Raw genomic sequence first — 144179 nt, forward strand, 5'->3', positions numbered from 1 at the left:
CCTGAAGTTTGCTGATGACAACACCCTCATTGGACTTATATATGATGGGGAATGCGTGCACCTACAGGGGGAGACTGACCATCTTGTGACCTGGTGCAGCCAGAACAATCTGGAGCTCAACCCTCTCAAGACAATGGAGATGGCTATGGACTTCAGAAAGAATGCAGCCCCACACGGCCTCCTTCACCCACCGTGGCACCCACCTGCCAAAGACAATGATGGTGCACTTCTACATTGCCATCATTGAGTCCATCCTCTGCTCCTCCATCACCGTCTGGTACGCCGCAGCCACTGCCAAGTACAGGGCAAGGCTGCAGCGCATCATTCGCTCTACTGAGAGGGTGATCGGCTTTAAGGACCCTGAAGCAAGCAAGGTAGATTACAGCTGACTCCTCTCACCCTGGACACAAACTATTCGAGTCCCTCCCCTCTGGCAGGCGGCTGAGGTCCGTCAGGATCTCAAGACGCCACACCACACCAACAGCTTCTTCCCGTCAGCAGTGAGGCTCATGAACAGAGCCCAGGTCCCCCACTGACTGACTGTCATCCCCAGGACATTTCATTTCGGTCACTCCCCTGCACATCACTTAACCTGCCTGCAATTTATCTAATACTTATATTAATATTTTTAATTATCGGATTGTATTTATTGTTTATTGATGATTGTTGTGAATGTCATTGTCTAATGTTGCACTACCCGCCATGACACATTCCTTGTATATGTAAATATACATTAATTTCATTAATTGAAGAACACTGCACACTGCTGGGAATCCTAATGAGTCACCTGACCAACGCCTCACCTTAGTAAACTGTGTTAGACTTAGCAAGTGAGTATCATGCTAATACCAGTGACAACCACTCTAATAAGCCAACAGAGCAGTTCAGAACCAAAGTACCTATTACTTTGGTTCTGAACTGCTCTGTTGGCTTATTAGAGTGGTTGTCACTGGTATTAGCATGATACTCACTTGCTAAGTCTAACACAGTTTACTAAGGTGAGGCGTTGGTCAGGTGACTCATTATCAATTTCAGGGAGAGTAAAATTCCTTTTTTTAAATGTTTGCTATAGGTTACTGCTTTGCTCTGGTAATTTTTTTTGGTGGAATAGAAATTAAAGTGGAATATTCTCTCTGCTGCCATCAGGGGCGTACTGGCCATAGGGGATACCGGGGAAATCTCCGATAGGACAATGGGGTTGGGCCGGCCCGCCTCTATCACCAACCGGCCGTCTGTCTGACATCGCCGGCCCTGACTACATTCGATGCTTCACAGAACACGTTAAATTTAGTCTAAAACATAAAATGGATATTCAAACTGGAGAAAAAGAAGAGATGTCTGGAGGAAAATGCATCAGATGGATGACCCAGCTTGCAACCCTACTGATACCACTGATGGTCACACCCCATCTTATGTTCTGTTCTACAATATAGTTCACACTAATTATATCCTCTGATTCCAGTTTCTTTATGTTGTGGTCTTTCTCTGCTGACATTAATTCCTCAAGGCTCTGTAGTTATACGTATTATCTGATACTGGCCCAGAGTTAAGTATATTCATCTCGCAAACTATACATGCCTTGGAGTGTTACAATAGCAGTATCATTTTATTTCGTGTGTCCATTCAGGCAAATTAGTACAGCCAAATGTTATTAAAAAAACAACAAACATGATGTGATTTCTAATCGTCCAAAAAAATGTTAAGTGTATGGGTATGTTTCTAAGTATGCCACTGACTGGTCGATATGTGGGATGCATTGAGTGGGCAGCGCGCCGTGTATCGAGTGGGCCGGTCTGACTGTAACTCCCGGGCCACTTTTTTGCCCCAGTCCACGCTTGGCTGCCACAGTTGGTAAACAGTATGCTCCTTGTGCATCCCAGGAGCTTGTGTTTGCATTTCTTATCATTTACAGTATATTGACCGGTACTGTGTTGATGTTTCAATTATACCATTAGTCAGTGGTGTATAGTAACGAAGTAGAAGTACTTCGTTACTTTACTCAAGTCGTTTTTTTGGGTATCTGTACTTTATTTTACTACTTATATTTCTGTTTACTTTTACTTTTACTTCACTACATTTTGCAATAAAAACTTGTACTTTTACTCCGATACATTTCCCCTGAAACAGTATCGTTACTCGTTACTACGGAAAAAAATAATCATGAGAAACATCGGGGACTGCGGGGGAACACACCGCAGCGCACCTGAACTCAGCACGAACACCAGGTTGGGCATCAGTGGTCCTTGCCGAAGTTGCCGCGTGTTTTCTCTTCCCAGTGATGCCCAGGATGCGAGCGAGCGAGCGGCTACAGATACGACTCGTTTCATGTGGAGCAGCAATGGAAGCTACTCGAACAACCATGGTGACCAAGATCAACGTCCGTGGCCATATTTGGGCGAACTCTTTACTTTTGTCGGAGTGAAAGTTCCTTCCTACCGGATGAAGTGCCTCTTATGCCGACCGAAAGCTACGGAGATATGGCCTTCAACAACTCACCAACCTCAGGAAACACATTGAGGTAAATTAAGATTAATCCCATGAGCCGCAACGTTAATGTTTAGTCATCATAAACCTGTTAAGATATCTAGCAGTGTTGCCCTCAGGATTGGAGTAAGTTATATCTTTGGCAGGAGAGGGGGAGTCAGGTGTCTGATTGTCCTACGCATGTTGTATGTTCGGCTAACGTTCGCTAGCTATTGTTAATATTAATCTGATTTATTGAAGGGACCGTAATGTCTAGGTTCCGGCAAAGCATCAGAAGAGACGGCACTTTGCCTGTGAGGAGACAGAGATATTGTGTCTGCAGCTCAAGGGCAGCTCCACGCCTGACAGTATTCAACATTCACACTTGTTATCAATATTTACACATACCAAGAGGGGCACACGGCCAACAGACAGCCCCACCGGGGTACGAGGGATGGGATATGCACCTGTGACGAGATCTGGGTATAAAAGATGGAATCTTGATGTGCTAAGGGAGGTGTGGTTTTCGGGCTTCAACTTGCATGTTGAGGAGAGCTCCCCGTGGTTTGTACTTTGCTTTTGATCAGTGAATAAACGTCTCCCTAAAGGAGAGAACTATAGCAGACTCGTATTATTGTATAAGCTCTTCCAGGCTGTCAATTCTGAATTACGTTACAATTTGGTGACCCCGAACGTTGGTTGGCTGACCTGGACGGTAACAGAGAGCTTTTGACCAGAGCGGTGACGTCCGTTTCCCGGACTCCCGACCAAGGGTCGGCGGCTGTTCGGCGGTTGACAACCAGAGGATCCTCATAAATAACAGGTAAAGACAACCTTTTTAATAAAATGTCTGTATTGAGTACACTAAATTAGGTTATCAACGGCGGATAAGCCTCTACCCATAAATTAAAAATATAGACAGTTAGAAATGGTAACTGATCACATGTAAAGTATAAACACATAAATACACTGTTAGGGATATAGGGAGTGTCCATTGCAAGGGTATAGTTAGGGAATCTAGAGCTGTAGTTGTGTTAACAGTAGGGAATTTGAAGACTAGGGCCTTTAGGTAAATGAATAGAGTTTCGGAAGACTAAGGAACACTCTTCGGAGATACTAAGGTCGGCTCTTAGTCGGTAGAAATCCATGTTCCATATTTTAAGTGTGAGGGTCCACTAAAATAAAGAGAACCGCTGGTCCTGACTGCTGGGTGAGTCAGTGTAGCTGAGAAATCCATGTTCCATATTTTAAGTGTGAGGGTCGACTAAAATAAAGAGAACCGCTGGTCCTGACTGCTGGGTGGGTCAGTGTAGATTAGAAATCCATGTTCCATATTTTAAGTGTGAGGGTCCACTAAAATAAAGAGAACCGCTGGTCCTGACTGCTGGGTGAGTCAGTGTAGCTGAGAAATCCATGTTCCATATTTTAAGTGTGAGGGTCGACTAAAATAAAGAGAACCGCTGGTCCTGACTGCTGGGTGAGTCAGTGTAGATTAGAAATCCATGTTCCATATTTTAAGTGTGAGGGTCCACTAAAATAAAGAGAACGCTGGTCCTGACTGCTGGGTGAGTCAGTGTAGCTAAGAAATCCATGTTCTATATTTTAAGTGTGAGGGTCCACTAAAATAAACTGAACCGCTGGTCCTGTCGTCTGTGTTAAAAGAGGCAGTGTGGTGATGAATTAGGGTGAGTCCGTGTTAAAACAGGGTAATTCCGTTTAATGCGTATGCCGCTGGATGTAGTCACCTAGTGATAGGGGAAATTAGAGAATACAGTTTATCTAGTGTGTATTCTGCGAGATGCGATGGACACAGGGAGAGATTTTTTGTTTTCAATAAACTGTGTGGGGGGTTTGCTGTAGCTCGTGGCGATTTTAACGAGACCTGAACACCGAGTGTATCAGAACACGTAAGTGCCCTGAGAATTCCTCGGAAGAAGGTTCTCGGCCAGACTACGTCTCTGTGGGGCATTGAAGAGGGGTAAAACGGGAAATTCATTGACGAGGGTACTATGAAGTGAAGGAGAAATAAAACAATATTTGTGAACTGGTGTTATCAAATCCTAGCGGACGAGCGCTGTATCCTTATGATACAGTAGAAACTTCTCGCCCGAGTTCATACTATTGGTTATTGCAACTTTTCTCCTGGCTTCAAAGGATACGTGTAAAAATCACATTTCTGCTTGTTTTGAAAGCTACTGCAGAGCGAATCATTCTGTGTATGTGTGTGTGTGACTTGCTGTGACCTTGGGGTGCTCAGACTCCTTCTCTCGGGAAAAAGGGAAAAACGATGTTTTAATAAACAACATATTGATACATATATGACGGTAAAACCAACATAATTGATAAAGTATATAGAGTTTAAAATCTTGAGCTCAAGTAGTAGGTACATAAAAAGATATTCTGCAATATAAGTAACGCATGATAAAGATTAGAGAGTGTGTGAGAAAAGCTCCTGTTATGTTGAAGCGGTGGAACGTGTGTTTTTCTTTAAATCCCAGCTGTGCTTGATGAACTGCGTGCTTATTGAAATGAAGTTGTCGTGAGTTATGGCCATTAACTCACGTTCACCCTGACCTGTGTATGTTGCTTTAACGTGTTATAGCTTGATAGATAAATAACTGAATATATGACTTTAGGGGACCCCGAACTCAGATTAGTGACCTGGTTTAAGATAAAGAGTAAAGACGTTTCACAGACCCCTGACGAGGGTCTGCGGTGATTTGGCGGTTGACAACAAGAGGCCTCATAAACAACAGGTGTGCAGACGACCTTTTGTCTTAAGACTGTCTGTGATTGGAGAAACTAAATGTTGTTGTCAACAGTTAAATAAGCCTCTACCCATAGTTTAGAAATAGCTTATAAAAAACGGGGACCGATTGACTAGAATTGTATCATATAAAAGACAAAACTGTGTCACAAACTGCAGACAGGAACCTTGGGGAAGCCAAGTGAGTGTGTATGACAGTGTGTGTGTGTGTGAGTGAGTGTGTGTGAGTGCGTCCGAGCGCGCTCTTGGAGCGTGTGTCATTTGTTGTGAACTCGGGTGTGTTGCTTTAACTATTTCGAGAAAAAGGGAAAGCGTGGATTAACAAGGGGGAGATTGATAAAACTGGGAACGCTACCTATATTATTAATACATTAAAACAATGTGATTCTGAAGCTGGAGAGATGGAATTAAAAGGAATAAAAGTTCCGCTGGGGAACAATTAAATATCATTATATATAAACCAATGAGCATTTTGTGAATGTTCTGTTGATGCGCTATACGATAAATATAATACGCACTTCTTAGCTGATAAGACAGGAGCGAAGGGACAGATAGCATTGAGGCACGAGGGCTAGCCTTCAGCTAACCACGTGGAAGGACGAGGCAGGACATAGGGAAAAATCAGACAAGAGTGCCTCAAGGTACAGGATAGAAGGGAGACGCAGTGGTCAGGGGTGGTACTGCACCCACAATACGAGATAGGGCCTCTAGAGGTAGGGAGACTCATACCCCAGTGGGCAGATAGGCTACTGCAGGGAATTAACCCATGGACACCATCGTGTTGCCAAAGTTATGTATATAAAATAAAGATTAAGGTACACACACATACTTCATTAACCAACCAAGGCCATAAAATGGAAGAGAGTAGGTGAGAAAGCATTAGACAAAATAAATAGAGCAGCTACGTGCAGGAAAAGCTAGGAAAATTTAAAATAATGAAGATGCATGCTCCAACTAAAAACTGAAAAGTGCTCAGCTGCACTCTGCTGCGCGCCCCCACAAAAGCGCTGCCTTCACAGGACGGAGAGCGGCCCCTCCCCTACCCACTTCGCTGCGCGCGCCGCACTCACAAGTCAGAGAGCAGCCCCGCCTCCACCCAAACTTGAGCTCTCCGCCGTGCGCGCTGTCGCTGTGCACACCACCGTGACAGGGCAGGAGAGCCAGAACAGTGACTGAAGACATCAGTTGACGATAATTATTAATTGGGAGAGTGCACGGCCATATGTTTATTTTTTTAGAACATTTTTTTAGGGATATGAATTGTTAGTTAAAAGATATATTTTTATTATCATTTTTTCCTTACCCTCTTAATGATTTGACCCTTTTCAATCATAACTGCAGTTTTTGTTCAGCCACAAGGCACCTCCCTAAGCAGTTAAGATATGGAGACAACTAAGATAATGGTTAATGTTTCTAAGCTAATGACGATGCCACCACTGGACGGTGAGGGAGGAGCAGCCTATTTAGGTAGAATCAGAGAGTTGTGGAACAACAAACTGGGGGAAGATTTTCTTGAGGATAGCTTGACTGAACAGTTATTCAGGATGTCAATAGAATCATCTGTGACTGTGACCATAAAGACTGAGCTGAAAGGGACAGGAGGACTAATAGACATGAACTTCTATGACTGGGAAGCTCAGGTCAGACGCCAGATAGATAAAAATAAACAGAGTAGGGAAAAGATGAACCTGTCCAAAGCAGAAGCAAAGCAAATGTCACAAACCTCGGTGCAGCAGACAGCAGCACAGTCACCTGGACCTTACGTCCCATATAATCCATATCCAGCCCCTCCGCCAGATCCATATGCACTGGTCTATCAACAGCCACAGCAAACCGCGTTAGCACCACCTCAAGCCCAGTTCCCGCAACCCTATTATCCGCAACAGGCGGGTCAACAACCCATAAATGGGGCCTCACATCGTTGGGAGAACAGCAATAAAAGAAAAGGAATGAGGACTAAGAGGGGTAACAACTGGGGCCACAGAGGTGGTAGATATAATAACTGTTTCAACTGCGGTCAGCCAGGACATTGGGTAGGTGCGTGTAGTTTACCACCACAGGGTCAGCAATCTCAGTTAGAACCACAACAGTACCCCTATAATGTCTATCCCCCGCCCCCACAAGCACCCAACACATAGCCACAGCCACAAGGCAACAGTGATCCACGGCACCAGGCCCGGACCAGAGACATAACATTAGGCGTGCCCAGATCCAACAGCTGACAGCGAACTGTATCCACTGAACAGAAAATGTGCCACGCCCACTTGTCACCCAATGATTCAACTGGAGACTAAAGAGACACTGAGAAGGAAGCAAAGGGTCCGGTGGGACAGAGTAGATGATGATGACATCACACCTCTGCATGACACCAGCCAGCAGTGGAGACTTTGGTTCAGAGTCCTGCATCCCTACTCGCCACCAGGGGACCAAAGACATTGTGCCCTTAACTGCACCTTGATACAAGATGAGATCTGAGATCCTGAGGGACTGCCTGCAACACGAGAGGTTCGTGAAAACCCAACTGTGGAGGCTGGGAGATCTATGCAGAGAACCAAGGAGGAGCAGCGGCTGGTGAATGAACACCAGAGTTGCAGATTGTATGCAGTCGTTGACACCACAGCTCCACATCACAGTGTTGGTCCAGAGTGGAGGCACAGAGAAGAACAATGGTGGAAGCAGAGGTTGAGGCTACGGACTGGGTGCACACACAAAATAAACACTTGCATTACTCCACATTTGAGAACATGTACAGAACTGCACACACATCGGAGGTCCAGTTAGCATTAGAGACACATGCTTAGACACATGCTTAGCCACACATAGTAGAGAGAACACTGATCATGGGGACACTGACAACATGCTTAACATATTTCCAGACACTTTTAAGACTGAAGGGTGAACTGATGTGTGACTGATTCCGATAGCTCCCGTAGAGATAGAGTTAAAACCGCGTACGATTCCAATTTAATCGTCACCAGCATCCCTTCAGGATGGAACAGACTGTAGATATATATTTTTTTAAACCATAGAATGGCTGTTATAGGCAAGTGTACTGGAGAGGACGAGGGCTCCCTGGAATACATTAATTAATTAATTTCCTAAACCTTGAAAATGGGCCTTGATTTGGGGCCAATAAATAAATTTGCAACCCGTTCTTTACTAATTATACCGACTTATTATGACATTCCTAACCCAAGCACAATGATGACGCTGTGAGTTCAGACAAGACATGGTTCTCCTGCATTGATTTGACAGACGCATGCATTTTTATTTATTTTTTATTTTCTCTGTTTTCTTCTTGATTTTGACTGCTTATTAGTATTATTATTATTGAAAAGGATGGATTTAGGAATTCCATCCTATTTCATAAGGGGGAAGGGAGCGACTTAACATGTGTTTTAGACAGTGAGAGAGAGAGAGGAAGATAAAAGGACAGAAAGAAAAGGTTGTTTTTGACCTAGAAGCTGGCTCGACAATCTATGTTGATGCCAGAGTACGCAGAGGAGGGCCAGACGAGTACAGACCAATAGATCAGATCGCAGTAGGTTTAGAATCAGAATGTGGACCGTCTCAACTATGTGCATTTCAACAACTTGACATGACCGACAGGAATGCAAGGACAGCTAATGACTTATTAGAACAAGATGGCACTCGATATGTTGTTAGCAAAAGATGGAGGCGTGGCTACATTTAAAGATTGATCTCATCAGGGCACCTGCCTTGACGAACCCTTAGGGGGGAGGTGGTGAAGGCTTTGCAGGCTCCCTGGTGGTCTCGATGCGGGTTACCCACAGTCAACAATCCTGTGCGATCAGGCGTAAGTTGCAGCGCGACATGAGAAAGTCGCACATCGCTCCGATAGGCCATATTCCAGCTCCAAGACAGCCATAGTGTTATTTGATTTCATTGATATAATCAGACCGGTAAGCAAAACAATATGTGTTGGTGGTGATTGACAGATTCAGCAGAGGGGGGGAGCCGCCCAGCAGCCAAAGCTGAGGCTATAACTGGAGCCAGGGAAGTAAGTCCAATAATCAGTTCTGATAAGGGGACCCAGTTTTTACATTTCAAGTCATTTAGCTGATGCGGTTCTCTAAGGCGACTTACAATAAGTGCATTCAACCATGAGTACAAACTCAGAACTACAAGAATCAAGTGGGTAACATTTCTTTAAGAAAGTAATACCATAAGTAAATGCCACTGAAGTGCTAATCTGTTTTTATCCAAGGTATTGTTGGAAAAGTGTGTCTTTTAGGTTCCAGCGGAGGATATAGAGACTTCCTGCGTTCCTGATGTCAGTGAGGAGCTCAGGCCACCACTGAGAAGCCGGAACAGCAAACAGTCTTGATTTTGTCAGGTGAGTAATTTGTTGTGTCTTTTGACAACACGATAATGAATAAATATGTCTGTCATTGAGGGTCAAACAGAGGTTAGGTTGGGGGTATCATGCCCAGTCCCAGGGACTGGTAGAGAGAGAGCTAGTGGTACACTGAAAGCAAAGCTATCCAGAATCTGCAGGGAGACTAGAATGGACTGGCTGACGGCTCTGCCGTTGGCATTAATGAGCATGAGAATACAAACTAACCGTAGTACACAGTTAACTCCCCATGAGAGGCTGACCGGACGGCCTCGGTCCGTACCGTACCAGGGAGACCTGATAAAGGTCCCCCGTTGAGTAGGTTAGCCCAAGAAAAACGAAGCTATGTCCAGGGAGCGGCAGGTAGGCAGGAAGCACTGTTTCCACAGGTGGAAGGAGCCACGGAGGAGAAGCACGTCAGCCCAGACCCACAGGAGGAGGAGGTCCATCCAAGGAAGGATGACGAGCCACGTCAGACTGGACCCCACCTGATGGGACTGACCACACCCACCGAAGGGGAGAGAAACCACACTGGAACCACATCACACACTGCACCAAGGCAGAAGCACCTGAAGGAAGGCCAGAGGAGAGGAGACCATCACGGCAAAGCCCTGCCGGCCACAGAGGAGAGGAGAAGCAAGGCGTGGCCAATCCACACCAGAACACCAGCAGACGGCTGAGGGAGCTGGAGAGGGGGATGACCTTCACACTCACAGAAAGGAGGAAAACAATATGGAGAGCCCAGCTGAAAGAACAATGCCTGTCTCATGGAACCCCAAGAAGAAGACGTGGTCCCTAGCAATAGGAGGTAACAGCCATTATCGGACTAAAGGTCAGATTGACCTGCGATGATGTCGGTTCATCAGGGTGTCTCTAGAGAACCCTGCGATTCTGATAAATGTGTTTTATAACCTAATATTGTTGTGGCTTGCATTTCTTATCAGGTCTAACCACCTGAGAAAAACAGCATATTCTGCCATTGACTAGTCGAGTTGCCTTAAGTGACATTAGTAGAGTAACCCTTATAAAAGGGCATTTCTGTTTTCTTATGTGTTGTGATAATAATCGATAACAAGATATAAGCAATAACACCCCAAAGGACCCGACCCCAAAGAAGACCTGCAGCAGCTCATGCATTCATCCACCAGGTGCTAGTAACCTGATGCATGAGCGGTTCCTGCTGTACGCAAAGTACATGAACCAGAAGAGTCACAGGAGCAACAACATGTTCTGTCTGGTGAGAGACCTCTGTCTCCCAAGGGGGGAATGTGCTGGTTAAAATGGTTCAAATTGTGTGCTTCCACAACAATAGGGTGTATTAAATTTTTACATTGTGTTATATTAGGCTTAAATTACATCTAAAAGATGATTCAGAGGGCACACACAGCTCTCTCCCTCAGACAAGGGTCAGCAACCACAGACATAGATAGACCCAGCGGCCTTGTGCTGCTCCAGTCTTAACCGGTAGAGAGGAGACTGAGAGGACCAGGAGGCTCACACACAATAACGATAAGAGAAGTAACGAGTTGGGGGACGTCAGCAAGAAACCTCACATTCCTTAAAGTAACCGGCGTGGACTGGGACAGGGGTCACACTGAGGTCACACTGAGGTCACACTGAGTGACGAGAACTAAGGGAGAGGATGGGGACGATGGTGAGCAGATAAGTATCAACGGCGACGGATCCAAGGAAGAAACCGAATTGGACGCTCCCTTCCTGTACATATAACTTGCGAAGGTTTGATCATATCCCATATAGTGCACACAAGCACACACTTAAAGAGGCGGGAGACTGTCCTGATAGGGAGTTTTTTTCATACTGTTTTTGTAGTAGCATACTATGTGCTCAGAGGAATATCCAGTAGAAAGGAGAGGGTTACAAATACCTGGAGACAACGGTTCTCTAGTACGAGGAATATAAAGATCCTGGATATAAGAGGGTTCAGCTTAGCTTCTTATGACATCTTTCAAGTTTTTGGATATCACACAACACTTATTTCTACTTATAATGTTCAGATCTCCACCCTGTCACTGATCGAGCCAGTTCTTCTACACTGTAAAAAAAGATCCTAATTTTACGGAAAATAACTCTAAATATTTACAGTATTTTTCTTTTTTTTTGAATTACATGCAAAACTCTGTGAAATTACAGACATTATCTTTAAATTAACAACCCAACTGTTAATTTAAGTTTTATGCTCATAATACAAAATAACATGTTTTTCCCATTTTTGTAAAGAAAAATGACTGTATTATTAATACAGTCTTTTTACCGTTTTCTTAAATGACATACAAATTCATGTAAAACAACAATTATTACCTGTAATTAAATGTGGAGCTCCTTATATGAAGGTTTATGTCCATACTAACAATTTAACGATTTTCTTTGTAATTTTAAGGTAGATCATATTATATTTATATTAATGTGTACTTTTACATTCAAACTCTGTAAATCTGAATCTAAATGTAGCTAACTTTTGTCATTACATTAAACATATTGCATTTTTTAAAAGAGTACAAAGTAGAAGAAATAATAGGTTTTGATACTTGTTCTTTATAGGAGCATTATAGGGCCGTGAGTATTTGTCCAGTGTCGGTGTCCCGGAGCGAGACATCTAACTTCTAACTGTAAGTCGCTTTTGGATAAAAGCGCCAGCTAAATGCATGTAACATGCTTGAAAGTTTCAACCTCAAGAGAGCAGCAGCAGAAACCATATAGGATTATTTAGTGTTGAAATGAAATAAGACCGTCACAATGGCAATGACCACCACGAGCGGAGTGCGCATCCCAGATAGCAGTTGGTCCTATCCGCCTCCTGTCACACTCGGTTTGGTCATGCCACGGATCCGCGCACCATCAGACAGCGTTGTAACTGCGGTGGATGCTCCAAGTTGTTGCCCTTCGACTTTGCAAACTGGCCTTTTCAAACCTGCAGCTCTTTGCACCAGAAGTACTAGTTAGGTGTTGAATTGTGTTGCTACTGTCGAATTATGGCTTTTCTTAAGAGTTCCCTCTTCTTTTGGCTGCCGCTAACATTCCTTTGTAAAGTTTGAGGTAATGTTAGACTTCAACGTAAATAAGTTATTACCGTAACATCCCGGTTTTAAAAGAAAAAATCGTATTTAATCACACACAGTTGGTGATGGTGTATAAGCTGATGTTGCTACTGCACGTGTCCCCTCTGCCAGGGCTGGTCCAGCTAACTACCAGGTGTGGTTCTCATGGAGCTATCTTCTGCAGCTAGCTGAATTGTCAGTGGTGGTTACTTAAGCTCCAACCCAAGGGTGCGCGATGGAAGCTGAGCGAGCTAACCGCTAGCCCGCGAGCTAATAGCGAGCGCCAGCACAGACCTGTTTTAATTTAATTCTGCATGTATTGAGTTCTCAACACGTAACTTAGAATTTGCAATGTCATCCTCACAGTTGTACAGAAGTGACAACACTGTTGATCGCCATCTCTACAATTCAGGTAAGCACACATTCTTTGGAAGGAAATGTTTTCACAGCAACAAGACACATTTGAGAGGGAACCGTATAACCTGTTTAACTTTATAATGACCAGATTTGTATTAATTCATTAAAATACTATCTTAATAGCGTAGTGTTTGTTAGGATCTGTGTGTTTCCTGTTTTATGTTGAAGTCCCTGTCTCGTTTCCTGTTTCCCTGCTCTTCCCTCCCTGTGCTTGTCTGTTTCTTTCCTGATTGTTTCCAGACACGCCCTGATTGTTTCCACCTGTGTCTCGTTCCCCTGTGTATTTAATCTGTGTCCTTCTGTTTGTCTGGTGTCAGATCGTCTTTTTTCGTTCCCGTGTGGTGTTGTCCGTGTTCCTGTCCTGAGAATAAACTCAGTTTTTCGTGAAACTCCTGCTGCGTTTGGGTCCTCCACACCACCTCAAGTTTCAAGTTTCAAGTTTCAAGTTTTTATTGTCACATCCCCTTTTATACAAGTATATATAATGTTAAATTCTTATGTGCAAAAAAACACAGCACAGGCAGCAGCTAAAAAAAAAAAAAATGAGAAATAATATAATCACACACACACACAAAAAAAAGAGTATTGTCACATCCCTTTTATAAGTATAAATCGGTTCGTGTGATTCTTATGTGCAAAACCCGACAGCAGCAGCAGCAGAAAAAAAAGAATAAGAAATGAGAATAAACTATAACACATCCACACACAAAAAGAAAAAAATATATATAAAACAATGTAACAGAATATACATCATGGCAATATATATATATAAAACAATGTAATAAAATACACTTTTTTTGAGACTATATATATATATATATGTATATACATACAATATATATATACAATATATATATATATAAACAATGTAATAAAATATACACCATAGCCATAGATATTCACAGAATATGTTCTGGTGTGTAGTGTTAATGAGGGTCTCAGTCCTTGTTCAGCAGCCTGATGGCCTGACTGAAGAAGCTGTCCCTCAGTCTGTTTGTGCACTTGATACTGCGGTATCGCCTGCCTGACGGTAGAAGGGTGAACAGTTTGTGGCCGGGTGGTTATTGTCTTTCATCATCCGTTTGGCCCTGGCCACGCACCGCTGGTGTATATGTCCAGGATGGAGGAAGCTCACCTCCACGATGTACTGGGCCACCGCACCACCTCTGTAGTGCCCTACGCTCCAGGGCGGTGCAGTTCCGTACCAGACGGTGATGCAACCTGTCAGAACACTCGATGGTACTGGTGTAGAATGTTCTGAGGATGCGGGGGGCCATGTTGAATTTCCTCAGTCGCCTAAGGAAATACAGGCGTTGTTGGGCCCTTTTCACCACGTGAGTGGTGTGCGTGGTCCATGTGAGGTCCTCGGAGATGTGCACGCCGAGGAACTTGAAGCTGCTGACCCTCTCTACTGCAACTCCGTCTATGGAGATGGGGGTGTGCTCTCCTCTCCGCATCCGTAACAGTGTTTTTATAAAAATGACTTGACATGCTATATAAGCACTACAAATTAATACAATTGAGAACAAATAGATATTGTATATTTCCTGAAAGAAAAGATGCATTTCAAACATTGTTTGTATTTTGGTTTGTTTTAGATAAAATGAACAGAAAGAATGGGCCTGTCTCCAGCTCCACCATTAGACGGAGGGTCCGTCAAGATGTTTTGACTACATCACTGTGATTGATGGGAAACTGAATACAACTTTGACTGTTAAGTAAAGTTTCTTCTCTTCAATGTGTATAACACGCCTATTATTGCCGTTTAATCTCTTTTTACGGTATACCTCGTGTTTTCAAACACAAATTTTCATACTCCTGGTTATAAAGAACTTTAATAGTTGCAAAATATTATTTTTTTCAATGTTCTTGGAACAGAAGGTTATATTTCTGTGACAAGTGACACTGTTTGTTTCTTTCCTCTGTAATTCAGGATGTTCCACTTCATAGAATTCTTGACTAACAAAGTAGTGCCAAAGCTATACCAGCTTTGTGGCACTACTGCTACCGCTTTGTATCCGAGGGACGAAAGGGTGGACAAGGCTGTCAGAAGCGCCAACAACCTGGACCAGACTGGCAGACACGTGACGTCAGAGTAATTGGATCATGCGGTATTATATTAATATTGTATTAATTGGCGTTTTAAGCGGATATAAAAATCACTTTTATATATGTTGGAAACAACATTTTATGCACATTGTTCTGTTTATAATTCTGTACTTTTCATTGTGTTTATGTGACTTAATTTTTAGATAATTACTTGGTGGAAATATATGTCTTGCACTTACATCAGATCTCCAGTCAGAAGAGGAGGCAATTCCTAAAAAGAGGAAGCCAATGCCGGTGTGAGTAAATGTGTATACATTTTATTCTTTAGAACACTTTTACCTTAATAAAATAAAGCGTCTGTCATTCATTTTTATAGTATGACCAATTAGTTTTTTTCTATCTCTTTCTAGCCATTTCTATGGAGACTCGGATGGAGACAATGAAAATGAAAATTCCCCCCACAAAACAGGGGTCCAACCACGAGCGGGACAGTTGTCCCTCCAATCATTGCCTCCTCCTAACTATTCCATGTACTCCATCACCAGCAGGACAGCGAACACGCCAGGGGGACACGCCCACCTGGCGAGTGGCGAGGTGGTTCAGACACCATTGCCTGCTGTGGTGAGCAACACCTCAAACGGCTATGGGATTCAAATTGAACCTTTTAATCATTTAATTTTTTTAAATGTTAACAATTGTTAATTGGATACAAGACATGCAATACACACTGTCACATTGAATCCAAGTGAATATGATTATTATGATTGCATTAATGAAATTGTATAAAACTTGATATTTCCATATTTTATGTAAAATCTCTTAATCGTTACATTTTTTAACTGTTTTTCTAATGGTTTTTTATATAGCTGTTCCAGTTCAAATCCTAGGCATGCTGGAGACAATTACAGAGGTGAGAGACCCGGTTCCGTTTCCGTGTACCACAATGGAGGAAGTGGAACTTTTTGAGCAACGGCTCAAAGATCCCGTCAACATTCTAATGAGTGGTGAGTTTTTTTGTTTTAAGAATCTCACGCAAAGCTGATTAAAATCTATTGTATGTAATTTACACTAGACAATACCATGTTTGATGGAAATGTTTTTTCAAACATTCTGTAAAGTATCAAATATTAATCGTACTTTTTCGATCCATTTTCGATTTCCTCCCTGGCAACGATCGGACGACATGATGCCAAACGTGGAACATCCTCGAATGAATGGAAAAAAATTATTCAGTCAAATAACATCTAAGACTTTGCTCCTGCGTAAGTAACTAATATTTAATGAAAACAATTTGGATTCACCCAGAGGTCTTGATTAGTGTTCAAACTTACGAATAACCATCTTTCCCAGATCTTTTTTTAACAGTGCTAAATAAAATGTTTGAATTGCAACTTTATTCTCTACTTGGGTAAATGTTACTCGACTATATCTTTACATAATAGTTATATGATATATTGGCTCTAAATATAGCATAGCACACCTTAAGTGCCAGACAGCTACTAGATTTTAGGCTGCATTTCTGCTCTATGTTGCACTGAGGATTCATGAGATTTTGTATCTGCTTGTGTGATTACAGATGCCGTCAGAAAGAATCATGCCACACATGCATCCACTGATGAACAGATTCTAAAGCATGCCATTAGGTGTTCAACCTGGCAGCAAACCGGGGTAGCTCCAGGAGGCGTGCTACTGTCGACATCCCCCACACTGAACAGAATTAAAAATATATATTTATATTTTTATATATAATATATATTTATATATATATTAGGGCTGTCAATCGATTAAAAAAAATTAACTAATTAATCGCACATTGTGAAATTGCGATTAATTACAAACTTTTAATCGCAATTGAAAGTGTTGACAGATAAACGGATTGACCAATCACGTTGAAGGTTTCATGTGACGAGTTCTTTCCGCGCCGCGTCACCCGACACGTCGCCCTCCGTTCCTCTGTGTATCAGAGGGGGAGACGGGAGGAAGGAGGAGCAGGAGGAAACCCGACTGATTCATCCACGAGTTAAACTGATTTCTGCTCCTTATTTTTGCGGAGAAATAATGGTTTAAAAAACGGAAACAGTGTCAAACCGTACTGCCGTGGTTTGACATTCAGAGGAGTGTAACAACTTCAACGAACACCGGAAGCAAGTCGAAGTGTCCTTGAGCAAGGCACTGAACCCCCAGTTGCTTCCCGGGCGCATCACTGCAGCCCACTGCTCCTTAATAACTAAGGATGGGTTAAATGCAGAGAACTAATTTCCCCTTGTGGATTAATAAAGTATATTCAACACAAAAAAAATGCGCTAATTGCGTTAAAATATTTTAGTGCGTTAAGGCGGCCAAATTAATCGCATAGATTAACGCGTTAACGCTGACAGCCCTAATATATATATATACACACACACCAGTTCTCAGTTGGAAGTTCCACCATTCACTTGAGGCCACTGCGACCTATTCTCTGGGAGAATTGTGGTATTTGGGTTAGGTGGTCGGTATTTATGGTTGTATTAGTTGTAGCTCTTGTGTTCTAATGTGAGCTATAGTTTTTACTCTATATGTATGTGTGTATATATTGTCTCGAACTAATTATCAATAAATATGATTCATACATGTACAAGAAATAATTTGATGTCCTTTTAATAAACTGTTTTTGATATTATTTCCGATTGCATTTCTTTTTTCCCCATTGATGCATATTAAATATATGTCGGTATGTAAAGTAATTGATCCGGGCCAAATGAGCTGCTTTATGGAAGGATCCAAATTGAATGAATATGGGTGCATACGGCTGTACATCTAGCCACTGATCCGGAGCCTATGACGCATCCGGGAGGGAGTCAGTCTGCTATCTGTGATATTAATTGTGTTACATTGAACTGGAATAGGCCTTTACTGTTCAAAATATTGAAAATGACAATGCTATTAAAAACATTTGATTTCCACATTCCAAGTTGTGCAAGTAAAAAATAGAGGGTGAGTTTGGCCTGTATTATAGAGATTTATGCCCACATGGACACTTCCAGGCCGGTTAAATTAACTGGGTTTGCCCTAACGACGGAGGCCCGATTCTGCCATAGTTGCTTGCTACTTTGGGCGTCCTTTAGCCGGCAAAAGACAGTAACCTTTGCCCATGTGATTGAGGCCCAGTGCTGCTATAGTGCATGCAGTCTTGGGCATCCACACAACGGTGAAAGAGGGGGAGTTTAGCCCTAAGAAAGTAGGCCTTGTGCTGCTGCAGTGCATGCTGTCTTGGGCATGCGTAATTCAGCCAAAGACTGTGCATTTAGCCGGGGGAATTGAGGACAGCAGTTTCTTTATCCGAGAAACAGCGTTGTTGGCTGCCTTTAATTCAACCTTTTCAGCCTGGACGCAGAGCTCAAGTAGTCTTGAATGTGCCTCCAAAAATGTATGGTATTTGCGGGGTTAAATCAGCCTTTTCATCGTTTTGACACAAATTGGCAGAGATCCCGAAGTTATACTCAGCCAATTTAGCCTGGAGATGATGCTGTAGTGCATTATCAAACTGCACAATTACTGTTGAATCTACCTTGCTTCCATAGACAACTAAAATACTTTAAAGACATTCACTGTTTACAGTGAGCAGTTGAACAATTAAAATGTACATTGTCCCATATAAAGGATGGCTAATGGCCTAACTACTTTGGCCAACACCTTGGATCTGCTGGATTTGAGCTATGCAGAAGAATAAAGACAAGAAGAGGGGGAAATGGCTTCACAATGGATTGACTTGCTACATGCGGTTAAAAGTTTGAAAACATGTTGCAACTTGTATGGGATAATGGCCATGTTGGCAAATGAGTGTTGCTGTGGGCAAAGGCTGAACTCTAAACCAACCTGCCGCATAACACTGCAACACAGTTAGGGGGAAATGACATTGTCATGTTTGCACAGTTGGCATTTTGGTGGTTCTAAAGGAAAGGTCAGGGATTTGTTAAAATGCAAGAGGGTCATACTATGGGCCATCTGAATGTAAATAGAATGTCACCATGATATCAATCCAGCGATAAGCAATATATGCAGTGATTATTGTTGATTGTTCCATCTCAATTGCCGTCATCAGTCCTCATTTGGGTTATTGTGCACTAAAACTATTGGCACTAAAACTTTTTTTAAATATTTGGGTGCTTCATTTTCTTTAATTAAAGAACCACTAAACACTGGGCCTCTACTTGTGTGTTCTTGTGTTGAGGCTAACCGGGGAAATAATAGTAATAATACAAATAATAATCTACCACTTCTGAGTAGACTCAATGTAGAGGAAACGCTTCATATGGATCAATGTGTTGGAGTTCTGTTGACTGTAGAATAGTAAGTATACTACAAAGGAATTGAATGACCAACCGTCGCCCCTCTCAGCCGGCCTTAAAAACATACTAAGTGTGGAAATATATATAGCCTACCATGTGTCTATGTGTGTTTGTGTTAACCTATAGGTATTATTACAACTTTACCATATAGTATTTCATTTGTATTCATACACTGCAATGGAAAGAGTTAATTGAATATACCAGCCTATAAATACAACTAAATACAGACATTTCTTTAGTTTCTTTCAAAACAAGTCATCTTTTTCTATATTAGTTATGTTACCACGCTAAAACCATTGCTATTGGCTGTCTCCCCACGTTGCTTTGAACATGATTGGATAATCTGCCTGTCACTCAGAGAACTGGCCAATGAGAAATGTCCGCGCCGCGGATTTGAAATTACGTCTGTTTGAGCGGGAAGCCGCAGCGGGGCAGGCGCTACTCGGCAGGTCTGCTAGTGTCTGCTGTTGACCTACCTGCATTATTACCTGAAGTATTTTACATATGCCTGCGATTTTAACTTGTGGGATGTCAACGGAGAAAGAAAGACTGGGACACAGAGGAAGGATCATACGGGATGTGGTGACCAGCAAAGTTCGTGAATTGATATCCTGCAAAATTATTGAAGATATCAGGTAAGAAAACATTTTCACTGTTACTTTCTGAAACAACCTAATGTAATTTTCTGTTTAGCATAGTTTAAACATATTTCATTTAGACATATGGAAACAAATTAATCATTTTACATGTTTAAAAGTAATGTTATTACATTAAAATCAGTTAATTAGTGTGTTCAATACAGTTCATAATGGATTAAATAATGCTATAGGTGGATAAACGGACTGTTACAAAGAGTTTGGTTAGCTAGTTAAGTAAACTAGCTTCAGGTAACGTTAGCTTGTTGGCATGATTCTGTCTCACAACCAGAAAACATACTTGAATGTGGTTTAGGTGGGTGACATGGATATAATTGACAGTATTCTTCACTTTTTCGAACCGTACTGCACACAGCACTGGACCCTGAGCAGTGCATGGCCTGCAAGATCATGAGAAGGCTGAAGAACCAGGAGTGACAAGATACCACTGGATGGTGGGGCACATAATTCCACTCAGGGACAGGTAAGCAAACATGCAAGACAGAGAGATAGGATTTGTTCTTACAAAAACAATATAAAACAGCAAACATGTGCATTTAAACAGAAACAATACACACATACATACTGTAAAATGTGTTGTGTTCATTTAAGAACCTGCTCAAAACAAATGCATGCATGAGTTACTCTAAGTCAGACTGGGAAATAAAGCCTCTAATTTTGTAAATGTTTCTGAGTTGGAAAAAGGCACCTTGGTGATGCTGGTGATATGATTCTTAAAACTGAGTTCACCTTCCATGGTCACTTATAGGTTTGTGATTTGTTTTTAGTGATCTGAAAATGTCTGTTTACCAACGGTCCCCATCCAACCTGACAGGCGTGTGAGGATCTGCAGAAAAGAATGGCAGAACATCCCCAAATCCAGGTGTGTAAAGCTTGTCGCGTTTTATCGAAGAGACGAGGCTTTAACCGTGCCAAAGGTGCATTAACTAAGTACCAAGTAAAGGGTCTGAATACGTATGTCAATGTGATAATTCAGTTTTCTTTTTATTACAGGGTATTGAGTGTAGATTGATGAGGTAAAATTAATTCAAATGATTCTATCATAAGGTTGCAACATAACAAAATGGGCAAAAAGTGAAAAAGTCTGAATACTTTCTGCATGCATGAAATATGTGGTGGCAGTTTTTTCCTGATTCATTTTCACATTACCCTTTTCAACACTGATAATAGCTAATTACACGAAACTTTCTTATATTTTTCAGCTCAATAAGGATTGGAACAACATTGACGGGGGGAAACACCCAAAGTCCATCACTCGTAAGTATCCACTGCAGCATATATAAAAGATATTAGTCCATTTGAACCACTATTGCAAAACCTTACATTGTGATTAATATTAGATATGATTTCTCAAGTACTTTAATGATCTTAGCAAAGCACTTTTTTAAGACAGTTCTTCCACTGGCCATAAAAAAAACTGAGGAGCTTTTCCTTCAGCCTTCCTTTGAGTTGTACGGTGGCCCTGAGAGGTCAGGGCACTGCAACTTAATAAAACATGCTAATAGACAAAACACAAGCAAATTAAGAAAACAACTTCATCAAATTGACAGCACATGTGCAGCATTTAAGGCGCTGCAAATTCAGACGACACAACACGGTACAGAAAAGCGCTGCAAATTAAGAAAAAGTGTTTCAAGAGGACACTAAATCGTGATGAACACAGCTTGGACAGGCTTGCTGTTGCTATGGTTTGTGACTCATGAAGTTATTGAAATCGGGTATTGTATCATCTGTTTACGTTGTGGACCTACAATATGCTACTGCTCTACTCACGGAAAGTGAGCTGCATGCACCTCGCAGGACCTTGCAGAGCGGAAAAGCTGAATTATATCAGTCATTCTAATTATTTCTGAGGAGATTTGACAGATTTTAAACTGTACTATCCGGTTTAACAGTGTGGACAGACAGCCTGTAGCCTGCATCATATTCATGTAGGCATTATTAGACAAAAAAAATATACAGACGTATAGTCTACAGTAAGCCAAGCATTCCCATGAGACTTCTTTCCTTGAAAATCCCCAAACAGACCACTATTACCTTACCTGAAATGAACATACCTCGTACTACTATCACCACCATAAAGTTATTGCTTATATGGTTATTATGCAAGCTACAGTTAACGTAACTTTTTCAATTTTGAAGATGAGGTCATATGAGATTGAATTCTGCTTTTCGCTCTGCAAAGTCCTATGAGTTGCGTGCAGCGGTCACTTTACGTGCAGAGTAAAGCAGCAGCAAAAGTCAGTTCCCAACATAAACAGATGGTATACGGAGCCGACGTCACTTCAATAACTTCACGAGTCTCAAACTAGCAGCAACAAACATGTTCAAACCGTGCTCAGCACCATTGTCCTTTGGAAACACTTCTGTTTTCTGTATTTGCGGCATGTTTTCTAAATACTGGACATGTGTTGTCAAATTGCTAAAGTTTAATCTTAACTTGCCTGTGTTTTGTCTTTTGCATGTGTTTTCTTAAGTGGCAGTGTGTTGATCTCTCAGGGCCACCGTAGAGTTAGCATACTTTTCAAAGACATGTCGTCATCATTATCATCATCTACCCTTTTTTATTTCTAAAGGGCATTGAGGAAAAGACCCTCAGACATGTCACAATATAATTATCGGTGGTTGGTTTGATCTAGATGTATCAATTAGCTTCTTTTTTTTGTTTAGCTACAAGTGTGTTTACCTTGCTATGATACATCTGTGAAACGTGCCCATTGTTGTGAATCCACATCTTTCTTCTTTTCGTGATTCACATGTTTCTGATGGAAGTGCTAAGACATGCACTGCGTGCAGCTTTAAATACGTAATCATTTAATTACTATCATTCTCAAAGCTGACTGTTCAGATTGACAGAATGTCAATTGGTACAGACAATTTCAAAATAGTTAGTTTAAGTTTGTTTAAAGGAATGGTAAGAAATGAAAGCCAACTTTCTCAGGACTTTCCAGTGAATTTGTTTGTCCTTCTTCCCTTTTTTCCCCCAGATGCACCGAGGATCTGGCTGATTACTGGAAATTTGGAAGATTGTTCTTTATCTGCACTGTCACTTCTGGTAAATATTTATGAAGAAGAAATATACTTTATTAATCCCCAAGGGCAAATTAGTTCTCTGCATTTAACCCATCCTTAGTTATTAAGGAGCAGTGGGCTGCAGTGATGTGCCCAGGAAGCAACTGGGGGTTCAGTGCCTTGCTCAAGGACACTTCGACTTGCAACTAATGGGGAGAGCGGGATCGAACCGACAACCTTGGGGTTGCAGGACGGCCCTCTTACCCCACTGAGCTACAGCCGCCCACAATTATGGACCTTTTGCGGTATGTTTTGCTTTCACTTATCAACTGATAGTGAATAATTGGTTGATTTTGAAAATGTACATTAAATAAAATGTTTTTAAATCAATATTGGTGTGTACTTTATATGTAATTCAGTTTCTAACCCCTACTTTAATTGAAACATTGAATGTTTTGTAGATGTTTCAATGTATTTAGATTTTTCACAGTAATCTCAAAAGCTTATATTTCATAATAATTGAACACTTGTAATAGTACAGGAGAAATCTGGAAAATCACAGTATTTCACTGCAAAACCTTTATAAATATCATTTTATTGAAGGTGTTTGATTGTAATAATATAGGAAAAATCTGTAACATCACAGTATTTCACTGCAGAACCTTTAGAAATATCACTTTATTGAAGGTGTTTGATTGTAATAATATAGGAAAAATCTGTAACATCACAGTATTTCACTGCAGAACCTTTAGAAATATCACTTTATTGAAGGTGTTTGATTGTAATAATACATACAAAATCTGTAAAATTACAGTATTTCACTGCAGAACCTTTAGAAATATCACTTTATTGAAGGTGTTTGATTGTAATAATATACAAAATCTGTAAAATTACAGTATTTCACTGCAGAACCTTTAGAGATATCACTTTATTGAAGGCGTTTGACTGTAATAATATAGGAAAAATCTGTAGAATTACAGTATTTCACTGCAGAACCTTTAGAAATATCACTTTATTGAAGGTGTTTGATTGTAATAATACATACAAAATCTGTAAAATTACAGTATTTCACTGCAGAAGCTTTAGAAATATGACTTTATTGAAGGTATTTGACTGTAATAATATAGGCAAAATCTGTAAAATTACAGTATTTCACTGCAGAAGCTTTAGAAATATCACTTTATTGAAGGTATTTGACTGTAATAATAAAGGAAAAATCTGTAAAATAACAGTATTTCACTGCAGAACCTATAGAAATATCACTTTAATAAAGGTGTTTGATTGTAATATTACAGGAAAAATCTGTAAAAAAACAGTATTTCACTGCAAAATCTTTAATGAAAATTACTGTAAATTTATGGTTTTCGTCCTTTATTTGAAGTAAGGTATTTTACCTGAAATTTACGGTTTTTGTTTGGCAGCCGTAGCTGCCACTCATTTGACCTTCTTTTTACGGGTTTTTTTCTTACAGTGTAGATTTATATTAAATTGAGTTACATAATGAATTATGTAAAAATGGGGATTGTTAATATTAATCTGATTTATTGAAGGGACCGTAATGTCTAGGTTCCGGCAAAGCATCAGAAGAGACGGCACTTTGCCTGTGAGGAGACAGAGATATTGTGTCTGCAGCTCAAGGGCAGCTCCACGCCTGACAGTATTCAACATTCACACTTGTTATCAATATTTACACATACCAAGAGGGGCACACGGCCAACAGACAGCCCCCACCCGGGGGTACGAGGGATGGGATATGCACCTGTGACGAGATCTGGGTATAAAAGATGGAATCTTGATGTGCTAAGGGAGGTGTGGTTTTCGGGCTTCAACTTGCATGTTGAGGAGAGCTCCCCGTGGTTTGTACTTTGCTTTTGATCAGTGAATAAACGTCTCCCTAAAGGAGAGAACTATAGCAGACTCGTATTATTGTATAAGCTCTTCCAGGCTGTCAATTCTGAATTACGTTACACTATCGTCAATTATATGAGACAATTAGCGTGAGTGGAGTAGACGGATCTCTAGCGAGTTAATGAGCTGAAGAAGTGTTGACAGTTGTGAGAATTTGTTGATTTGAGTCGTCTTAGCTATAATATAATGCTAATCATTACAGCATTATTATTATTATTTGTATTAATATTATAAGAGTGATGGTCCAGTAATGGCGACGATATTGATTTGGGACTGTTGTGTTTAACTACAGAGATACAAGTACATATTCACAAATCAACTCTGGATGCATGGACAGTGCATGAAACTAAATGTATAAACCTCAAATTAAAACAAACTATTTTGTACAAAACTGTTGGTTGGGGTCATGACATGTTAGGAAGTGTTATTAATTCTATCATGTCTATAATACTCTCACTTTATTTCAGGAATGGACTACATCAAGCAGCACATGGAAGAACCCTCCCTGCAGCTAGGTGATGCCACCAGGTCCAGTTCATCTGATGAAGAGGACTTCTTCTTCGTCATCTCAAGCCGTGACAGCAGCAAACAGCTGGATGGAGACATGGATCACGTTGACTTGCTGAAATGCTTCCCAACTGTGTGCAGGCTGTCTGTGAAGCTAGACACACTCTACCTGCATCAGGGCCTGTGAAGCTAGACACACTCTACCTGCACCAGGGCCTGTGAACGGCTCTTCAGCATCGCAGGACTCGTCTTCAGCCCCAGAAGAGCGACACTGAAATCTGTCCATTTTGAAAATCAACTTCTTTTGAAGATGAACAAGACATTTTTCACTTTAAAGTGCTGATTCTGGTTATTACTTTTGGTTCTGTTTTTTTCTGTGTTAATCGTGTTTTTATATTTTCGTAATTTCATAGTCTTCATATATTGCTAAGTTCATCCTAGCTCATACTCCTTGTTCATGGCGGCCACAGCACCCAAACAAATAAACTTCATAATTCTCAAAATTCTGACCCTTTGTTTTTTTTATTAACAGCATTTACTTTTACTTTCAATACTTAAGTACATTTAATATCAGAAAATTACTTTTGATACTTAAGTACAAAAAAAATCAGATACTTTAATACTTTTACTCAAGTAGTATTCTCATAGGTGACTTTTACTTTTACTTGAGTAATTTTCCAGTCAAGTATCTTTACTTTTACTCAAGTATGACTTTTTGGTACTTTATACACCACTGCCATTAGTACGTTATTACTCTTTAACAAGTACACTTATATTAAACACGTAACATTGACTTTTGGCATTACAAAATGGAAATATACATTTTGGTTTTCTTGATCTGGCCCGAGGGAAGAATACACATTTTCTGCATGTATGAAAACAAGGACAGACTTGAGTTTTTACATGAACAGTAAACTGTAATTTCTGTCTCTGTCCTATTTATCTCTTTCTCGTGTGTCACTGTTATTGCGAAAGGTCATTCTTAAACTTAGACCATCAGTTCCCCCTTGAGATTAATTGTCTCTGGTAGAGTAACAAGTTGAGCACTAATCAATGTTCACACATACATATTCAGCCTGTAATTGCACTATACATTCACGTATACGTCGCGTGTGTGGACTTAAAATAAAGGCGAGCAATCCTAGTGTGTCCTTTATAAATGTCTGGCATAATGTGTGTTGTCATGGCAACATTCATCCAAAAACTAAATATAACACTTTCCAGGTTTAGCTTTACAATTACTACAATACATCACGACTGTCAGCCTAGGCTACACTTTCTGACTTGTGCTGAAAATACAACATGCATTTACCACAAATGTGTGTGAATGAATCATGTTTGTGTCATTTTCTGGGGGTGATTGTAATCTATAGTGAAGCTAGTTATGAATGCTTCAGTCCCCTTGTTTCTATAGTGGTGCTGTGACCAAAAGGGGAAGAAAAAAAAGAAATAAATGGAGGCAAACCCAAAACAGAGAGATTTCACCCCACTCTCGTCACACAGCAGGGACTATGCATTTGTTTATTGGTCTTTTCTCTTGTCCCTGTTTTATGAGTTGACAGCTACAGGGAGCAGCAGTCACATGTTTTCTCGTATATTAAGATGAGGCAAGGTCACACACAATATTTGTATTTAGGAGTTAAGGGCAGTAAGTTTGACCCTTCGTATAGTTTATATGTAATGAAGCTGGTGTTTTGGAAGTCAAAACACTAAAGGGAAGAATGCGTTTAATATAACTGCATTTACCCTCGACGAAAATATTGAGTTAGCTTGATTTTAATCTTCCGTTTGAAATTAGACGTGCTATCTGCAGTATTGAATTGCTTCGCCACCAGAGGCATTTAAGTAGCTCTGCTGAACCGGAAGTGATGCAATCACACTGGCCCCATTTCCAGTGATATTTAAATCCTTTTCTGCGTGGATGGTCTGGCAAATTGGCAAATTGATCCATGTGTGCCCTGTTTTTTGGTGAAGATGTGTGCAAGTGGCCATCTTTTGGTGCTTAATCCCCAATCTGTCATCTGCCAGAAAGAAAAAAAAATTCTCACCTCACTGCTTTATTCAGAAGAAATATATATATATACAGTGCATCCGGAAAGTATTCACAGCGCTTCACTTTTTCCACATTTTGTTATGTTACAGCCTTATTCCAAAATGGATTAAATTAATTATTTTCCTCAACATTCTACACACAACAACCCATAATGACAAAGTGAAAACTGTTTTTTGCAAATTGTTGCACATTTATTAAAAATAAAGAACGAAAACATAACATGTACATAAGTATTCACAGCCTTTGCCATGACACTCAAAATTTAGCTCGGGTGCATCCTGTTTCCACTGATCATCCTTGAGATGTTTGATTGGAGTCCACCTGTGCTAAATTCAGTTGATTGGACATGATTGAGAAAGGCACACATCTGTCGATATAAGGTATCACAGTTGACAGAGCATAAACCAAGCCATGAAGTTCAAGGAATTATCTATAGACCTCAGAGACAGAATTGTATCGAGGCACAGATCTGGCGAAGGGTACAGAAAGATTTCTTCAGCATTGAAAGTCCCAATGAGCACAGTAGCCTCCATCATCCGGAAATGGAAGAAGTTTGGAACCAACAGGACTCTTCCTAGAGTTGGCCGCCCAGCCAGACTGAGCGATCGGGGGAGAAGCGCCTTAGTCAGTGAGGTGACCAGGAACCCGATGGTCACTCTGACAGAGCTCCAGCGTTGTTCTATGAAGAGAGGAGAACCTTCCAGAAGGACAACCATCTCTGCAGCACTCCACAAATCAGGCCTGTTTGGTAGAGTGGCCAGACGGAAGCCACTCCTCAGTAAAAAGCACATGACAGCCCGCCTAGAGTTTGCAAAAAAGCACCTGAAGGACTCTCAGACCATGAGAAACAAAATTCTCTGGTCTGATGAAATAAAGATTGAACTCTTTGGCCTGAATGCCAAGTGTCATGTCTGGAGGAAACCAGGCACTGCTCATCACCTGGCCAATACCATCCCTACAGTGAAGCATGGTGGTGGCAGCATCATGCTGTGGGGATGTTTTTCAGCGGGAGGAACAGGGAGACTAGTCAGGATTGAGGGAAAGATGAATGCATCAATGTACAGAGACATCCTCGATGAAAACATGCTCCAAAGCGCTCTGGACCTCAGACTGGGGCAACGGTTCATCTTCCAACAGGACAACGACCCGAAGCACACAGCCAAGATAACAAAGGAGTGGCTTCGGGACAACTCTGTGAATGTCCTTGAGTGGCCCAGCCAGAGCCCTGACTTGAACCCGATTGAACATCTCTGGAGAGATCTGAAAATGGCTGTGCACCGACGCTCCCCATCCAACCTGATGGAACTTGAGAGGTTCTGCAAAGAAGAATGGGAGAAACTGCCCAGAAATAGGTGTGCCATGCTTGTGGAATCATACCCAAGAAGACTTGAGGCTGTAATTGCTGCCAAAGGTGCTTCAACAAAGTATTGAGCAAAGGCTGTGAATACTTATGTACATGTTATGTTTTCGTTCATTATTTTTAATAAATGTGCAAACATTTGCAAAAAACAGTTTTCACTTTGTCATTATGGGTTTTTGTGTGTAGAATGTTGAGGAAAATAATTAATTTAATCCATTTTGGAATAAGGCTGTAACATAACAAAATGTGGAAAGAATTAAGCGCTGTGAATACTTTCCGGATGCACTGTATATATATATATATATATATCATTGCTTTCTTTCTCAATTTTCAGACTCAGAAATAACCTTAAAGTTTCACCCTCTTTTTCCACAAGGCAAACAGAATTTGATATTTAATTTTGTTTATTTGACACCTAAAGCGTATTGTCAGCTTTTTGTCTAATTGGTTTGCAAGTAATTTGAAAGAAATTGACCCACCAGTCAGTTCCAGCCATAAATACTAACGTTCAGCAAGTCAGTGTATTTTGTAGACAACACAACTTATCCATTTAACCCCAGTGCTTATCAAAAATGTTTCAACTTTATTCAAGAAATGTTCTCTTACCTTTGCTTTATCCATGTGAGTGAAGTCACAGTTCTATTCTTGACTGTGGCGTTTTAAGAATGATGACAGTGATGATCATGATTATGATGACGGTGATTGTGGCAATTATGATTCCCATACCACCTGAAGGGGTAGCGCTAGTGTCGACAGATGTGTTTTAATGTCATTTATTAATTGTAGTTATTCACCAAAAAGTCTGGTGCTCTCTCTAGATTTATCTTTGTTTATTTTGCCCCTGCGTTTGCTTATGTGAATTAAACTTGTCAAACATTTGTACCCGCTTTTTTTCTGAAAAGTTCTCCTTTAAATGTTCACTGTCATGTTTTTAAATCACTACGTCTGATGCACAATTCTCTTTGCATTGCTGCTCTCAGTATATCCAGTCAATCATAATATCAGTGTGTGTTGGGTTGTTACTGTAATGTCAATAATATGTATGACACTATCCCAATCCTATAGCAGCCTGCCCATGTGAAATATCATTAATCTCAATGTGCTTCAACTATAGTGTCAAAGCAAGCAGTGGAAATGAGGAAACAAAAACAGACACAGTAGTTGTCATCAACATAACATTTCTATATTCACCTAGAATATTTCAACAAAAGATAAAACAGGCATTTCTCAAGAAAGAGACAACAAACAAACATCTTATTTACTTCATGGACATGCTGACAAACAAAGGAAGGAATGGGATGACAATGTTAAGGAATGTCAGACATGAATCAGTAAATTGGGGGGAAATTGCAAAATAAGTTAAAACATTTTTTAAAGATTTCTTTGAAATGGTATTTCTTTCTTTTTCACCTTTGTCACCTTTCCAGCACAAGCTGTCGAGGGAGGGAGAATTTCTCTTTGAATTGCCTCTCCTGAGGTTTCTTCTTATTTCTGATTTATTTATCATTTTAGGAAGATTTCATTTCATTCTTAGTCAGGAACCACCTTTAATGCAGTGCAGCATCATTAGCATAGAAGGTTCCCAGTAGGTGTTTGACTTTTGACTGTGCATGAGCGGCAGATTAATGAAGGTGAAAGGAAAACTGCATAGCTGAGGCATGATGTCAACAGACATGCAATAGCTCATGGGGCCATGTTTAGCCTGTGTGTTGAGTGTGAGTGAGAGTGTGGGAGTGTGTCAACTGGTGAAAATGACTGTGATGTGTGGTCAGGTATGCTGCGACTGGGTTGTTGGCACAGTTGCTATGCTCACAAAAATGACAGGGTGACAGAAAACGATGGGTGAGAAGTATGTAATAGTGCAAAGGAATGGACAAGTGAGATTATATTCATATATTCTGTAATTCCTTGATTTATTTCAGACCTGTAGGTATTGTGTTTCAGGGAAGGGAGCAATTAGGAATTCAGGAGAGAAGAGACTGTATCATTTTGATTAGTTTTCACACTCTAAAGACTTGTTTTCGAAATATGAACGAAATCTAATTATTGTCGGTGGTAGCTTACGCACATATAATAATAATAAGAATAATGCATTACATTTCTATCGCGCTTTTCAGAATACTCAAAGACGCTTTACAACACATAGTTAAAATATCATAAAAGCTATGCAATAAAAGTAACTAAAATTACAATGAAAACAAACGATAAAAGCAAAGAACAAAGAGAGCACACATATATTACACTAGCCTGTAACCCGATGCACAGAAACACAACCACCCAATGCGTAATCATCTATAACTTAATATTTGGAACAGCATAAAGGCTTAAGGCTCTTGACATTTCAAGTAAAATACAGAAAGACACCAAATAATTCATACACATATATGTGTACAAGCATATATAAGTATATTATTATAACATTTAATGATGTATGTGAAATGTCTTCCTTACACTGATATTTCCTCTTGTTTCTTTTATATAAAAAAAAATTATATATATATGTATGCAATTCTTTTTTTATCCATTGTTAACTTGTTATTACCGAACTGCACTTTGGCATGACCTTTTCCTATTGGACACTCTATACATTATGGTAGGAGGACAGACAATAGAAATCAGCCTTGTGGCTGTAATTGGGTGCATTAACATCTTAACTTAAAGTGTTCATCAATGTACATTGTCGCTCTCGAAAAAATAAAACTTGAAACTTGAAACACATGAACAAATGTCAACACAATCTCTCTCTCTCTCACACACTCGCTCTCTCACAAACACACACACACACACACACAAACGTCACATCTGACAGTCTTTGAAGTTGTCAGTGATTTCCTACTTTTTTGCATGTTGTTTTATTCTTTTGTTTCCCCCTTCATCTGTGACAGACTTGTATCTGTCAGTCACCCCGGTAACAAAGACACATTGTTAGTGCAGCTCATTTAAAAGCATGTCAGCTGGTAAGACGTCCTCTTTTCGAAAGTCAGTGAAAAGCACATTGATCTGTGGACAATGAAATTTAAAAGAGACGCTCTGTGAGAATCGTTTTGGAAGAAGGGATCATTCTTTGAAATGATTTAATGCCATGATTACTGTCTGTAAATGCTGTACATGTAAACATAGCATAGCATATGCATCAGAGGTATATGTATATTCCCTGGGTTTTTCTAGATACCGTATACCAATTATATAACTGATGCGGGTACATTTTGTGATACTCTACAGACGACACATTACAGCCAAAACACCTCCAAGCACAAATAGATGTGAACTCCTGTTAATGTCTAAGAAGTAAGCCAGATTAGATTCCCTCTTGGTGTGTGTAGTCTTTCAAGGTGGTTTGTTTTTGGTAGGAAATAAAAGAGAAATCTAATTTTACATGATATAAAAAGTTTCTTTCTCAAGCAAAATCGGAGATATTATTTGTTTAGTTTTGTTATCTAGTTTAGTTGTTTTTATAACAACTGATAACACCAGTAACCACGAGTGTATGAATGTGAGTGGACAAATAAAAAGATTGTTTCAGAGTTTTCTTTCCCCTCTCTGTTATGACTTTGTCTGAATACAGGAAGAAAAACTAAACAGATCACCAGCTCAATTAGCCCCGCTGGCACTCGTGGGTGGCTTGCTTTGTTTTCCAATCGTAATACAACAAACTTTTTTTTTCGAAGTCCAATTATACTTGAAGACAAGGACTGGAAAAAATCGTCAACAAGAATCACAGAAACACGCAGAGACACGCAGTGACACGCTTACACCCACAACCACCATTTAGCAGTGAACCCCTTTATACGTTCTTACCCTACCAGTGGCGATTAAAGTGGAAATCAATTTCTGGTGCCCATGGTTAAATTGATATCATTATGTTTAATGCTGGCTGAATAATGGATGACTTTATCATTGTATGGGGAAGTAATGGGACGAGGCAAAGCACAGGTAGACAGCTCGCCGCAGGTGAGAGCTGTAATTAGTGTCTCGTTCCTGGCACACCCAGACATGTACTGATACATTCATAAGTGCAACTATGGGATCACGCAGGTGCCCATGCATACTAAAATGTGGCAATTCAAGCTGCATATAATAATTCTACGTCAGTCATTGTCACTCTGTTGTTGACTGGATTGCTGGAGAGAATCAAACTTAGCAGCGTGCATCTCTTGAATCGAAGCATTTCCAATTAGGCCAATCTAAAGCACACTTGTTGATATGTTGCATTGGTTTCCTCCCACAGGTCATTAACTCTGGCTGTCTTTCATTTCATTATAAACACCTGTTCACTCATTTTGCACAGCAGTCGGTTGCTCACTGATGTTTCTGTGTAATAAAATAAGGGCAATAAGGAAATAACACAATTTCATGAAATGACTCACTCTGCACGTGCTGTGGACACAAATCAGGTTAACGTGTCTTTCCTGCTCTATTAAATTATTAATGTGACAATAACTGAAATTAGATAATATTTCCCTGTGTCCGATCATAAAAAAAAACTGAATTTAGTCAAATAGAATGAGCACAAAAAGATTAAGTGCCACATGCAGGTTGTAATTTAAGCGTTTTAGTTGATGAAGAATATTTCCTGAGTCTAAAAGAACATTGAAGGTTTATAATCCTATTTAGGTTTAACTAGCTTCCAAGTGGCTTTCCTGCTTGGCACATTAAATCACAGTAGATCACCGGATTACTATGAAACCATTGAATCACCAATGTGAACGTCCTCATGCTGAGCTCCAAAGCTCTACTAGAGGTCAAATATTCTATGAGGAACCTTTTATGTCATTTGTAAAAATAATAATCAAGATTTATTTTGACATTACACTTTCACTTTTATAATTCAGGATTTTATTTTGAGGATAATGAGATACAAGGATTTGGGATTATTTCTGTAAGTATTTAATGTTTTAATGTTACAGTAATGTACAAAAAAGGATCATCCATGAGAGTACATTTAGGTGATTTCATGTTAAAAACAAACTTTATTTACTCATCAAAATTTATGACAATGGACTAGGTATATTTATTATCGAGTAAAACACAAACTGTACTCTGTTGATTAGACGCTGATTTTCCATGTGATGGTAAATCTCCGATCCACACCAACATTCATCCGAGAGGCATCTATTATCACCTCCTATAGACACAAAGAAAAGAGGTTAAAATAGTTTACTTAATAGTATATGTTGTTGTTGTTAGACCAGACATTGCCAATATTTCCTCAAATATCATATTGCCCAGATATAGAAGAACATTCATTACACAAATGCTATCATTTGAAAAAAGAACAAAGAAATGACTCGATATCTTAATTTATTCTTGGTATAATATCTTCTCTTCTTTCTTTAATATATGTATGTTTTACTTTTACAGTATATTATGATTGTTGTCAGCTGATTGTTTGTATTTGATGTCTGTAATTATGAACTTGTGAACTGGGATCGACTCAAGCCCCTCACGACCCTGTAAAGAACAAGCGCTTTCCAAATATAGGATGGATGTTATGTATTAATGAATGTAGTTTTTTCCAGCCAAACACTCATTTCTTTTTTCTTTTGTTTCCCTCCGGATGAGCAGAAGTGACCCTCAATCATTAGTGAACCATAACAGTGCTCGGGCATTCTGCAGTCTAGGTTTAAACTAGGATTTGTCAGTCCATCGTATATACAGCCGATATTCTGTGTTAGCTGATTACCTGCTGTTGTAAAGGCTTTGTATAAGTAATGTATGTAACAAAAAAATGCATTTGCAAGAGACATCCTGACATGAAAGTGAATAATCGACTGTCGACACATTTTACACGTTAGACTTGTGGCTTTTACAGGTCGTCGTCTGCCTCCTGCCCAATGCATTCTGCATTAACTAAGCTCCCTTCAACTCCCTTTCAGAAGCAAGTACAGATATGGATAATGGAACTTGCCCTTAAAAAGTTAGGCTGCTAAATGTGACACGTGTGAAAATGGACACTAAATTCCTCATGTCCCGCACCTTTTATCTGATTCAAAAGGAAAACAATCCCATTTCGTTCATGTCATTTAAAAAAAACATGGGTCCTCTATGAAGGTAAACATGCCTGCATTTGTACATGTGATCTTGTAAATGACAGTATAAATAGGCCTAAAATGGTTCATAATAAAATGTCCTGCACCAGACCGAAATAGGTTTCCTACCTCACTGTATTTAAATGACAGCGCCAGCTGCTTACTATTTCTTTCAAGTTGTTAACCGATCAGACAATACTTAAGGAGACGAATGGATTGTCTTGCACTGAAAAACCACTCATTACCATACGCACACTATGTCATCCTCATTCTCTCTATGTCCTTCCTCCTTCCCTGCGCCCATCTTTCATTCTTCTTGTTTATCTCTTTCACCTTTCCGTTCCTCTCTCCATCTGTTTTTTGTGATGCATTCTCTCTCTCTCTTTTCAGCACTGTTTGTCCTTCCTTCCCTCTCTCCATTTTAAAGACGGAATGACTATTCATTATTCTCTACCCATCCTTGCATCCCTCTCACACACACACACACACACACACATGCACACGCACGAAATCCCTCTGTCATTCTGACTTTCTTCATCTGCAATCCATGCCGCCTCGCTCCTTGCTGTCCGTCTTCTCCAGGAACAGTATAACAACTGCCACAAACACATCGGCACTAACAACATACGACCGCAGCACACTTTTGGACATAAACTTTTGCGCAAAACAGGGGTTTTTGTCCACTTTTTCCATCGATCCAGCGTGGCCGGCGGAGATTGTACGAGCGAACCGCAACAACAACAGTGGAGCCGCTACTACGGGGAGACGACGAAAACATCGAGGGAAACGGAGCGGAATTCGGAACAGACTGAGAGTTCAAGCCCACCGTCCACCTTTGCCCAGCATCCTTCTTGCTAACGTCCAGTCTCTGGAAAATAAGATGGATGATTTTAGGCAAGGATCAGATTTCAACGGGACATGCGGGATTGTAACATCTTTTGTCTGACGGAAACTTGGCTGACCCCGCTGGTGCCGGATCGAGTCATATGTCCAACCGAGTCCTTCTCTGTTTTCCGTGCAGACAGAACGGAAGAGTCTGGTAAATCTAAGGGTGGAGGGGTCTGCTTCATGACAAACAACATGTGGTGCGACCCCAAGAACATTAAGACTCTTTCTCGTTCCTGCTCGCCGAACCTGGAACATCTGACGATCTCATGCCGTCCATTCTACCTTCCCCGGGAGTTCAGCTCGGTCATCACCACAGCCGTCTACATTCCACCACAAGCGGACACCGACGTAGCACTATCGGACCTACATGATGTGTTATGTCGGCATCAGAACAAGTATCCCGACGCGGCTGTGGTGGTGGCTGGGGACTTTAACAAGGCAAACCTAAAAAAAGTCATGCCGAACTTTCACCAGCACATTACGTGTGCTACCAGAGGGGAAAGAACGTTGGACCACTGCTATACGCCATTCAAGAGAGGCTACAAGGCTGTCTCTCTCCCTCCGTTAGGCAAATCAGACCATGCCGCCATTTTTCTGCTTCCGGAGTATAAACAAAGGATCGCGCGGGAAGCGGTAGTGACGAGGAACGTAATGCGGTGGTCTGACCAATCAGAGGCTGAGCTACAGGACGCTCTGAGTATCGTTGACTGGGACATGATCCAATCCAGTTCCAGTGACGTCAGCGAGTGTGGGGAAGTAGCAATGAGCCCCATAGCAACGCTAACGGACACCATCGTCCCCACGGTAAAAGTTAGGGTCTTTCCTAATCAAAAGCCGTGGGTTGATAGATCCATCCGTGAAGCTGTGAACGCCCGTACTGCTGCCTATAACTCCGGTCTTGTATCCGGCAACATGGACGAGTACAAGGCAGCGGTCTATGGACTGAGGAGGGCGGTGAAGGAGGCCAAGAGGATGTACCGAGACAGAGTGGAATCACAGATGGAGCAGCGCGACACCAGGCGCCTATGGCAGGGGCTACGGACTATCACAAACTACCAGAGCAGACCCGCGCAATGGTGAGTGCCGACGCATCCCTAGCGGACGACCTGAACTCATTTTATGCACGGTTTGAGGCTAGCAACAACAGCGCTAGCTCGCCGGCTAACAACAACACCGTTAGCGTAGCCGAGGTGAGTTCTACCGCTGGGGATGAACACACACTCTCTGTGACCGAGCACAGTGTGAGGAGGGCTCTGTTGAGGGTGAACACCAGGAAAGCTGCAGGTCCAGATGGCATATCTGGGCGAGTACTGAAGACCTGTGCTAACCAGCTAGCTCCAGTGTTCACCACAATATTCAACCTCTCCCTGGCTGAGTCCGAGGTCCCCGCCTGCTTCAAGAGATCCACTATTGTCCCTGTGCCCAAGAATGCTTCTCCAGCATGTATGAATGACTACCGACCGGTGGCCCTCACCTCGGTGGTCATGAAATGCTTTGAGAGGCTGATAAAGGACTACATCTGCGCCTTCCTCCCTTCCTCCATGGACCCGCTGCAGTTTGCTTATCGCCCAAACAGATCCACGGATGATGCTGTCTCCCAGGTACTGCACACCACACTCTCTCATCTGGACAGCCAGAGGGGGGGCTATGTGAGACTGCTGTTCATTGATTATAGTTCAGCTTTCAACACCATAGTCCCCTCCAGACTGGCCGGCAAGCTGATTGAGCTGGGACTGAACACCCCCCTGTGTGCTTGGATCCTGGACTTCCTGACCGCCAGGCCACAGGTGGTCAGGGTGGGCAGACACACCTCCAAATCCCTCACCCTGAACACAGGATCCCCCCAGGGTTGCGTCCTCAGCCCCCTACTGTACTCCCTGTACACACATGACTGTGTGGCCAGGTTCAACTCCAATACCATCATCAAGTTTGCGGATGACACAGTGGTGGTGGGCCTGATCTCCGACAACGACGAGAAGGCCTACCTGGAGGAAGTTGCTGATCTGTCACTCTGGTGCCAGGACAACAGCCTCATCATGAATGTCACCAAAACTAAGGAGCTGATTGTGGACTTTAGGAAGGTACAACAACAGAGGACGTACTCACCACTGGGGATTAACGGGACTACTGTGGAGAGGGTGAGCGGTATAAATACCTGGGAGTCCACATCACCGAGGATCTGACATGGTCAACAAACACAGACACTCTGGTGAGAAAGGCAAGGCAGCGCCTACCACCTCAGGCAGCTGAGGAAATTTAAAGTTTCCCAGAGGATCCTTCATTCCTTCTACTCTGGAGCTGTAGAGAGCGTCCTGACAGGAAGCATCACAGCCTGGTTTGGCAACTGCTCCGCTCAGGACAGGAAGGCTCTGCAGAGAGTAGTGCGTTCGGCTGAGCGCACTATTGGAACTACACTCACCACCCTGCAGGACTTGTACACCAGGAGGTGCAGAACCAGAGCCGGCAGGATCATGAAGGATCCTCACCACCCCAACAACAGACTGTTTCAGCTGCTGCGGTCAGGCAGGCGCCTCCGTAGTCACGCTGCAAGAACAGAGAGACTGAGACGGAGTTTCTTTCCTCAGGCCATCAGGATTGTGAACTCCGACCTCACCAGGACCCCCACATAGACCCACACAACTGCCCCTCTTAGGCACACACACACACACACACACACACTTACTGTAAATATTGTGTTGTTTTTTATTTGTAAATAGTGTGTACTTGTTGCCCTTGCACATTCCTGCTGAGCATTGCCACTTTCATTTCACTGCACACCCTGTGTGTGTATGTGACAAATAAAACATCTTGAATCTTGAATCTTGAATCTTGAAATCAAAGGCTTGCAGGCTTTTTTAACCTACGATTATTTATGGAGCTGCTGTAGCTATCATTTCCATGCGTCCAATAAGTGCACTGACTACAGTACACAACCTCGACAGGAATATATTATCACAGGCCAAATGAGGAGAAGAAACGCATGCTATCTTCTCAAACGTGGCCTTGGTTTCCATGTTCTGCTTGTTCCCACTCTTGTAGCAGTACATGTCTGTCACCCATCCTCTGCCTCAAGTCACACTGCAATGTAGCCTTATACTCTCCCTCCCCTCCTTTTCAGTTTATCCTTGAAAGATCTTATCTCTTCTGGCAATAAAAAAAAAAGTGTCCTTTAGTTGAATAACCTCGGTTAACAATGACACCTTCTAGCGCCAGCTGAATGTTGTAATCGACCTTCACCCTCTGATCTCTATTGAGGAGTACACACAAGGAGGTTTACACACAAAACACTGCAGGAATTGTTCTTTGATGTAAAAAAAAGTGTTCTCACAGTGTCCACTACAAATGTGACTCTGGACAAATTAATCACATTGTGGTAAGTAGGCTACTTCGACCAGCCCAATGGCTTGGCTCCTCCTGATTCTCTATCACAGTTCTTTCCGCTCAACCATTGGAGCAGATGATGGAGCGGTCGAGAGAAAATGACAACCATTTTACATGAGCGGCCTTAAAATCCCTGTCATGAGTCAAATCTTCAGCTCTGTATTCATTACAAAACAACCATGTCAGAGTTTATTATAGCTATCAGGTGGCATAGTGCTGCACAGCAGGGGGTTGTGAACCTGACAGGTTGTTTTTTTGGATGTAGTGACAGCTTTTGACTGGCAGGGAAATGCTCAATCAACTTGAAGGCTTCTGCACGTAATGTTGAAGGAGGCTCAGTGAGCTCAGTGCATTAATGCTCAAAGTGAACTATTAAATGCAATGACAGTGATTGTTGGCATGTTGGACAGTGATTAATATGTTTATTTTGGGGTTTAATAGAGCATGAGTTATGGTGAACGCATTCGTGGGATGCAACGGAATATGTGTGCTTGCATACACATCCGTTAATAATGCTCCATCTACAACACAGTTTCCAATTCCAGCTCAGGGGCTGTCAGTGAATAAGACTTTGTAATTGTTTTTACAAAAAACAGTTGATGTCAAGCAAAAACTGTGAGGCGTTTACGGTCAATTGGAAACTGGAAAATGTTTTCCGTTTTCTTAAATGGTTTTCCTGCGACTTTGAAGCTGCAGTATAATGTGTTTCCATTAAATGAAATACTTCAACAAAACAAAAAAAAGGAAACACCATTACATTTCTGTCTGCAACTATGCATTTACAGGTCACAGCGATGTTGATGAGCTTTCTGCAAAGTTGTGATTATCATGATGAAGCCATTTTTTAAAGTCGGGCATAAGTAAGGCACTATGTGTAATAACTGATACAAATTGCACTATACCAAAGAACATTATCATATTTAGATAGATATTTCATAAATTGTACGATGACTACATTTACTGACCAGAGTGTCTGGGTTGATCTTCGGGATGAGTGTGTGTGACTTTCCATCCGCATCTGTCAGGGTTACGTTTGTCATCGTCACATTGCCTGCTCCCCAAACCCTCACCTCACCCAGGGTCAAGAGGTCACCAGGGAGCAGAGAGCTGTGGATGACCTGACTCGACAAGTTGTTCTGGAAGGGAAAGTGTCGTAGAAGGAAGAAACAAAGACACATGGGTTATTACAAATAGATTAAAAAAAGAAAATCATCTACTTGATTTATATTAGGTGAAATAAATTCTCCTCTATGCTTAATCTCTTCACCGAGACTGATTTAACATTTGAGTATCTTTTTCCATGTCATTGGTTTTATATCCACTATTATAATTTGTACTCTCTGCTTTGCTTTGAGTAGATAATCTTCTACTGGGAGAGTTTGATTGTTTTGCATGTGTGCCATTATTATGCTCACACTGTGAGAAACACACACATTTGGGCACACATACAAGAGTTGGATGTCTTGGATTTAACCCCTTGTTGACGATTGTCGCGACAAACTGCTTCTGGTCTTAATGCAGCCGAGGTGGCATACGTATCCCACTAATACCTGTTGATGCATAGTTTACCCATGCACCTTAACATTTAAGCTGTGATTGTACAGAAATATGTTGTTATTAAAAAACTAATAATTTATTAAACTTAAAGTACAGAACCCCCCCCCCCCCCACACACACACACACACAATGGCATACAATTTGCTAATCTGTCAGGCAGCACTGGCATCATTGCTTAATTTATCCTCATCTTCTCACATCTGCCTGTTTACACCCCCCCCCCCCCCCCCCACACACACGCACACACCACACACACACTCCCTCTCTCTCCTCTTTGTCAGACAGTGTGGCGGTTTTATCACAGTATGACATTGCTTTGGAATGAGCCTGATGGTAGGCAGAGGACAGCCACAGATGTTTGGCCATGGTAGCTCCATGTGTATGTGTATACTATAGATGTGTGTGTATATGTATATGTGTGCGTTTGTGATTAGGCGTGTGCTCGTAAATGTGTGTCTTTGTGTGATTGTGTGGCTGGCTAGGAAGCGGGCTGGGTTAGTCACAGTGATTGGGGGGTTTCAGTCATGTCTGACTCTAAATGTGGTCAAACTGTGGCCTGGTAAACACTCTTCTATTCAGGCATGTGCACAGATAAACCCCTAGTGGTGCTCAAGCCCTGAATGAGTAAAGTGCCGTTTTTGCTGGAGACACATTTTTCATTCATCAGTATTTTAGAATAAAAGTTACTCTCTCTGTCATCAAGTCCCCCCAAATGTGTTTTAATATCCGACGGGGCATTTATTTGAGTTCTTGTGAGAATTTCGCCCCGACATGCTCCGCGACGCTTACGAGCCCCTCACGAGAGAAAAGAGAGAGAGAGGTAGAGAGAGAAGAGAGAAAAGAGAGAGAAGAGAGATGAGAGAGAGAGAGAGAGAGAATTCTTATTCCGTTCTGTTTAACAGGCTAGTCTAGGATTTGTGTGGCCAGACCAGAGGGCCGGGCCAAATGTGGAGGCCTTAGTTTGAGGACCACTGCTCTTGGCTGTTGATGTATATTGCTCATTTTGAAAATGACGTAAGAGGGCAATACGGATCCGTATCAGACCAGCGAGGAGGGCAATACGTGGCTGGCATGACGCCCATTAGCCAGAACACTTGTACTGTTGTTACTATATAATAATTCATCTTTATTCATAAAGAAAATGTAAGATAGCGGTCTGATGCTGCCCAGAGGAAATGCAGGTCGAGGACAGCATCATCAGTGTATTGCTGCTTATGCTTCAACTCTGTCAGAATTTTTTTTTGCCATTGGGTGCCCTTTATTTTGGTTTGAGCACCTGCCCCCCAAAATGTCTGTGCACGTGCCTGCTCCTATTGCATAAATGTGCCTTGACTTGTGCACATATTTAGTGTATTTTTTTTCTTACTTTGAAATCAGTGTTCTTGCCTTAGACAACGGAACCCACACAATTACTCTTCGTGTTTGTGATAAGAGGTCGCCTCTGCAGGCAGATATGTAAGTGCAATTTCATGCCAAAACATATGCCCTGTGATCTGCATGAACACAGCCACAGCTGCTCCACTCCATCCACCTCTCTGCAAACAAAGATCGTTTTTTTGGAAAAATCCAGGTGTGCGCATTACAAAAGCCTTTCATGTGATGTGAAGATGACATTGTGACTTCATTAGGACTGTCCGCTTGGTGATACTAATGCTTTAGAGTTTAGACTCTTACTATTACATTTGACACGTCAAATTTCAATATAAATTTCTGCAAAATCAACTCTGCTAAATCAATTTTACCGTATCTACTTTCTTATTCCACCGTCTTAAAATTGTTAGGGTTGTAAATAATTCCAATTCCAGCCTGGCATGCACAAGATTGCTAAATTGTACATCAAAAGCAACGAGGAGAAATAGACAATACAATGATAGTAATTATCTCCCCTACCTCACCATTTCAGTTGTATTAAAGATTGTAGAATTGTCTTTGTTAACATTTGTATGTATTGTATTGTAATAAAATGTTAATGAAAATGAATCTACTCAGATGATTATATACTATTATGAAGTGATTTATTGATTAAAGTGTATGTCAGTATTTTGTTTGATATGTGTCAAAAGAAGTTTTTGGACGATAAGAACTTTTTCTCCTTCAAAAGGGATAAGGGCTACATTTCCACATTTGAGTTAGACATGAATTCTGCCTTAATGGTTTCCAACAGTTAACCTTTGACATTCACCTTCCAATGCCCTGTGGCATGGTAGAGCATGGGCTCATTGTCCAGTCTCACAGCATAACTAGCAATACTGATGAAGACAAAAAGAGACGCGACATGCAGTTGACCCTTGAACTCACCGATTCTGCTGTGAAGGAGGTCAGCAGATATCTTTCTTCCTTAACTGTGTCTGAAGAGAGAGAATAAGAGTAGATTACGAACTGAACCAAATGGATGCGATGGAGTGACAGAGAAAATAGATGTGTGACTGACTACCTGAATGAATGATAGGACAGAGAGATGGAAAAGAGAGGATTCATATCGACCACAAGACTGAGCTTGTATTCATCTGATTGACTGGATGGACAAATAATACATATAATTACCTTTAATGAGTGAGTCATGTACTGAAGGGTTGCATTAATGAATGAATGAAACACTCAGCAGCACCATAAATGGATCAAAAAGAGAAGAAAAAAATAACAACCGGCCATGTGACTGGATGCATGAGTTAACAAAGATAACTTACACATTACTAGACTCATCACAAAGCATTACTGGTTGATTAAATGAGCAAATAAAAATAATTAGGGTGGAGAAATGTATGATTAACTTGCTATGCTGCTTAGCTGTATGAGAGGCTGAATAATGAATTGGTTGCATGAATAAGTAAACGTAGGACTGTTTGGATGAAACTGGTTCTGTATCTCATGCAGACGAGTCAGCCTCAGTTGACAGCGGAGTGAAGAGCTCATCCCTCAGAAGTGAAACACGAACATGCAGGATTCAAGAGAAGCAGAGATAACACAGGTAAGCAGGCGAGAAGCAGCACAAACTAGAAAGACACCGGCTGGCTACGCTGGAGAGACAGGCGGGGAGACGCAGAAGAGAGGAGCGAGGGAGCAGATACACGAGGAATGATGGAGAGCATATCTCCAGGCGGCGACACGGTGAATTATTGTAATAGTATATGTCAGTGCTCTTCTATGTCATCCCTCGTTCTCTCTTTATCTCCCCCTCTTTTCTTTGTCCCAACACAAACTCAGAGGAGTGAACTTCTCACAGAGAGACACTGTGTGTTGTAGTTGTTTGTGCGTATTCACGTTCAGTAAAAAAAGAACTCCATGTGCTTTCGCAAAACTGTGTATGAGTTTTACAAAAAATAAATGCAAATCCCAACTTAAAAATGGAAACATTAACTGTTTTTTATTGGTGCTATTGCGTTTGCTGCAGGTGACCTTGAGAGGATGGTTCCAGGCAATTTAAGACAGAATTCAGCCTCCTCATCTATGGTTGACTCTCCGCTCTGCTGCTGCAGCTTTGCTTCTCTCCCATATTGTTTGGTTATTTTGTTTTTGTTTCTTGCTTCACTTTTATGTTTATTTTCAACCGTCATATCTTACACTCAAATTAGCTGAAGCTACACTCTGGTAGAATGCATCTGGAACCTGTTTAATCGTCACCTTTTTTTGTAACATCTGGAAATCACAAAAGAAATGCATACTACCTAATGTTTAGTCCTTTTTGTTTGTACGTTAAATGTCTTAATTAAAATGTTCGAAAGGGGGAAAGTATTATTATTATTTTTTTACTTTTACAAGGTTTGTGTTTTTGCTCTGTGTTTGTGTGTGTGTGTGTGTGGGGGGGGGGTCAAGGTCAACTTAATCATGGTACTTACTCAACTCTTTCCTTCAAAAGGCATTCAGCAATTTCAGTAATTAAATCTAGCACAATAGGCTTTTGAAAACATGACATTTATATTTTATGTAAACTGGAATCAGCTTCTAAAATGTGACCATCCATTATTATTTGATTACTCAAAAGGTGCCAGGCCCCACTTAATCTACAAACGTTATTCAAAGAGACACGTATTAACAAAAAAGAGACTAAAAATGTCCACGAACACACAAAAAACAACAACATAGAGATACAAAACGTATCCAAAAAAACTGATCAACGGCTCTGAAAAGGGGCTAAAAACAAAGAGCAAAGCTAATTAAAGTTACAGAAAAGACACAAAATGGCAACAAAAAGACGCATAAAAGACAGATAAAACAGAGTCACTATCACAAATAATCAGTCCATGAAGACATATCTATAAACATAAAATGACTTGCTATTTGCTCTCTCTCTCTGTATTGGTGTTTGAGAGTGACCTTTCACTTACTTATCCCTTCTCCATCATCCCAGAAGAACGATCCTTCAGCGGTTCCACTGTCGCTCAGGGCAACGATCAGTCCTAAAGGATTCTTCCGACTGACACAAAATGGGCGCAGAGGGTAAGAGCAGATTGCTACAGGATGGCGTCTATTTATACTTGCTGCTGAGGACAATTAACATTTACAGTCCACCTGATCTCACCTCTGCTGGAGCGTTCATCACCCACTAACTTTCATTCACTCTCATTCTCACCTCTTTCCCGATGCACAGGCAATGACAAACAAACAGATAGAAACACACGCACACACAGACACACACACACTTCACACTAGCCATGATGTGTGCACACTTACCTGTAATGTGTAGTGTTCTCTGGTTTCTGCCAGGGTACGATATATCCACCTCGGATATGGAGGTTAATATGGTCCAATGGTGTGGGCATGTTAAGCATTTTGCCGCGCACTTCAACTTCTTTGGCCTGATGACAGCAGCAATCATTCCATTCCATTAAAATACTACAAAATATAATTAGTAATTAAACTATGATTAATTATATTCAATAGTTCATTTGTTTGAAATTGGCATTCCTGCGCTGGTAAATCAGAAAGCACGCAGTAAAATATTTGACATCTATAAAGGCTACATCTGAAACATATAAGTAATTTATTACGTGCCAAAATAATTCTCTGCAAACTTCTTTCATCCGGTATTTTCCTGTTTGTCCCTGGTCTCTTCTCTTACTCTGTTTAATTTGCCTAATGGAGGTAACCACTCCTCTCCACCATCCCATGCCCCAGTTTAGTGGGGCTTTATGATGCCGTCTACCAGATGGGGAGTCCCCTTGCTAAGTGATTGGATGTTTGTTTTTGTCATCAAGGCACCTTCTGCCGTTGTTGAGCTGCTAGTCTGTAATAGTTTTGTCAAAGATGTCATTTTGGTTTTTGTTGACGTCCTGCTGCCTCTCCCTTATTTGGCTGTAATTACTGTTTTGTGTTATGCTGTACTGTTGCACCAGGGGTGTACCAGGAGTGCTTCATTTCAATCTACAGGATTGGTGTAATGCATTAGACAATATACTTTGTTTTCTGGCTGCTATAGCCTTGCACTCACCGTGTGGAAGTCATACCAGCGTGCATTGGGAACATAGCCATTCACACTCCTGGCTCCCTGTCAATCACAAAGTTAGTCTATCAAAAGAGCGAATCCAACCAAAATCAGAGAGAAACACAGGCAAAGGAAATAGACTGATGATATCCCTGAAATTATTGGAAAGTGGCATGTGTGATGTATTTACTAATGCAAAGTGATATAATCAAAAGAGAAGGGAAAAGAAGCTGTGTGTGTATGTGTGTGTACCTGTTCAAGAGCAGGGGTAATAAGTAGTGCAGGTCCCCAGAGGAATTGCTTGTAGATGTCCCATGTAGTTTTATCATTCACAAACCTGTGACACAACAGCATAGATGCCAATAAGCTTCACAAGAACAAAATATTACCAGCACTTTCTCTTGTGTCTTCAGCCCAGACGACTGCTCAAGTACTCATTCAAATTTCAATGGTTTGGAGATGCAAGCCAAATACCCCTGCCAGACTCACCCTGCCAGCTCCTTAAATACCATCTGTGACTTTGAGAGTCTCTTAAAATGAATAAATATGTTTTTTTGTCATACATTCACACACAGGAGCTGCAAAGTATAGCCACAGTCTATGGTTAACTGTTCACTGGAATTGAAATAGAAAGTGCCTTGCTCAAGGGCCATTCAATGGCAGCTTATGAGGCAGGAAAGATACTTCTATTTTAAAAAAACCTTTCAAGACATTCAAATGAGGAATAAATCACAAACCAGCTTGTTTAACCTCCCTGCAATGGGTAAAGATATGAAAATATTGAGTTGTTTTTCCTCCACCCATTTAACTTCATATTTGTAACTAATCAGCAAGGTGTTTATGTTAACATCCAAAAGCTAGTTGAAAATGAATTGGTAAATAAAATAATTCTCCTGAAAACGTGTTGGCGCTCATCTTTTTTCTTTCGTTCATGATTTGGTTAAACGATTACATGTCATGCTTGAGCCCCGATGTAAGAAGAAAAGATAAGACCCGTGTGTGTCATGAGTCCTTGCTTACTCATGCAAGAGCGGTCTGACTACTGTGTTTCCTTGGGCATGAGCCTCATACATCAGTGTGTACAGATAAGGCAGGAGGCTGTAACGGATATTCAAGACGTCCCGGGACGCCTCTGAGAATGTGGAATTCCAAGCAACAGGATCTTGTCTCTGAGAGAAAAAGGAATGTAAATGTTGATTTAGGACAGTTTAACCAAAATGAATGGTAACAGAAACATTATCTCTGGTTACATGAGCTGGACTTTCTAGCCACCAAACCCCAAATCCAATAAAGTGACATTCCTTGAAAAATGTACTTTATCAGGGATGCCCTAATTCAGTGGCTCTTAACCCTTGTGTTGCCTTAGGGTCATTTTGACCCGAATCAATATTACACCCTCCCCCCGCCTTTGGGTCATTTTGACCCGATTCAATGTTTCACCCTCCTGTTACCTTTATATTTACTAACATATTTTACCCTTTGGGTTCAATTTGACGCCAGCAATTAAAACCTCCAGAAAATTATTAGAATTAATATTGTTTTCCAAGTTTAAGTGTGAGGCACTTTATGTTTGTTTGTTGACTACCGAAAGAACACCGACATTAAACATTGAATGGGGTCAAATTAATCCTAAAGCGGGGGGAGGGTGTAATATTGATTCGGGTCAAAATGACCCTAAGGCAACACAAGGGTTAAACTTGTTTTCGACAATGTAAACACTTTGAAATATTTTTTTCATCCCAGTATACCGTGCACAACATTTATTTGGATAGGAATAAGATCCTATATACGTAAAGAGATCACAGAAACACAGCGCTGCACCATCATTGTCTGATTTACCAAGCAACAACCATGTAACTAAAACGCTGCGTTTCATATGTTTACAATCCTTCACAAAATTCATGGCAAACCCATTCTATATCATTCAATACGAATAAGACCACATTGTATTCTTGAAAAAGTTGTCCCTTGTTTTTCCCGTTTTTTCTGATGTATTGATGTTACATTTCAAACTCAAATTATTTATATGTGTACAAGAAAAGCGCTCTAGAAGTCTAAATTAGTATTATTATTATTATATTTATTCAATATCTGTGATTCAATATCCAAATGGTCTTCCTGGTCACACTAAACAAATGTTATCTTCAAAGTTATTGTATTTCTTAAAGATAACATGTGATTTATGGAACGTTCATGTACATATTGATTGAGTTTATTAAGGTAGCCTACATTTATGTAATTCATTATGTGTAATATATATTTTAAATAAAATCAAGAACATCTGAAGTATCCCCTGCAGTACCCCATACTTTCCCATGGGGTTCAAGTACCTCCATTTGAGAAACAATGCCCTCATTTAGACAATCTGTTTTATGGTTTTCCAAATGTAAAATTTCAAAACATGTGTACAACATCTGCTAACTGAGTTTGTTTACTTGCAACAAGTGAAAAGTGCTCCGTGTTTGAGGAAACGGATTCACTGCTTTCATAGATGTACATTTCAAAAGCTGACCATGTTTCATTCCTATTAGGTACAAACACAGATACCTGAAAAGTCTAGAGTATAAACATATTACTTTGACATGTGTGCATGTAATAAATGTACATTGCACACAGCTGCATCTTTCTTATCTTGCCACTGTGTTTCAAGCGCTGACTTTTTCCTGTTTGGATGTCACATGCTAAAAATGATACAAGGTGAAGAGAGACTGACAGGAACACTAGATAGTTTGTATCATGCCAGAAATACTCCAATGGCATTTATACTGATGCATGATGCCCAGACTATTCTGCCCCACACTCTTCTGGCATTTACCTCATTTTTAATTGCCAACAAGTGCAACGTCCCCTTAAGAGACAAGAAGAGGAAATAGAGGACATGGTGTGCTGTCATTTTATAGATATGGGCCAATCTAAATGTATTGGCTCTTTTTCTGGAGTTGTTGTGAGGGCGATCATCAATCTGGTCAAGTACTCACTCACACACAGAAACAAACACACACCACACACACACACACCTACACACATACAGTATCATGGGGAGAAGCATATGCTGATGACACGCTTTAGCTTCCTCCACAGTGTTTGTGTGTGTGTGTGTGTGTGTCTTGGCATCTACTTTATATGCATATCAATGTGTGTGTATGTGTGTGTGTGTGTGTTTGTGGGGCTTCTCGCAACGTTTTATGCAGTTAAATGTGAATCTGCATACTCCTGTCTTTTAATGGACAAACAAATAATCTGAATATATTATTAGAAAAAGAAACATTGCAGAGAGCAATAAAAGTGAGAGGCATTTTTCTCCCAGCTGCAATTTTACTGGGTCAGATTTAATAATAGTTATTAACTGTCGCCCAGCGGTTGCTCAGTATAGGTCTAGCAAGACACGATTAATTATGGACCATTTCTATTATTTTAGGATCTAAGGTGTTTACCAGATTATGGATTATTTTTCTGAGAAAATGTACAAGATTGGACAGGAGTTATTCTACATGTCTCACCTTTCACCAACCCTCTTTTGCGCCCCCATGTCTAAAAATAAAATGAGTGAGTAAGAGCTTATTTTGGTTTCACAATTAGAGAGAGGACATATACACTTTAGCCTACCCACCGTATAGTTTAATGAGTCCAAACAAAGTACCAGGGCCGCCTTCGGGACGGCTTTTCTGTGAAAAGCTTCAGGCTCAAATCAGGTTGGATTATTTTCAAGTGTAATTCATTAAGACATTCCTCTCTTTTTTTTCTCTAATTTCAACTCCAATCATCATCTAAATTTTGCCCAAGTGTATCATGTGTTAAGTAAATGTGCAATGCCCGGTGGGAAGTAGGAAGAGAGGCTGGCGGTAGCATTTAATTAGCCTGGAAAGCTAATCAGTACTGGAAGAAAGAAATCTTAAAAACAGCAAATCATTCCGTGCATTATGGATTATCTAACCTTGTTGTGAGGACTGATAAATATGCCACTGGCTATATGCAGTGTAGTATATACACAGGAAATGTACGCAAGGGGCTGGTGTAGGACGGGGAGAAGTGCCGTCTTGAGAGGTAACGCCTAATAGAGATTTGGGCTATTGGTTAAAAAGGGGGAGCCCCAAAGACAACCTGCAGTTTTTTTTGTTCATTCTGAAAGCTAGAATAAAAATGAGTGGCCAGTACACTCCTCTCCTACTGTATATGCCCATCATGTGCCCTGTACTCTAGTTATGCCCTCCTTCTTGATATCATCAGATCATTAAGATAGATATCTGACATTTTTTTGGTTTAATGAAATGTTGGGATCCGAGAAAATGAAAGGCATTTAAACCAACCGAATAATAAAATCATCTCCAAATACTAAATGCTTAAGCAATATGGATATGTTATTGTTGTTATGCATACAGAAATAGACATATGGTGTTCTTGCTTAAAAATGTATTGTTAATGTTAGTCCAGCATGCATAGCTAAAGGACTTTGGTGTAGATGCTGTCGTCTTGTAAGAAGTACTTTGACACTTTTTTAACAATCAATCGCACAAATCTTACATGACTTGGCAGTTATACCACTGTCTCTTGGGCCCTCAAGGTAGACTTTTCATTAGCGGAAAACCAGAGAAGGGATTGATGAAAAGATGAATGTGGGGAGTCCCGAGGAGTGAGAAGCAGAGAGAGAATCCATCTGATGAATTCACCTAATTTATGATCACAGTAATAGTGGGAAAAGGCCCTGTGACGCACACTGATTGGAGACAGATATGCATATCTGTGTGTGGGTGTGTGTGTGTGTTTCAAGTTTCAAGTTTCAAGTTTTTATTGTCACATCCCCTTTTATACAAGTATAATCGGTTTGTGAAATTCTTATGTGCAAAACACCCGACAGCAGTAGCAGACTAAAAAAAAGAATAAGAATGAAAATAAACTATACAATATCCACACAAAAAAAAGAAGAAAGTATTAACAATATACAGGACTGTCTCAGAAAATTAGAATATTGTGATAAAGTTCTTTATTTTCTGTAATGCAATTAAAAAAACAAAAATGTCATGCATTCTGGATTCATTACAAATCAACTGAAATATTGCAAGCCTTTTATTCTTTTAATATTGCTGATTATGGCTTACAGCTTAAGAAAACTCTAAAATCCTATCTCATAAAATTTTAATATTTCCTCAGACCAAGTAAAAAAAAAGATTTATAACAGCTGAGTGTTTGTCAAGGCTCAGGAAACCCTTGCAGGTGTTTCGAGTTAATTAGACAATTCAAGTGATTTGTTTAATACCCTACTAGTATACTTTTTCATGATATTCTAATATTTAGAGATAGGATATTTGAGTTTTCTTAAGCTGTAAGCCATAATCAGCAATAAATCAGAATAAAAGGCTTGCAATATTTCAGTTGATTTGTAATGAATCCAGAATGCATGACATTTTTGTTTTTTTAATTGCATTACAGAAAATAAAGAACTTCATCACAATATTCTAATTTTCTGAGACAGTCCTGTATATATAAAACAATGTAATAGAATATACATCATGACAATATATATATATAAAACTATGTAATAAAATATACACTTTTTTGAGACAATATATATATATATATGTATATACATACAATATATATATACCATATATATATATAAAACAATGTAATAAAATATACACCATGGCCATAGATATTCACAGAATATGTTCTGGTGTATAGTGTTAATGAGGGTCTCAGTCCTTGTTCAGCAGCCTGATGGCCTGACTGAAGAAGCTGTCCCTCAGTCTGTTTGTGCGGCACTTGATACTGCGGTATCGCCTGCCTGACGGTAGAAGGGTGAACAGTTTGTGGCCAGGGTGGTTATTGTCTTTCATCATCCGTTTGGCCCTGGCCACGCACCGCTTGGTGTATATGTCCAGGATGGAGGGAAGCTCACCTCCAACGATGTACTGTGCCGACCGCACCACCGTCTGTAGTGCCCTACGCTCCAGGGCGGTGCAGTTCCCGTACCAGACGGTGATGCAACCTGTCAGAACACTCTCGATGGTACTGGTGTAGAATGTTCTGAGGATGCGGGGCGCCATGTTGAATTTCCTCAGTCGCCTAAGGAAATACAGGCGTTGTTGGGCCCTTTTCACCACGTGAGTGGTGTGCGTGGTCCATGTGAGGTCCTCGGAGATGTGCACGCCGAGGAACTTGAAGCTGCTGACCTCTCTACTGCAACTCCGTCTATGGAGATGGGGTGTGCTCTCCTCTCCGCTTCCTGTAGTCCACGATCAGCTCCTTGGTCTTCTTGACGTTGAGGACGAGGCTGTTCTCCTGGCACCACTGTACCAGTGATCCAACCTCCTCCCTGTAGGCTGTCTCGTCGTCGACGGTGATCAGCCCCAACACTGTTGTGTCGTCAGCAAACTTGATGATGACGTTGGAGCTGTGCATGGCCGTGCAGTCGTGGGTGTACAGGGAGTAGAGAGGGCTCAACACGCATCCCTGAGGGGCTCCCGTGTTGAGGGTCAGCGGCTCTGAGGTGGTACCGCCCATCCTCACCACCTGGCGGCGGCCCGACAGGAAGTCCAGTATCCAGCTGCACATGGTAGAGTGCAGGCCTAGACCTCTGAGCTTGGTGTCGAGCTTGGCGGGAACAATAGTGTTGAACGCTGAGCTGTAGTCCACAACCAGCATTCGCACACAACAGTTCCTCCTCCAGGTGGGAAAGGGCGGTGTGAAGTGCCATGGCAATTGCGTCGTCGGTGGATCTGTTTTGACGATATGCAAATTGCCATGGGTCCAGCGTGGCAGGCAACATGGAACAAATGAAGTCCTTGACCAACCTCTCAAGCATTTACTGACAATCGAGGTGAGGGCTACGGGTCTCCAGTCATTCAGGCAGGTTACCTTGGGGTGTTTGGGGACAGGCACAATGGTGGACATCTTGAAGCTCTCAGGAACAACAGCCTGGGACAGGGAGAGGTTGAAGATGTCTGCGAAGACTCCTGCCAACTGGTCTGCACATGCTCTGAGGGCGCCCGGGATGTGGTCGGGACCTGCCGCCTTCCGGATGTCCACCCGCTTGAAGGCTCTGCGCACGTCAGCCTCTGAGATGATCAGCAGGCTGGTCTCCTCGGGCAGCGCTGCCTTCGGCGGGCTGCCGTTCACGTCGAACCGAGCAAAGAATGTATTTAGCTCGCCTGGGAGGGAGGTAGAGGAGTTCTCTTCACCGCTGGTTCTCGCTCTGAAGTCCGTGATTGTCTGTAGCCCCTTCCACACACCTCTCACGTCATGGCTCTTGAGCTTTTCCTCCACCTTGTTCCTGAACTCCCGCTTGGCAGAGCCGATGGTCTTCGGAGGTCGTGGCGGGCTCTTTGTATTCCGCCATATTCCCGAGTCAAAGGCGGTGTTACGCGCGGAGTGCAGCGAACATCGCCATTTATCCACGGTTTCTGGTTGGGATAAATCCGAACCGACTTGGTAGGAACAACGTCATCTATGCATTTCTTGATGAACCCGGTGACTGAGGACGCGTACTCACTGACGTTGTTGTCCGACGCGACCCTGAACACATCCCAGTCAGCACGTTCAAAACAGTCCTGTAGCATAGACTCCGATTGGTCCGACCAGCGTTGCACTTCCTTCACAGCGATTGGTTGCTGCTTTAGCCTCTGCCTGTAGGCGGGGAGTAGTTGGATGGAGCGGTGGTCCGATTTGCGAACGGTGGGCGGAGGAGGGCTTTGTATCCATCCCGGAAGGGAGTGTAGCAGTGGTCGAGAATCCGCTCCCCCGCGTGTTGCTTGTTATGTGTTGGTAGAACTTCGGGAGAACTTTCTTCAGGTTCGCTTTGTTGAAGTCCCCCGCCACAATGAAAGCAGCCTCGGGGTGTGCCGACTCCTGCTCGCTGATCGCCCCGTAGAGTTCCTTCAGCGCTATGTCCGTGTTAGCTTGAGGCGGAATGTACACAGCAGTTACGGTGACTGCTGTAAACTCCGCGTAGCCAGAATGGTCGACACATGAGCATTAGGTACTCCAGGTCCGGGGAACAGAACGACTTGAGAGTATGTACATGACTTTGGTTGCACCAAGATCTGTTTATCATGAGACATACCCCTCCACGATCTTTACCAGAGAGACTTTGTTCTGTCCGCGGTGGACGGAAAATCCTGCCGCTCGATGGCTGAGTCGGTAACCTCCTCCGACATCCATGTCTCCGTAAGGCAGATGATGCAGTTGTCCTTAGTTTCCCGGTGGAATTGAATACGAGCCTGTAGCTCGCATAGCTTATTGTCCAAAGACTGTACATTTGCCAGTAAAATGTTGGGTAGTGGGGGTCGATTGGCTCGACGTCTCAGCCTGACCAGCACGCCAGCTCGCTTCCCCCTCCGTCGGCGACGTTTGCGTGAGATCGCGCCTAAAATGGACAGAGATAGTTCCGCTACTGTTCCTGGCGGGACGTCCGAGTAAGAGTTGAAAAACTCTGGTAGGCGGCGAGCAACTGCCGATCCAATCTCCGGAAGTGTGCATCTGTCGTACGTTAACTGGCTGCTAACGTTTTGTGCAAAAATAGTCGCAATAAGAAGAATAAATAACAAAAAACTACTACAAAATCCGGGAGCTCGCAACACAGCAGCCATCACGTACGGCGCCATATCTAGTGTAGACATATTTGCACGCACGGCAGGAAAAATGAGGTTATCTGGTCGTGTCTCATCTTTTCTCCTCTGCATGGTCTTTCTCTTTATTTATCTGTCTAGATTCTAGTCCCTCACCCCACCTCATAAACCTTGTGAGTTTCTGTTTTGCATTGCAGAGCACACACCTTAAAAAGAAAATATTCAGACAAACACGAATATGTCCCTTTGGGGGAAAAACAAAGCGACAGCTCAAATATGACTACGCTGCTGAACTATTGTCTGAGAATATATATCTTGTTTAATTAATCTTGCATTGTTTCGATGAGCTGTGGACACTGCAGCATATTGCTGGTGCAGTGCAATTATCTCAAGGTCAACATTGAAAGTTGTCTGAGGGCAAAGAGACACTAGGCGTGACAAAGCTCTGGGTATGACACTGCTAAAAATATCCTGCCTCTTTCTCTCCAGCATCTCTGACCTAGTGTGCCCTCCGGTCTGGTTCGTGGTGGGAATACTTTGTTGTCAAATGCCTTGTTAAGCAGACGCGGAGGGTTACAGTCACTAACTGTCAGATGATTGGGGATTTTATGTGGCTGAGCCGAAAAAGAATACCGTTTTTACAGTAGACTCCACAAATACTTGACCTTGATTCCATTGTCTCCCATCTCACAGTCCTGGTTTGTGAATGTGTTGTTCTCCTATTGCCAAGCACCCTCCTTTCACACAATCCAGGTGTTTCAAAATCATCAATTTGTTTATTCCCAGATTTCATTTCCTTGTCACTACCCTTTGTCACCACCGTTTAACTTGCTAAATTGCCATCTTGTTTCACTCTCCGCCAATTTTACCTCTTCATCATTTTTTTCTTTCTCTGTCTCACAGCCTCTGAACTTTTCAAGCACACCCTAATCCTTTATCTGTATTTGCTTGACACTATTTCACCTCTTGATCCTAGTTTTATTGTATATATACCTACACTCTTCTATCTGTGTTACTCTCTTTAAATTGTCATGTAGAGCCCTGGGCTGCCGTGTGTGTGTGTGTATGTGTGTGTGTGTGTGTGTGTGTGTGTGTGTGTGTGTGTGTGTGTGTGTGTGTGTTTGTGTGTATGTATCTGTGTGCTTTTTCCTATACATTTTCTCCATGTTTAAACACCTATTTGCAATCCATTATTAAATGATTGGAATCACAGAGTGTATGTCTTGTGTATGGTGTGAAGGTTAGTTGATATGTAATGGTGCCCAGATCACCTTGAGAATTCAATTATATCCCCAACTCATGCTGTTAAAAAGCACATGCACTCACTCACACACACACACACACACATGCATGCACCCACACACACACACACACACAAGTGTGTCCTGTACGGTATTGCAGACTCCGGTGCAGAGAAAGTTCGCCTGGTGGGATCGATCTCCGGACGGGCGTTATTGGATTTTTCAGATGTGTTCCAACGCTAAAGGTTACCGCTAGAATGAATGCCACCGACACTAAACCACCAAACAGGTCTATCTTTTTGTGTGTTTGGGTATGTCCGACGCAGATTAAGAGAGAGTTGGGTGGAGAAAGACACCTATTTTCTGCTTCTTTTTTACAGACAATAAGGCTGATGATGAAAGTGTTTTTTTGTATGGTACATTCATATAGCGTGAGCCTCTATTTTCAGAGCACAAGAACATGCTACCTCGAGCAAAGTTAAGTTCAACTCTATCATTCAATGCAAGATTATTGTCAGCAGAATAATTTGACTTAAAAGTGCTCTATCTTTGAGTTAGAGAAAACACAATGGCGATCATATAGTGACATCATCCTATCCTCGGTTTTCATTGTTCTCTGTGAAATGGCAGAAACACATCTGGGACATGCAACCATTGTGGTGTATTGTTCTATAGTTAGAGGACCCCGGCATTTTCAAGATACCAATTGCCAGTATTATATACTGTATAGCAAACCCTAGAAAACATTTCTAGTAAAAAAAATAAGGCAAATTAGCTTGAATGCACCTGAGCAACAATGTTTAAGATATGGCTCCATGCCATCAGCATGAAACAAGCAACCACAAATAAGTATTTTAAGTATTTTTGGGGGTATCTTAATTTAAGTAGGTTAAGTGGCCAGATGGATCGTGGAGGTCTCAATCGTGGAATACGCCGACTACGAACTATTCATACACTCTGTCATATTCATTGAATGTATTTTAACTCTAAATCTGTCCTTCTGTACACATTACATATATTGCACCTGTCCATCCTGGAGAGGGATCCTCCTCTGTTGCTCTCCTGAAGGTTTCTTCCCTTTTTTCTCCCTGAAGGGTTATTTGGGAGTTTTTCCTGTTCCAATGTGAGGTTTTGGGACAGGGATGTCTATGTGTACAGATTGTAAAGCACTCCGAGACATATTTCTAATTTGTGAAATTGGGCTATACAAATAAACTGAATTGAATTGAATTGAATAAAGTCCTGTACATCTAAATTGTGAGTGTTTTTCTTCTTTAGCTTTTCCCACCTTGTTACCCTTGCCATTGTGGTTGCGTGAGAATGGATAAAAGGCACCCAGCTGCATCCAGCGAAGACACATCTCATACTCAGCGGCATTGAAGAACCCGCATATGTCTGCACCAGTCTGAAAAAGAGGGACAGACAAAAACGTGTTGTTATGTACTGTATGTGTGTGAGGAGAGACAGATGGACAGAAAGATGGTCTTCAGGGTGCAGGCGTGACTTTAAATAGTATTGAATTGATAATTAACTTCGCATTGAAAATGCGGAAGGTTATGTTTTGATCGCCATGTATTTATTTATTTATTTATTTGTATGCGTGTTACTCGCATAACAAAAAAAGTTTTTAACCGAATCGCATGAAATTTGGTGGGATGATTGGTTATTATCGGGGGACCATTTGATTATATTTTGGGATAGATCGGGTCAAAGGTCAAGGTCAAGGTCATGAAAAGGTCAACATATTCTTGAATCGCATGAAATTTGGTGGGATGATTGGTTATTATCCGGGAACCATTTGATTAGATTTTGGGATCAATCGGGTCAAAGGTCATGGTCAAGGTCATGGATAGGTCAAAATCATTTTTTTACCATAGCACGGCCAATTTCTATCCAATTGGCATGCAACTAATGCCAACATGTTCATAATTCAATGCCCAATCTTGTGATATGCGAAGGTATGCGCTCTACCGAGTGCCCGTTCTAGTTAACTTAGAGTTGATGAAGAATAAGCGTATCACTATGTTCTAGATTGCTACCCCCCCCCTCCACACACACACACACACACACACAAAAGAGCATATCAGGCCATTAACACTTGTACACAGGCTATTTTCGAGGGCCTGTTCAATTTTACAGTGCCGCCACCCCACGGGCCCCAGTGCAACAGCACATCCTGCACTCTCTATATGTATGCCCCTGGTCACTCTACTTTGGTTGCAAGCATCAAATTTCTTATGTGTCCTTGAGTCCGACGTCGCAAGAGTGAGCGATGTTGTGTATCTGACCCTCTGGCTGACTGGGGCATGCAAATGATTTACCATATTGGGATCGATGAGGTGTCAGATTAAGATTATTATTAGATGCACTGGAGAGGTGAGAGACAATCGAAGGACATCATTTGATGGAGAGAGAGAGAGCGAGAGAGACAAAAGACAGCGAGGCAAACAAGAAAAGTCAGCACAGGACAAGACTGTAAGGATGTTCTAAAGTTATATTTAAGTTTGTATCGGTCATGACGGACTAGGGTTAGGCTTCTTGTTTGAGATGGGGCTTGTAATGGCATGCTTCACATTTTATCTCAAGATATCCTTTGATGTAAGGGTCTGGCAAACAAAATAACATCACTCAGGCTGCTTTAATCTATTTAGAGACGACAAGGTCACATCAATAACAATATGGCTTGTCAAAACCAAGATCAAACGATGATACTTACGTAAGGGATGCCAAACAGACTGAACTCCATCATGCCTGTAGAACAGGAGCAAATGGGGAGTTATATCAAATTAAATTCCCTTCTCAAAGTTGCATAGTTTGCCACCAGTGGGATCGATCACATCTGCCTCTTCTCATAAGTGTGCAACAGCCTAATTAGATTACATTACTGAGGTTTTTATCCAAAAAGGTATTGACAGTATATGTCTTTACGTACCTATGATAGATTTGGATAGCTGGTCCCAGCTCGCAAAGTTATCTCCCAGCCAATGTCCTGCCCATTTTCCACTGGAGGGGTAAGTCGACCTGGTCACCACAATGCCTCGTTTCTTCGTCACTTCTTGCAGGGCTCTGCACAGAGAAGACAGGCTCAGGGATTTGTTTTACACATAGAAAGCCCACACAAACTTACATAACTAAGCAACAAATATATTGTACAAGTTTCCTTCCCTTAAGTAAATCAATCGGGTCAAAGGTCAAGGTCAAGGTCATGGAAAGGTCAACATCTTTTTTTTACCATAGCACGATACATTGTTGTCCAATTGGCATGCAACTAATGCCAAAATGTTCATAATTCAATGCCCAATCTTGTGATATGCGAAGGTATGCGCTCTACCGAGTGCCCATTCTAGTTACCTTCGCATTGAAAATGCGGAAGGTTATGTTTTGATCGCCGTGTATTTATTTATTTATTTATTTAATTATGTGTATGCGTGTTATTCGCAAAACTCAAAAAGTATTGAACCAAATCGCATGAAATTTGGTGAGATGATTGGTTATTATCCGGGGACCATTTGATTAGATTTTGGGCTCAATCAGGTCAAAGGTCAAGGTCAAGGTCATGGAAAGGTCAACATCTTTTTTTTACCATAGCAAGATACATTTTTGTCCAATTGGCATGCAACTAATGCCAAAATGTTCATAATTCAATGCCCAATCTTGTGATATGGGAAGGTATGCGCTCTACCGAGTGCCCATTCTAGTTACCTTCGCATTGAAAATGCGGAAGGTTATGTTTTGATCGCCGTGTATTTATTTATTTAATTATTTGTATGCGTGTTATTCGCAAAACTCAAAAAGTATTGAACCAAATCGCATGAAATTTGATGAGATGATTGGTTATTATCCGGGGACCATTTGATTCGATTTTGGGCTCAATCAGGTCAAAGGTCAAGGTCATGGAAAGGTCAACATCTTTTTTTTACCAAAGCAAGATACATTTTTGTCCAATTGGCATGCAACTAATGCCAAAATGTTCATAATTCAATGCCCAATCTTGTGATATGCGAAGGTATGCGCTCTACCGAGTGCCCATTCTAGTTGTTAAATGTATCAATGAAGTTTCACATTGGTGATTATTATGATGAGCATTTGATTAAACTGTATTTATGTCGATAGCTGGAAGATATACAGTTATTCATCTCCTGTTGCTGCATTTTTTTCTGAAAAATGTTTGCAATTTTAGTTTCTGACCTTCCTGTCCTCTTTTCTCTTCACTTACATCTGAATTAACTATGTTCAGAATATGCAACATTAGTTAAGTTAATTAGTATATTCAAAATATAGTTTTGGTTGATAATCCATAACATTTTAGGAATCATGCGCAATTCCCAGATAATCTGTCCTATTTACGGTGTTTACAATTTATGTTATCTATCATCTGTGTTTCAGGTTTCAGGTGATACACATACTTGCAAAGTGCAAATAAATACCAATTTATGTATCGAGAATTTGGCCCGAGAAAAAAATAAAAAAATACATAAATACACTTACTTATAGGTGGGCTCTGTCTGGGACCAGCCATAGAGGTTGTGGACGTCATAGTGGCTGACCTTTTTTCCATTACTAAGTATCTGCTCACTGTTCATGCAGATGGTCTTGTGGTTCAAGCCTAGCCTTTTAGATTCCAGTGCTTTTGGAGAGAAAAAAAACAAAAATAAACACAAAGAATGTTGACTTTAAAGTTTAATAATCTAATTACAGGGATAAAAACAATAACATAGAATCATGTGTGGCTTACGGGGCATATATGGAGGGTTCTCTAGAAGTGGATTACCGAGACAATTCCCATCAACTGTGCCGTGGACAAAACTGGCGGGCTCATTCATGTCCTGCAGATGAAGACAGTGTGCAGGAAGTGAAGGTGAGAAAATCCGGTTTAATAAGGGGATAAAGTCATTTTATTAAAGCGTCTTCTTTCGTGTCACTCACAATCCAGAGGCCATCAAACTTCATTTTATTATAGAAATCCTGTATTTCTCGTTGCCACCATGCTGCTGTTTCAGTGCGAAAGAAGTCGGGGAATGCGGTGAATGCCCTATATATCTGATAATGGGACAGGAAATGAAATGCTGGAAAGTTAACAAACCCCAAACAAATCTCAATATCTCATGCAAATTTAACATGTTGCAAGCTTGAAGTGGTATATTTCAGAGTGATGAATACAAAACATAGTTTACCTTTACTTGGGTATCCCAGTCCAGAGATTCATTTACCGTGACATTGGGGTAATCTGGCCATACCTTTTAAAAACATGAACATGTCTGTTGGTTTCAAACTCTCTTTAATAATACATGCTTGTGTGATTTCCCACTTGTTTGTTTGGCCTTTCGCTCTCGCTTACCTTCCCCCACACAATTTCATCACTGATGTTTTTGGGCCATTTAATGAAAACATCTGCTTCTTGACCTCTCTTAAAAGCAGGGTAATCCGTCTCATTTCCAGAGATCGCAGGATCCTGGATTTAAATACACACCATTATTGTGTACTTAGCAGAACAGAGGCTATAGTGATTCAGAAATATAACATGGATATAACATGTACTCATGCCTCGTGGATTACTGATCCGTCCGGGGCCCAAATGTGTACATTATCAATACTTTATGGTGAAATGGCATTACCAGAATGAAGATGAACCTCATGCCCTCTCCCCTCATTTCGTCAACCAGGGCAGGTAGTCCTTCAAACTCTGGGTCCAGAACAAAGTTCAGCTGACGGTCCATGTAGTCAATGTCTGCATACTGCACATCCTGCAACAGAGGAAAATTTGAACATTCAGAGCATATTTTTTGTCCCCGCAGAAATCTCAACATGGTAACGGCTCAGTGTTAATTCATTAGCCATGTGCATGAGCGCAGTACAGTAGGGCACGCTCACATGCACAAGTATGCACTAAAAGGCACATGTCCCAGCTGGCTGGTAATTTTAAAAAAGCATTAAGAAATTTGGATTACAACACACACAAAATGAGGATGCCTTATTCTCTGCTCAGTTTAGACATTATTCTAAGATATCTTTATAAAGCAAATAGTTATTTGATGCTCTGCATATTGTTTGGAGAACCTTTTAAGCTCAATTTAACTGAATTTATTAAAGATATCAGAACCATACATAAATAAAAATAAAAAGAACAACACAGTCATTTAAAGAAGAACATTTCCCTGCATTACATTCAGGTATTTTTTGTGCTACTGTATATGAGCATGAGATAATCACCACAAAATACATAGCTAATTGTTTAAGTAATGCATTCCAGGACATTAGAACTGTTTACTGCATATTCAAAATCCATGCTAAGAAATGTTAGACTTTGTTAATGTAATTCAAGTTTGAATGAATAAATACATTCGATTGTATAACGCTCTTGTCATCAGCTGAACAAAAATGAATTGCACATTTTACTTTAAACATTTTGTGTTAAATGTTTGGATTCTTATTAAATAAATATGGAAATATGCCTTCACATATGGCATGCAACACCTGAGATATGAATAAAGGGAGGGGTCACACTTTTAAGATGTGAAAACAACTTCAACTGCTTTGGTTGCTTGGTGTGTCAATGTCAGTTTACGGTTGGTTAGTTTGTAAAGCTGGCTGATGTTCAGTAAGTAACTCTTCTTTCGGTCATCTCTGTACTGGTCTTGTTAGACCTTAGTGCTGCATTCGACACCATTGACCATGACATCCTATTACAGAGACTGGAGCAGTCGATTGGCATTTCAGGCACGGCACTAAGTTGGTTTAAATCCTATTTATCAGATCGATCTCAGTTTGTATTTGTAAACGATGACGCCTCGATAACCACCAACGTTAGTCACGGAGCTCCACAAGGTTCTGTGCTTGGACCAATTTTATTTACCTTATACATGCTTACTTTGGGCAATATTATCAGGAAACACTCGATAAACTTTCATTGCTATGCAGATGATACTCAACTATATCTATCGATAAAACCAGAGGAAACCAACCAACTAAGTAAAATTCAAGCATGTCTTAAAGACATAAAAACATGGATGACCTGCAACTTCTTGATGTTAAACTCAGACAAAATCGAAGTAATTTTACTCGGCCCTGAGCACCTCAGAGATCAATTATCTGGTGAGGTGGTTTCTGTAGACGGCATTGCCCTAGCATCCAACACCACTGTAAATAATCTTGGCGTTATCTTTGATCGGGACTTGTCCTTTAACTCCCACGTAAAGCAAATCTCAAGGACTGCATTCTTTCATCTACGTAATATTTCAAAAATCAGGCACATCTTGTCTCAAAAAGATGCAGAAAAATTGGTTCACGCGTTCGTTACTTCGAGACTGGATTACTGCAACTCGTTATTATCAGGCTGCTCTAATAAGTCTCTTAGGTCCCTCCAGTTTATCCAGAATGCTGCAGCTTGTGTTCTCACTAAAACTAAGAAAAGAGATCACATCACTCCTGCACTAGCTGCTCTGCACTGGCTCCCAGTAAAATCAAGAATCACTTTTAAAAGTATTCTCTTAACGTACAAAGCCTTGATTGGTGATGCACCATCATATCTTAAGGAGCTTGTAGTACCATATTGCCCCACTAGAGAGCTGCGCTCACTAAATGCGGGACTACTTGTAGTTCCTAGAGTCTTAAAAAGTAGAATGGGAGCCAGAGCCTTTAGTTATCAAGTTCCTCTTTTATGGAACCAGCTTCCAATTTCAGTCCGGGAGGCAGACACAGTCACCTCGTTTAAGAGTAGACTGAAGACTTTCCTCTTTGACAGAGCTTATAGTTAGGGCTGAATCAGGTTTGCCCTGGTCCAGCCCCTTGATATGCTGCTATAGGCTTATAGCTGCCGGAGGACATTTTAGGATGCACTGAGCACCTATCTCCTTTTTTTTTTCTCTCCTTAGGGATGAATTTTCATCTCTCAATCACACGTTACTAACTCTGCTTTCTCCCCGGAGTCCTTTTGACTTCACGTCTCATGGGGTCATCGGACCCTATGAGACGACATAGATCCTATCTGCTGATGGATCATCGAGGTCTGGGTCGTGGAATTCCTGCTACCGACTACGCCACTGTCCTGTTGAGACTCCGCCCACTGTTGAGACTCCGCCCACTCCTCCTCCCCACCGCCATCTGCCTGATGGATCGTGGAGGTCTCCATCGTGGAATATGCATACTATTCATACACTCTGTCATATTCATTGAATGTATTTTAGCTCTAAATCTGTCCTTCTGTACACATTACATCTATTGCACCTGTCCATCCTGGAGAGGGATCCTCCTCTGTTGCTCTCCTGAAGGTTTCTTCCCTTTTTTTCCCCCTGAAGGGTTATTTGGGAGTTTTTCCTGATCCGATGCAAGGTTTTGGGGCAGGGATGTCTATGTGTACAGATTGTAAAGCACTCCGAGACAAATTTGTAATTTGTGAAATTGGGCTATACAAATGAATTTCGTTTTCATTCATTTCAATTGATGATGCAGAATTATTTTTGGCTGGCGTCAGCACCTTGCAGATGAGGGCTTTGTAAAATCATATTCAGGGGATTACTTGATTATTGATGTAAACTCTTAGGTTTTGTATGATCATGATAAAAAGGAATGGATCCTGTTTTCACATGGCACAGTCAAACACAGTGCTCACGCATATGAACATTAATTATTATGTTTTTCCAATGTGTTCCCCAGATTTCATTATTAGAGAAAATCAATGGTATTGGTACAAACTGGAAACAGGTAGAAGCTGTGGAATCTACATCAAAATGAATTTCAAATACATTTAGAGGTCACATTTCATCAGGCTATGTAAAGTGATGTATTCCATGAAGTCTCAATTTGGCTTTAAACCACTCATGTATTTAGTTATGTGATGTTATTGTATGCATACAGTAAATCCTATTGTAAAACATGGGTGGATATTGTATTGGATTTAGCTTTGTCCATTTCACTGAGTGCTTGCATCCTGTAATGTACAACCTAGCAGACAAGAAGAAGCTTTCAGATTGCATTTGTAAGTATGAGGGCAATACGTTGAAACCTTGAGGTAAGACACTGATTGAATGAAATCAATGTTTTGCAGAGGCAGGAAGACATACTGGAAATGTAATTGGATGAGATATGTGTGTGCTACATCAGCATTGTGTCTTTTGTCAATCTTTTTTTATAAATAACATTTCTGAAGGTATGAAACATGAGCTTTGAGATTGTTTTCATCATATATATAAACATAGTACATATGTTCTTGTATTTGAAAATAAAATGCTGACATTATCATTTCCTGCCATTATCTTGAATTTAGATATCATCAAAAAATATATATATATTTTGTGGGAACTTACATAGGGTATGCCCGCTGCCCTCATCTGTTTGTATAGATCCGCTATCTCCGTATCATTAGCGTAACCATAGCGACAGAGTTGGAACCCAAGGGACCAATAGGCAGGTAGAACAGGTCGTCCAATCAGCTGTTAAGAATAAAAACAAGAAAGGAAGTCAAAACAGTTCAGCACAGAAAAAGTTGTTTTGCAGGAAAAGATGGCGTCCATAAAGTGTGTATTTGATTGTCTGTGTGTGTGTATGTGCTTGTGTGTGTGTTTTGATAGGCTAAATGAGAGAGTGCAATGAAGCGAGGAACTCCCAGCTGCTGCAGTCCATCAACAGCGGCCCAGGGCCAAACACAAAACACACACACAGGTATAAAAGCACACAAAAATGCACTCGGATACACACAACGCATAAAAAAAGTCCAAGAAGACTTACTGAGGTGTACTGCTGCACCACCATTTCAGGCGTAGGTCCCAGGACCATATAGAAATCCAGGATGCCTCCAATAGTACGGTAGGTTAAAGCTGGAGTAGGCTGGAAAGTCACATCTGGAAATAAATACATTTATGTCCCATAAAAATGTAGAGGAAGTGTGTGTTCAGTATGTGTCCCTGCTCACTTTATGTGTGTGGCTTATGCATGTTTCAGTACCTTAGGAAACAGTGCAGGAATGGAAGAAAAAAACGGGAGAACAACAAACAACAAACAACTGAAACAGTTTGTTCTACATACGTATGCAGTTTTAGACTCTTTATATAAACTGGTTGGAATACATTAAAAAGTAGGTATTTCATTTCGAGTACAACAGTATGAAATAGCTTGAGAAGGACATCGGTGCAGAATTAATCACTCAGCTCTGCAAATTGAGAAATGGATATAGAAGTACATGTGTGTACATGTACAAAAGTACCCATATGAAAAAGTGCTCATTGTGCAGTGCCGCCTTACAAAATACTCCCCTTGAATGGACATGTGCTCAAGACATGAGGAACTGCTTCGCTTATTAATACATACATTTTCACTGCATATGTAATTTAATGTATTCAAGTGTGCATCGGTCAGTTGGTTGCATTTGCATGTGGTGTAGTGCATGTACTGCCAATTAATTTGTTCAGGATGCACAAGCATACGTGTGACTCTCTCACCCATGGCGTTGCTATTTAGTAGCAGCACACCGTGAGCCTCAGCAGTGGTCTCTAGGCCCATGTAGAAAGGATGCACTCCATAGCAATTCATCTTGTACTGAAACAGAGCAACAGAGAGAAAGAATGAAAGGGAAGTGTGAAATAGGTGAATTTTGTAGAAATAATTGGTCGGTTTTGTTGCGTGTGCTAATGTCTGCTTGTGCGTCACTTTATTTATTCAAGACCATTTTCCTTAATACCTGACATGTCATTTCTCATTGTATATATGACAACAATAATGGGAAATGGGCTAGGGCATTTCCAAAAGTAGCAAAATAAAGTTATCAGCTATCCTGTAAGCAAATTAAAGCATACAAAACAGGTATTTAAATATACACTTTCTGTGTTATACCACCCAATAATGCTCTAAAATCCCACAAATCCATCTTGTCTGAGTTTATTAACGTCAATGGACAACTGGGATGTTATTTCATGATTTAGTTTACTGTGGGGTGCTTTCAAAAAAAATTAGGAAGTCTTAAAGGTAGAATACAGATTATTAAAAGCTGGAGCTTGGTGGTTGGCAGGCTTCTTCTTTTTCGTGCGACACTTTATTTATTAAATGTTTTGCAATCGCTTGCATTTGTTTTCCACATATATCACTGCAGTGTGCAGTAAATGTGCATCGCCATATATTCTTCTAGTGGGAATAATTGAGCTTCAGAGTGTGTTTCTTCTGTAACTACTGTGGGGCTACAACTGCGGTCTTCAGTGTTTAGACATGAATCGAACTAGACACACCGGACTAAGAGGAACAGATAGAAAGGTGGCGGGGGATAGGACATCTGCCACTTTTAGATGTTACCATTCTGCAACTAAGACTCATAGGTACATCGCACTCCATCAGCCTCCTGTACTTCTGGTTCATAAGAGATTGTTGAACTGTAAAACCATGGCTCTTAGGACTGTCTCTGCGTCATCTGTGTCTGGATATGTGATTTTCTTGCTACGTGTGCGTCCTTGTTTCAGTGTGGCCCTGCTACATGATGTGATCATGGCCTGACTCAGGAAGAAGAAAGGTCATTAACTTGTCCCCTTATAACAAAAAGTGACGGCAAGTAACAATGTTCTTGTGGTCCTTCTCTCTCTCACTTCCTTGACTTCTCTCTCACAATAAACATGTTTGGACGCACACTGTGTACATTTAATGGTACATTCTAATGGAAATTAAATAAGCCTAGTTACCCTCCAGAGTTCACAACAAAGTCAGATTTTCCCTCAACTATCACGTGTTCAACCACAAAACATATCTCTCTTTCATGTTGCTGCAGTTGAGTATCCTTTTGGCTATGACTGTGCAAGTTTTGAACAACAAAGACCCACGAGGGAGAAGCAGACGATATTGCATTGCGGTGTTGTTGTTTTTTTTCTTCATTTTGTCTGCTCCTTTTAAATGATCTATGTAACTGTTGGTTCAAACTCCCACAGGCTCCACCCTCTGTTGGACCATGACGCCTGTTTTGAGTGTTTTTTGCAGGGTGCAGGTGAAGAAAGGTGTTGAGAAGCCACCCGTCTGACTCCATTAAGACTCCCCCCTTGACCCCTGAGATCATCCAGAGGTGAGCAGATTCAGCTGATGCCCTAATAGCTGCAGACCTAGAAGAATAGCTGATATATGTCTATCTATTGAGGTGCGGCGTGAGTGTCCGGAACACTAAAGTTGATCACCACTACTAGTCTAGCTCAGTAGTAGTAGAACTAGTAGCTGCACTACCTGTCTCGGTTGCACACGAGCAATGTCTTTTCTTTGTGCAAATCCATGAACTTGCCTTGTAGTAACGGTGTAATAAAGAGACTTTACACAGAAAATACTTTTGCAATTCTTTAAGTTCTGTGTATAAAAGTTGTTACCCTATATATTAATGTAGCTATGATGAAATGCATCAATATATATAGATTAACTAATCAAAATTGCATTCATGATACTTTATTTCATTCTGGTATATTGCTTAAAATGTTGCCTTACCCTGTTTAATATTAGTATATGACCATGTCACCCTGTCTGGTCAGTATTCTATTTTCATTTTATCTTCTTTTCCGCCCACCCTCTCCTAACTCTAATTCCTTTAATCTCCAAGGGGCCCCATAACATTTGTCTGAACCCTGTGGAGCTGTGTTGACAGCTCAGCAATTAGGCTTGATAATGCTGATGCAGGTGGAAACCTCATCCTGTCTGGCTTTGACACCGGGAGGGAAAACATGATGACACTCTATAACCGCCGTACATATCAACAGCACTGCATCAAAGTGACACGAATGTGGGAAGACATACTGTGGTTCAAGGTTGATTTCAAGTCACCTCTGCAATCACAGGGTGGGGTGTTAAAAACATTCAGTGCACTGTGCTCTGTTAGTAAGTCATGACCAGCTAAATTGTTTTTGATGGGAACACGAATGCTTTAAAAAAGAGGTGAAAAATATTTCTTGTTCAAGTTTTTAAAAAAATCATCTAAAGCCTTACCAATCAAACATTCCTTCAACCACATGGCAATCAAGGGGAATATGCATCAACAACAAAGTGAAACAATAACTACAACTGAGAAGTGCTTCATTTGTTTTATTAACAGGTGTGCATGTGCTTCAGTGTGATACTTACACCAGGAGGCTGGTCCTTGGCGAACATACCCCAAGTGTGATAGTTGAGGTTGTGTTTATAGGTGGGATGCTCCGTCTCTCCAAAGCCGTACACAAACTCTGATGGCAGTCGAGTCGACACTTGTATGAACATGTCTGAGAACGTAAAACCTGGCACAGAGGAATCCCAACTGAGAAATTGACAGAGGATTAAATTAATGAGAGATGGAGAGAGGGGGGGAGTATTGTCAAAGGGAGTTATTCACAATCTGTTTGACACAAATACGCATAATAACCCGCAGGAACTGCAGGCATCCCTTTAAAATAGTTCATAGAATTTGATTAGTAAAATTTCAACTGACACGGTAAGCTTAACCATAAAATAATGTCACCCTTGCTTGGAGATATGCTTTGAAAAGACTCTCCAATTCTCGACTGCTTCATGTGGCATCATCTCGAATGCTGAACAAGACAAAACTACTTTAGGCGCTGATACATTGGGAAACTTTCCTGAGCATATCTGATTGGGTAATAGCGCCAGAAGAGTTGACTAAGCATTGTTACTTTAATCTCACTGGGAAACAAAAGAACTTTCTTGAGTGGAAATATTTGATTGGAATGCTCACCCCCCCAGGCTTTACCTTATTATGTTTTAATAGGAGCATTATACATTGGATCTATAATGCCCAAAATGACCTGGTAAAGGGGTCAATTTGAGGGACAACAAAAAGGGATTGTGGAAACAAAATGCATGCAAGGCATATTCATGTACCTTAATAAGAGAGTATATTATTCATTTATTTCTTAAAATCCTCTTTTTTAGAGCTTCCTGACCGAGGTAGACGGCAATAACAAGGAGTTAGCCGCTAATACTATTAAATAGACTCATCAGAATTAATGAAAAATATCAGGTTCCTTTATTCTATTCGAACTGGAACATCACGGCTCGGTTGCAGATGTAAGTTAAACTTAAATTATTGCTCTGATAAAAAAATGGCATTGACATGTGTAATAACACTACAATTGTTGCCTTGGTTATATTGTAATGTTTGCATAAATAAAATGTATTAATTGATTCAACAACATGCTTAGTTTAAGCAACTTGTATTTTCACATTTGTTCAACGCAAGACATCAATACAAGTGTGTTGGTTTAACTAGTCATTATATGTTGCCTCAAATAGGATTATGGTTTGTACAACTTGAAATGTCTTGTTGATATCACAAAAAAACATGTTGATTAAATTTAAAGTACAAAGTTGATTGACTATTTTGTCAGCTTCACCGTTGTCACCTCAACTACTATTCTAAGTTTAAGGAACTAACTTGTCTTAGCTTGCCTAACTCATTTTTCAATATTTTAAGGCTCCCAGGTTATTAATCAATTTAAGTTGAACAAGCTTAATTTAACAGTGTAGATACGGATAATGTAGACATTGAAGGAATTCATTTCTGCAATGGTAAATATGTTGTCGAGCTGAAGATTTTTGTAGACTGTTGTATTTGCATTTGTGAAATAGAGAGGGTTTTAAATTCTAATAGCAAATGCTGCAGTGGAAGCCAATTTAAAGACGAGGAAAACAAATTTATGGAAGACTTTAGTTTTTCAGAAAGGCAGTTGGAAGGTACCCAAAACCAAAAGTAAGTAAACTCTTGATACATAATAAAACATTGAGAACACAGCAAGGTTTTCCCAATTGAACCACTTGCACAACTGAAATACTCACATCTTGGTTCCTGTGCTTTTCCTTATGACCTGGATGCCGAATGGCTTTTGGGTAACTTTGACGTTGTAAAGCCTCTTGTTCTCTACAGTCTCTGGAGTAGGTGGAACCGACAACGGCACTGGAACCTCATAACGTTCTCTGGTCGGGTCCCAAATCTGAACAGGGAGGGAAAGAGTATTAGTGTGACAGGTGTGTGTGTGTGTGTGTGTGTGAGTGTGTGTAGGTGTGTGTGTGTGTGTGTATGTTTATGTGAAGCAGGCAAGTCAGATGAATGTGTTGAAATAAATAAAAATAGTGAAAGAAGCAACATAGGGAAATAAACATGAATCATGATATGCAAGAGAAGAAGCACCACCAAAAAGAAACACCTTGAACTGCAGCATGTCACTGCTGTGGTAACGGATCTCAACACTGAGGATGTCAATGTCTGGTGAATCTGGGCGACCACTACTCCTGTACTTCTTATTCCGAGCAATTGTGACTGTCATGCCCGAATTGCTGCTGTTTAATTCTGTAACAGTGTAGCCATAGTCTTGTGGATAGATGCACCATGGAACGAGTTCAATGGTGCTTGGCTGAAGGGGGACAGAAAGCATATCAGCATTTTTTTAAATAAAACGTTTCCTTTCTAGTTGTTTAGTGATATAATACAGAAGAAGAAAAAAATATATATATATATATATATGCATTTTAATCTCATCTGTCACCCCTCACCTCCCAGATGCAGCCTCTGGCCTTGCACTTAGCTTCATCTGCATGGTCCTCTGGATGGCAGTCAAAACGTTGATTCTCTTTCAGCTCCAGTTCCCATTGCACCAGATAGGTCTCCCCGAGTGTGAGGGAGAGGCCTTGCAGGAACATAACCTATATGTGCATATGTGTGTGTGTGTGTGTGTGTGTGTGTGTGTGTGTGTGTGTGTGTGTGTGTGTGTGTGTGTGTGTGTGTGTGTGTAGGTGTGTAGGTGTGTGTGTGTGTGTGTGTGTGTGATGAAAGGGAGGATGGGAGAAAGTAATGATTATTTAATCCAAGGATGCCAGAGTGAGATAATGCCCAGACAGGCTTCTTTGAGACGGAATGTGTGCTTGACGTCGCGTGTGCTATCAATTAAGACACATCTTTTAATTTCCCTTGCTGTTTGTTTCAACAGCCTCTCTTGGGAATTCTGAGTCATTCTCACAACAAATCTCGGGGAGTCCCTTTCAAGCTTATTCACGAGTCACCATCTGATACATCCTCCACTGGTTAGGTGACTTAGGGGATCAGTCTACATTCCTTGTGTTATTCTATTTTTCTATTTTTTTTCTATTTCAATAAACCTGTATGTGTGTGTGTGGGGGGGGGGGAGGGGGGAGACAAGCGCACCATGCAACTCTGTCTAGTTTACTTAACTGAACCGCTTGACATGCTTTACAGACTCTAGCCAGTTGCTTATAACCCTAGGCACTTACTGTAGGACCATTGCTCAGTTATTACTTTTCACCGCTTCAAACACACAGTCTCAGGCAAAAGGTTTTATGATCCTCACCTAAAGTAAATTGTTATCATTTCTTACAGTTAGAGGCTAACCTTGAAATGTACAGTAATGGTTTCATCCCTGATCTTATTGAAACAAATAGTGAGCACCTGCGAGAGTAACTACGGTCGTCCTCAGCAACCCTGAATCTGCCCCAAGGAAGTGTTTGTCGAGAACACCTAATCGCGTATAGACTCCAGTGAGGAAGAGTTTGGTTGGATGTATCATTAGTGTATTCAGCAGAAGAAATAAACAGCAGTCAATATCATGAGCTCAATGGGCTGCTGTCTGTAAAGGCAGGCTGCAGACGACATGCTCAGCTATGTAGAGCCCTGAAGCTCCACCCCCACTGCTGCATAGGGCTACGTTGGCTTGTATATTCAATGTTTATCAGGCTATTATTGAACGTGTTAGGTGTCTAAATTGACAAATTGTTTAAGGTAGAACTGACGAATGGTTCTTGAGATATATGTGAAGGACACATGCACAGGGTCAGAAATTCCTTGCTTTGTAGTTAGAAGCAATTTGGCATATATCCATTATTATAAATATTATATAGCCATTATTATCAAATTGTCGTAATTATTATTATTTTGTATTACCTTAGTATAAAGTTAATATGGCTAATTGTCAGCAAATGTTGGGCTATTTAGACATTAAGTAGAAACAGAGCAACATTATCTTTTATTTAGAAATGTGATTCTGGCCAACATTCACGTCCTGTTTATCCTTGCGCACTTTATTTTTTACATCATACGTTTTGTTACATTGAGTATATACAACAATTGAATACCTTTTCTGTCAGGGTAATTTTCCCTGAGCATGTTAGCACATAACATAACAATGCCTCCGTGTGTGTGTACCTTCTTTGCTCCATCGTACTGTATGTTGGAGGCCGGCAGGGTGGATGTAGAATTTGCATGTGTTACGTTGCTAACGTGAGTCACAGAGACGGACATGGGAGGATGAGGTACACCGAGGACAGTAATGTTCTCAAACTTAAGAGCATTTGGGTCCTTGTAGCCGGCATGTGTCACCTGCATCATCAGCACTCCCTATAAGGCAGAGGACACACAATTGTCTGACTTATTTGAACTCATTACATTCATTGCATGCTATCAAACTTAGAATATTGATTATTTAGAAACATTTAACTATAGTTTCCCAGCATGCAGCACTTCCTTCCTTCCTTCTATCACGATTACTGGTTAAGCCACCAGTTTATAAACTCCTCAAACTCTCACGCATCAGTCAAACAGCTGATCCGATCGATTTCCTCCATGTAAAACCTGCTAACCCAATGTAATGCCAACATACAGGAAGAACATCAGCGTCATACATTAAACATGCAAGGTAATTCTCACTGCCTTGTAAAGCAGGAACACGGGGTAGTTGGCCCAACAAAGCTCCAGCGGCATAATATAGATTGATTATGCTTAGTGTTGTGGACCTGGGGAGTCGAGAGTCTCTAGTGGTTTTGAACTTTAAACTTGTGTTCAGATCAGAGAGAATATGTGGGCCAGATATAGAAGATGACATCGATGCGAGCAAGAGAAACTTACATAGACAACGGAGAACTTGTAGTGGATGTAATTGCCTGATTTAACTGTTTCTGTAAAAAAATGAAAAAAACAGCAGATGTTAATGTTTTGTAGATAAGATAACTGACCTTCATTTGTGAATGTTTGTGAGCTGACTGACGGTGTTTGAACAGTCAATTTGACTCATGTGATGCTTTGTACTTAACAAGATAAGAGCTTCAATTTGATGCTCATACATCAAATGCCTCTAATGAGTGTTAATAACAAGATGCGGATGCTCCTGTCTTACACACACATTTGCACATAATACCTCTGGAATCTCCGTCATCCCAGAATAGCTCCCCAGCTGCCTGGTTCTTGTCATCGAGAGCGACGATCAAACCCATGGGGTGACGCCGACTAAAGACGTACACGTAAACAAAACGCTATACACCATGCGCATGTTATGATAATACAATTCAATGAATCAAGCAAGTGCACATTAATCCAATATAGCAGAATTTGATGCATTTTTGATTATGATGTGAACATTTGTTGATTAATCTATGCATGCATGATTGACTATTCACACACATGTACCCGTTTTGTGTGAAAACTTGTTTAAATCTTTGAACATCATGTGTGTGCGTGTCTGTGTGTGTGTGTGTGTGTACCTGTATGTGGTGGTAACATCAGGTCTTTGAGTTGGGAGGATTGCGCCACCTCTGATGTGTAAACCAAGCTTGTCAGCTGGAAGATACATGTGAACGAAATTTCTGCGGTCTGTCAGTTGCTCCATCTGATTGGCAAGACAAAAAAATATATTAACTGAAGTAAATATCTGTAATTCTCTGTGGGCAAGTCAACGCACATATGGCCCCCTTCAAGGTTACAACAGTGGCCATACATTTACACAATGCCTGGGTTGCCCAATTCTGCCGTGATATTGCCTTCTCTATGATTTTTCTGAGGCCCCTGATTTCATCAGTTGTTATAGGATAGTGCAAAACCAAGAACTCCTTCGAAAGATTGGATAAAAAGAAAAAGAAAAGAGGAAACACATTTAAATAAACAAAAAGTTATACAAATAAATATATTTTCACTAACACATTGGGTATCAAGCTATGCAGATATATGTTCTTGTGTTTACTCTGGATTATCCAAAGACATCAATGTGGACTATTTTCAATGGAGCTACTTTCTACAGAAAGAAATAGTGCATCCATCTACAGTTTGGTTACATAACTGAGTAAGTATGTTTGTAATTTTTGTGAATTTGCTCTATTAATATAAGTAAGTGTTTAAGTAGGGAAATGCTGCATCTAATTGTAGCTCATAGTTATCAAATTAAAACTCATTTTGGACAATTTATCAAAATTAAAGTGTAAAAAATAAAATGTAATCAGTTGAGGACAATGCCAAATGTGTAATTTTTTCATTATAATGATTTTTCCTCTCTCCCTCTCTCTCTCTCCCTCTCTCTCTCCCTCTCTCTCCCTCTCTCTCTCCCTCCCTCCCTCTCTTGGTCCAGCAAAGTTTATTTCTGATCCCCTGAGGACTGAATTATCAGCTCAGCCTAAAACAATTTAAAAGCTCTCTTCTCTCCATCTCCTCTACCTACTTCCTTCTCTAGGTCATCTTATTCTCTCTTGTGGTGCTCTACTTCTTTTTTCTTCTTTTTTTTTATCCCATTTTCTTCCATTCCCATGGAGGTATGTGTGTGTGTGTGTGTGTGTGCAATTGTATGCAGTACAGTAGAGTATTGGAGAGTGTGTGGGCTGGAGTTAGTGGAGCATTGACAACCAATTTCAGATCTTATCACTCCTTTATTGTCTGCCTTAAGGAGGTCTTCTCTCGCCTTGTCTTCTCTTCTTCTCCTTATTCCTGCAGGCCCATCCTCACATCATCCCTCTCTTCTTCACATCTTTTTTCTTTTCCTTCCTTTTCTCTCTCTTCAAGTCACGGACTGTCATTTGTTGTTTTTTTTACCTACTTTCTCTTAGTTCATCTCACATTCTGTGTGGTTTTGCTCCTTCAACTCTTTGTTTTTTTTCTCCATTATTTCTTACCTCCGTAAGTTGTTTTTCATGGTTATTTTCATTACATCAATACTCCCTCACGAACCCTTCCATTCTCCTGCCCAGATAATCACAGGGGACCAACCGGGACAAGGGGCCGGCGGCAAGACAGCCAATCTAATCGTTCATCTGATCAGTGGACACTTTACATCGCCACTGTGACGCTCAAATAAGCTCCCAAAGGAGCTCAACACCCCTTTTATCTCTTTGTCAGGGAGATAGTCTCTCTCCTCTCTTCCCTGTCCCCTCGTTCACTCTATCTATGTCCTCACTCTCGCTCTGTCTTGTCTCTCTCATCTCTCGGTATAAAACAAAGATCTTGAGGCAAAGACTTTAATGTGATACATGTTTCTTTGTGTTCGTGTTAATTCCACATAATAAGTATTAGCCATTTTGCAGTAATTTTTTGTGAGCACTTAACATGTTATGTTGCCAGTTGATTTAGTCCACCTGTAAAAAACAATACATTCTCCAGTAGGTAACCCTTCAATTAATCCTGTTTAGCTTCTTGGTCATCCCTTTTTCTATTTATCATATTTTGAAAGCTTATGAAGTTCAGTTTCTTTCTCAGTCTGTAGACATATATTGTATACTCGCTTTCGAATCTGATTGCATTTTTGTAAAAGGTGTTTTTAATGTCCAGTCTTCTTGTAAAATGGATAGGTAAAACACGGAGAACCTACACACTGTAATGTCTCCTTGATCAAAGTATGTATCAAATTCAAAAAGTGAATAATTGTATGGCCATATTAATGAATACATGTGTGCACTTCACTGAGACTGTCTAAGTTCCTTTTTAACCTGAACAAATTTAATAAGCGGGGTTTGCAATATCTGCTGCAAGTATTTTAATTAATTTACGTATTGAAAAACTTTTTTATATTTTATCATCCTGAGTGGAAAAGGATGTGCTTCATTCAGAGAAAACTTTTTTAACATGAGCAGATGGTATGTAGCCTCACCGTCTCATAGTCATACCACACAGCATCCGGGACATATGCCCACACCTTGTCCAAACCCTGCGGAAAACAAGAACAACATATTAATGAAGGAAGGTTTCTAATTTGAACAAATCTAATGGTCTGTTGTTGCCATTGAATACAACATTATATACCTCTGATTCGTGAAGTAGACATAAAAAGGTGTCAGCGTTGTGTTCAGTGTGAAAGCATGCCTGTGTTTGCAGCCAGTAACACCTACTTCTGCTCCCTGCACACATCCTGACACTTTAATCGTATACAGGCTTAAACACGTGGATCCACAATACACAACAAAGCAACCATGGAAATCTATTGCTGCTATAAATCACAGCAACTTAATCATAAATAAGAAGAAGATCAAATGTTTCTATCAAGGAGTTATTTGAAAACTGCCTACCATCTGATATATAATATCTGCAAAACCCTTGTGACATTTCAGTCTACAGTGCTATGATGCGACAGATGATGGAAAAGACAGCATCAAGGGACGACTGATAGGTAACAGCCTTTGATAGCTTGAGGTGGTGGACAGACAGGAGCAATCAATAGAAGAGTGCCAAGCCTTTGATAGCTTTGTCACTTCTTTGCTTTTTCTGACAGGGCAGAACAGAGAGGGAGAGAGATAAACACAGAGAGTGCAACAAAGAAAGAGCGAACTAGAGGTCCTTTTCAAAACAGACCAAATTGTGAAATACACTATGTCAGCTGTGTTGGCCTAGACCGTCTGTCAAAGGCACGGATGGCACCTCACTCTAATGCTCTTTTCTTTTCATTTCATTGAAAGAGTGGCCCTCCCAGGCCTGTTAATGAACCAGAAACAGGGGTTGACAGGAAGCCAAGGAAGAACTAACAGGGAAGAAAACAGAACCAAATCATTTTAAATGCAAAACACCCCAAAAGTACACGTGAAACTTAAATAAGATATTGTCGTATATCTTCAGTTGGCAGTGATGTTTGAAGCAGGATGATGATGAAAGGATCTCCGTGGACAACTGTACTTTTGGTAATCATAAATGCTCTTTATCACAGAAAGTAACGGGTCAAAATGAGAGGCCTCCGGAGCAGCCCGGGAACCTCCTGGTCAGGAAGTTAATCAACAAACTGAGAATTCAGCCTTTTTGTGAGTAGCATAGGGGGCGTTTCCGTCACGGACAGAGTCCGGATCACGTCATAGCATGAGGGCTTTTAATCTACACAAAGACATTCCTGTACCGCATAGCCCTTGTGGCTCTCCAAGGAAAACCATATTAGGACAAGGCATTCCTTAGAGGGCTTCCCTGCCATGAACACAAGTGTGAAGACACTTTTTGCAAAGGAAAATTCACTACGTATGAAAATAAAACTTAAAGATATGACTATAATGTGTAATTTAACCATAATAAATGACTTAATGTCCTCTTTGGGGTCCACCATTGCAGTTTGAGGCAGATCACCTGTCACAACATCTGCACAGTCTGTGGGGCGACAGCCTGGGGAAATGGATGCTCCCCCTAAACCTCATTTTCTGGTGTCTGATTTGCTCGCGGCGCCTATCAATCACCATGCACGCTGACAAATGGGAAGGGACTACAGGACCTAGCATGGCTGCTAACTGCGATCGAGAGGGACAAGGCATGAGGCCTGTACCCTCGTTTGGAGTACTGCAACTCAGTTTGCCATGGGGCAAGATGTGATCAGGTGAGCTAAAGATTCATACTGGCAGAATGATCAGATGGTAGCTGAGGTAGATAAGAGAAGAAGTGAGAGTGAGCGAGAGAGAAGGAAAGAGAGATGAGATGAAATGAAATGGGATCATAAGGATGAGTTGACAGCAGCTGATTAAGAGAATTCAGATGAGATAAGGGAGCCAATGCTTGATGAAAGGATGAGCAAAAAAAGTAAAGGGAGCAATAGGCAAGTAGAGGGTGGAGTGTGAAAGCATGGATGAAGACTAAAGGGGATGATATATATATATATACATATATATATGTATATATATATATACATATATATATATAGAGAGAGAGAGAGAGACAATGAGAGAAAGCAGGAGATCTCCCCAGTTTATCACAGAGATCAAGGTTAAAGCATCGACTGATCTGAATGATGGAGCAAGAGCATCATTAGAGAAAGGGAGGCCCAGGCGGACAGAGCGATAAATAGAAAGAGGCAGAGAGATATAAAAAAGAAAAGTGATGTGAAGGGTTGCTAGAGATCAGCTTGTGACCTCACTCAAGTGGCTGACACGATCTGTTCATCTGGGCCTTTCACACCCTGATGCATGTGAAACAGATAGCGGGTGCTCTGTTCTTAATGCTTGCCCTTACCCTGTCTTAAACCACAGCACTACAGCTCAGCAGCACAATGTCAGCAGAAAAGATGAATATTCAGCCCCATCGGATCTGTCATTTGGAGAGAGTCCTTTTAAAGTGGCATTGACCAAGGTCTGAAGTGTTTCTAAAGCATATGCCATTGTGCTACACTGTGCTGCTGTTGTTAATATAATACTTGGGAGAATAATCATTAAAGTTACTCTACGGTAAACATACCAGTATTTCAATTAACAAAGATGTTTCCTTTTAATTATGTTTAGGTTACATAATCACCCTAAAGTGTGAGATAATCAATGTCAAAAATGCTCAAAGCCACCATCACACTAATTGACAACCGTATGGCCATTGTGACTGTATTGGCTCTATTATGCCATTCATGTTTAATTTTTGTCAGATCCGCTTTATCTGCTTGCTACCATGGACCTATTTGGTATTTTTCTGCCTGCCATGAGCTTCCTATACAGAAGTGGGAGGGGAGATTCACAGGAGGTCTTGTAACTATTGATCGTAAGAGTGGATCGAGCAGCACGGAGCATCTTTGGTGTTTTGCTCGGATTTGGTTTTACCCAAACTCTGGGCACATGAACAAATGTTACTCAAAAGCTTACACTCACTGGTGGAACATCTGTACGGGATATGTTGGATACATTTATTTTAAATGTGAACACCCTCAAGTAGTGAAAACTGAACTATTTTCTGTATACTGCACATGTGTGCTGTGGTGTGTGGTCTAATGTTCCTCCTCAATTCTCTTTTATAAATAATCAGTGTCACAATCTTGGTTTTAGAGGTTTTTTTTTTTCATGTTTTATTTTGAAGTGTTCTGCCTCTTGTGTCCTGGGATTTTTTGACTTTTTGTCTTTTTGTCTTTTTTTCCTTCCATTTTTCTATAAATCACCAGTGCTAGATTTGTCTCGTCAGCCTTGCTCTCTTGCTCTTCCCTTGAGTTTCTTCCACCGATCAGCTGTCGGTCTACCTGCCTGCCCACCTGTCTCATGTTTGTAGCTCTTGTGCAGTTGTTTGAGCTGCCTAATCGTGTTTCAGTTTCGTATCATTTTTGACCGTTCTGGTTATTGGATTTTGAGTTACTCCCTTTTGGACTCACCATCCAAGTTTGTGTTTAGGATGTTTCTTTATTAAACAGAAACAGTATAACACAGTTTGCAATTCCTCTGTCCCCCATGTGTCTGCATTTGGGTGCATTCCCTCACTTGGATGATGCAAAAGCGCATTAGTTATACAAAGAAAAGAAACGGGCGGTTAGTCATTGATGCCAAGCTCAAACACACCCACTTATAATAGATTTCTTTTCACCCCATTCTGTTAACAACTTCACTTTCGTTGAGCTGTGCCTCTTGCCTTGAAGGGACCCAACATACAGGACTGTCTCAGAAAATTAGAATATTGTGATGAAGTTCTTTATTTTCTGTAATGCAATTAAAAAAACAAAAATGTCATGCATTCTGGATTCATTACAAATCAACTGAAATATTGCAAGCCTTTTATTCTTTTAATATTGCTGATTATGGCTTACAGCTTAAGAAAACTCAAATATCCTATCTCTAAATATTAGAATATCATGAAAAAGTATACTAGTAGGGTATTAAACAAATCACTTGAATTGTCTAATTAACTCGAAATACCTGCAAGGGTTTCCTGAGCCTTGACAAACACTCAGCTGTTATAAATCTTTTTTTTTACTTGGTCTGAGGAAATATTAAAATGTTATGAGATAGGATATTAGAGTTTTCTTAAGCTGTAAGCCATAATCAGCAATATTAAAAGAATAAAAGGCTTGCAATATTTCAGTTGATTTGTAATGAATCCAGAATGCATGACATTTTTGTTTTTTTAATTGCATTACAGAAAATAAAGAACTTTATCACAATATTCTAATTTTCTGAGACAGTCCTGTATGTGTCGTTTTGACAGTTATTAATTCGTCTTATTTTGCTTTTTGATTGAAATTACGACCTACATAGTCACTTTATGGCCTTTCCTTGTCCCTTCCCCTCGGACCAACTCGAGACATGAGGCCCTGCAAACATATACCCTCAATTCTTTGCATGAGAAACCTTCCCACAATCACACTGATTGAAGTTACATTATCCCTCTCCCCACAATGAATCCAATTCGCTTTCCACTATTCTGTAATTCACAAGAGGCCATGCTAAATTGCTTATTAATCAGGCCACTTTGACATGACCGCAATCGCTGTGTAATGCACGCATACACATGCACGTACAGCCACGCACATTTCCTCATACACACAGGTGCACGCACACACACACACACACACACACACACACACACTGAGACAAACATGCACAAACCCACACTTCTATCTACACTTCTAATCTGCTGGTAATGAGGTCAGTGCTCTCATTAGAATTGAGAGAAAAGAGGGAGGACATGAAAGAGAGAAGAAAGAGGGATGAGAGGAGGGGAGGGCAACAAAGAAAATCCCATGTCATGTTTTCCCAGCGGAGGTCACGGTGTGTGTGTGTGTGTTTGTGTGTGTGTGAGAGAGAGTGAGTAACTGATCATCTCATTTGCATCTGCAAGACATATTTCTCTATGTACATTACTATCTATTAACTGTATCTGTATTATATAGTTTATGTGGAGATGTGATATAGTACAGCCATGAAAGTGCATTTTGGAGGACCAAAGCATGTTTATTTCTTATGTTTGGATGTGTTTGCTGACCGGGTCTAGTACAGGTGTGATGAGCAGGTGTTTTCCCCAGAGGAACTGGCGATCCACTGTCCAGGTGGCACTGTCGGAGTAGAATCTTGGGAGTGACAAAAAAAGTACAGTATCAATTAGATATATTTTTAATCATGTTCCTGCAAATAAAAACAAATGTTAGTTTAAAGTGATTATGGTGTCTCTTATCAAGTGCCTGTGTGCCTTTGTATATGAGGTGAGGGAAATAACATTTTATACTTGACTAGCTGTCCCTTCTAGCGATGACATCACAGCTCTAGACAGTTCTGCATTAAACAAGCCAGTGTAGTGCGAAAAGTAAAACATTATGATTGGCTCATTTCCAGCTAAAACGTGCAGGTGTAGAGCGCGGGCATTACAACATGTCATTATTCCCACATCGATGTGTTTGCTGCCACACAGTTTATCTCACTCGGTCTCTGCTTGTCCACTTGGAAGACTGTCATTAATGAGTAAATAATGGCGGTGCACTGCGCGTCTTCTGCTGGCGCTCTCTGCACACGCTCAGCTGGTCGTCAGACAGCTGTCACTAGTTTTCCTGTGTTCCACCAATCACCAAATTTCTTCTTGCCACTATACTGCGGTGAAATGTAATTGTCCCCCGCTGTGCTGCTTTTGGTCTTTATGGTTGCTTCCTGTTGTGCTCGTTTGACATTGCCAGTAAAGCTGGCTTTGGCTGTTTAGTTGTCGGCTAGTTCTGGTTTCAGCTTTGCCGCTCTGCTCTTCTTGTTCCTTTTTGGCATTCATGGCCTGTGCATGTTTGCACGTGATGCTGTGATGCTGGCTATTTGCAGTCTGCAATGCTGCAGAGTATGTGCCTTTTCATTTAAATATGTGTTCATTTGCAATGGATGTGTAAAATGAAGTGCAAGGCTCGCCTTGGCGCTAATGTCCAAGATGATAAGTAGAATAGGCTACTTCAGGTTGGGCAGATTAGTTTTGGCCATGTTTTGCCCGAGCGGTTAGAAGGTGTTTTTACCTCAATGTGCTAACAAGATGATCATTCGAGAATGCTCTTATTGGACAATCTCAACTCCTGATTGTTTATGTGCTTCGTGTGGAGAGGAGAGGAGGCCTGGCTTGCCAACGCGTTTTGCTTCAACAGCTATCTCCTCCACTCTAAACTCTTCAAATGGATGTGCTATTGCTGATTTAACGAAGATTAATGTTCATGAATGTGTTTGTTCAGGTAGCTAAGCTGACTCCAAAATTTAAATTTAATTATGCACAAATGCTATTTTCTCCAATGCCTGCCATGGCCCTAAAAGTTAGATTATGTCGTGAATTACTTATTGTAAAACCTTTTTTATTAAAGACAATGAATTAAACAATGTTTCTAATATAATTCTGCAGTGCTACATCTAGCATAAAGTCTATTTAAGCAGAGCACTGAAGCTCCTGTTGTGTTGGCTGATTGACTTCAAAGGTTTGTGTTGCACTTCAAAGATTGACTCATTCCCAACTGTGCCCACGTCCACTGATAGTCAGGCAGGTCTTTTGCGAGGAAATTAAGACGATGACTGTTCATTATGCTCAAGTCAATGTCTTTGCTGCCCCAGCTGACCTCATTCTGGTCTTGTCCTTCTGGATGACTACTCACCAGATTTCGTCTCGCCAAAGGTCAAAGGTAAGCATGCTGCTGTACTGCAGTGTGCTTCATGGTTGTGTTTGCTTGACAGTGCCAGTATCTCGCCACGGCTGCATTCCTGTGGTTCTTTCTGGGTCCAGATTTGCTGCACTGCTGTTGCTGTTTATGATTCTATTCATTATGTGAATGAATTATTGGCATTTATAGCCTCTGTGTGTTTGCAAGTGATGCTTTGCAGTTGGCAGTTTGACATCTGCTACGTTGTTAAATATGTGCGGTTTCAGCTGGCATCTTTTGTGTGTTCATTTGTTATGTATGTCTACACCTTCACCAGAAAATGAAGTTAATATAGCAGTGGAGTAAATATCTTGTGGTCTCTGGCAAGTGGTTGTTCTGTGCTGTTGTCCAAAATTATAATTTTAATATTACTTCAGTATGGGCTGAATTGGTTTGGGGCATATTTTCCCCTGGCATTTTGAATGTGTTTTTCTCATGCATGCTTAATGGATTATCCCAAGAGAATACGTTATCAAATATAGTTTTATGGTCATTCATAACATAATGGCATATAAAGCTAAACTCCGGCTGATTGCTAATTTGGTTTGTGTGAAGAGAAGGCCTGGCTTCCCAGAGTAATTTACTGCCACAGCTAACTCCACCACCCCAAACTCCTCCTATGGGATATTGTTGATTAACGAAGATTGATTGTCACATAAGAGGTATTAGCTCCATTAGTGGATTCCTTGTCGCTTAACTAAATCTGTGATAACAACAGAGCCGTTTCCACCAAACTGTAGAACCATTTGCTTGGATGTTCAATTCCTTCAGTGTGCCTGTCTCATATTATAAGGACTGTGTTGTTACAATACTTTAAATGACTTACTCGTGCATGACGGGACGTACAACAGTCTCCCCTGTGGTGTGGGCTTTGTAGAAGAGGGTGTAGAGGTAAGGCAGAAGTGTGTAACGTATCCTCAAGTAGTGTCTAGAGCTCTTCACCAGTGTTGAGTCGGGACCAAATGAAGCTGGATCCTGGGGCTTGAGATAGACAGACAGATGGATTAAGGGGATGGGGTTGATGAACGAGAGAAAAGAAGGGCAAAAAAAGATTTTTCTTTCATCCAAAAGAGAAAGAGATGGGGAGATGAAAAAGAGAGCTTGTGTGAAAGAGAAAAAAATAAGTTGGAAGGGAGATAAGGGAAATAGAGAGATATATTTGGAGTGAGATGAAAAACAGTTGTGATGGGAGAAAAACAGTTGACGGGAGAAAGGTAAAGAAGAAAAACAATGAACTATGTTTTTTTTTACATCGCCAAATCATTCATGAGTAAGTGGACATTAACTAATTATAGAGATTAAAATGGAAATTAACTTTGCATAGGACCTAATCTAAAAGCAGCGTTGGCAATGCAAATGAGCAAACAAGAATTTGAGAAAAAGATATAGGGGAGAAAAAGTGTGCAAGAAAGAAAAAGAAGTATGATTTAATTCTGATGATAGTGGAGAGTGAGAGGGTGATTAGCTGCTAACAGGCCGTGCTCCCATCATCTGGCTAATCATATATGCCCTCGGCACCTCCGAGAGTGTGATGAGGAGTGTGTGTGTGTGTGTGTGTGTGTGTATGTGTGTGTGTGGCTTTGGGCTGGACTGACCTGCATGGCCATGTGTTGAGAGCCATGATTAGGGCAAAGCAAAGGTCACACATTAGCTGTCTCGCTTAGTGGAAATCGTACTTCAGATTCATCATCATCATGTCCTTGTCCTTCAGCATATAAACCCGCTCCATCTATCAACCCCCCTCCCCTGCATCACCTCAATGCTGTGCTATTTTTGCAGCAGTGATGAGCATGTAAATGTCACAGCATATATTTTCACGCTATTCAACGCTGCAGCGGGTTATTTGTTCATCTAGCTCAGAGTGTATGATCAATATAAACACTGTGGGCTCAGTGGGTGCTCATCTTGTGTCCCTCTGTGACATTTTAAATCTGACATTTACATTTATAGCTTGCTTCCTAAAGTGAAACAGAAATGTCCTATACGTACAACAAGACCCAAAGCCGGAGATAAAGGAGGTGATTTTGTGTAATAGTGGAGAGTGACTGCACTACACTCAAAAAAGTGGGACTGAGCTCAATTAATATTTACTCAATAAATACTAGTAACCTTTACATAAAAAATATGTGTTTGTGGAGTTTGGCATATTATTATGTTGATTTAATACAATTTGAATTATTTATCAATTGCATTTTACTCATTTTTGTTTGAATAATATCAGCTCAAAATCATTGAGTAGAATTTAATCATATTTTATGAGTAAAGTCAACAATGTCGAAAAATTAATAAATTCTACTCAATGGAAACTCTTCAGTTTTAATAAAGCTGGATTTATTCTTAGCAAACTAGGTTACCGGTACTTACTCTGAAACGCAAACCTGCTCCGGTTCAGGGTAGCTTTCAGGATTGATTAAATAAAATTATATTCAAAACTCGGTGAAATTACAGACATTATCTGTAAATTAACAACCCAACTGTTAATTTAAGTATTATGCTAATAATACAAAATAAAAAATGTTGCCCATTTTGTAAAGAAAATGACTATTATTAATACAGTCATTTTACAGTTTTCTTAAATGACATACAAATTCACTTTTTCATTACAATAAACATATTGCAGTTTTTAAGAGTACAAAGTAGAAGAAATAATGATAAGTTTTGATACTTGTTCTTTAGAGGAGCATTATAGGGCGACCGTGAGTATTTGCTGTTGTGTCCAGTGTCCAATATTTGTAATCAGAACTGATAATGAATGAATTAAAATAAATTCTGAAACACTAACATATTTTTAACCACACACATGCATACACACATACACACACACACAAACACACTACTCTGCCAACTGACCCTTAACCTCCTATTTGTCTTACATATTATATTTACCTAAATATAATACATTGAGGTCATGTGAAATCGCCTCAAAATCTTGACGAGGAAAATCGTTAAAACCAGTCTTTTAGTTAATTTTTCCACCAACTCAGATATGTGGATCATCTTCAGATTTAAAGAGGGACATCTGAATATGAATACCCTAAAGTTTGGGACTGATAGCTGCAAGTTAAAAAGGTCCAAATGGTCATGTTGGGGCTTATTCTCTTATAATCGCATATTTTTTGACAAGTGCAAAATTGTCATAATCTCATAATATTAGTCCTGGATATCCAAGATTGAACACAAACACTCAAGACAGGGCCTACAATGAGGTGATGGGGTGAAATTTCCCCCAAAACACCCACAATAGTTAATTGGCTGTCTGAAATCCAGGACTTGAAGATTGTAAATCTGAGACCCTGTTAAGAGTTTGGGCTGATTTTAGCTTCTTTTTTTCTCAACATGTCAGAGCTTACCTTTCTTTTCCAGGTTGTAACTACTCCCAAATGGGGCCCAACCGGCTGGCAATATCTAGCACTTAGTATCCCTGCTTGGTAGTGGTTTAAAAACCGAAGACAAAAAATGCACTCCTTTGAAGGTTCACAAGTCCTCAAATGTTTGTAATATATGACAAATCTCAGTTATGATGTTCTACCAGTCTGTTGGACCAGTGCTCTGAACTTCTCTGTACTCTGCTGGGGGAGCAGCATTGTAACTGGAGAAAACCAACCGACTCACTGAACTGGTGTGGAAGGCCGGCTCCATCATTGGCAAAGAGGACTATCCGGAACAGGTGGAGAGGAGGACATGAAGAAATGTTTGTCCATATTGGAGAACCGGACCACCCTCTCCACCACCTACTGCAGGGACAGCGGAGCACGTTCTCCAACAGACTGCTTTAGCTCTGCTTCACAAGGACAAACAGGAGAACATTCCTGATACAGGAGAACATTCTTGATAGAGGAGAAACTTCCAGATACAGGAGAACCTTCCTGGCAACTATTAGACTTTACAATAAATCACCTCTGGCCAGATCCTCCTCAAATTGAACAACATCAATGAACATTGCACCACTTTCACTTTATATACACTTAGATACACTGTATTTACTTTCATTTTTTTTATTTTTTTTATTTCCTTTATTATTTAACTTCTTAAATGTAATATATCCTGTCCTACTATTTTATTGTATTATTCTAAGAATCTAGTTACTAGAGAAGTAAACAGCACAGACAGAGACAGACAGACAGCCCGTCCAACAGAGAGAGAGAGAGAGTTCAAAGGAGAGGCCAGGTGTCAGTGATCAGACTAATCACAGCAATCAACACAAAAAAAGCAGATTGAACTGTTGAACCCGGTTTCGCGCCTCTTCTCCGCAGTTTGAGCGGCGCGCTGCTCTCCGGCTTCAGTGACTCAGGAAACACCACAGAGGGAACGACAGCCTCCTGACATGACAGCTCTTCTTGAGGTAAGAATGCCAACTTAATTTAATTTCAGAGAGTAACGTTGTATTGAACGGGCAACGTTAGTGACACTGAGGTTTCTACTCGGCTCTCTGGTGAGGAGTTGAGCTAGCCTCGTGTGAGCTAGCGGGTAGCTACTTTTGAATTCGAGGCATGGTGTTCTGCATTTCTGTGTCGCCTTGGGCGTTAACTTAGCTATCTGATGGTTAAGTGTTTTCACGTTCTTTAACATGTTGTCGGTTTCTGTGTTGTTAGCTGAGGTAATGTTTACGTGTTATAGGTTCATTAGTGGCAGGTGGGTTAAGACACCTGAATTTTATTGAAGTGCTTTGAAACTGGTTCCACGCAGACATGTATAGACAAGCTCACATATAGCGGTCAGTCCGGACAGTCACGTGACCAGACCAGTGGCGTCCCTAGGCTAAAAACGGCTAAAGTTTCATTAGTTTTCAACCAACAAAAACAAGATTTGGTACACAAGTGGTTAACACCTCCAGGTCGCACGTGACGTCATTCACCCAAAACAACGGAGTCAGACTGGCAGCAGGCGCACGTAACAGCAAGCTGCTGTCTGAGAGTGTTTCTATGTCTACACATTTCGCTGCTTCACTCTTCTGGGCTAAGCCCAGCGCCGAACGCGCATCGCTCTGCCGTGATACGCGCCGACACATCCGCGCACACAGGTGAGCACACTCCTCTCCCCCAACGGCCTGGACCAGGCACGTTATTGTACAGGTCTGTTCACGTGACGTCGGGACTCTGTACACGTGACGCTCTTAACGTGATGCTGTTGACGTGGTCGGGACTCTGTTCACGTGACTGTTGTTAACATGACGCTTATAACTGCGCTGTGGCGGACATGACAGCTCACAGCTCCTCAGAAGCTCCGTGCACCGTGAGCTGTCCAGTGAGAGGATGGTTTCATGATCAAATCTTCATTTACTGTCCACATTATCAGATGAGGACGTCACCAAAGAGTGTCATTTGAGTCAATGTTTACATTTATGTACAGATAATTAAGAACAATTAGTTAATTGTAAAATGCTAATTATTTTCTCCTGCCACCTTTCAGACATTATAATCCAACTTGGATGGAAAAACTTTGTGACCTTAATGACACCCAGCAACACGGTGAGATTATAATCCATTTAAATGCCAGAAGCAAGCAATTATTTGTTTTTAAGATGTTTTTAAGATGTTTTTTTCTTTATTTGTGTTAGAGTTAGACACACAAGCACCACAGGGGAGGATCTGCAGCAAAGGGCCCACCGGAAATCAAACCTTGGCCGCCATGATGACGACATGTGGCACTTGAGTGTGAATCTAGCCTTTTCATTTTTATTTACAACATTAGCATTGAAAAGAGCAAAAGTTGATGCTTGAGATGATTTTGTTTTTACTGAAGAGGATGTATGTCCTCCCTTTGTCCTTTACTCTTTCTTTTTAGGTGTGATTACGACTACCAGCATGAACCTCAACACCTTCTTTGCTGTTCCACTAGTGTGACCCATGATCGGATACAAGTTGTCAAGGATAAACGGGAGTAAGTTGTTTTAACTTCAGTGTCTTAATTTAACAACAGAATAAATTGTTATTGTTCGAACCACCTAGTCATGTTGTAAATGCTATTTAAAGTTATATTATTGTTAATCTTTTCTGTTTTGTCTTTTTTCTGGCTGTAGAGAGAATCATGTCAGCCCACAGACAACCGGTTGACCTGTGAGTCTTCAAGCAGTAATGATGACTACTCCTGCCTTAAGTTCCAGTTTCCTGAACATCATGTCGGCATGAGATTCTGTCCCCACCTGTCTTCAGTCTGGACCCAATGAGTTTTTTTTTTTTACAGTGCGTTTACAGTCACATGGTTTTTTTCGAGGCTTTGTCTGTTATTTACCATTCAGGGTTGTTCAGAAACATCCAATTTGTCATTCTCATTTGAAGGGCTTGCTGCTGTGATTCTTTTGTGTACACCAGGATTTCTTTGTATTTTGGCATTTTACACAAATGTTTTTGAAAGATGGTCAACAAAGTTGCACAAATAAATGTTTAACTGCTGTTATCCTAAATGTGGTAATTTGTTAACTGTTCCTCAATACATTCTTGCAAAAAGAAGGCATGATATTAAGTAGATTCTACATTTAAAAAAAATATGTGAACAAAGTGACAATCAATAACATTACATCGATTTTAAGTCATGTGGTACCAATTATAAGTTGATTTGCAAAATGTATTTATGTAAAGATAAATAACAATTTCAGTTTAAATGTGTTGAATTAAGTAACATTCTTCCAAGTTGAGTTGTTGTAACTTATTTTATTTATTGAATCCAAATCAGTATTATCCAGATATTTAGTAAATGGAAATCAATTTCATCCACATAATTAGTAAATCTAAATTACTTTTTCACAGCTATTTGGTATATCTAAATTACTTTTTTTTGAAAACCTAGTAAATATTAATCATTTTCACCAATAAAATTAGTAAATATAAATTGGTATTATCCGGATATTTAGTAAATGGAAATCAATTTCATCCACATAATTAGTAAATCTAAATTACTTTTTCACAGCTATTTGGTATATCTAAATTACTTTCTTTTGAATACCTAGTAAATATTAATCATTTCCCCTGTATAATTGATTTGGATTTACTCAACATTTGCCATATTATTAGTAAATCCAACATATTTGTATTATATATTTTGTTTAAATTTGCTTAATTAAATCAATAGTTTTTAATCAAAGATGAAGTATTAAATTCTATTCAATTATATTAATTGTCACTTTGTTGCCTTAATTTTATTGAGTAGACAATGGTCAAACTTTTCTGAGTGTACCCTCATGCCTACTGGGGCCACCTAAGCTGAAATTGCCATTTTTCAAAACATTGGCCATGTATCTGCCACATGGCACATCATGTTATTTTTTAACTAAAATATAATATTTCAACCTCTTGGAGTATCTGTCTTGTATAGACCGACCAGGCTTTGTTTTGCTTCAGGCTCAGATGTTCGAGTACCTGCAGCTATGATGGATTTTCAATGAATAAGATCGCCGTTGTTAAACCCAACATCAAGGGTCTCACTGCACAGCTGTACCAGTGCTGGTATGATGACAATCACCATGGATACTGAAATAAGTTTATATTTTTAACCCCTTGGCATTTTATAGCACCTTTTATGCAACGCGATGAAATGTAGGGTATACCCTACAGCACTTTAGACCAAACAATGTCCGTGTGATACACACATCTAAAACTGACAGTCCAATCGAAGAGTTGGAGAATAAAAATGCCATCACGGTACCTTGTAGCCCTGAGCGTTGTGGTTCCGGCTAAAGGGATAGAAAGCCCCCACCTGCATCCAGCGACGACATAACTCTTCAGTGGGGTTGTCAAAGAATCCACAGATGTCAGCCCCGATCTGAAACACAGGGGAGGGGGGGGGGGGGACGGACGACAGCTTGACATTCAGCCAGAACCTACAGTAAAGTTATTTTTATGTTTTTCAGCCAGAACCTACAGTAAAGTTATTTTTATGTTTTTCAGCCAGAACCTACAGTAAAGTTCTTTTAATGTTTTTTATGTTACATTCAGTTTATTCTAATCTCACAATTGTCAGACTCAGAGTAAAGGAGAATGCTTGGATTCGCGTTGTATAATGTGTATTGGTACTGAAATCAAATATAGTAGCTGTATTTTTATTATAAATGTAAATCCAGGCGCTTTTAGAGAAGGAAAAAATCTCCCGCAATTGTGAAAAAGGGACTCTTGTATGTTAGCTTAACACATATTTGTCTTATAAAATGGCTTTCTTGATGTCCGCTTAATTCATTCAAGATGTTCTGGCAGAAAGAAGACGTGGGCAGTGATCGTTATTTGCATTAATTGCACAATGGAGGCCAATAATGAGACTTCAGTCAAAGGCCAGTCCAAAGAGACTGCTTGCTTTCTTTTGTTTACTTCTGGACACATTTTACAAAGGATTCGACATGAGGCAATCGATCCAAACGTGTGGAGAAACTTAAAATATGCCTGACAGTCTTACTAGGATGTAGTTGGTGTCTATACGTACCTGACGTGCACAGCAGGAGGTCTGGGTAGGTACATGTGTGCCTGTGTGCGTTGTGCGTTAGCGTTTGTGTGTGCAATCAAATCTTTAGATTGTTTGCACTGCATGCGAGTACATCGAGTGCACTTGGGTACTGACAAGTGTTGTTTTTTTGGTCTTTTGAACGTGGTGTTCCCACAAAGGGAATCGGTGTTCTTCCAGAAATTGTAATAGATCTCATTCCAGACACACTTTTTCTTGCCTGCCCTCCTGTCTTTTTGCTTCTGCCTGAACATGGATCTCAATTAGCTGTTGAATCTTCTTTTGAGAAAAGCAAAAGAGGGAAAAGTCCTAATGCCAGAACTACATGTTAACTAAACTGAAACGTGTCGTAAGCCCTACGACTGGCTCAAGGCAAATGTATTTGTTACAAGGTCTTTTTGTATGATACAAGCGCTCTAATACTAAACAGCATTTCTGTCTTTCATTAACACTATCCGGAGGGAGTCTTAGCCTCAAGTCCAATGTGCCTGCGTTAATGGATATGTGCTAAAAATGAACTGACTGCAAGGATCTTGGTTGCCTCAAGTTTTTATTTTACTCACATCAAATCAATCAAAACAATATGTTTTTCTTCTGCGAGTGTGCGGTGACGATATAGGTAGAAAGGCTTCACACAAGGGCCACATTAAACTGGTACGACGTAATGCTTAAATCTGTAGCCCAAGTGAAAAGCTGAAGTGGGATTACTCCCTGCAGTCCTGTTAAGCCGTGTCACGCCATCCAGGTAGAAATAGTTTTTCCTGTCAAACTCACTTACCTTAAACATAATATGAACAGTATTTGCACTTGTGGAGGTTTACTACTCACATAAGGAACCCCAAAGAGGCCAAACTCTAACATTCCAGGGATGGCCCATTTTATGTCGTTCCAGTTGGCAGCATTGTCCCCCAGCCAGTGACCCGAATATTTTCCTACACCTGGGAAGGAGGAGCGGGTCAGCATCAGAGTACGGTTTCCTCCAAACACACTCTGCAGAGCTCTGTGGGGGAGAGAGAGTGAAAGAAAGAGGTTGTTAAGATACAAAAGACATGGGTACATTGGCAGAGGGTGATTCCAAAAGCACATGGAAGACACTGATATTATGCACACACACATGCTAATGAGTGGAATGAGAGAGATTAGTTGTGGACAAAGCCGGCTACATTATTATAGTTTGCAAAGGCAAATCAAAGCCACAATGATTTCCATGACTATATGGAAACCTGATGATGTTTATGAAATGTGTCTCCTGTCAATAGTACTTTTTAATTTGTGGACAGAGGGAGACAAAGAAGGAGTAAGAGAGGAAGGGGACAAAGCAAAGATGAGCTAGCTTAAATACTAAACGAGTGATTCTGCTTGCTGTTCATGGTCTCCTGTGAACATGTATGATCCCTTTGTGTTATGTACCATATGTATGTTAATACTATGTTCCCATTAATATGTTTCTATTTGTGCACCTGCATTTTTTAAATCATTTTTCGATATTTACCTGCTCGCTACTCCGGCTGGAAATCATCTTGATGGACATCCTAATTGCTGACATGTACTTTGAAGAGTGAGGAGCGTGTAGGCTTCCAGCAGGAGCTATGAGCGCGGAATACACTGGCGATTTCTTTTCGCCACCAGTGACGTATGAAAGAGCCGTGACACGCAGCTGGAATGACTTCAAACTGGCGAGACTCTACGAATATGTTCCTTTTGTATTCACAAGTTGCAATAGTAAAATGATCAAATTCGCCATTACATTTTCGACCCTTCACTATTTGTGGAGTTTGTGTTCTATAGTCTTGACACATTATGCCAGATTGTGCATTGAATTCATAGTAAATATATAAGATGTCGCAAACACTGTTATGCTCATCTGTCGCTTTAAAATGATGGCTCTGAGGCAAGGGTTTCTAATTTGTTAAATGCCTCTCTCCTCTTCTTCACCACTTCCGTTCACATCTCTGGGTGAGACAGGAAGAGAGGAGGTAAGGAAAGGGATCGACGATGTACAAATTGAAAACAAGAGAAAGGCCTCTGTGTTTTTTTGGAATTGATTTTTAGTTCAGTTAATGCTTTCTTAATTAGTTGACTGCTATTTGCCATACTTGGGGAACTCATAAACGGTTATGTAAGGTCCGGAATGTAAGGTCCGTCAATGTAGACTCTACACTTTTTCAGTTGCTGTTAAAGTGCAATGAATAACCAAATATAAAGTGAAATGCCTTTCTCTCTCTTTTTCTCAGTCAAATATCATGAGAACCTTTTTAAAGGGCCAGTGTGTAACTACGTTGTCTTGTACCTGAAACCTGAAACTAGAAATTGATGTGTTAGCTTAGAATTAGCCCTTCAAATCTAAATAGGAGGGGCTTCAGGTTCACAATGTCTGCCATGTTGTTCACTTTGTTTCTATAGTGGCCCAGAACGGACAAACCAAATACCCTCTAACGAGAAACTTTTTTGCATTTTTACATTACCTGGACGCCATGTGTGAGCAGCCAAGGGCAAAATGGTACCCCCAAAGTAAAGTAATGTTACTGTGGTAAAGATGGCCTCTGAGCAAGGTGAATTGCGTTGCCACTGTTTTGCACACATCCTCTGCAGACATGGTAAGTAAAATAGTAACACCTAGATTGTTACAGTGGCATTTCATCAAATGCAGTGATTATTACTTTATTTTTGTCTTGGCTTCTGCGATACATCTGAAAGTGTATGGCAGTGACGAATCGGGAGAAAATACCACTAATTAGGGAGAACATTTTTACTTGTGTAGCACTGACGTGCTTTGCTACCTTTTGACCTCAACATATAGTGTATGATATATTTCTGCATCAAAGGCTGTGCAGTGCATTTGCTTAGTGTTATTTTCCATCAGCTGAAAAAAACCATTAGTGCAGGTGTGTGATGCTTTCTAATTGATGCAATTTCCCATACCATCAACATTAGTGCACATTAGGATTCTGGCAACTGAAGCCAACTTTATCTTGTGTGAAATGACTAGCTGGGGGCTTGGAGACTAAAGAAATTCCTGTACCAAGATAAATGTGACTGCAGCCTTTATACCTCTGTGACATTTGAGTTGTTTGTGTTTTGTGCAGCACTTGCTCATGTGACAGGCTGACTTCCTTGACTGTTTCATAGTCTTTGGATTATGAATCTGATGGACTCTTGTGAACCTCATCTGCTCTCTTTTCAAAATGCTCTGTGCTTGTTTTCATGATGGAAACAAACAGAGATTAGCTGCATTTTAGGCCTCAATATATTATCTCAATATAATTTGACACCATTGTGCGGTTTCAGAAGCATGGCAAACTTTAGGCAGCATACTTTATATAACTAAATAGGCTTTACAGTAATTTACATCACTTGATTGCAAAATATACACAAACTGGTATTTCTACTAAAATGAGTGTGTGCAGTAAACTATCGGATGTGAATTGACTATAACAATACTGACCAATGAGTGTCTTACCTCTATATATTTAAATAAAGCATAACTCAACTTTAACCTGCTTTAAGCTCAATCAATTTCCATATTACAAAAATGATAATTTTATCCAATAATCTCATTGATGCCTCTCTGTAGGTTTGCGTAAGTAATGGGCCCTTTTAAACAGTTTCAGCGCCAGACCCAGATGAGAAATTCATTCTCTCACCCTGGGATTCGGGCTCATTAAAACATTTTTTCTGCACTTACCACATGGGATACAAGTGGAAATGGTCTGCAACAGTCACAGGCATTGATTTAGCCGAGGGCATATTTCACTGGGCTGACGTATTTCTTCGTTGCACCTTCTTCTTTTTCCATTTCAGCTCCCATTTCTCAACAGCCACTGATTCTACTGCACTTAGCGCTAAAGATCCCGTGTGTCGCATTGTTTTGACATTACACAACAAACTTTGAGTTTGCCAATCCCTTATTGCTCTGGAGGGGTGGCAGCAATTTGGCGTCGACAGCACAAGCTCGCCAAACTCCTTGTGAATCCACTCACTTTTCAGTAGCCAGCACCATAGAGTAGCCATACAGACTGTGGACATCATAGTGGTTTCCCCACGCCTGCTTGGCATCCATGCACAGAGTCTTACTGTACATCACCTCATCCAGAATCTCTGTGGTGAGAGAAAATATGGAGAAGGTAAGGAGAGCAGAGGAATACAAAATAGAGAATGCAGTGATGGAAGGAGAGAGAGAAGGAGGTAAACAGGCAAGGAAGAAAGAGACGTTGATATATACAGCAATAGGAAGTGGGAACAATGAGGAAATTAAGGACAGCCAGAGCAATGGAGGAACAGGGTGACTAAGGAGGGGTTCAATAAAAAGGTGGCATTAGGGGAGCATGCCTTTTCCAGTTATGATCATCCTGTCTGTAACACAGTTGGAATAAAAGACATGGCAGAAGACTCATTTTCAAAATCCCTCATTGGGGACCCAATATTTTAGATGAGTTATCCTCTGGACCTGGCTTACTTTATGAGCTATTGTGACGGATTTATCAACATGTGCTCAACAGTTGCGCTTCAAATGAAAGCCCAAGACATCCTCTGTATCTTTGATATGTAGATTTATGACCCACTTGAAAACAGTGTTGCCATGACAAAGCTTTGAGACTCAACAATGTCTATCAAGGAACATAGATGCGGATATCAAAACTGTGCTCGAAAAGCAAATACATAGTACTATTATGGCGCAGAACATACAGTATCAAGAAAAGTGTCTTACTTGGAGTGTAGGGAGGGTAGTTAAGGTTGTTATCAGCACAGCCCTTATTTGATCCTTTCTTGAAATTAGCCACCTCATTCATGTCCTGCAAGTGCATCAAAGGACATTGTTTTATAAATTACAATAAAAATCATTCAAACTTATAATTTGTATTATTTGCAACATGCTATAACAGTCTTATGTATGATTCTTCCATTGAGGTGACCATCATATACTAAAAAGGAAAATCTCTTCCATATGCAATTTAAAAAAAACAAAGGGACATAGGATATGCTATAATTTTTTAAGTAAGTGTGTCAGAAGTAGTAAACAATGAGCCACATCAAAATGTTCAGCTGAGGACCCTTCAACACATAATGCGAAATTCCCAGGCGGTTTTCTGTTAGCCAGTGTTTCATTGGCCTTCAATGTTCAAACCACAGTTAAGTTATTGCCACCAACGTTTCCAAAAAAGTAGGCTCACTGCACATGTGTGTCCGTAATTGGCTGTAGAATAATTTCAGTGTCAGGGTTTTTGGGTTGGCGGACAGCTAATCAGTGGAAACACACATTCACTTTATGTATTTAACATTGACTTACGATCCAGAGTGCGTCATGTTTGATCTCCTTAGAGAATCGCGCATACTCATCAACCCACCAGTCGATGCAGTTTTGGCTGGTGTAGTCTGGAAATACTGTCTGTCCTGGCCACACCTGAGAGCGAGAGAATGTGAAATATGCATTTCCAAGCAAATTTGAATAAATTTGGAGCAAAACCTTGAGAACATTGGTTTTGCATGTGAGCTCCCCTTCCGATGGTATATTTCAGATTTTGTTTTACAAAGGCACAATGCTGTATGTAGGGCCTACTGTATTTGTTGATGTAAAAATATATTTCTTTCTTTTTCTCCTTTATTTAATTCCATTTCAAAAAGCATCTGCAACATGTCTTTAATTAAGTGAGAAGCGAGCCTCCACAATATCGTACAGGTAAACAATTTGAAGGAACATGAGTACGCTGGCGTAGGTGTAGAGAGCTCCCCTGAAGCAAAAACTAGGCCCATGGAAATGTCAGAGAAACAGCTTAAATATGTGGAAGTGACAAGGAATAAAGATCAGAATAGAGCTGAAGTGTGCAAGGGGAAGTAATTGATCAGAGAGAGAGAGAGAGAGAGAGAGAAAGAGAGAGAGAGAGAGAGAAAGAGACAAATGGAGGAAGAAGAGAGAGTTGAAGAAGAGAACAGTGGAGAGGAGGGATCAATAATGCAATAGAAATCTCAAAACGGGACACTGTATTCAAAGTCGTCCTTAATGACAGGTATTGAGAAAAGTGATTAATGTGTGTGGAATTGTATTTTTGTACGTGAACCCTTTTCCATAAAGCACAGTGGATATTAAATCTCAAGGTTGCTCCACGCTAGCAATCTTTCTACCTTTACTTCCACTGCCAATGCCTTTATAACCCAGTTTGTAGCAAAGACATGAATCATGCTTATGTATGCTCTCTCACACACACACACACAGATTTATAGGCAGATGGTTTTGGCAGGTGATCAGAACTCCATGGTCAGAGTTTATTGATAGTCCCTCACAGTTGCAATCTAACCTTTTCCAATAAGTACTTCCTTCTTTTACATCTAGATTTCTGACCCTCATTACTAATAATACCAGCCCACTTTTAATAAACCATCTGGCTTTTGTCACTGCATATCTCACTCTATTGTTTTGTATATCCGTGTTTCCGTTTTAATGCTCTCCAGTCTGCAAATCTATAACATCATTACATGTCTCTCTTGTTTTCAAATCTGTCCCTCTGCCTGCCTCCGCTCCAAAAAAAGGGAGAGACAAGACGGAAGGTGGAAAGACATCCATCCTGTCCTTCCCTTCTTTGTGTTTACCCGATAATCTTGTCTCTCAATGTGACTGAGTTCTTTTGTACTCCCCTGTGACTTCAGCACTCTGAAAGATAGCTAGTCTATATTTCTGTACATTACTCTCTAATCTATTATGTGTGACTGTCGATTTCCTGCAGCTGGCTTTTTCTCAGCCCATATTACTGACCGTCATTCCTACCTTTAAACCCATGGAGACTCTTTTCTCTCCATGCTGCTTTGTTTATTGTGCGATAGGTCCTACTGTGATTTTACTCGCACACTGAAACATATGGGCCACCAGAAAAAGCTTTTATGCTTTTGCGAGCAATTAGCCGTCTTAAGAGCAGACTAAATATACCAGCCTGTCTCTGTATCTCCTTTGTCACTGACACATCTACCGCAGAGGTCATTTTGCAAAGTCCCCACTTTGTCTATAACCAGGACAAATGCTTCATATGTAAATTAATTAGAATCAATTAGAATCGTACATGTGTGTGCGCAGAAATAAAGCACAAACTAGCAAGAATAGCATCTTGTTTAAAGAAATTGACACACATAGATGTACACAGACAGAATTTTTCCTTCCCTCTGTATCTCTCCCACACACACTTGCACACCTAATCGGTCGTGCGTTGATGCAGAACATTTTAAGATTAAAGACTAATGCAGAATCAATGCATTTGTTTGACCTGTTATAAACAGCATGAAAAATCGATTACCAGAGGGACTGGGTCTAATCGTGTGCATAATCAAAAGCAAGATTATAAAAGCATGTGAGCCGTAGACTTCAACCCCCCACCTCCTCCTGTCCCTGCACGGGAGATATTTTTAAACATGTGCTCTGTGGGGAGAAGGATCAAAAAATAACCTACGGGAGGCTTGAACCGTGTAGACAGCCAGTTACGCATACTCTTGCATACACACAGCAAATCCATATATCTATGCTTATGTTGCATGACATATTGTAAAATGTGAAGGCAAAAAAATACTCAATGCCAAAATGGATCTTTTTGAGGCAGTTTTAATTCTTGTTCTTGGATTCAACAAGGTCCTAAATTATATACATTTCTAATTCATGCTCCTCCTTGAATATATGTCCTTTGGCTAATAACCTTGTATTGCATAATTTATTAGAATTAATCAGCCTACCAACATATTTGCCATACTGGGATCCCGCAAAAAAATATGCTAGCTAGCATAACTAGCTTCATGTATTCACTGACAATACCTCAACTGACTCAAAAGGGTTAAGAAGAGCATCGTAGTTTGAAGCCTAGTGCCACTGACCAAGCTGCGTTATTTGATGCATTGTTATGGGAACGTGCTGGATCATCACTGTGATGATGTTTTTAAAGCCTGGTGTTAAAGAGGCATCATCATCAGGAGGAAGTACATATTTTAAGTGTCTAAGGGTCACTAAGTGTGTTGCATCGTCTTTATGCATGTTCAATTAATTTATTTCATCAAAATGCTGCTCACCTCTCCTAACAGTGGAGTTTTCCCGTCTGATTCAGTGACCCAGGCGTTCTTCTTAGTCCCCCGGTCATAGGCGTCGTATGGAGAATTCCCTACCCTTTTATTGGTAGCTATTGCAGGATCCTGGGAGCAGAGGAATAGACTTGAGATGTGTCCAGGTTACATTTACTGTTGATGTCCGTATCCACAGTTTGTTTTCTTCACTCATACAAAGTGCTTCATACCAGGATGAGGATGTATTTCTGTCCCTTCGCATGAAGGTAGTCGGCGAACTGAGGTAGCTCCCTGAATTTGACTTTGTCATACGTAAAATCTTTCTTATCCTCCATGTAGTCAATGTCAGTGTACTGAATGTCCTGCATGGGTAGAATACGACATGCTCAGTATATGGGCACTTCATGTTCATGCAATACATATTATTTTTGCAGTTCATGAAAAATAAAAACAAATGCATGTTTACATTGATGAGTTTACTTCAAATAGGTTAGATGCCATTTTATATTCAAAGCTTAGTTAGAAATGCTAAACATGCTAGCATGCATTCCATGTATTAATATGATATTTTCATCTTGCATTAATGTAATTAGATTAAAATATATTTTAATGCTTTCTAAATGTACCCACTCATGCCTCCACTTCTCTGCCAAACCTGAACACATACACTCATATTTCAACTATTCAATATTCATTGGATAGGTCTGTGTTGCACTGTAATCCCATTTCAGCATGGATGGTTAATAAAAAACCAGTTGTACTGTAAATGAAAAAAAAATGTAACTGTTATCTTGTCTGACCTGCCTTTGCTTGTTTATTTTGTCGTAGAGCCAATGTGAGTGGTGAGCTTGGCTAATGTGCTGCTAAACATTGGGAAGACGATGGGAATGCCCTTTTTTTTCTTCTTTCAGGTTGTGACTTCATGCTTGCTCGGTCTCTCTGTTGTCTGCCAAAATCTACTTCATATCGATAGAACAGATGGTTTGGATGGTTGTGCCAGATCCTTTCTCTAATGGGAATCAGCTCCAGACATATTAGGAAGAATGTGATAATGTGGTCTATCTAATGGTTATCAAATATGTCCCTGAGTACCAACAGGAGAGAAAGCAGCTGCATGGTAATATCTTTGGATATGAAAGAGAGATTGAAGATTGAGAAAGTTTATACATTTGTTGGCATTTCACTTTTAAATAAGAGTTCAAACTGCGTCCTTGATTGGGCAGTCTTTGCTGAGTTGTGATTGAAGTGTTTTATGGGAGAAAATAAAGATTTGGATAAGAAGGTAACCTTATTAATAAAGGAAAAAAATGGCATTAAACATAATTTCGCTTTTTGAATGGGACTAAGAGTTACTATTCACAAGCTCAGACAAAGATAAGCAGTAAGACTCATTCCCAAGAAAATGTCAACCAGAGCTGGTATTTATCAAATGTCTCAGTAGGGAAGAGGTGTTGGAGTAGTTGTAACATTCAGATCAGGATGAATGAGATAATGAAATGAACTTGGTCAATTGATCTTTGATCAGCGCTAACATTCAGTGACACTCACAAAATAGTCGTCCTGGGATTGAATTTATAGAACCCAGAAGACTCTCCATTATTTCACAGAAAGCTGGATTACCCCGTCAAAGCTAAAGGCCATCCCTATCACTCCGACTGTTTTCCTGTCTCCCGAACTCCTGCTTCAACCTTCATATCACGTCTTCACATATAGTGTATTGGTTGAGGCCCTTGCCTCTGGAACCACACGGTAGTGCATGAGTGGTTCAAATGTAACAAGGGGTGCTTAAGGTGAAGTATCGATTTACTCCCCCACCGTCCCAAAAGCTCTCCAACTGTGGTAGCAGCTAAAATCATGCAGTATGCATTGTCACAAAATGACTTCAGACTGTTAAGAAAGGGAGAATCCTACCGCTTCCTTTTAAAATATCTAAACATTTTGACATCTGAGGTCAAATCTAAAGAGTTGCGAACATTGTTTCCCCAATTTACAGCATTAAGGTGAGATATTGAGTTTGAAAGTGCATGTGCGTAAATGTATCATGGATAGTTATATGATGTCTCCCTGTAATTTAATAAAGAAAAGTTATTTAACATTTCTATCACAATAATAGGAAAAATAGCCTTGATAACCATTTCAGATGGACAGGGAGATTGTCGGACACACTACATATAGACAGCCTAAAAAAATCAAGCAGACAATATCTTACATATGGGAGGGATACGGCACGATTCCTCTCCACGGTTTTCTTGACCTCGCTCAGGCTGCCATAGTCCCACCGAGAAAGCTGGAAGCCCAGGGACCAGTAGGGAGGAATGACAGGCCGGCCAATGAGCTGGACAACATAAGTTAGACATATTATTGTAATTACTGTTCCTTGTCAACTCAAAAACAACTTTTGCACAACAGACTTACTAGGAAAAACGGGCCTGTATACATGATATATATACTATGAACATTATTATGAATACACTTTTTAAAACAAAATACAAAATTATTTGTTCCTCACCACAAGAAACTCCTGGACCACTTGTTCTGGCGTATCTCCAAAGAGAATGTAAAAGTCAAGGACACCTCCAATTGTCCTGTAAGTCACAGCAGGAGCGGGCTGCAAAGTCACGTCTGAAAAAAAGAAATGTGAAAAAATGGAAACTAATTCTTATTAACTTTTACTCTATTAATCATAACCCTAAACACCCTAAAAACCCCAGTGTAGTTGCATGGTTGTGTGCATGCATGCGTGTGTGCATCTTCACCCATAGCATTGCTGTTCATCAGAAAGACCCCGAATGACTTTCCACTCTCATCTTCAAGACAGAGGAAGAAGGGATAGTGTCCATAGAGGTTATGTGTTCCCTGTGGGGAAGGCAGATGGAAAGGTGGATGAGGGGAGACAGGGAAAAGGTGGGAAGTGGGAGGCTCATTGAAACTGAGTTAAATGTTAGATTTCACAGCTTACAAGGCCTTCAAAAACACACATGTGTTGGGAGCACACGTTAACACAACACTTTGACACATGCGCATGCACACACACACACACACACACACACGCACCCTTCTTACCCTGTGTAATGTACACCATTGACCATGACATCCTATTACAGAGACTGGATCAGTCGATTGGCATTTCAGGCACAGCACTAAGTTGGTTGAAATCCTATTTATCAGATCAATCTAAATTCATGTTTGTAAACGATGAAGCCTCGATGACCGGCAACGTTAGTCACGGAGTTCCACAAGGTTCTGTGCTTGGACCAATTGTATTTACCTTATATATGCTTCCTTTGGGCAATATTATCAGGAAACATTCCATAAACTTTCATTGTTATGCAGATGATACTTAATTATATCTATCGATCAAACCAGAGGAGACCAACCAGTTCAAAAATTCAAGCATGTCTTTAAGACATAAAAACATGGATGACCTGCAACTTCTGAAAAAACTGAAGTTATTTTACTCTGCCCTGAACACCTCAGAGATCAAGTATCTGGTGATGCGGCTTCTGTAGATGGCATTGCCCTTGCCATCCAACACCACTGTAAGGAATCTCGGCGTTATCTTTGACCAGGACTTGTCCTTTAACTCCCACGTGAAGCAAATCTAAAGGACTGCATTTTTTCATCTACGTAATATTTTAAAAATCAGACACAGCTTGTCTCAAAAATATGCAAAAAAACTGGTTTACGCGTTTGTTACTTCTTGACTAGATTACTGCAACTCCTTATTATCAGGCTGCTCTAATAAGTCTCTTAGGTCAATCCAGTTGATCCAGAATGCTGCAGCTTGTGTACTCACTAAAACTAAGAAAAGAGATCACATTACTCCTGTATTAGCTGCTCTGCTAAATCAAGAATCATATTTAAAATTATTCTCCTAACCTACAAAGTCTTGATCGGTGATGCTCCATCATATCTGAAAGAGCTTGTAGTACCATATTGCCACACTAAATAGCTGCGCTCACTAAATGCGGGGCTACTTGTGGTTCCTAGAGTCTTAAAAAGTAGAATGGAAGCCAGAGCCTTCAGTTATCAAGCTCCTCTTTCATGGAACCAACTTCCACCATCAGTCCAAGAGGCAGACACAGTCACTTAATTTAAGAGTAGACTTAAGACTTTCCTCTTTGATGGTGCTTATAGTTAGGGCTAAATCAGGTTTTCCCATGTCCAGACCCTAGATATGCTGATATAGGCTTATAGGCTGCTGGGGGATATTTTAGGATACACTGAGCACCTATCTCATCTTCTCTCTCTACTTATGGATGAATTTTCATCATTGGACCTGGCTTGGTCTGATGCAATGGCCCTGCTGATGACCCGCTCACTCCTCCTCTCTACCTCCATCTGCCTGATGGACCATGGAGGTCTGGATCGTGGTCCATGCCTACTACCAAGTCATACACTCTGGCATACTCATTGAATGTGTTGTAACTCTGTAATGATTCCTTCTGTGCACATGACATCTATTGCATCTGTCCATCCGGGGAGAGGGATCCTCCTCTGTTGCTCTCCTGAAGGTTTCTTCTCTTTTTTTCTCTGTGAAAGGTTTTTTTTCTATTTCCGATGTAAGGTCCTGGGACAAGGATGTCATATGTGTGCAGATTGTAAAGCCCTCTGAGCCAAATTTGTAATTTGTGATATTGGGCTATCCAAAATAAACTGAATCGAAACTGAATCAAGCCTTTGAGCAAACTAACTGTCTTCTGCAGCAACCGAAAAAAAACAGTCCTGTAGCAAACATACTGTATGCATGCAAATACACTGTATGTATCATCTCAAATGTACTGTATATATGCATGCAGACATGCTTTTTAAACCATGCATAATGTCAAGTTGAGTGTCACTAAAAGTGATTTGCTGATTAAATATCTTATGTTATACTCACTCCATTAGGGAAAGCATCTCTGGTGAAGATGGGCCAGGTTTTCCAGTTTGTGTCATGGCGATACTGTTGATGCACATGCTCTCCCAGGCCATAAATATTATGGGATGGAAGCTTCGCAGACATCTGTAGGTACTGGTCTGCAAACACCAGTGGGGCCATTGTAGTGTCAAACCTAAATGTGTTTGAACAAAAGGGAGGAAAACAATTGACAAACATAAGAACTGGTCCCCGAGAGGACAGACAAAGTGATGTGTGAAAAGAAAAGAGGGAGCAGGTCTGAGACAAGGTGAGAGACAATGACGTAAGAAAGAGAGTGAGCGTGATATGGAGTGATACGAGTGAGTGGGAGTGGAAGTGTGTCCAAGACCAGGACATGTTGATTTGTAGATAGAAAAAAAGGAAAAGAAAGACCATCTCATCAAGCTCTAATCAGCCCTCTGGTTTGCATTTCTCTCACCTTCTAAACAAGGCATGGACTGTGAGCTGTATAAAGATATAGATACAAAATATACTAGTGAAGGTTGTAAATACAGTAAATATATATTGGTATTGAATAGTCATGTTCATCAAATAGACCCAAAAAATACATTTGTAATCATTAGATGATGCTCGTCATAACTTTTTAGTCAATAAGAGTCAAGCGGATTAACAGGAATTTTAACATTATTTGTTATCAAAGAAGAGATTGCCTACACACAAGCGTGATTATAAGTATCATAACCCCATGAACACACTCACTATCTCCTTCTTTTTTTGGAACGATGGATATCTTGAGAAATTATACCTATAAACATGTAAAGATGACTTGCTGCAATTTGTACAAGTGATTTATAAACCTTGTTATAACTTACATTTTTGATTGTTTTAGTGGTCATGCGGAGTATAGTTAAACTATTACATTTATGGCACGTTGTAACAGGTTAAATGATTAAGCCATTTAAAACTTAATCGCCCTCCTTCCCTAAATGCTGGTGTTCTACTTAAATGCGAGTGAACACTTCACAAACGTTATGTGGGATAATTGAATTTGCTGGTGTGGGTGTTAATATGGTTCTTGTCTTCTCGCGATTGGCAGGGACCATTGCTTGCCCTCAAAAGTAAGGTGAGTTCTTAGGCAGTGTCCTGACGACTACCATACAGGGAAGATAATTTCAACGTTTGGCATGAATGAAATATAAATGTAACTCTTTAAAAGAGAAGCTCTTTAAAACCCAAAGTCTGACCTATCACCTGCATTCACTACAAAACATTAACATGTGAACCCGTAACGGCGGTGAATGCAAAACAAAGTTAGAGCAATTTGATTACTTAATAGCTGATCATTTAGATTAAAGATAAATGTTTGCCTTGCAGGATATTTGTCATGGATCATAAATGGCTATCGGATCCGATTAACCAATACAGAACGCAATGATGTGCAAAACACCATGTTCTGTATAAGGTCATGTGGTGGTATTAAACCCTAAGCATCACATAGTAGTAATGCAAACAGGGAGGTGGTGGCCTCCAAAGCCCCAATTTGTTGCCTGAACGATAATAATGGTTTAATGCTGTTTAATTGAGTGTGTGTGGACGTGTCTACCCTTGTCACACAGATCTGAGGGGTAATGGAACACCACAAGGTCACCCAGGGCCATCAAAGTGGCCTGTATCTACATCAACATAATAATAATTCTTTCCTGTGGGAACGTGGCACTACAATAGAGGATTTCAGATTTCTGACATAATTGCATGACATCAAAGAATCAATGTTAATGTATTGTCAAATCTAAAAGGGAGGGAACGTAAACGTAACAACAATTCTCAAATCCAAGTGGTCAGTGTGAAAAGACAAACAATTGTCAGAGATACAAAATGTGAGAGAATGAATAACATATTCTTCAGCTCAATTCGTCTTCTAATACAATTTTGGACACTATGGCATCGGCTGGGTTTTATATCCAGAAATATATCCACACATATGTCCACACAGTCAACTGGTGAACATAGCTTTCAATAACCTCAAGTCCCCATAACAATCTCCTGCTACCATCAATAGATCAACCATCAGACCTTTCGACAGCTACATACATACAGTAGTACTGTACATAGACCGTATATGTAGTTGACTGCATGATAACAAATAGTTATATAGTACGTGTCCGGATACACATGTCATTTTGTTGAATGTACAAATTGCGTCTATAGTGTGATGTTTATTGTATTTCCTTCAGTCGAGATGGAAAACAATGTGATATTGTACAATTACTGATCACTCACAGGACTTTTTTGTTCTCCTTCCTGCGTACAGTAAGGCCAAAGGGTTTGTGTTTCATCTCAAGTGTGTTGCTGATGGGGCTGGAGGGGTCACTGGTGAGACTGCCGATGTGCTCATGGGGGACTTCAAACCTCTGCCTATGGGCATCAGAGATCTAAGGAGAGATAGAGAAACAACAGTACGGGCAGTTTGAGGATGGCCTCATGTTTCACAGTCATTTTGATACTTTGTTGTGTACATCACTATTGGTGTCCTCTTTTTGTTCAGCACAGCATTCTTATTAAACATACTTTGATAAAAACTACTTTTGAAATGATTTGACAAGACTAGATTTATCTCACAATTCCCTTGTGTGTGAGAGTGTGTGTGCGTGTGTGTTTGCCGGTGTGTGTGTGTGTGTGTGTGTGTGTGTGTGTGTGTGCAAGTAAAAGGTGTTTAACAGAGGTGATGTCTGACGCTCTGTACCTTAAATCGGAGTCGATTGTTTGACTGCATTTCTGCGTGAAATGACAGCTCTTCTATATCAGCTCCAAATAAGGAAGGAGAAGTCATTCTCTTCAGTTGGGCTTTCATCACTGCAAAATTAACCACATGGGGAAGTGAGGGGAAAGGTTATAGTACGGTTATAAATATTAATTTTAGGGAATCTATCACATTTAACTTCTTCATCCCCAAAATATAGACGACATTACTCAAATGTAATACTCTCATTGTGAAACTATAGTGGTAATGTGTGCAGTCATTATTTCAATAAAGCACAAATAAGTTCGGAAAGTTAATTTTACATTTTGGGAAAATATTATATTCACTTTCTTGGTGAGAAGGGTGAGAAGACTGATACCACTCCCATGTCTGTTCAGTAAATATGAAGCACACGTGTGTGGTCTGTTTAATTATCACAAAATGCCTGACTGGCATTCGAGCTCTTGAGAACAATTGCTGGATGAGATGTGCACCATCCATCATAACATGACATGTCATTCCATACAATGAGTAAACTGCAACAATGAGAATGAACTGCAATAGTCCTCAGTTGAAGCACTCATAAAACCCATCGGGTTAGCTTGGAATATAGTGTATTCAAAAACTGAAGTATTCCCTGGTTATACATTTACCAGTATGATCAAAGGGTGCAATATGATATCAGAGTCCACAGTGATCCCGGAGGTAAACGGGTAGTTTGCATAGTAGCCTTGAGGGATATTATGGCAGAATGTAAGAATATATAGAGACCATTAAACTTATATAAGGAGTGCTTTAATTTTTTCTGTAATGGTTAAAGTCCCTGTTGAGTAACAATAACACTATCTCAGGCAAAGCAAGATACATTATTGTTTTAGATAATGTTTCTCCAAGTCTAGATAAGGGTTTGCGATTTTAAAATATAACCACCTTCTGTTAAAATAATTTATATTATTATTGTGAAAATGTTTATGTTCCCCTTTTATAAAAGGTTCTTATGCTCTTTAAATGATGTCACCAACAGTAGAATATGTCCAATATTTATTGCTGCTTTTACACTGAGTTAACATAAGCCAGTGAAATCAAGCAGAAAATGGAAAAACCTGCATGCTGCAAAGTCAATCATGTTTTCTGATATGCCATCCATGTCATATTTCACAGAAAAGCTGGCCTGAGGCAACATCAGTGAAAAAGCAAAAAACGATGTGAGGATGACAGACGGCCAAATTGAAGGAATGTGGAGCATTTAGAATTGGAAAATAAGCTAAATAGAAAGTCCAACATTTTCATCACTTTGGGACTGCATGAGTGGAAGAGCAGGATATAGAGAGGGGAAATGGGGATTTACCATAAGGATTCGGTTGCTCCACAGATTCCACTGTGTATCCATGGTTGGTTGAGAAGAAACACCAGGGAACATTTCTCTCGTCCAGTGGGCACCAGCAACAGCCACGCTGCTCACATCGCAGCTGTTCAAGTAGGGAGGTCTATGCTGTTATCATTATCATCAGACTCATTGTAATTGTTGTCATTCCTGCTACTTTAAACAAAGTTTGTAGCATTATCATCATCATTGGCGTTAAACTAGTAATCATCAGAACCAGGGTAACATTAATCATCATGAACAACACCATTTTAATTGTGATGATCCAAGTAGGAATTGAGTTGTATATTAACCATTCATTAAGGTGTTCAAAACAACCTTCGCCATTAACATTACTTTGCATTCTTGGAAATGGAATTGACTTATACCTTTGAGGCTCCAGCATCAGGGAAACAGTCTACTCTCTCAGCCAGAGCAATGGTGGGACACTGAGGAATGAATACTTCAGTAGTTTCTGTTGAAAGATGACATGTTTACTTGAAACCAAAAAGAAATGTGACAACTAAGATGCTTACTAATGTATAGACTTTTGAGCAATGAGCTCTTGATGGCACTCACCAATGGACCTTTTTCACTGCAGACAATTTGACATGTCATAGTTTGAAAAACACAGGTGAAACTGATTACATTAGTGATGGCTCAGTTCCATTTTTTGTTCATTAATATTCCTGTCAGCCAGCCTTTGTAATACCAGGACGACCCGAGAAGCATGCAGCCATCCTTCATGTTAATAGAAACACCTGTTCTTATTTTACTGTGACAAAATATCTGCTTCAAACCTAGGCTCAATAAAATAAGTGGATATACACTGTAATTTGTGTCATTAGTTTGTGGACTTTTGTGGATTTTGTCCATCTCCATCTTGGATTTTGTCCATCGCCACCTTGGTTTTTTACAACCCTTGAACAAAAGTGACTATATTTGAACTGTGGAGGAGTGACGTAGGTAACCTTATGAGACATAAATCATACACTGCTGTATTATCTAAATTACTCTCTACAGACCTTCATTTACAAATTTGACATGATGCTGTATTAAAGAAGATATGCAAATATAGCGATTAAGACCATAAACTCATGTTCACAATGTTTAATGAGGATACATCAAGTCAGAAGTAGGGTCATTTTATCATTGACTTCCATACAATCTAAGTTATTGCAACCAGAAGGGGCCTATCAGCAAGTAGAGAGAATGCAAATTCAAGGCACCGCTCATTTTTCTCACTTTTCTCACTTTTCAGAACTGGAGGTTGCAGCCTGCCTTTTTAAAAATGTGTATCTCTCTTGGCTCCACAGAAAACAAATATTTTTCTAACTATGCTTGAAAGTAAGATCAATCCAAGTTACATTTCATAAAATTATAAGGGGCTCTTGTCTCCCATCCATTCCAAAGCTACACAATTTGTATCTCAATGTTGCACATTTAACTCAAGTAAAATTAGAGAACAAGTTTAAGCTTGCAGCACTGGAGCTATACTGACCATGACCAGCTATCGCAGGTGACCACATGCATGGCAACAGTCCTTTCCTAACAGTTCCTACACTGAATATAACCCCAAGTGATTCCAGTATACATTAGTGATAGATAGTCTGCATAAGACAATGTTAGAGTCACCAGATGCGTAATTGCAGACTCTTGCAGAGGCTTGCTAGCATCAATTTACAAATACAAGGGATTATACCAACATGGTGAATGCTTTAGGCTCATGTTTTTTCATTGTGTTAAATTGTACATATGCATCTTCATGTATGTATTAGCATGTTCACCTACCATCTTTAAGGACCCCAGGTTCTCCGGTGACAAACAGAACTACAAGAGCAATGGCTGCCGCAGACATCAACGTGAACATGACCATTAAGGTCACCTCCAAACCTGAGAACCGCTTTCTCCCCATCTAACACACATGCACACATATAAAGAGAGTGATTACATAGGACAACATCATTAACACCCAATAATGACACCAAGTTTACTAAAGGCAAGGTCTCGAAGGTCTCAAACATCCCTGCCTAATGAGGCCCATTGGCAGGACACACACACATGCACAAAACAATCAAACTATAGTAAAAACACACATATATTGTATTAACCTTGGACTCAGCGATAAAGTAAAACAAATTAATTAAGACTTAAAAATAAATCAAAAGAGAAACAGGGAGTCGACAAAACTGCCGACAGGCTGGATCTAATCTTACAAAAGCACCCATCATATCACACAAGCAATTAGGCTTCACTCCAATGTACTCTGAGACACAAAAATAAGGTTAATGTGTGTGGGTTTGGGTCTATTTGGGTGAATGAGAGGCTTATAGCCTTCCTGTTTAATGTGCTGTGAAGAGCAGGCAAGGGCAAAGAGAGAGACAGAGAGTCAAATGTGTGCATGCCCCCATGTAAACCATATAAAAGCACCGACAATCACCTGCAAACAAGCAATGCAACACTGGGGCACACCAGCAAACACATTCATTTAGTACAAACCTTTTAGCCTCTCTCTTCTTCCCTTTAGCTTCCACTAAGTGCCTAAAAATAGCTTCAACCCATAACAGCATATCAATTTACTTCTCCCAAGTCACAAATAGGTGTAGATGCACACAAACACACAACAAGAAGCAGTGGCACTCTTTGGCTGCAGTGTTTGGGTTTCTATGAGTGCAGGCAGTTTAGAGTATAATCTGATATTGCGTTGGATTTTTAAATTCCCTTTTACTTTGAGACACATCTGTACAATTTAATGGCAAGAGGAGGTTTTTCACCTGTAGTTATGTCTAAGACTTGTATACAAAAATGTTGATCAGTGCATTATACATCTGAATAAGAAATATGTCGAGACATCATTATTCAAAGTCCTCCAAAGAAATCTGTTCCACAAGGCTGCATTATACTGCTATATATACTACTACGATATACTGTCGTGACCGTGTAAAGGGAGTCGGTTGTCAACCCCCTCTCTCTAGCAATCACGGTGAGGCAGTGTGCATGCTGGTCGAGGTCTGTGCCTGTTTGTGGTGGAGAATAATTGTCAGTTTGTTGGAGAATGCTAATAATAAAGTATTCATTCAAGGACGTCAACGTGTCTCCGTGCTGTGAGTGAGTAAAACATACCGAAATGTTACAATACATTGGATTATTTAGATTGTATTCGAAAACTGTTCTAGGCAAAGAGCTACACATAATGCTGTTTTAAAGAACATAGTTCGGGAAGGAAGGCCATACCCCTTACTCAGCCAATCTTTCGAGCCCTTGGTACTTAAACACGTCGAACCTATTCACTCCCTCGTCGTCTCAGGTCCGACATACGGCGCTCTTCCAGCCGGTCGAGATCCAGCCGCTCGAACGCGGGCCGCGATCGATCTCCACGCCGACGCTCCGCCGAGCGCCGTAGTTCCCACACCCCCGGGTGTGGACAGTACGTAAGCCAAAAGACGCACTCGCCGAGCGCAACATTCCATTTTATAAATCTGACAGGAAAGCCAGACTATATCAACGCCTGACAAACCCCCGACAGAACAACACGGCACTTCCGGGTTCCCGGCGTCGCAACGGCAGCAACGCCTACGACGTGGTCTCTGACCGAGGACCTCAGTTTACGTCAGTTTTCTGGAGGGAGTTCTGCACGCTTATCGGGGCCACTGCAAGCCTGTCATCGGGATTCCACCCACAGTCTAACAGCCAGACGGAGCGCAAGAACCAGGAGATGGAGACGGCTCTAAGGTGCTTGGTCTCTGAGCATCCGGCATCTTGGTCCCAGCAACTCTTGTGGGTGGAGTATGCCCACAACTCCCTGACCAGCTCTGCCACTGGGATGTCCCCGTTCCAGTGTGCCTACGGGTTCCAGCCTCCACTGTTTCCTGCCCTGGAGAAGGAGGTTTCCTGCCCCTCGGTCCAGGCTTTTGTCCGCCGCTGCCGCCGTACCTGGGCTGAGGCCAGAGCTGCGCTTCTTCGCTCGGTCAACCGTTATTCTGCGGCAGCCAACCGGCGTCGCTCTGAAGCCCCCAGTTACCAGGCTGGCCAGAGGGTATGGCTTTCGACCCGAGACCTTCCCTTGCGGGTAAAATGTAAGAAGTTGGGACCCAGGTTCATTGGACCGTTCGAGATCCTGAAGGTCATCAATCCTGCAGTAGTGAGGCTCAAACTGCCCCGGGCCTTGCGGGTCCATCCATCGTTCCACGTCTCCAGGGTGAAGCCGGTTCGGGAGTCCCCACTGGTTCCTGCTGTCCAGCGTCCTCCACCACCACGGTTCATCGATGGAGGTTTGACTTACACTGTTCGCCGCCTACTTCGTTCCCGCCGGCGTGGGAGAGGGCTACAATACCTGGTTGACTGGGAGGGTTATGGTCCAGAGGAGAGATCCTGGGTTCCGGCGCGACACATTCTGGATCCCCCTCTCATCAGGGAGTTTCACCGCAGCCACCCTGACCAGCCCGCCAAGGGTCCTGTGGTCACAGTGGCTACACAGCCAAACCCTGTTCCCTCTCGGTCATTGACGGAGTCAGATGTTGAAGAGGATGAGGAGGAGTCGTCTTCCGATCACAACAACTCACTCGTCGGGGAGGAGAGGATGGGGAGGTCGAGTATTAACAACTGGACTGTTCCTGTCGTGCCGCAAATTCCCTCCCCGGGCCCCCGCCACCCACCCTAGGAGGCCGAAGATTTTTTTGTTTTTGTTTTTCTTTCTTGTTTTGGGTCGTCTGGGATCCGACCCTTAGAGGGGGGGTTCTGTCACAGTTTCAGCTCCACACCCTCCTCACTCCCCGTCGTCAGTCTAACTCTCTTCACCTGTTCACACACCTGTTGTCACAGTTCAGCTCCTCACTCTGTGGTTTAGTCACTCCCACCTCGTCAGTCTGACTTCCTTCACCTGTTCACACACCTGTCTTTGATCACTAATCAAATCCCTATATTGTCTCCTGCCTCACACACACACACCTTGCCAGATTGTTCTTCCTTTTCTATGCCAGACTCTCCAGCACTTGTTTCTAGACGGATTTCCTGTTGCCGACCCTGCCTGTCCCTGATTAACCCGCTAGTCCGACTCCCCGTGAACCTACCAGCCCTTCGTCCTGTTGATACTCTGTCCTGTCGCCGACCCTGCCTGTCCCTGGTTAACCCGCTAGTCCAACTCCCCGAGAACCTACCAGCCCTTCATCCTGTTGATACTCTGCCTGCCGTTTCCAGAGTGTGGAATATAAATTCGAATGATCCCTGGAGTCGAGGGTGCATTTGGGTCTACACACGAGCCGTTACAGTAATGTGGATACTATTGCACAATACACACATCTGCAAGCTAGAGAAGGTAAAAAGAGAGTCTGTATCTGTAACAAGAACTATTTCTAATGCATTAGGTTTTATTTATTCATGATATTAATAAAACAATGTTGTAGTTATTGAAATTAAATCCCACTAGCATCACAGTACTAATATCGGCATCATATTTTAAACTGCGGTGAATCATCAACAAATGCCAGAATTGAAATATAAAATAAAGTTTATTATTTTAGTTGAACAGGAAGACAGCTTGCAGCTGCAGTCTTACCTCCGTGCTCTCCAATGTTCAGGGCAAAATGCTTCTGAGATCAAGTGAGATAGCACCTTATTATCCTCAGGATGTATTGTGGTCATATGGGCTCACCACTCCCTTGCGCACGTTCGATTGTGTGTTTGTGTGTGTGTGTGTGTGTGTATGTTACACAGTCTGAGCATGCAGTTCCCAAAGCTTTAAAAAGTCAGATAGCCATCTCGTGTTAAACAACTACAGCCTAAAATGCCCATATCAGCTTGTTACAATAAATCCCGCATTCATGTTTGATTACACATATTTCATGTGAGTGTGGATTGTTGTCATTTTCTCAAAGATTGTGTATTTATGTTTTATATGAGCATGGGTAATCTTTACACCACTGTTACTATATCACCATACTTCTACACATCTGAGCACTCACACACACACGTTGCAGTACTTAGTTAACAGATTGCGGTCACAAAAAGCAACTCAGTAGAATAATCATACCATATATTATGCATAATATGATGTTTATATAGTTTAATGAATCCACTGTGATCAAAGGTGAAGTTATTTTTGTATTTTCATAAAAAATATTTAGTTCTCCTATAATGTAATTATGTTTGTAAATAGCCACTAACCATTTCATTCATTTTACTTAATACATCTATGGTCTGTAACCACAGTTACAATATCACTTTGAAGTTGTTGTGTCTCATTAAAACCAACAGCAACCTTTATTCATTTGATTGAATGTACGCCTTGATCAGTTCCACAACTGAATGATCTGTGTGGATGAGAGAGTGGTGTGATACGTCCATAAAGTCTTATGAAATGCAGAGTTTACTCTACTTACTGAACAGCTTCAGGTGTGTTACAAAGTGCAGATCCTGTACAAAGTGCAGACTCTGCTTTGCATGTAGGCAGGGGAAACAAACAGTGGCTGCAATTTAATCTTTCATCCGGCATATTTATGGCTCAATAAAAGTGTCTAATTTGGATTTTCCCTGGATAGAAGATACTTGAAGTGTGAATGGGGCCTATAGACCTGGTTGTCAACTCACCTTTGAGTGTGGCCTTTAAAATTTCCATCACAATTTCTTCAAACAGAAAGTGTGCCGTCTTTGTCTTGTTTTTTCCGACTTATAGTCCAAAACGAAACAATATTCAGTTAACAGTTCCATAAAATGAAGAAAGATAGAGAATACTAACACTTGAGTAGCTGGAACCAGTTAATTTTTGGCATTTTTCCCAGAAAAATGACAAACAATGAAGAGTTATCACAGTAATTCAGTATTAACTCAATGTGGGTTGATTGTTAGAGCTTTAAATGGAATGAAGTAAACAACTACTGAGCTGCGGTGCTTTTAATCACAGAACTAGAGACACTATTGCTTGTTTTTTACACCGTCTTGTGACAATGCTCCCCATGCAGGCTTTGTGGGCTGCAGACAGATGACTGCACCCTCTGCTGTGACACTAAGACAATACCGCAATCATCAGCAATGTAGCAGGTCAGCAGCGAAGATGAACAACGCTCACCTCCTCTCTGGCCATCACCCATGTGGGAGTTGTAGTGACACACAGACCCGGGGTGGGTAATCGGGAGAATCGGGAGAGTTCCCGGTGGGCCGCTTCACTTCTGGGCCGGTCGAGAATTGTATTTGTTGACATTTGTCACGTTAGTCCATCTTCTCTGAAAGTGGGCTACACACGTTCCGCATTCTGACACTGCAGCCTCTGCATGGGTTGTACCATGCGAGGAAGTTCACCCCTCCCAAATAATAGAGTTGGTTCAGTCCATTATGGAAAACAACCAACTCAATTTGGGAGAGGAGCACTTCCTAATCGAGTTGGTTCGGCCCTTCGCCGTCTTTTCCAAAAAGTTTTCTCAGCTACTGATAGCTGGGCCGGCCCGACCGCAACGATACGCGTCAGGGAGGATGGACGGGAGGAAGAGGGCAGGAGGGGCTGGAAAAGCCAGGTTGAAAAAAAGAAAGGCATTGGAGGAGGATGCTGCCAAATGTGCCAAGCTTACAGATTTATTTTCAAGAGGACAAACACAAGTGGCAACTGGTAAAAAGAGACAAAGGCCTAATGATTAGCAACATAACTATTCGGCTAACGTTGTAGCCTTGATTAATATCATTGTAGCGTTGTCAACCTATTCCCAAGCAAAATATTTAATTGAATTAAAATATTAGCCTTTTTATATCACCCAAAATATGGCAATCCATAGACTTTGCAAATATTATGTAAATATTGATATATACTATTGATATTGATATTGAAGTATGCAGTAATATGACTCTTAATTTTTCTTTGTAGCTTCGGAGCAGCAGATAAGACAGTCTCCTGCTGAAAATGATGAGCCCGATATTTGCAATGAGGAGGCCATGACTACAGGGACAGGGAGAGAGGATAACAGAGGACACTATATGAATGAAAGTTATATATTCTAAGAAAGAGCAGTACAGTACTTGATGAACCAATATGCATTGTTTGCTCAGAAGTGGGTGTAGTAAAGGAGTAAATCACCACTATATAATACACATGCAGAAAAATGATAATGACCATGACAATGACGGCCCCCATGAGGTCTCACTCCAACAAATCTGGCCTACTGCCTAATCTGAGTCTGACACCCCTGCTATGCCCTTCTGCCTTTTTTAATGTTATGCATATTTTTTGTTAACTTCTCATTTTAAGTGGATTATTATTGTTGTATTTAACCTTTACATTATTTGTTGGACCATGGTATTAATAAAAGAACTACAGGATAGTAAGAGCTGAACTGTTGCTTCATTTATCCAATTTCCACTACCATGAAAAAAGTGGGCTGGTCTTGAGCCTGAAATTCCCGGGCTGAAAAGTGGCCCCACTCTGGCCCTGGGGCTGGCTCAGGATTGGCCTGGTCCAGCCCATATGCTGCTCTATGCCTAGACATTTTAGGATACACTGAGCTCCTCTTTTCTCTCTCCTTCTGGACAGATTTAAGTCCCTTCATTGCATATTACTAATTATACTTCTTCACTGGAGTCTCTGTGTCTTCTCACCTTACAGGGTCCATTGGTCGTGGCTGTGTCTGGAGCTGGTCCTGCTCCTGCGCCCTTCCCCCCTCCCCCTGTCTTCTTGCCCCTGCCTCCTGCACCTTGGCCTCTTTCGCCGTGCTTCCAGTCTCATGGGCCCGGCCTCCTGCCCCCTTGCCCCTGCCTCCTGCCATGGATTTGTTGATGCCCCTCCTCCTTACCCCCTTTTATTCCATGGATCGTGGTTATCTGGATCATGGTCCATGCCTACTACTCATTATTCATATATTCTGTCATATTCATTGAATGTGTTCCAACTCTTTACCACTGTTCATTCTGTACACATGACATATATTGCTTCTGTCTATCCGTCTTTTGGTGGAGTTTTCTGATCTGAGGTTACGCGAGAGAGGGATGTCGTATGTGTACAGATTGTACAGCCCTCTGAGGCATATTTTGCCAAATATTAGTAATTTGTTGCATTGATTGAACTTTGTTTGCATTGTTTTTAACAGCTTGTTTGTCTGATGGTGCAATAGAGTTTATTTGAAAGTGATTGCAATTATATGTATTCTATTATGTGAAAAATATCAATGGAGGAGTCACAAAAAGTTATTTCAATAAAAATTCAGCATAGACCATTTTTGTTTGGGCGGTTGGGCATGAACATTTTTCTTTTTATGAAGTGCGCCGTGATCTAGAAACACAATCACCGGCTCCTTCAACTCAGAGCTTGATTGCCACGGACAATACGATTTAAAAAGCCAATACGACCTTTGTTCGAGTCGGTGTGAGTGGGTCCATGTAGGTGAGACAATAAGAGGCTTTCATAATGGTAACCAAAATTTGTCTCAGATGCCATGTGTGCAACAATGACTGAAGAACATATTGTGTGTTTGTGCGTGTGTATGTGTGTGTAAGAGCATAGAGATGTCTGATCATTCTGCTCACTCCTTTTCTCTCCTTACACATCCAATTCCACTCTGCCACTGTCAATTCCAGGTGCTCTCCCTCTAGAATGCAGCGGCAGCCGATTTCAATAGAACAAACTGAAATTGGCAATTCACTCTCCTGTATCGATCCAGCAACTGTAGGACGACAAGGCACTCAACATTGAGAGCTGCCAACCAACCATGATTATATATGTGTGTTTATTTGACTGTGCCTTGTGTTTGACAGGGAACCCTCACCGGGATCCTAGAGCAGTGGTTCTCAAATGGGGGTACGCGTACCCCTGGGGGTACGTGAAGGCACTCAAGGGGGTACGTGAGATTTGCATTCATTCAAAAATCCTTAAAAAAGAGTTATTTAATCAAAAAAACATAAATGTAAGTTCATAGACCAACTTTTGTATTAAGCAGGCTATTTAAAGCAATTATTCAAAAAACTCTGCGTCCCTCCCATATCACAATGGTTTGATCCAACCTGACACACGCCGCCTGCCAATCACTGCCAACTTGAGAACGTAAACAATGGAGTCGTGGCTGAAGCGGAGCTGCTGAAAACACGGAGACGAGTCAAAGAAGGCGAAACCAGAGCCGGCAAAAGACTCATCTGACCGTGGCCTTCAGATGAACCCACATCCACACTCACAGCTTTGGGTGTGTGAAGCAGGACAGAGACTGACCTGGGAAAAAAGCTTTGGAGCAGCTACCCTTTGCCTCCACATATTGACGTGATGCCTCCTTCACCTTGATCACAGGAGTCGCCTCCCTGTCTCAATAGAATGTAAGTGCAAAAGCACTCAGTTCAATGCATCTATTGCATCTGTCCATCCTAGGAGAGGGATCCTCCTCTGTTGCTCTCCTCCAGGTTTCTTCCATTTTTTTTCCCCCTGAAGGGTTATTTGGGAGTTTTTCCTGGTCCGATGTGAGGTTTTGGGGCAGGGATGTCTATGTGTACAGATTGTAAAGCACTCCGAGACAAATTTGTAATTTGTGAAATTGGGCTATACAAATAAACTGAATTGAATTGAAGAGTTTATATAGCTTTCTCAAGTTTGTTAAATATGTTTTCTCAAAAAAAACAGTGACACGCCATTCCAAATTCATTTTAATAAGTGACAATACTGAGCAGGTAATCTGTCAAATATTAGCCTTGCTTTGGGCAGAATACTAATTAGCTTTGTTTATTACCAATGATATTGCAATTTTGATGATTGTCTCCATAACTAGTTTCTTTGTCTTTGAAAATGTGAGAAGAAATAGGGAACAATGCTCACATTTCTTAGACATATTGCTTGTTTGTCTGACCAAGCAAAAAATAATCCCATTTCATTTCAATGCAGCAGTGCAATATTCAGTGTCTATAGTTGAATAAATCCGACACTGATGACACAGCTTCTTGTATTGCTACTTCTTTTTTTAAAACCAAAAACGGTGTGCGCTGGTTCGGGGTTACTTTGCTGGAAAAAAAATTCACAGGGGGTACGTCACTGAAAAAAGGTTGAGAATCACTGTCCTAGAGTATCAATACCTGGATTGTCTACCTCAGTGGTCGCCAACCCGTCGATCGCGATCGACCGGTCGATCTCGGAGAAGTTCCCTGTCGCTCTCCAAGATAAAATGAAAATAAATTCAGAAACACATTGTTCCTCATTCTCGAACATTTTCGGAAGTGTCTTCTGAAATGTTTTCTTCCTGACTGGAAGATCGACGTCAGAAAACATCTCCGCCTGATTCATGATCACCTCAAAACAGGTTCTCTTACACAGCCGTGTTCTCAGAAAGAGGGGAATGTAGTACACAGTGGTCCTACAGATAAGGCGTGCCCCTCTAGTGGGGGGCAGTGGTACTACAGGTGGGCCACAGGGGGAAATGCAGAAATACCTTTCTTGATAACTTTACATAATACACAAGTTCAAAGTATACCGACATAAAACTAAGTCACCAATAAATAAATGTTGAAATGCCTGCACCTTCGTATACATGTTTACGTTACGGCATTAACAAGTTAATCCTGCGCATTCGCCATGGCACCGAAAAACTCGTCAATGGAGTTGACAAAATCACAAAATCAAAGACCAGAAGCCGGATTACTGACAGACGGCTCACAGACTGCCTCAGACTGGCTGTCTGTGCTTATGAACTAACTACAAGCTCACAGACAGAGTTCAGTCACAGCCATCACACTGACTGGAGTCACATGACTTGATGGGATTGTGATGACACAGAGCTGAATTTACATGAGCTGCACTGACTGATCATGTTGTCAGTGTTGTGTTGTAACGTCAGTTGATAAACAACATTTATATTGGTAGTTCATCCAGCTGCTCATTGCAAATGTGTTTTTTCTTGTTCATATTGTGTGCGATTAACAAATAATTTACTTTTTATATTGCACTTAAATGTTGTGTTCCTGGTCTCATCAATTTGAAAGCTGGACCAAAGTGTTTTGATTTCATTCAATTAGAAATAGGCCAAATAAAAAGCCTCAAGTTGTAAGTCCAGTCTGGACAGTCGTTTTCTCTCAACGCCTCAATAGGTAGATCTTGCCTGTCATGAAGGCAGAGGTCAGAGATCTTTGGCACAAAAAGGTTGGTGACCACTGGTCTACCTGATATCAGATCTGCATAAACCAGTTATTAAAGCTACTTTTAGACTTAAACTTTGAATGACATGTTTAATTTGTGTTTAATTAACCCTGTAAGACCCAAGCATAGAAATAATATCTAAATCTTTTTTTTTAAAAGTCAGATGATGTTGTAAGAGTCTTCTGATGCAGATAATGAAGGATTAATTAAAAAAAAAAAAATGTGTACGTTTTTAGGGAAACGTTGTAATATTGCAACGTTGGGCCTAGTTGGTAGCAGAATTTCAGCATTTGCTCTCCTTGCTGGTGGCATTCTGAAATGGAAACAATAGTTAGAGAATGTTCAAGTATAACTAATTCCAATGCAAATTAATCCTGTATACAAGATGGCGCCGCAGATGGTAGCCTCGGTACTGCGCTCTCTCGTACTTTTCCTGTTTTTGTTTGTTTGTCTCGTCTCCAGCTCTCCCTCTCTGATCACATTCAGTAGGGAGGAACTTTTAAACTTCCGTGAATCCACTGGACAATTTTTTTCACCGGTCTTCAATGAACCGGATGACTTTACTGGGTTTTTGGTTGCAGGAGCAGCTGCTCTTCTCGGAATTCACCGGAGACGCCGGCGTGGGAAGCGTGCAGGAGCGCTTGTTAAAGTGCGTCAGCGGGGATTTCGAACTGCGCTCCCGTCAATTCATCTGGCGAACGTCCGCTCTCTGGCGAACAAGATTGATGAACTGCTGCTCCTGAACAAAACTAATAGGGACTTTAGCAGATCTGCCGCCCTGTGCTTCACGAAACCTGGCTCGGTGCGCACATCCCGGACAGCGCACTGCATCTGTCGGGCTTCCAACTCCACCGAGCGGACCGCGTAACGGCTCTGTCGGGGAAAACGAGGGGCGGAATCTGCTTTTATATCAATGAAGGTTGGTGCACAGATGTCACGGTGTTAAAGGAATCATGCAGCCCTCACCTAGAAACTCTTTTAATAAACTGCAAACCATTTTATTCACCGCTGGAGTTTTCCTCATTCATCCTGGTCGGTGTGTACATCCCACCTCAGGCCTGTGTGAGTGAGGCACTCCAACACCTGGCAGAGCAGATCACCACCATGGAGCACAAACACCCAGACTCCTGCTCATTGTTCTTGGGGACTTTAACAGAGCAAACCTCAGCAAAGAACTGCCAAAATACAGACAGCACATTAAGTGTAGCACCAGGGACAAAAACACACTGGACCACTGCTACACTGTACTAAAGGACGCATATCGCTCAGTCCCTCGTGCAGCTTTGGGACTCTCTGATCACTGTCTGGTTCATCTTCTCCCGTCCTACAGGCAGAAACTAAAATCTGCAAAGCCTGTGGTGAAGACTGTGAAGAGATGGACCAACGAGGCCAAGCTGGAGCTACAGTCCTGCTTTGCCTCCACTGATTGGAGTGTTTTTGAGGCTGCTGCTACAGACCTGGATGAGCTAACTGACACTGTGACATCATATATCAGCTTTTGTGAGGACATGTGTGTGCCGACAAAAACCTTCTGCACATACAACAACAATAAACCCTGGTTCACTGCAAGACTCAGGCAGCTTCGCCGGGCTAAAGAGGAGGCCTACAGAGGTGGGGACAGGATTCTGTACAACCAGGCCAGAAACACACTGACGAGGGAGATCAAGGTAGCTAAGAAGAGCTACACTGAAAAGCTGGAAAAAAAGTTTTCAGCCAACGACCCCTCGTCAGTTTGGAGAGGCCTGGAAGTACTCACCAACTACAAGAGACCATCCCCCCCCACTGAGGACAATCACCGACTGGCTGACGACCTGAATGTCTTCTATTGTAGGTTCGACAAGCCCACTTCCACCCGCCCAACTGCTCCATCATCGAACAATCACCTCCACTCTCTGACTCACCTCTCCCATCCAACCCCCCACCGGCACTGAGGATCTGCGAAGAGGATGTGAGTCGGCTCTTTCAGAGGCAGAAGATCAGGAAGGCTCCGGGCCCAGACGGCGTGTCCCCCTCCTGCCTGAAAGTCTGTGCTGACGAGCTGTCCCCCATCTTCACGGAGATCTACAACCGATCACTGGAGCTGTGCAAGTCCTTCCTGCTTCAAGCGCTCCTTGATCATCCCGGTGCCCAAGAAATCCTCCATCACAGGATTAAATGACTACAGACCCATCGCCCTGACGTCTGTGGTCATGAAGTCCTTTGAGAGGCTGGTGTTGACCCACCTGAAGGACGTCACAGGGCCCTGCTGGACCCCTGCAGTTTGCCTACCGTGCAAACAGGTCGGTGGATGACGCAATAAATATGGGACTGCACCATTTACTGCAACACCTCGACTCCCCAGGGACATATGCAAGGGTTCTGTTTGTGGACTTCAGCTCTGCATTCAACACGATCATCCCGGAGGTTCTACAACCCAAACTCTCCCAGCTCGCCGTGCCAGCCCCACCTGCCGGTGGATCACAAACTTCCTGACAGACAGGACGCAGCAGGTGAGGCTGGGAAAACCACATCCAGCACCGGACCATAAGCACTGGCGCCCCCAGGGATGTGTGCTCTCCACTGCTCTTCTCCTCTACACCAACGACTGCACCTCAGAGGACCCGTCTGTTAAGCTCTTGAAGTTCGCAGCGACACAACGGTCATCGGCCTCATCAGGAACGGTGACGAGTCTGCGTACAGACGGGAGGTTGAGCAGCTGGTCCTCTGGTGTGGACAGAACCACCTGGAGCTGAACAAGCTCAAGACTGTGGAGATGACAGTGGACTTCAGGAGGAGCCCCCAACACTATCCCGCTCACCATTCAAAATAGCACTGTTCCTGCGGTGGAGACCTTCAAGTTTCTGGGATCCACAATCTCCCGGGACCTGAAGTGGGCCTCCAACATTAACACCATCCGCAAAGGCCCAGCAGAGGGTGTACTTTCTGCGCCAGCTCAGGAAGTTCAACCTGCCTCAGGAGCTGCTGATCCTTTTTTACTCCGCCATCATCCAGTCTGTCCTCTGCTCTTCCATCACTGTGTGGTTTGGATCGGCCACCAAACAGGACAGAGTCAGACTACAGCGGATCGTCAGGTCTGCAGAAAGAACCATTGGTTCCAGCCTCCCTCCATTCTGGACTTGTACACCGCCAGAGTCAGGAAGCGGGCAGGAAAGATCACTGCAGACCCTTCACACCCTGGACACAAGCTGTTCCAACTCCTGCCCTCTGGTAGGCGCTACAGAGCACTGTACGCCAAAACCACCAGACACAGAAATAGCTTCTTTCCACTGGCCGTCACCATGATGAACAATTAATCAGACTCTTCCATCTGCACTATCTGCACTTTTTGACTACTGTCTTTAATGTCTTTTTTATATTTATCCCGCTTATTGTATATTGTGTGTGTGTATAAGTACGGAAGAGCAAAGTGTAACCGGAGTCAAATTCCATGTATGTGCAAACCTACATGGCCATTAAAGCTGATTCTGATTCTGATTCAGGCAATACACTCCACTGATGGCACACAATACTGTCTGGCTAGCCTAATGTGCTCTCTACTTACATTTACAAAATGAAAATACAGCCCCCCCAGAACTCTTACATCCCCATATTCCAGAACATTTACACCTCTCCCCGAACAATGCATTATAAATGCAACCCCCACATTCCAGAACATTTACCCCTCTCCCTGACCAATGCAAAACACATGCAACTCCCACATTCCAAAACATTTACACTTGTCCCTGAACAACCATCCTCCAAAGCATTCTACACACATTATCTGGCTTATGTAACAAGGAGATATTTGGGCAAACCAACAAAGTTCAGATAAAAAAAACAGTTGACTATATCTCACTGCGAACATAGAAATAACATAGGGTTTGGGTTACCCTAACCCATTTAGAATTATTCAAATCTGGTCTAAACTTAAAATTATAACAAATAACCCTTTTGTAAAGTGTGAATCATCAAATACATTATATTTATCCTGTATCTGAACATCCGAGAAGTGGAATGTCTCCATGTAGTGTGCAAGGTGCACCTGCTATTTTAGCTACCATTTTCACCCAATGTTGTAAAATTACAACAATGACATAACAAGCTGAAAATCTAATGTGATGCATTAATTCCACAATAACTTAGTATTTACATGAACTACATATTCTAACAATCACCAAAAAAAATATTTCATGGAATTTACTTACTTCAATGTTGATATAACCAAGGAGATGTGCTTCTGGGAAAGTTTGCAGGTAGAGTGAGTTCATGGCCTTATGGCCACACCTATATACTAGGGCTGTGAAACGATTAAAATTTTTAATCGGATTAATCACAGGTTTTTGTGGATTAATCATGATTAATCACATATTACCGATATTCTCGGTATATTTTGTGAGAACATAGAGATTTATGACAAAAGACGGATATATACATTTATACATTCTTCTATACAATGGTGCTGCAACTCAGCAGTTATTTAGCAGTTTTCTTCCATATGGAACATTAATACATCTTCATCCTAAACAGAATGTTTAACCCTCCTGTTACCTTTCGGGTCAATTTGACCCCATTCAATGTTTAATGTCGGTGTTCTTTGGGGTCAATTTGACCCCAGGCTGTTTTTCACTGTGTCAAACATATCAGAAATATCAACTTTTTATTTATTTAAAGGGCTATTTAGGTAGTCAACAAACAAACATAAAGTACCTCACACTTAAACTTGGGAAGCAATATTAATTCTAATAATTTTCTGGAGGTTTTAATTGCTGGGGTCAAATTGACCCCGAGGGTAAAATATGTTCGTAAATGTAAAGGTAACAGGAGGGTTAAACAGAGCATTTTCTCTTGTTTGTCAACCATTAACTCCACCATGATACAATCTAAAGGTGGACAGATTGACAAGTGACTTTTTTGCTCGGTCCCGATGCGCGCACGGAGCTCTGTGGCGCGAGAAGGAGATCGATAAGTGTTAACGCAACGCGAAGAGACAGAAATGACATGCTGCTGTGGAGATACGATCAACAACAGACGTTTAGTTTAATAAAAGAACAAAGACGTGCTATAGAGAACATGTCAGGGGGCGGGCCAATCTTTTTAATGTCATGCGATCTACCGACACTACGCCGCGATCGACTGGCAGGTCGCGATCGACGTGTTGAGACCCTGATCTACAGGAAGTAAAAGTCGTAACAAGGTTTCCGTAGGTGAACCTGCGGAAGGATCATTACCGATGAACAGACCGTCTGCATGAGAGCGGACAGAGTTCAGATTGAAGTGGTGTATTGTAAACTCATTTTGCAAGTTACTTTTTTTTCGTCCCGACGACCAACAACAGACGGATTGGAAGCTCATTCTGCGCATGCGTTAAATGCGTTAATTAAATAAAAACTAGTTAAACCTGTAATTGGATTAACTGAGTTAACGCGTTATTTTTCACAGCACTACTATATACACATTTACAATCCAATAGCATTGCAAGGCAAGACAATAGGACCCATTGACTATGTAAATATGGTCTTTCCCCAAAAAACGTTTTTGCAAATGTGTGTTTTAGAGAGATAAAAGTGACGTTGTAATATTACAACGAGGGGTCTTACAGGGTTTTAATTTGATGACGTTCGCATTGTATTCTTAACTTTCCCAACCTTATGGTCTCAATATAATAAATATGTTTTTCTGATCTTTATCTGGCCTTGGCCCTCTGTTTGCAAAACTAAATTGTTCTCTCCAGTGATAAATACCAGTTCTATTAATAATTGACCATCTGGAGGTACAGCAAATCTTCACTCAGGAAGACAACCTCACTAATGCACTCCCAGCTTAATTCGTGAGATAGGAGACATTTCCATGATTTTCATAATTTAGTTTTTCACACAATCAGTCATGTCATTTCTAGCTCCTACATTAACATTTATCCAAATAAATTGCCCTACAAGTTATGACACACCAATCATGCTGTTCCTGGATGTAGCTTACATCCACAGAAGTCTCTTGTTAAAATTAAAATGTCGACAACAATCTGAACTCATAGATTCTGTCCAGAAACTGCCCTCTCAATCAATAGGTCACGAAGTGGTTAGACTTTCAATGTGCTTGGACAAACCCAAAATAGGACTTGGGATCAAGCATGGCACAAAAAAATGTTATGCCTCCCTATCTTGCCTCTCACCTAGAGCGCTGATTTGTTGTGATTAATGTTATCCATTAATTTATTATTAATCGCTTAGAGCTAATCACTCGACAAAATCAAGACTGTTTGCTGTCCTGGCCCCTCAGTGGTGGAAAGAGCTCCCCACTGACATCAGGACAGCAGAAAGTCTCTTCATCTTCCGCCGTTAACTAAAAGATTCAAGATTCAAGATTCAAGATGTTTTATTTGTCACATACACACACAGGGTGTGCAGTGAAATGAAAGTGGCAATGCTCAGCAGGAATGTGCAAGGGCAACAAGTACACACTATTTACAAATAAAAAACAACACAATATTTACAGTAAGTGTGTGTGTGTGTGTGTGTGTGTGTGCCTAAGAGGGGCAGTTGTGTGGGTCTATGTGGGGGTCCTGGTGAGGTCGGAGTTCACAATCCTGATGGCCTGAGGAAAGAAACTCCGTCTCAGTCTCTCTGTTCTTGCAGCGTGACTACGGAGGCGCCTGCCTGACCGCAGCAGCTGAAACAGTCTGTTGTTGGGGTGGTGAGGATCCTTCATGATCCTGCCGGCTCTGGTTCTGCACCTCCTGGTGTACAAGTCCTGCAGGGTGGGAGTGTAGTTCCAATAGTGCGCTCAGCCGAACGCACTACTCTCTGCAGAGCCTTCCTGTCCTGAGCGGAGCAGTTGCCAAACCAGGCTGTGATGCTTCCTGTCAGGACGCCCTCTACAGCTCCAGAGTAGAAGGACTGAAGGATCCTCTGGGAAACTTTAAATTTCCTCAGCTGCCTGAGGTGGTAGAGGCGCTGCCTTGCCTTTCTCACCAGAGTGTCTGTGTTTGTTGACCATGTCAGATCCTCGGTGATGTGGACTCCCAGGTATTTATACCCGCTCACCCTCTCCACAGTAGTCCCGTTAATCCCCAGTGGTGAGTACGTCCTCTGTTGTTGTACCCTCCTAAAGTCCACAATCAGCTCCTTAGTTTTGGTGACATTCATGATGAGGCTGTTGTCCTGGCACCAGAGTGACAGATCAGCAACTTCCTCCAGGTAGGCCTTCTCGTCGTTGTCGGAGATCAGGCCCACCACCACTGTGTCATCCGCAAACTTGATGATGGTGTTGGAGCTGAACCTGGCCACACAGTCATGTGTGTACAGGGAGTACAGTAGGGGACTGAGGACGCAACCCTGGGGATCCTGTGTTCAGGGTGAGGGATTTGGAGGTGTGTCTGCCCACCCTGACCACCTGTGGCCTGGCGGTCAGGAAGTCCAGGATCCAAGCACACAGGGGTGTTCAGTCCCAGCTCAATCAGCTTGCCGGCCAGTCTGAGGGGACTATGGTGTTGAAAGCTGAACTATAATCAATGAACAGCAGTCTCACATAGCCCCCTCTGGCTGTCCAGATGAGAGAGTGTGGTGTGCAGTACCTGGGAGACAGCATCATCCGTGGATCTGTTTGGGCGATAAGCAAACTGCAGCGGGTCCATGGAGGAAGGAGGAAGGCGCAGATGTAGTCCTTTATCCGCCTCTCACAGCATTTCATGACCACCGAGGTGAGGGCCACCGGTCGGTAGTCATTCATACATGCTGGAGAAGCATTCTTGGGCACAGGGACAATAGTGGATCTCTTGAAGCAGGCGGGGACCACGGACTCAGCCAGGGAGACGTTGAATATTGTGGTGAACACTGGAGCTAGCTGGTTAGCACAGGTCTTCAGTACTCGCCCAGATATGCCATCTGGACCTGCAGCTTTCCTGGTGTTCACCCTCAACAGAGCCCTCCTCACACTGTGCTCGGTCACAGAGAGTGTGTGTTCATCCCCAGCGGTAGAACTCACCTCGGCTACGCTAACGGTGTTGTTGTTAGCCGGCGAGCTAGCGCTGTTGTTGCTAGCCTCAAACCGTGCATAAAATGAGTTCAGGTCGTCCGCTAGGGATGCGTCGGCACTCACCAACAAGCACATCTTTTCCGACTATACCTTGAATAAAAACAGATTAGCACTTCAGTGGCAGTTGAATGGCATCTTCTTATGGTACTTTTGTAGTTTGGCTTTCTTGAAGAAATGTAACTTTCTTGATTCTTGTTGTTCTGAGTTTGTACTCGTAGTTGAATGCACTTATTGAAAGTCACTTTGGATAAAAGTGTCTGCTAAATGTCAGATAATGTAATTTAATGTAATTATGAAAATATGTACACATATATTTATTTACATATACATATATGTGTACAAAGATAGAAATGTATATCTATGTTGTGTAATTGTTTAATTAATAAAATTCTTTATTGATCAGGTTTTTATGCAGTGATTTTAATCAAACTGTTTGGTAGCGTTCGGCACCTGAGATAGCTTAGATTTTAAATATTGAAGAATTAAATAGACCATGTAAACAAGAATTGATTCAGTAAAATAAGGTTACATAAAACATATATATTGTTACAGTGGGAGTGATTTACCTTTCTTCCCATAACATTGCATGCCCCTTTCTCGAGAAGATTACATTACATTACATCACATGTCATTTAGCAGACGCTTTTATCCAAAGCGACTTACAATAAGTGCATTCAACCTAGAGTACAAACTAAGAACAACAAGAATACAGAAAGTAACATTTCTTCAAGAAAGCCAAACTACAAATGTACCATAATAAGAGCCATTTAAGTGCCACTGAAGTGTTAGTCTGTGTTTTAATCCAGATATAGTCGAAAAAGATGTGTTTTTAGTTTCCGGCGGAAGGTGATAAAGATAAAGCATGGAGGCCTCGAAGGACGCTCCTCTCTCTTTTCTTCTACCCAGCACTTCGACTCTGGACTATAATGCTTGGGGGATCTCTTAACCCCCCGACCTGTCGGCCCGGGAATAGGGTTGGGGAGAAGTGGGCAGTTCTGTCCATCCGCAGACAAGGAAGCTGAACCTCAGTGAGAAGGACGACCAGGTTCCAAAGATATCGCAGAGAGCAGAATAAACTGGCGCAGAGGGAGAGATGGAGGAGTGTAAGTATAATCATTTTAAAACTTTCAAGATGCAGAGAAGGGCAAGGAGGAACATCCATGACTGCATCAGCCTAACTTCCCATCAGAGCCGTCAGGTGTAAATTTAGTTTAATCTTCCTAGGCCAAATACTTAAGATAGATAATAAAATAATATTTCATACAAATATCTTACACCTATATATACACTTAAACTAATATATAAGTGCTCCAAAATCTTCTCTGGTGTTACTTTAACAGCTGAATTTTATATAAATAATTTGATTAAACACAAGTAAACTCAACGATTTCACATCTGTGTTCTCGGCTTAGTTAATAATTCAACCAACCGAGAACACAGATGTCAAACGATTATTCAACGATTGTTCAACCGTTTGACAAATGTTTTGAATTCTTTAAAATTAAGAATTCAGGTGGCTAGATTCTGTCAACAACTCTCCCCCGGAAAATATTTTTCGCGGGATCATCGAGCCTCTCAAACTGCATGTCTGGTCCACTTCCTGAAGAGAAGCGGTCAATGTCTGAAGCGATGGACACTTCACCAGCGCAGGAACGCCTAACCCCCGTCTTTGGCAAGTCAAAGACGAATTCTTGTGACGTCACTAGGACGGACAAGGACGAGGTGGCTAGATACTTTACATGATTTAAGCCCTTATTAAAATACAAGTGAATTCAACTTTTTGACATCTGTGTTTTCGGCTTAGTTAATAATAAGTCTTTCACAATATCGGCAACCAGCATCAACGCTAGGTTCTGGTCCTCTGCAGTCCATCTGTAAAATCCAATGCACACTGGCCTATTTGGTTTTCCATATATATATATAATCGTATTAACCTGTTATATACAATGCATGGCCAGATTTTATTGCTCTGAGACCTTGAAACAGTGTTGGGCTTTATTGATTCCAGCTATAAGCTATCTGTCGGCGATGGTCGCAGAAACCGGTTTGGATGAGTCTGCTACTACTACTCTGCTTTTGCATGTCAAATAAAAGAATATTAACGGTGTATACGGTTTGTTTCAAGAGTATGAATGAAATCAATACATTCCTAATTTGCAGACATTCCTAATTTGCAGTCGTACATTATGTTATTATCGTTGCTGAATGTAGCTTTTATTGGCATTTGATTCTCAATGCTGGGGTCTCTGACTGCATCACCCACAGGTTGAAGGAAGGGATAACCCCATCCTTCATTTTAAACTGCTGCCACGGAATAAAGTTTAGTTCAGCCTCAAAGAAATGAAGCCCAGGAAATGGCAACATAACAATGAACGGTCCATGTTGATATTATCATTCAACCTATCGGAAACAAAATCATTCAGAAAATAGTTTAGGTTGTTGCAGTTCCCTCTGTGTGATTGTGTGTGTGTGTTTGTATCTGTTACATCACCAAAGATTGCACAGGCCATAATATGCAGGTGGCCTATCTAAGTGTTCCCATTATGCAGTATCCCCAAAAAGCATGGCACAGATGTTAGACCCCTATGGGGAAGAAACAGCATATTGAATGAAGAGAGGAATACATATGCACAACTTTATACACACAAACAGACACATACCCCCCCCCCCAACATACACACACACACACACACACACAGACACCTTCTTCTGCATCATTTCATTTCTAAAGGAAATGCCATCTATCCCCGCTGCTACTCTGCATGTTTTGAAATACATTGAGCATGAGCACGTGCACACACAGACGCACACTAAATGATGAGTCAGCATAGTTACTTTAAATGCACTGTTTGCTGAAACCGATTTGATGATTAACCACTACTTAGTTGTGTGTGTTGTTAACTACTTTCGGTGCAAAGCTCACCAGTCGCTGCTATCTTTTTCGAAAGGTCAAAGTATAATTTTTTCTATTGTGGCTCCTTCTTACAGTTTTACATCAGCTGTGTTGCGAAACCTGCCATTGACCTTGTGAACTCCAGAGGGGAGTTGTATTGAGAGCATCACACATCAATCTGAAAAGGAGAAAACAAGAAAAAATGAAATAAAACTTCTCGCTCTCCTTTTGTGTGTTTGAGGTCTCAAATTCACTGCTGCTGCTGCGCGGCTCACGATCTGTTGAGTATCAATATTTAATTATTTCATATCTGTGTTCTTAGCAGGAGAGGAGCGCATTCTCCCTTTCTGTCTTTGTCTGTCTGTGTGTGTGTATGTGTGTGCGTGTATTTGTGTGTGTGTGGGTTTGTGTGTATGTTTGTGTGCTTGCATGTGCAGATATAAAAAAAAAAAATTGTATGTGCTGTCTGAAGATGGCATAAAAGCAAGACCATTGAAGGATACACACATACCAACATAATTCAAAGGCACCCATAGATTAGTGTTTCATTAATATCGCACTTTTTCTTCCCCTATATCGCCAATGCAACATGACGTGCATTGCAATCATTCAGAAAGAGGTCTGTAAGAAACACTGATCAACTCTTCAACAATCTTGTTTATGTGGAGAAATGAAAGTTACTGAGCTTTTCAGTAAAAGTAAACTGTTGGCAAAGGTATGGAAGATAACATTAGGCATATTTAACGGGGCGCTAATGGACAAGGCTTGTTAGTGTGTCATGATTGATGTACATGCATCTAGGCGTGTGACAGGCTGGCAGTGAGAAGTGTTCCCTCCAGAGGTGCTGTTGTGCAGCTCATCCTCTGCTCCAGACGGCCTGGAAAGAGCACCTTCCAATGGTGATGGTTGTGCAGGCCTTCATGTGGAACATAACGTTATGTCTTCTTGCATGTGGCTAGTATATGGAGGTGTGTGTACGTGTGTGCGTACGTGTGTACGTGCGCAAGATCTTATTGTAGTTGACGTTTTCGTTGCATTGCTTCATTTCGGAGTTGCATCCCGGTGGATTGGTCACAGTCACTGTATTCCCTCATTATGTTTTTGCCTGTCAGGCAAACTCCAAGGCGAAAAAGAAAAAATGTATCTTTGTTTTTAGAGGAGGTTTATCTCTTGAAGCTTTTCTCAGAAGATCACACGTATTTGGAAAATGTGAATAAGACATTGATGTTTAATATTATTCATCAACTTAATTACGCAGGGCTGTCTAGGAATCGCCCTATTTTATAACTACTAATACGATAACTTGACTACAAAAGAATCATTTTACACATGCGTATTTACTGCAATACAGTATTTGTAGTGCAATTGTCTTATTAAACACACATACATATACAACTGATTATTCAAATGATGGTTGATGAACTGTCATATGATATTTGTGCACCATTAAATTAATGATTAATAGTTGTACCCCCCCCCCCCCTACCCGCACACACATCCTCTCTTCTCTCAGAATCAGGCTGTACGGGTAGCAACAACGAATTTCCCCATTGCCATGGCAACTCTGCGCGGGTGATCTTTTCTCAGGTGCCAAGTGCTTGCTGCAATGGAATTGTTTTGGTTATATGTGTGTGTGTGTGTGTGTGTGCATGAGTGTGTGTGTTTGTGTGTGTTTGTGTGTGTGCTCACTTGCATGGTGCCACTGTGAGTGTGAGGGTTAGCAGCATAGAAAGACAACAGTGTGCTTATCTTTGAGAAAGACTGCAAATCCTTTTTCGGTCTGTCACTCTCACTACTCAAGCAGCGTGATTTTCTTTCTTTCTTTCTTTCCTTCTCAGTTTTAATCTCTGTATCTTCCATCTGTATGTTCCACACTTTTTCCCATCACTTAAAATGACTAAAAGGGACTCCACAACTCTCCCTTCTGCTCTCACCTGCTCCCTCTCTCTCTTCCTCTATCTCTTCCTCTCTTCCTCCCTTTCTCTCTCTCTCTCTCAAAAGTTGTAGTGTGTACTGTTCTGTGTCTCCACACCTACTCTCCTCCCTCGCAATGTTCCATGGTATGCAGATTCTTCGCTCTCAAAGTACAGACTGTATTGATCGTCCCTGTCCACTCTCACTCTGTCTCCTACCGCTCCCTCTATCCATTATCCTCCCTTCATTCTGCTCTTTCCTTTTCCGTCCTCCCTCCATCCCTAATGACCTTTCTGCTGAATCAGAGGCCACGAAGAGTTATGGCATATCTTTATTTTTATATAACGATAATTGGAATAAAACTATTAGTCTCCAGTAAAAGTTAAATCACTTACAACCACGGCAGCTGAAGACAAAAATGTTGCTCTCAAAATATTTTGTGGTGCAGCTTCTCCATTCAGAGTTATCAGAGAGAGAGAGAGTGTGTGTATCTGTTTGTGGGTGTGTGTGTTTGTCCCCTAAATTAGGTGAATGACTTGTTGTTGCTGTGTGGTTCTGCTTGCCAACACAGAGGCTCTCTCTTCAACTTCACTTAATCAGTATGCAGCTCTTCTCTGCATCACTGTCCTTGTGTTATAAATATGTAGATGCACACACACACACACACACACACACACACACACATACAAAGTCAAATGAACACACATACTTCATCGATATTCCGTTCCTGACTCCACGCTGTCCTGGTGGTATAAATATCATGTATAAAAAAACAGAAGGAGGAAAACACATAACTTGGATCAAGTCCAGATTCCAAAACCAACATGTGCATGTGTGTGGACACACTTTTCTCCCCCTCTCTTACATTCTTTGATTCACACACACACACACAGACACACGTTTGTGAGAGCCGCAAATATGTGAACACATGCATACACACAAGCTTACTCAGTTCTGGGTGATAAATAAAGCGGTGCGAGCTCAGCAGGAGCCCTTTGCTCTGTCAGGCTTTACTGATGTCTGGTTCAATCCAGAGAAGTGGTTCAATCAAGTCCCACAAGACCAATCTAATCTGAGACCCACAACACACACACACACACACACACATTGAATGAGAGAAAATACTTTATATATTTGTATATATTTTATAAAATCTATTTTATTTTATATATACTGTATGTGTGTGTTTTTAATACATTGACATCAACTATTTGAGTTAAAGGTAAAAGGTTTGTAGACAATTCAAAGCCGTTTTAGTTCCAACACCCTGTGAGAACACTGGCAATAACTTAGCTTGCTATAAGGTGCTGGCACGCCGACAAGAATAAACAGAAAACCACAAACCGTGGTCCCAAATCAGTACTTTGCTGAAACCTGAGAAACCGCCATTTCCAATCACCAAGGTCTGCACATTTCATGACTGAGTGATCCCAGAGAGTCCCTTTACAGTTTAGACTTATAACCTCCACAAATATAACCTCCCAGTCCTTTAATTCAGGATTGAGAATCAACTATCATATACAAATGCATGCCATCAAGTGTGAACCCTAGATGGGAATCTGCTGAATCACAGATCCAAGGTAAATCCATATTGATCTTACTATGTATTGTGTCTTATCTTCATATTGTGTGCAATGATGACAAGTTGTTTCAGGGACTGTTGAGCCCCGTCATGCTGCTCTCTCTCACAGTAACTCTGATTTTGCATGCTCTTTTCTTTTAATTAGAGAAATAACAAGTACAAAGCAAATGTGTTTTTCTTGTGTGTTTTTTCTTCTGTCATCTGTCCTCTCCACTCGGGTAAGACAAACTGAAGATATACACTTGAGATGCTAGATGTATTCTATGAATTAAAATATATATGTTTTCTTTCAGGCACGAAAACCTGGACATAACTATCCCTGAAGTATCTACTATCTCGGTTGCTGCAGTCTTCTGTCATCGGCGTGTTCTTTTTCACACAACTCTCGGGGAAGTCAAAATGAAGACTCACTGGTGACTTCAGGGAAGCAGGAGGATTGTTTGTCCGTCATCTCGACTTTGGCACTGGCCTACAAGTGCCGCTGCAGGCTACTGGTAACCTACGCTGGGAAGTTGTTGTTTTCCCATTCAGACATGCACAAGAGGTGGGGGTGGAGAGAAAGATCCTGCAGATCCTGCTTTTCACCTCAATGGTCGAAATTTAAAGCACATTCAAGCTATTTAAAAAATCGGTACACCCTTATTTGAGATTTCAATGTCAGTTTTCTTTCCCACAAAGGAAAGACAACTTTGTTGCAAGTGAATTTGAGAGTGTAGGTTTTAATAACTATAACATTTGTAGGCTACTCGCTGTGTGTTAGTTATTTCAATGTTGGCCCTCGAAAAACTGCTGATAACATAAAACATGAGACACAGGTATTGTCAATTAAGCTGGGGACTATAAGACACTCCTCTTGTCATTGTGCCTGTCAAATATAACTACAAATAGCAAGACTTCACATATTAATGTGTGAGCTTTAAGAAGAATGGCACTTCTTTTCTTTTTTTTTTTACATTTTGCCAAACTATCTGTTTAACCCATTTTCAATCTTTGTGCTTCACTAACCAATTAAAGTGTGCAAACGTTCCTTATCTCTGAGTGATAAAGAGAAGAAGGGAATTTCCCAAAACGTCCTGTCAATGTTAAACCATGTGTAATTAGTGAGCAAATATGTTTCTCTTTAAATTCCCCACTAACATTTTCCCTGCCTGGCTAGAGAACTGCATCAGCAATCACATCTCCGGCTACTCCTGCCTCAAGGCTGCTGCTGCTCTTCAACACGGCAGGAAGTATCCATGACATGATACAGAAGGAGGGAGAGGGATGGGGAAAATATACACGGTCAAAGTATCAGCAGATGATTATAGAAGTTCAAAGTATGGGGGCAACAAGAGAGGGCAAAGAGAGGGTGAGGGTAACTCTCTCCCTCTCTTTCTTTCTTTTTTTTCACACACAAACACACCCACACACATGCTTGCATTCTGCGTCTTTCAGTCTCTCTGTCTCTTACATCAACCTGCCTGTCAACCCTTTCGAGCTGAACGATCCATCAACTGCTGCTGCTGCTGCTGCTTCAACACATGGAGGGGGAGGAGGGGCGTAGGATTTAAGGATAAGGAGAGAAAAAGAGTGAATGTGTGACCCTGGTCAGGAAGAGCGACACCACCGGCGATGCAGAAAAATATTTTTTTGACTGTAGGTTGGGTTACTTTTCACCTCGGAAATCAAGGAAAACTGACAGAGGCTCCCACACAAGGATCTCTCTCCCATTCTCACTCTTACCCTTCCTTCTCCTCTCCTCTCCCAGACTACTCATCTTCCTCCATTTACTCACGAACTTGGACAATTGATACAAGTAAATATGCTAAATGCGGCAATTAAAGAAAGCAGCAATCTGTCAGTGCAAATCCTCTGTGACATCTTTTTTTACTACACCATAATTTGGTGTAATGTCCAGTGAAAATGATGATAAGTCACCCTTGTTCTTGCCTTGAGTGCCAGGCCAAATTACTGCCTGACTCACTGTTGAGATGAGATACAGCTCTACATTTTACAGTCCATCCTTCTCACTCGCCTGTCCATCACCTGCTCCGCTCTCCTCTTCACCGCTCTATCATTCTCGAAACTGCATTATTCACGGACCCCGGAAAATTATTCAGTCGAAGCAGTTAAGCATGCTCATACGTCAGACATTAAAAATATTTCCTACCCTTTTACCTCACTGTCTCCTCTCCCTCCCTTCTCCCCATTAATGTTCTAGTCGTCTCTTTAGGTTTCTATAATGTTGCTTGTCTGCCATGTCGACACTGTTTATCTCCCATCCCATCCTCTCACCTCTCCATCACATCAGACTCCCCCATGTTTCCTTATCACACACTCTCTCCTCTCCGGGCAAGATGGAGAGAGGGGGAGAAGGAAGAGACCAGGGTGGAAGAGGAGATAGTGGAGAGAAGAGTGACAGCAGCTTACGGGGAAGAGGGTGGGGGCTCTTTCCCCTCCCTAGATCTAAACCTCACTATCCAACTAGCTCTCCATTCCTTGCATGCATTTCTCTCTTTTATTCAACACACACACACACACACACACACACACACACTGCAGGCAGGGGTCTCTGTTCTTCCTTGTCTAGTTATGTTTCCTTAAGGGTTCTCAGCGTCACTCATACCCTGCTGAGATCTCCCTGGTGCTGCCTTCGCTGACGGACTGTGGATATACGTGCACACACACTTGCATGCATGACAGAAAAATATAGTCGAACCTTAAATAAACACTTTCTGGCAATGCCGACATGTAAGACGCATGCTGATTTGCAAATCGAGCCTCCACCCATGCAGTGTGCTGCAGCAAACCTGCTGCTTTCGTCCTGCTGGTGGCTGTGAATCAGCATTCTGTTTGAATTATAGGGCTGCATTATGGATTCACTCCACATCCCACATCCTCTCTAGACATTGTTCCGAGAAACAAACAAACACGCGCACACACAGCTCATCGACCAACAGACACCAGGAAGACCTTTTTTAAATAACAAAAAAATAGGCACTTCAAGCAAATGTTCCCCTGTTGGTGAGAGTGTTATTTAACACGGCCACAGAAATTATACAATCGCTTAGCTGTGGCAAGAATAAACACATGCTCTTCCTACGTTCACACTTGCAGGCAGAGCTCTATAAATTCCAAACGCGATGTGTGTGTTCTTAGGGCCTGAGCTTTGCATGGTATTGCAGATTACAAAGTGACATTCATGGTCTTATCTATTATCTATTATAACAAGTTTCAACTGAACCCAGTCCTTTGTGGAACATTCAGGATGTATACACAGTCTAACACTCTTTTAAATCTATTCCATTTTTAAGTAATTCCTTTTTTTTTAAAGAGAAATGATGAGCTGTGGATTTGTGATCGTTAAGATACTCATTACGTACGGTGTAGAAATGCATGGGGATGTTTTTGTGTGTGCAAATCTGTGCGGGTGAGTGCTGATCCTCTAAAAGCAGTTAGGCCTTAATTAAGCAAACCCCTGTATTGTTCGGCACTAGTGCTAACAATGCAAGTGATCCCTGCTCATTAGGCAAAGATCTCCATAAAGCTTTGCTCCTCTCTGCTGTAGGAGTAGCTACAGAGCACTCTCACCAGCGTGACGGATCTGCATCATTACTCACACTTAACATGAATACACGCACATACAAACCGTGTCACGGCCATACACAAGTATAGAGACATATTATGCGTCATTACACTTACTAACTAAACAGAAATAGCATCAGATCAGTGTCAGTGGGCGAGGACATGTCACTGGTTTGTCTTGGTGGGATGAAATGCAACAACTTCCCACTCACACACTGTATTTCTTAAAGGACTTTTATTTAAAATGCTGAACATTAATATAGTACCAAACAACTACTGGTAATGTAACGATATGTTGGAGTAATGTCTACCTGAGCAGAGAAAGAAGTCAGGCTACAGAAATGCTCCCAATCCTGAATTTGTTACCATGACCATCACCCCTCTACTTAATGTGCCCATGGACAGAGCATGCACACCTTTGAACTTTGCCTTTATTTTAATTGCAATGACATTCCTGTAAAGCTTCGTGACTGCATCTTGCACTTTTGTTTTCACGAAATCTGTCCAGAGACAGATGCCTGGCAAAGTACTCGAGACTGCCACTCGAGACTGCCTCTGTGGTTGTTCCGCCATATGGCTTCTCCAGAATCACATTTTACCGTATGATGACACTCAAAGAGGAATATAATACCAGCCTCGAAAGAGTTTAAAACACAAGAGAATAAGGTTTGGGCTTTTTAAGCATGAAGACCAATGAGAAAAAACTCGGTGGAAAACAAAAATAAAGTTTCACTCAAAAATAAATGTGTAAATGAAGAGGAAAACCTAAATAATGAAATTCCAAGCAATAATGTGGTCAGTGTTGCGTACTTTAATGTAATCTCACCAATGTCTGGTCTCACCCTGTTAATTGCACCTTCGTTCCCTCTGTCTTTTACCGTATGTCCTTAATCACTTCTCGTCGCTTCTTTTTCCTGAGTGGCTTCCTCCTGCTCAACCTAACCTCTCTTTGTGCCACCACCAAAGCCTGGGGCTAATAGAAGTCAGCAAGCTTATCGAACAGCCAGAGCCAGCCAGACACACATGCATAAACACATACACACACACACACACACACACACACTCACACGCACACACACACACATAAGGAAAGATGATACGCATTATTAAAAATACAAATAGAGTTGCAAAAAAAGATCAGCTCTTCTAAATCTAAAAACCCTGCTGTGTTTGTGTTTGTAAGCAAATGCCATATATTTTATTCACACATATAACCATGTGTGAAAGCAAGATTTAAATAACTCAAGATATAATTTAACGTGACACCTCACTTGAACTCGTATCATGTTGACCTTGCTGAAACATGAATCATTTATTTCACTCGCAAAAACACCTTGCGATAGTCTGTGCTCCATTGCTTCTTTCTTCTTATTTATCTTTCCTCTACATTCACAATTCCAATGTCACTCAAATGTTGTAGAGGGTGCTGGCACAGCAGTCCGCACTAGACAGTTCAGGGCTGGCATATATTTCACATGCTTTTATATCTAAATCGAAAGCTTGATCTTGCTTTCACGAAATCTCTGAATGACAAATGTTCCTAAATCTGCAACAGCGCTGAACCCCTGAAATAATTTTTTTTTTTAACGTAAGAAGTATAATACACTTTAACACAAGCAGGCACATAAGCTACACCAGCCACCAGCAGATGGCCTTGGACAACTAAACCATTTACAATCTGAGTAGAGCAGCTGGAAGTCAAACCACAACACACAGATGCAAAAGAAAACATTGGCCTCTTTTATCTTGAGCTTAATTTTCTCTAAATACGACCTCAAAAGTAGTTAAAATGTTTAAGCTTATATCTAGAAACTGTGAAACAATAAATAACCAGTCAATATGCTTATCCTCAAAACAGTACTTTCATGTATGTCAATATTGTTGCCAGCAGTACAATAAAGAGGTGCCTTTTAACAGCAGGGAATCCACACCTTGGAATATTTTTGAAAAAATTGTTTCATAACTGAGTAACAACAATAACAATTGTTCTCATTACAACCAGTTTTTCTTATTCTCTGAGGTTACTTGAAGATGTGATTGAGCACTCTCTAAAAAGCAATGCAACTGGGTAACACAACTAGACAGATGAACACACACACACACACACACAAACATAGGTCTGCCTTCCTGGAGACCAGTTGCAAAAGCACTTGTACCATGCCAGCTCAAGCAAAGCACAGAGTACATGACTAAACTGGTGTCTGTGGGATATTACTCAGCCGAGCACAACACACAGACTAGCAGAGTGTACTAAATTAGAGACACATGGATGTACAGATGGAGATCAGGGCAGAATCATGGAGGGAGAAAGACTTGTTATGGTATAAAAAAAATGTAAAAACATGAGTCAAGGGGAGGATAGATATGATTTACTTCATGCTATTGGCAAAAAACATCATTGGCACACAAAAAAAGAAGAAAAAGAAGAAGGAATAGATTAGTAGGAGAAAGACCAGAAGAATAATCCTTGTAAAATGTACTACTGGCTTCCTAAATCACAAAGTAGGTTCCACACTGCAGAATAAAGACAGAAATGGTCTATTCAGAACACCAGCAAGGGACACAATGCTCCATATTTAATTTTTTTTAAATTATGCCCCTCCTCCTCCCCCGCCCCCCTTCACTAAAATGTGTGATAATGACACAACTTTGATAATCTTTCTTATATACAAGAGCAAGGTCTGTAGTGCACTGCTGAGCAGCACAAATGTCTCTCTCCAAACTTGCAGTATTTTTTCGATGGGCCACAATCTCCAGGGACCCACAATTCACTCGGCAAACAATACCAATGCAGAGCTTTACAGCGCAGACGGAGGCAGAAGTAGCAGAGGGTTGAGAATCTCCCTTTCTCTCTTTCACACTCACGTTAGCTCTCCCCCTCTCTTTCTCCTCTCCCTCAACTCTCTTTTTCAACATACTGGGTCAGTCGAGCTCCTGCACTGCAGCACTATCGAGTGATGTGTTGAAGGCTTTTTCATGATTTCAAGACAAACAAAAAGTGTTACAGTTGGAGGGGTTCTCGTATTTTTGGAGATTTTTCCGTGTTTGTAGGCTGTAATGTACCATTTGTGTCTATTTCCCATTGATTGCAGATTCATTTTACACCTAGGTTTAAGGGTGGCAAATCTGTCAAGCGACAGTCAGTCCTTTGAGGATTATCCCAGTTGACACAGTCCAAGTTGTCAAATTAATGCAGTATCCACTACAGCATCAAAAGCAAATGTGGTGCCTGCATATAACAGGAAAAACTGCACCATCCTGTCTTTGCACAAGATCCTGTCTCTACACAGCACTTTATGACACCGCAAAGAAAACCAAAAGTTAGTTGATACATCAGCATAATCACACAAGACACACATAAACTCCCCCCTCCACACAGACACACACACACACACACACCTACACAGGCACACACACACAGGCCTTTCCCCCATCACAAACATACACACATGCACACACAGTGGAATGTGTTTTTTTAATGCAGCAGCTGCAGTATACTGCAACTTCAGCACCACGGTCAGAGACAGATTGGCTTTTTCAGCACACTAGAGATAATTCCCTGTTTCCCAAACAGAGAAGGTATATCACCCCAGCTACACACTTGCATGAGTACATATATTGGCAAATATAAATGGTCGCAACCCTCTCTCGATGCCTTTGTAACATGCTCTCTCTCTGTTTTGGACTATCAGTTTGGTTAATTGGACAATTCTGGATTATTTTGGTGACAAGACAGCACAAATCCCTAATTTCTCTAAGTGGCACATCCTTCACAAACCTCTACTGACAAATCCATGTTCTCTCACCCTTCCCTAAACCACTTGTCTGTGCTCGCTCTCCAATCGATATTGCTATTAAACTGATTTTTTCCCCCTACTAGTTTTATTCTTCTTGCTATTCAGTACGTGCTGCCATTCCAAATCATGTCTGAACTAATTAGGACTCCCAAATACCCATCAACAAACACACACTGATAGAGCAGAGAAAAACAAGGGAACAGAAGCACATGGCAGAAATGTAACCACCTCAATGACATATACTCTGTCTATCTGTCCGTCTGGCATTCTCTCTGTTTCCCAATGCACTTACATATAGCATCTGCTTACACAGACACACCTATGTGCACTGACAACTGACAGTACCCATTTTTCCCTTCGCAGTGAAGGCATATGCAGGCAAAACAGCCCTACCAGAGGCCCACAAATATCCTGAGCAAAGAGAGGAAGGGAGGAAAATGTATGAAACAACAGTTGTGGGGACTGTAATACAAGCTGTCACGGTTAGACGACGGCCTCCACTTATCCTAAAATATATGCACTCACAGTATATTTACTTAGCAAATGACTAAAGTTAATTCTGAGTTGGTGTGAGAGCCGACAGAAGCTTTGCTGATCGACTTATACTGTCTCGTATCTCTAAAATGAGTTAATTTGAAACAGCTATGACATGGTTAAGGTTTAAATCAACCAATTTATATATAATTATGAGTCATTACATTTAGTTTTAATTGGCATGCAATTTTGGATTAGTTTCTACATTATGTTTCTAATAAGACTTTTATATAAAGGCCTGAAGGAAAGAGTGCCAAGCATTCTTATGATTTAACTTGGACCAATACTAACTCGAGACAAAAGCTTTGAAGCACATTTGCAGCACAGTGTATTTGTGTCAACCCACCACAGAATGTATCCTAATGAAGTGGGTTGATGCATGACAAAGGTCATTACAGTTTTTTTCGATTGCTAAACGACAGTGGGCACAACTGGAGTCACATGTGCAAAACTCTAACCACAGTCTGCACTACCAACAGTCACCTGAGCTAAACAGTTCACATCACCTGCAAAACTCATTCCAAGCAACACAACTCTTAACACATGGCTCAAAACACGCTCAGTGCAGCCAAACACTCTGCACAGTCCTCACTGAGGTAACACACACTGTCACTCAGAACACACACACAGTAAAAACACTAGCATCAAACACCAATACAGAAAATACTAACTTTTCATCTTTACAGTTTGAACAATTTCAGTGACTTCAAACAAAGTAATATTTTCTTCATAGAAAAGAGTGACATTCGTTCACATGATTTCTAAATTTTTTAGAACATAACAATTCTTTAAGGTAAATGAAAATTAGCAGTTTG

General features: G+C 41.1%; 1 protein-coding gene and 4 long non-coding RNA genes across 7 annotated transcripts; 4 read left to right on the plus strand and 1 right to left on the minus strand.

The window, feature by feature from the left end:
• Positions 1-15341: 15341 nt before the first annotated feature.
• LOC130211280 (uncharacterized) lies at positions 15342-17770 on the plus strand. Of its 2 annotated transcripts, none has more exons than XR_008834997.1 (4): positions 15342-15405; positions 15520-15730; positions 15976-16371; positions 16686-17770. It is a non-coding gene; the product is annotated as an uncharacterized LOC130211280 (long non-coding RNA). The 2 variants fall into 2 exon arrangements; XR_008834996.1 differs by having other exon boundaries at positions 15976-16113.
• A 2264-nt stretch (positions 17771-20034) lies between these two features.
• LOC130211282 (uncharacterized) lies at positions 20035-20907 on the plus strand. The gene is made up of 3 exons (XR_008834998.1): positions 20035-20072; positions 20449-20556; positions 20861-20907. It is a non-coding gene; the product is annotated as an uncharacterized LOC130211282 (long non-coding RNA).
• Positions 20908-23219, plus strand: LOC130211279 (uncharacterized). Its single transcript, XR_008834995.1, has 4 exons — positions 20908-20955; positions 21087-21109; positions 21296-21350; positions 23081-23219. It is a non-coding gene; the product is annotated as an uncharacterized LOC130211279 (long non-coding RNA).
• A 10750-nt stretch (positions 23220-33969) lies between these two features.
• si (sucrase-isomaltase (alpha-glucosidase)) lies at positions 33970-110903 on the minus strand. The gene is made up of 47 exons (XM_056442019.1): positions 110780-110903; positions 109378-109463; positions 108974-109094; positions 107629-107738; positions 107166-107317; positions 104907-105078; positions 102781-102880; positions 102534-102646; positions 102234-102359; positions 100255-100386; positions 100034-100153; positions 97281-97394; positions 96702-96786; positions 95974-96091; positions 92822-92993; positions 91208-91324; positions 84393-84547; positions 81901-81985; positions 76862-76918; positions 74496-74620; positions 74153-74241; positions 73864-73913; positions 73165-73356; positions 71502-71651; positions 71156-71362; positions 70788-70942; positions 69084-69252; positions 66449-66545; positions 65739-65851; positions 65318-65443; positions 61631-61759; positions 61354-61467; positions 61190-61252; positions 60942-61055; positions 60751-60841; positions 60504-60642; positions 58948-59081; positions 58732-58766; positions 57304-57420; positions 47231-47379; positions 46463-46547; positions 46217-46273; positions 45460-45584; positions 45114-45202; positions 43087-43136; positions 40197-40367; positions 33970-34058 (listed from the first exon to the last, which is right to left on the minus strand). The coding sequence occupies exons 1-47, from the start codon at positions 110901-110903 to the stop codon at positions 33981-33983; spliced, it is 5472 nt and encodes a 1823-aa protein (XP_056297994.1). The 3' UTR covers positions 33970-33980.
• Positions 87742-89958, plus strand: LOC130211278 (uncharacterized). Of its 2 annotated transcripts, XR_008834994.1 has the most exons (5): positions 87742-87908; positions 88976-89034; positions 89124-89220; positions 89351-89446; positions 89586-89958. It is a non-coding gene; the product is annotated as an uncharacterized LOC130211278 (long non-coding RNA). The 2 variants fall into 2 exon arrangements; XR_008834993.1 differs by lacking the exon at positions 87742-87908 and having other exon boundaries at positions 88684-89034.
• Positions 110904-144179: the final 33276 nt, after the last annotated feature.

This window comes from Pseudoliparis swirei, chromosome 20, assembly GCF_029220125.1.
Source record: "Pseudoliparis swirei isolate HS2019 ecotype Mariana Trench chromosome 20, NWPU_hadal_v1, whole genome shotgun sequence".
Lineage (NCBI taxonomy): Eukaryota > Metazoa > Chordata > Actinopteri > Perciformes > Liparidae > Pseudoliparis > Pseudoliparis swirei.

Excerpts from the sequence above, each read along its gene's own strand:
- si (XM_056442019.1), bottom strand. The coding sequence starts at position 110,903 with ATGGGGAGAAAGCGGTTCTCAGGTTTGGAGGTGACCTTAATGGTCATG. Across the intron at positions 109,095-109,377 it reads CTGATGCTGGAGCCTCAAAG|CTGCGATGTGAGCAGCGTGG; the intron begins GTATAAGTCAAT and ends CTACTTGAACAG. Across the intron at positions 91,325-92,821 it reads GCCTCTTTGGGGTTCCTTAT|ATCGGGGCTGACATCTGTGG; the intron begins GTGAGTAGTAAA and ends CCTGTGTTTCAG.